Source organism: Oncorhynchus clarkii, chromosome 12, assembly GCF_045791955.1.
Source record: "Oncorhynchus clarkii lewisi isolate Uvic-CL-2024 chromosome 12, UVic_Ocla_1.0, whole genome shotgun sequence".
In the NCBI taxonomy this organism is placed as follows: domain Eukaryota; kingdom Metazoa; phylum Chordata; class Actinopteri; order Salmoniformes; family Salmonidae; genus Oncorhynchus; species Oncorhynchus clarkii.
In genome coordinates this window covers 32,631,408-32,775,586 of record NC_092158.1, presented here as the reverse complement: position 1 = coordinate 32,775,586, position 144,179 = coordinate 32,631,408, and the positions used below count along the sequence as shown (strand labels likewise).

General features: G+C 41.4%; 1 long non-coding RNA gene, 1 other non-coding gene and 1 pseudogene across 2 annotated transcripts; 2 read left to right on the top strand and 1 right to left on the bottom strand.

Annotated features, from left to right (window-relative positions):
• The first annotated feature begins 12,614 nt into the window (after positions 1-12,614).
• On the top strand, positions 12,615-26,755 carry LOC139422002 (sialate:O-sulfotransferase 1-like; annotated as a pseudogene).
• Positions 26,756-67,217: 40,462 nt separating this feature from the next.
• On the bottom strand, positions 67,218-134,424 carry LOC139422001 (uncharacterized). Its single transcript, XR_011635695.1, has 3 exons — positions 134,218-134,424; positions 86,769-86,820; positions 67,218-67,276 (listed from the first exon to the last, which is right to left on the bottom strand). It is a non-coding gene; the product is annotated as an uncharacterized lncRNA (long non-coding RNA).
• Positions 81,427-81,481, top strand: LOC139423276 (U7 small nuclear RNA). Its single transcript, XR_011635827.1, has one exon. It is a non-coding gene; the product is annotated as a U7 small nuclear RNA (small nuclear RNA).
• Positions 134,425-144,179: the final 9,755 nt, after the last annotated feature.

Below are 144,179 nucleotides of genomic sequence, written 5' to 3'. Positions count from 1 at the left end.
ACAGAAACAAATCTACATTGTAGGTTATTAATATGTGGTTACCATTTTACCATGCAATTTCTGGGAAAATATCTGGTAATTTCTATGTGGAAAGAAAGGACTACCTTCCTTAACCTACAATAGTTCTACTCTGAAAGAAAGATAACTCATACCTTGGAAATAAGCATCAGAACTTGCGCTATCCGTGGTGCTGATGTCTTGTGTAAAACGCTACATGCTTCGACAGTCAGCTCCTCTCCTTATCTGATGTATTCATTCTCTACACGGATAAGAGAGGCTTCAAATGAATGAACACAAGGGCTGAATGGTACATTTTCAATGTCGGAATGGGCAGTAGATGGACAGCACACTAACCGTGAGATGGTTAAATGGTTTGAACTTCATTCATGTGTTGATATTGGCAACATGCACTCAGCTTTCTACAGTAACCACGGGATCATAACATACCATATCTAGAGGTTCATGGCAGCTGGGGGACACATCTCCCACACCACAGCGGGCTGGTGACGCATCGGGGATGGCCAATGCAAATGAGTATGCTCCCTCATTCCCTGCCTTCTCGTTTTGTAACGCTCTACTCTGCCACGGAGAGGGAGAGAGTAGGGAGAAAGAAGAGGAGCCGAGAGACAATTTTTAAAGATCGTTACAATACAAACGCGTCTTCACTTCTTTAGGATATAGAATAGGAAATCATGTTCTAAATCTTCAGAGTACGTGGGAGAGAGATTCGATCCTGATAGCTTTCTGCATGGTTAAACGCAGTTCCAAAAGGGTTCCACATCTAAGGTAGGCTAAATGATATTCAGATTTGTATTTTATCACAATGATTCTAGCTGAGTAAATGTGCGCTTTGCAACTTGTTTTGATTAATGACCGGTGTTTAATAATGTTGTTATGCATTATACATTACTCTTAGATTAAAGCTGACAAAAGCATAGTTTATTATTTTCCAATGGGCAATATTCTCAAAAATGTGGCCACTTTATACTTAGAAATTACTGAGAATGTTGACGAGAGTTAGAGAAACTGGTAGTTCCCAAATGGATAGATGCAAATTCCATGTTGTGGTGGAAGCCTAGTGTATGTGCAAACTGTTGCTTTCCTTGGCTGGCCTGATAGCTTATTATTCCCAAGAACCCCACGATGAGGTAGCCTGATTGTACCAGAATGTTATATCTATTGAACTGGGGATAATGTTGGAACAGTGGAAAAGTCATACAATTGGAATTAGTGGCAAAAAAAGTCCTAAAAGGAACTGTCATGACAATAATTCTGTAATATGACATCTGGTCCAAATGCTGTATTTGTGCTGAAGGTCTAGAGATAATAGGACAGCAAAATATCTAATGTTAATGGATATCTTTAGCCTGTCATGCACTACCTGGCATTTCTCCATTAGGCTACTATTACAGAATTAGTGGTGGTTGGCACTACCACTGTCTGCCCATAAGATTCACACAATGAGACAACAACGTCCCCGGTCTGATCGACCCTAACAAAGAGAATTAAAGTGAACATCTAATTTAACTGATCAGGGCCAGTTTAGTTGGGCCCCTGGATCAGGGTTGAAGTTAGATCCGTAGAGGGCAATATATAGCCTAAATACTTGCACCCACTGCTGCCTTTCATGTGGCTAACCTGTGGCTTTCTTTTAAGCCGTAAAATCTTAAAAGGTTTTCCACTGTTTAGTCTTAATTTCCGTGTCATGCACTCCTCCATTAGGCTACTATTACAGAATTATAGAGAAAACGTGTTTAAAGTGCTGTTCACAAACAGAAATAAAACATAATAAGCAAGATTGTATAAAGCCTACACCAGTGGCGAACCTTGATTATTAAACATAGGACTTCAGTGGGGGAAAATAATCTCCAAAACTGTCAAACTTCAAATTCACAAATCAAGAAAAATAACAGAAACATCATCACTTAATAAGCCTTACATTATATCTAGCTCTCATGTAGGAGTAGGAATGCTTTTTGATGACATCATGAATTAATGAAACAGGCCTGAGCAACGCATCGGCTGTCACTCATTCTACCGGCAACAACAACAACAATCACTTAAACAACCTGTGGTAGCCTAAAGGCACCCGCTTGCTTCCCATCTGAAACAGTTTTTGCATATACTATGATGACATTTTGTGATGTTTTTGTTCGTTTCGGTCTTCGACAAGGGTTTGTTCATGCACACAACATTTTTTCCTGAGACAAGCCAAAGTTCAGTAGCCAACGTCCACGGCCCTTCGTTGGTGATTGGTCAACAAAAAAATTGTTGTCATTCAACGAGAGACGACTCGTTTTCATGCACGTTTTTTCATTTAGTTAGAAAAATCGTGTGACCACGACCTCAGCAAAAAAGTCCAAATTAATTACTAATTATCTTACATTAAGTCTGAATTTTGAGGAAGCGTATGCTGGCTATGGCATCTCAAGAGGGACAAACAGTACTATTGCCGCTATTTTCTTTTATTCAAGTGGAGGTTCAAGTGGAGGGAGTATGCGAGGCACAGACATTCACTTCGCCAAGCCGAGTTCTGCTAGGAGCAAACTGAACCAGGTAGCCTTTACACCATCATTATTACACTATCACAAATAGCCTAGTAATGACAACAACGACACATTAAAGATGGCAGGCGTGTGGTGCTGACAGGACAGCGACCGTAATCTGCTCACTCCGTTTAGGATAGAACACTTTTTGTAAAACACACAGACACGACCGATAGAAAGAAAGCAGTCACATACAGCATACTGTTATAAGAAACCCATTCATAGTAACCCCGTAGGCCCCCAATCATAACAAAAACACAACCATTAAGCATTTACAAATCGAAATTTGTAACTATTACTTCCCATTGCAAGCATATTTTATCACGTTCAGCACACAAAGTAACCTGTGATCTAAAGTTTAAATGCAACAATGTTTCACACACATTATTTTCAAAGAGAGAGCTGACAACAATCGAGCTACAAAAAAACATTGCTGCTCACCATATGATGATCATTTGATACTTAACTTCTTGTTGAAAGTTAATCTTGAAGGACGATGTTAAAAATCGACTGCCACTAAAAAGAAACTTCTAATTTTGAAAATGTGTGGCATCTATATATATCTATATCAGAAACATTTATTCTGTTGTCAAAATTGACTACAAAGTGTAAATAGATAATTTTGGTCATGCAAGATGATAGGAAAAAATGGTGTGTCACGGAATACTTTCAGTTTTCCTTAGGTTGGGTTTATTTCAATCCTGCCCACATGCCCACAGTTGGCAACACCTAAGTAATCAGCAATTCAGAACGCAGCTGCACAGCAACCCGATCTTAATGCCCATGGTCAGCTTGGTTTGACAGTTGATATCCCTATGGTGCTAGTTAGGGACCATCAGTAAATTACACAATGTACATGGGACAATATTTAAAAATGGCAATAGCTCCAAATTTCAATGACAAATAAACTATAAATTGTAGAAATTAATATACAAATCTATATATATACAGTATATATTTACTTTTATATAAATGGAGTCACTATTGAGACAGGGTCTCTTTCACAAGGGAGCCCTACAAGTCATAGATTAATTCAAAATCAAAATCAGTAAAACATTTTACAAAAATACAGCACAACAAACAATCAAGAAAAGCAGCCATATTCTCCAATCAATATTTTGTATTGCCCAAGCAGCATCAGAGTGACCAATTGCAATTTATTTTGCAGTTGGTTCCAGCAATGAGGTGCATTAAAACTAAAACTAATTTGGTGGATAGGAACCTCAAGAGTTACGTAAACAACTCTGTGAGCAGGTTTGGTATTACGTTTATTTTATTTTATTTTAAAAACTTTAACAATGAAGTTAGGTAAGTTGAAACCTTGTTTAGTAGGGTTTTGTAAGCAAAGAGGGAGTAATGAATTGATCTACGGGACTTTAATGAGGACCAGCCAACCTTTTGATACAGGACGCAGTGGTGAGTATTAAAACTGCCACCAGTGATAAAACTAATGGTGCTATGGTAGACGGCATCCAAAGGTTTAAGAGTAGTTGCTGCTGCAATCTGGTATATGGTGTCACCATAATCAAGAACTGTCAGGAAAGTCGACTGTACAATCTACTTCCTGATATTTAGGGAGAGACCAGATCTATTTCTAAAAAAGAAGTCTACTTTAAATCCTAACTTTTTAACTAGCTCATTCGTATGTTTTGTAAACATTAAGTCTTTGTCAGTGCAAATGCCCAGATATTTGTAGGCGGGAACCCGATCAATGGGAGAACCATCCAATCAATAAATATGTAGATCATCTGAAACATTCTTGTGTGAACTAGAGAACAACATGTATTTAGTCTTGCCGCTATTAATTACAAGTTTAAAAACCAACCAGGGCTTTCTGTAACGTAACAAAGTCAGATTGTAGCTCTAACATAGCCTGGTCAACAGTTGGGGCAATGGCAAACATAACAGTGTCATCTGCATACAGATATTAAAAGATTTAACATATATTATTTATATCAATAGTAAAGAGAACAGGTCTTAGTACCGACAGGTCTTAGTACCGACCCCTGCGGTACACCTTTTATAATATCCAGGAAACTTACACCATCAGAGATCACACATTGAGTCCTGTCTGACTGATCATTTTCAAATCACTTGCAAGAAGCCTGATCCAGGCCTATTTCAGTCAACCTTTGAATAGGAATGTGATGTTCAACGGTATCAAAGGCCTTGGAAAGGTCTATAAATATGATCCAAGTAATTTAACACATCCTCTAAAACAAGCGGAGCAGCTGAAACTGCTCCAGGTCTAAAACGGGTTGGTGCACATTGAGAATAGAGTGAGAAGTGAAAAAAGTTCTTAGCTGAAAGTTAGTCAGGGATTCTAAAACTTTGTGAAGGCAAGATCATTTGGAAAATGGACAGTAAAAATCAGAAGGATCTCCTCCTTTACATAGGGGGAGGACATGTGCCGCTTTCCAGATCTTAGGGATAACATCAGAAACAATTGTGAAGTTAAAAATATAGGTCAGTGGTTCTGCAATAAGTGGGGCAGAGAGCTGCAGTATGAAAGGATCAAGTGAATCAGCCCCTATGTTGTTTATTTAAACACCAATCTTTAGCAAGGCACTTAGTACATCATAGACATCAAAGGGTTGAAATGAAAATAAGGTATTGAAGTCTGTTAATGCATCATTCTGTACAATCTGTTTTGAGGTGACTAAAGGATCTTATAATGGGATGAGATTATCCTTTCAAACAGGTGGCCAGTTGAAGCAAAATGGTTATTAAAAGCATCACAAATTTCAATTTAGTCTAGAATGGGTCCAGAGGCTGTCAAAACCTGCTAGGGCAAGTTTTGTTTCAAAGATTTGACCACTTTCCATAAATGGGCTGGATTACCACCACTCTCTGATACACAATTCAAGAAATACAGTATGTTGATTTCTTAATGGCTACAGTATGTTGATATCTTAATGGCTACCAATCAGACGTAGAATCAATCCGTCTAGCCTTAACTCAAGCTAAATGTATTTCCTTTAATTGCTCAGATAGTTTATGCGGAAACCAAGGATTACATCTGTCTTTTACCCTTAGTTTTTTGTTTGGCATGGTTTATCTGCAACAGAAATAAAACGGAAATAAAACAATGAAGGGCCTGATCCGAGTCAGTGATAGTTGACACAATCGCCCAGCCACTCAACCCCAGCTTAGACTAAAAAAAAAAAAAAATGTCTCTTTGTAATAATGCGTGAGCAAGATTTAGGAAGTTTAATATGTCTTATACAAGCAAAGGAACAATGGTCACTGAACTCATTGGCAAATATCCTGTTGGCTGTAAACCTATGAGGGGAAATTGTTAGAATAATATCTAATAGAGTAGATTATTCAGGGTGTTTAGAGTTGGGGCGAGTTGGTTTAATTATCAGATGAGTTAGATTTAGCTAAGTGCAAATACCTTTCAGCCCATCAGATACTGTAATCAACCAATCTAGATTATGATCACCCACTATCAGTCATTCAGATTGAGCATAGTTATACAGTAGGTCAACAATTTGCTAAGAGCACATATGGAGGCCAAGGGAGGGCGATAAATTCCCATTAGCGTCAGATGGGCATTCTTACCAAGTCCCATGTTTAGGACTAGACATTCACATTTCTTAGGGACAAAGGTGGTGATGGTCACAGAAACATTCAACTCTATCAGATCTAAAAACATTATACACATCAGAGTCCAGCATAGACTTCTTTAGCCAAGATTCGGTTATAACCAGAATGTCCGGATTGGTTTGAGATCCCAGAGTTTACGATACAATACATTTTAGAAATCAAACTTCTGTCATTTACAGTACATGAATCAGACTAAGACTGCAGCTGCAGGATTTCAGATCAGACAAAGTTTCTAAAACAAACATGCCATGTCCAACAGTTAACTTCCTACTAGAACGTACCATGGGGTTAGCTTTAATTGGAATAGATGCATTATGCCTATGCCTCGAACTATGCTCAGTTGGAAACCCCTTATTTGAAAGCATTTAATGAGACAACTAAAATAACTGCAATATGAAAATATTGTCCGATTTACCCTATGTAATTTATTTATCGGTCCCTAACTAGTCCCAGAGAAAGACTATCCAATATCAAACCAACTTTGCAATGGTCGCACACCAGCCGGCTGAAGCTAATTGGCAAAAGAAGTTGGCTAGCACTAGCTAGCCTAGGCGACTTCAAGACACAATACCCGGTTAGACTGTTTCAGGTTATCTACTGTAGAAGGGTGAGTGACTGTAACTGTGTACTGTTTTGGCAGAGTGAATGTACAAACGCTTGCCACGTGCGAACACCCACACTAAACCATCCCCCAAGACAACTCTCGTTTAGCTTTAGTCATGGCCGCTGCATTTCACTCTGAGCGGTTGTTTTGGGCCCTGTATAGGGGCCATTTGAAAACTATTTGAAAGCTACAGGCCTTGTCTTTTTGGAAATCAAACTCAAATATTACTGCTGGCAATGTCATAAAAAGTCTTTAGGAGCTTTGCACACCTGGATTGTACAATATTTGCACATTATTCTTTAAGTGCTAAGGCACTTAGGAACATTCAATGTCGTCTTGGTAACCAACTCCAGTGTATATTTGGCATTGTGTTTGAGGTTATTGTCCTGCTGAAAGGTGAATTTGTTTCCCAGTGTCTGTTTGAAAGCAAACTGAACCAGGTTCACTTCTACGATTTTACCTGTGCTTAGCTCTATTCCGTTTATTGTTATCCTAAAAACTCCCAAGTCCTTGCCGATGACAAGCATACCCATAACATGATGCAGCCACCACAATGCTTGAAAATATGAAGAGTGATACTCAGTGATGTGTTGTGTTGGATTTGACCCAAATATAACACTTTGTATTCAGGATATAAAGTAAATGTCTTTCCCACATTTTTTGCAGTTTTACTTTAGTGTCTCATTGCAAACAGGATGAATGTTTTGGAATATTTTTATTCTGTACAGGCGTCCTTCTTTTCACTCTGTCATTTAGGTTGTATTGTATTGTGGTCTTGAAATTCACTACCCAACTGAGGGACCTTACAGATAATTGTGTGCATGGGGTACAGAGATGAGGTAATCATTCAAAAATAATGTTAAACACTATTATTGCACACAGAGTAAGTCAATGCAACTTACTAAGCGACTTGTTCAGCGCATTTTTACTCCTGAACTTATTTAGATTTGCAAAAACAAAGGGGTTGAATACTTACTGACTCAAGAAATTTCAGATTTTCATTTTCAATGAATTTGTAAAAATGTCTAAAAACATAATTCCACTTTGACATTATGGGGTATTGTGTGTAGGCCAGTGACATAAAATCTCAATTTCATCCATTTTAAATTCAGGCTGTAACACAACAAAATGGTAAAAAGGTAAAAAGGTAGATCATTCATGTTAAACAAAAACAAATTGCACAAGCCCTGCACATTTGAAATGGTTGTGTTCCTATGGGAATTGTTGCATGTTTAGAGCGCCGCGTTTAGGTAAAAGACCTGACAATTGTATTATTATACAGTTGAAGTCGGTAGTTTACATACACCTTAGCCAAATACATTTAAACTCAGTTTTTCACAATTCCTGAAATTTAATCCTAGTAAAAAATTCCATGTCTTAGGTCAGTTAGGATCACCACTTTATTTTAAGAATGTGAAATGTCAGAATAATAGTAGAGAGAATGATTAATTTCAGCTTTTATTTCTGTCATCACATTCCCAGTGGGTCAGAAGTTTACATACACTCAATTAGTATTTGGTAGCATTGCCTTTAAATTGTTTAACTTGGGTCAAATATTTTGGGTAGAATCCACAAGCTTCCCACAATAAGTTGGGTGAATGTTGGCCTTCCTGACAGAGCCGGTGTAACTGAGTCAGGTTTATAGGCCTCCTTGCTCGCACACACTTTTTCAGTTCTGCCAACACATTTTCTATAGGATTGAGGTCAGGGCTTTGTGATGACCACTCCAATACCTTGACTTTGTTGTCCTTAAGCCATTTTGCCACAACTTTGGAAGTATGCTTGGGGTCATTGTCCATTTTGAAGACCCATTTGCGATCAAGCTTTAACTTCCCAACTGATGTCTTGAGATGGTGCTTCAATATATCCACATCATTTTCCTGCCTCATGATGCCATCTATTTTGTGAAGTGCACCAGTCCCTCCTGCAGCAAAGCCCCCCCACAACATAATGCTGCCACCCTTGTGCTTCACGGTTGGGACGGTGTTCTTCGGCTTGCAAGCCTCCCCCTTTTACCTCCAAACATAACGATGGTCATTATGGCCAAACAGTTATATTTTAGTTTCATTACACCAGCAGACATTTATCCAAAAAGTATGATCTTTGTCCCCACGTGCAGTTGCAAACCGTAGTCTGGCATTTTTATGGCGGTATTGGAGCAGTGGCTTCTTCCTTGCTGAGCGGCCTTTCAGGTTTTGTCGATATAGGACTCGTTTTACTGTGGATATAAATACTTTTGTACCTGTTTCCTCCAGCATCTTCACAAGGTCCTTTGCTGTTGTTCTGGGATTGATTTGCACTTTTCGCAGCAAAGTACGTTCATCTCTAGGCGACAGAATGCGTCTCCTTCCTGAGCGGTATGTCGGCTGCGTGGTCCCATGGTGTTATACTTGTGTTATATTGTTTGTACAGATGAACGTGGTACCTTCAGGCATTTGGAAATTGCTCCCAAGGATGAACCAGACTTGTGAAGGTCTACAATTTGTTTTCTGAGGCATTGGGTGATTTCTTTTGATTTTCCCATGATGTCAAGCAAAGAGGCACTGACAAGGTTGGCCTTGAAATGTATCCATGGATACACCTCCAATTGACTCAAATTATGTCAATTAGCCTATCAGAAGCTTCTAAAGCCATGACATAATTTTCTAGAATTTTCCAAGCTATTTAAAGGCACAGTCAACTTAGCGTATGTCACTTCTGACCCACTGGAATTGTGATGCAGTGAATTATAAGTGAAATAATCTGTCTGTAAACAATTTACTTTTTTACAAATTACTTGTGTCATGCACAAAGTAGATGTCCTATCCGACTTGCCAAAATTATAGTTTGTTAACAAGGAATTTGTGGTGGTTGAAAAACAAATTTTAATGACTCCAACCTGAGTGTATTTAAACTTCCAACTTCAAGTGTATATATTTCTTTTATCCTTTTGGAGCAGTAATTGTTGACAAATGTTATCTCAAATCTAAACGTTCAAATATCTTATTTCCCAACTTGGGGACAATTGGGGAGACCCATTTGTTATTGGTCTATTAACAGATTCACCGTATGGTAATGTCACCATGGAAATCCAAAACTCTTTGGTAGATTATATTTTCAACCAGCAACTATCAGGAAATAACACCAATCTATTTTTGTTCACCTTTTTACGGTGTTAGTTTCATCAGCTGTTGTTCCAAATGATTCAAAACACATGAAAAAAATGTTTTACTGCACATTCTCCTCAATGACACTTATGGCTGCAGCCGCATCACACCTATGTTCCTAGCCGCACACTACAACAAAAGCTAGGTAGACTGTTGGAAAACTAAGCTAATTCTCATGCTTCCAGGAGTTACATTTCTAGGCCTTCTAGGCATTTGAGATGTCCCTGTCACTCCAAAATTCTGCCCTAATACAGTAGATTGACTGATGCCTTCTGTCTAGATTCTGAGAGCCTATCTAACTTAGCTAAGTAGATTTTTCTCCCTAGAGACCATCAAATAAAATTCCTGATTGGATCTTTTTGTTTTTGTGTCAGCGTTAACCCTTCCCTTTTCCTAAACAAACTTAAGAAATGATATCAGAATATCATTTAATGATAGAAAATCTGAAATTTAAGTTTGAAGTCCTTTTTATAAATCCTTCGGCCTTCTCTGAAGCAGTGGAGGCTGCTGAGGGGAGGATGGCTCATGATAATGTCTAGAACGGAGCGAATAGAATGGCATGAAACACATACAAACCATGTGTTTGATACCATTCCACCTATTCCGCTCCAGCCATTACCACAAGCCCGTCCTCCCAAATTATGGTGCCAGCATCCTCCTGTGCTCTGAAGTCGTAGAAGGCCCTTACGATTTCCAACTGGCCTATACTCTCTTGGAGTGTTACAGGTCACAGCTAAACACTTCATTCACTGCTATACATTACCAAAATATTGAAAAGAGTTTATTATTTTTAGCACCCTCCTGCATCACATTATTCTCCAATCTCCATGGTAGAGTTTAACCTGTGTAGGTGGAAGAGCAGAGGGCTCGGAGATCTGTGAAGCGACTAAAGCATGTGTCAAACTCATTCCACTGAAAGTTGAGTGGCTGCTGGTTTTCACTCCTCCCTTGTACTTGATTGATGAAATAAGGTCACTAATTAGTAACTCTCCTCACCTGGTTGTCTAGGTCTTAATTGAAAGGAAAACCCTCAAATCTGCAGACCCTAGGCCCTCCATGGATTGAGTTTGACACCGCTGGAGCAAAGCACACGAGTCAATATCCCCCCCCAACCAGACTCTTCCCAGGGCAGGCACTCTTCCACAACTTTTGCTCATGTAAAGCCATTGATTTATCCATATTTTGAAAGATAAAACTCTAAAGTCGGGTCACATGTGTGCTATGATAATCTTGTTTCATTGGAGCCAACCATAAATATTCCCCCTCAAGACACTTTTATCATGTCATAATTTCCCACTGTGGTAATAGTGTATCTAGTGAAATAATCTATTAGGAACTTTATTTAGATTTGGAAGCAGCAGGCAGATATTAACATGTTATCTGAGAGCACTACTACTTCCAAAGGAATAGTTCACCCAAATTACAAAATGGCATATTGGTTTCCTTAACCTATAAGGTATGACAGACATCCATGCTTTGGTTTTGTTTACAGCTGGAACTGTTTCCAAAACATTTTAAGATTTGTGACATAGATCCAATTCATGGTACCTGTATTAGTATTTTTCACTCATCATGTCCAAATCATCTATAAGTGACTTAATTTAGCTACCTAATCAATTTGAGATAATTTAGAATGATTTGGACAAAAAATGCTAAGATACTGTAGGTACCATGACTTGCATTGGATTAGTGCCACAAATGCTAAAATGTTAGCATTTGGAAACAGTGCCAGAAAAACAAAACCAAAGCATGGATTGCTGCCATTCCTTGTCCATAGACTGCTTACAGGGTAAGGAAACCAACATGTCATTTTGTAATTTGGGTGAACTATCCCTTTAATGCTTTTGATGTGGGTCACAAATCCAATTGAAAATGCTTTTGAAAATCACTAATTTCCATAACTCTCAATCCGAGTTGCCGCTTAAACATAATTGGTTTGATATGGTACAAATCGTCAAAAGATGGTTCACAAACCCATGTCTGTGGAGCTTTACAAATGTACCAACACACTGAGGAAAGTCAGGGAAACAAGAACATAATACAGATGGTGCTGTGATGCTGTCATGCTGCCAGTGTAATTGAAGCAGAATGATGGATATTTTCTAAGCCAAGACAAGCGTAAAGCTAAGAAACTGTTCTGTAGCTAACAGGAAGATAACCTCTTCCCACACACCCTCTGACACCAGATATAATGGCACACCAGGTTCAGAGGAAAGACAAACAACAAATAGCAAGGGAAATTACTTTATGCTCACTGCTCTAGAACAGAAATACAAATGTCAACATGAACTGTAGATCTAATCCACAAAGCTATTGTATATACGTTTCCCTTGTATATTCTATAGGGGTTGTATACAAAGATAATTATATTCTGCCAATTAAAATCTTATTTGCTTATATTTTGTTGCCCTAGGTGAAACTATTGGCTTCCAGGGTTTGCTGGCTGTTCTGTTGCCTTGGAGATTACTGTAAAGTCGGGCGCTGCTGTGACTCATCTGAGGGATCTGATTACACAGTGGTCTTTTTGGTCTCCTGTCCAGAGGCATGGCTATTAAGCGTGGAGCCTCATTAACCATCTGAAGCTGCAGCCAGGTAGCCTACCTACTGTCACTGGACTGATGAGGTTATAATGAAGCTGTAGATCCCTCACTCCTCTCTCTGGAATGGTGGCTCACTAAGGATCAAATAGCCAACAGCTGGACATTGGGAATGGCCACGCCCCTCTACAGGCTGCGTTGCTTCCTGCGGCGAGCTCACATGCTCCTCCTCTTCTTGGGTATCGCCTACCTGATGGCAGGGAGCATTCTGCTGCTGCAGCGCTCCAGCCTGACCCTGAGGACCACCCAGCCACCAGGCAGCGCCAGCCTCTCTTCTCTCATGGCATTGCCAGCGCCTCCCACAGCCGTGAGGGCTGCCCCCGGCCTGGACATGAGGGCACGCTCCAGATGGGCAGCTCCCCCAGGGCATGTTGGGTGGTGGAATGGGCATCAAGATGGGGCGGCACTGGCCCACATCCCGGCACCTGAGGGTTCAACATCTGCACCGCCGCTGGTTCCACGGTCTGATGCCAGACGCACAGGAGCAGAGGGGTCCCCTACAAAGCAATACCAGGCACAAAGGTACCACCTACCCACTGCAACATTGTATACTTTATTGCCAACATAGGTGTAGTTTAACTGCTGACTGCATACCAGACCTGGTTTAAATAGTATTTGTTCCAGACTCAGTGACAGGACTGAGAGCCTAAAATCTGCTGCAAACCTGTATTACCATCAATTCTCAATAGTGTGTTGTACTAAATTGTTAATATTGTTGTTTGAATGGATATAATATGGCTTTTCATTAACTGCTTTGTTTTGACATGGCAAGGGACCTACATGGGTTGCTTCATGCATGATGCCAATGATCAAGCCCTGGGGGGAACCGTGTTGTATGACCTGCGCAAAATGACCAGCTCTTTGTGTCAAGACACCTGCTCAGAAAGGTAATGAGTCTGGAACCATGGAGAGCTGCGGCTATTTGGCTATTTGGTTAATTATTCTGTCTCAGTCGATGGGATGAATAGATCCTGTGTTCCAATGGGGAAGAATGGTGGTGTGTGTGTGTGTGTGTGTGTGTGTGTGTGTGTGTGTGTGTGTGTGTGTGTGTGTGTGTGTGTGTGTGTGTGTGTGTGTGTGTGTGTGTGTGTGTGTGTGTGTGTGTGTGTGTGTGTGTGTGTGTGTGTGTGTGTGTGTGTGTGTCTGTCTAGTGGAAGCCAGATCTGCGTTAGAGATGCAGAATAAAATATAATGGGTATTTGAGGAGTGTTAGTATACATTCAAATTAATGACAAAACTGTATAAATCAATTTATGCCAAAACAGTTAGCAGTGCAATATCCCACAGTACGTTTAGACACAGGAAATGATTGCCACAAAAACAAATAGCCAAAGCAAACAGAATTAATCAATGTGGACTGCTGGCATGATATTCTACCAGAATCCTATGCCTGCTCAGCCTTTCCTCCACCCACATGGAGAGTAGAGTCATGCTTTTAGCTGTCATCGTTGAAATAAAGCACAAATAAAAGTCTGGGAAATTTTTGGTGGAGCTCAAAGCAAATGCAAAAAGGTCATTTTGAATAGGTCCTCTCTTTCCAAAGAGAGAGGATAAAGATACTTGAGGTAGGATGACTCATGTCGCCCTTGGGATTAGAAAGGACCTCCATCATCCACCCAGAGCAATTACTGTGATCTAGTCAATGGTGAAAACTGTTACCAGCCAGCACCACAGAGCAATGAATGCTGTGCTTCTCCACTGCCTGCCCTGATTGATTCAATTAAAATGTTTAGTATTTTTTCACATGCTGGCCTGGGGTTATGCAATCTGGTGTCTTTTGGGGCAAATTATCCCAAGGCTGATGATGGTTAAAGACAGCCCTGGGCTAAGGCACTGAGGTGAGAGGGTCTGTGTGTGTCTCTGTGTGTGTGTGTGTGTGTGTGTGTGTGTGTGTGTGTGTGTGTGTGTGTGTGTGTGTGTGTGTGTGTGTGTGTGTGTGTGTGTGTGTGTGTGTGTGTGTCTGTGACATATGTGCTTGTCTCCTCTCTGCAGTGGGTACCGATTTGCAGGTCTGGAGTACGGAGCAGAATGTCACTGTGGTAACCACATCAGCAGCTCGCGGTCCCAGGAGGAGGACTGTAGCCTAGTCTGCAGGGGGGAGAGGGGCGAGAGAGGAGTCCCCTGTGGGGGTGTGGGGCGCCTCTCCATCTACAAGGTGGAGGAACAGCTCCCAGGACAGAGGAAATGTAAGTACATTCAATCTGGATAGAGCACTGGCTGATTGAACGGCTGTAAAACTTGACTAATCTCTGAACCCAGAACCACATCTCGTGAGCGTTGACCAACAGTGTCAAGAGAGACCAGTGCTTTACTAATGCTTACTGTACATTATATCAGCCATAGCCAGAGGACTATGCAAGCATGGCATTGGAAGGAATAGCGGCCATTTTACGGGCTCCTGACCAATTGTGCTATTTTGTGTATTTCTTTTGCGCTGATCTTAACTTTTTTGTACGTAATGTTTCCGCCGTTGTTTCCTATGATCATCAGAACAGCTAACACTAACCTCAATTTAGGGGAGGAAATCTACTTCATGATTTGGAATGGGCCCTCAGATAATCAAAAGGTTCTTCAGCTGCACCATTGAGAGCATCTTGACTAGTTTCATCACCTGTTGGTATGGCAACTGCTTCTGATCGCAAGGTGCTTCAGAGAGTAATTAACCAATAGCTACCCAGACTATCTGCATTGACCCTTTTTGTATTGTCTTTTGAGTCATCACATACACTGCCATTACTGTTTATTATCTAGCATGTTGCCTAATCAAATCACATCAAGCTTTATTTCTACAGCACATTTCAGATATGGAATGCAACACAATGTGTTTCACGGGAAAAAACTAATTAAAACTATGAAAATATTTACTACACAAACATAAGAGGACAAAAAACTAAAGAATAACAATAAAAACTGAATGACTAAAAAGCACCCTAAGGAAAACAAAGCTAAAAAGGTGTGTTTTAAGATTTATTTAAAAAATGTCCACAGTTTCGGCCTCCATCAGGTTCTCTGGCAGGCTATTCCAGAGGCTGGGGACATAGTAACTAAATGCTGCCTTGCCAAGCCTCTTGGTCCAAGGCTTTGGGATAGTTTAAAGGCCAGTGCCAGAGCACTTAAGGGACCTACTGGGTACATCACTTAAAAGCATGTCTGACATGTATTGGGGTGCACAATCGTGGATTGATTTAAATAGAAGAATCTTCAAATTAATTCTCAACTTACAGGCAGCCAGTGCAGAGACCTTGAAACCGGTGTAATGTGTGCTGCAGCATTCTGTATGTTTTGCAATGGCCAATGGCTTTCTTGGGTAGCCCAGACAGGAGAGCATTACAGCAGTCAAGCATGTTTGTAATAAAAGCATGGATGAGTCTCTCTGTATCAGCCTGGGAGAGAAATCCTATTGCCTAGTCACTTTATCTATACCTATATGTACCTCAATTACCTTGTACCCCTGCACATCAACTCGGTCACCCCGTGTATATAGCCAAGTTATCATTACCCATTGTGTATTTATTCCTTGTGTTATTGTTTCTATTTTTCTATTATTTTTTAAACATGTCACTGCATTGTTGTGAAGTTCCTGTAAGTAAGCATTTCACTGTTAGTCTACACCTGTTGTTTACGAAGCATGTGACAAAATACAATTTGATGTGAAAATTTGATTTAGCAATTTGTTAAGTTGATAATAGATATATTTCTATGGCCAATGTTTACTTTAAGCTTGGCAGTGTAAGACTATGCTTGTAGATCATTTGCCATTACCAGTACAGAGAAACAGAGAAATACATTCAAGGAATGTAGCTATGTTTATAAGATGTGGTCTGATGTCTGCTTACCTCTGTTCTACTCATAGTCAGAAACGTCCGCTACGGTGGCTGCTTCAAGGTTCCAAAGAACACCACCAACACCTTCCCTGTCTACTCCTTTCAACCAAACTCCACTTCACAGACCTGCATCGAGACCTGCACAGATAAGGTTTGATTCTGTTCCCAAAAAGAAACTCTGAAAACCACTGAACCATTTATTTCATCTTCACTACCAGCCCAGACCCCAGTCTTCCTCATACAGACCTAGGAGTGAGGTATCATCGATCATGTCTCTGTCTCTGCTCCCTGGAGATGGGAGATGGGAATGGCATGGCTCTGTGTGATTGAGCGCCTGGAACACCATTTGACTGTTTAAGGTTTAATGTCCCTCTAAGGAGAAATAGATGGGCTCTGGAATCAGTCCTTCACGCTGAATGGGTGCATCAGTTGGGTCAAATCAAATCAAATCAAAGTTTATTGGTCACGTACACAGATTAGCAGATGTTATCTCAGGTGCAGCAAAATGTTTGTGCTTCTAACTCCAACAGTGCAGTTTAAAAATATATATATATATCAGTACAAGCAATGTCAGAGACAGGAATTTAAATATATAGTATACAGTACCAGTCAAATGTTTGGACATACCTACTCTTTCAAGGGTTTTTCTTTATTTTGTACTATTTTCTACATTGTAGAATAGTAGTGAAGACATCCTAACTATGAAATAACACATATGGAATCAAGTAATAACCAAAAAAGTGTTTCATAGATTTTAGATTTTAGATTATTCAAAGCAGCCACCCTTTGCCTTGATGACAGCTTTGCACACTCTTGGCATTCTCTCAACCAGCATCACCTGGAATGTTTTTCCAACAGTCTTGAAGGAGTTCCCACATATGCTGAGCACTTGTCAGCCTCCAGATGTGTTGGGTCATTGTCCTGTTGAAAAAAATGATAGTCCCACTAAGCGCAAACGAGGTCGGAAGGCGTATCGCTGCAGAACGGTGTGGTAGCCATGCTGGTATAGTATGTCTAGAATTCAAAATAAATCACTGACAGTGTCACCAGCAAAGCACCCCCACACATCACACCTCCTCCATGCTTCAAGGTGGGAACCACACATGCAGAGATCATCTGTTCACCTACTCTGCATCTCACAAAGACACGACGGTTAGAACCAAAAATCTCAAATTTGGACTCATCAGACTAAAGGACAGATTTCCACCAGTCAATATCCATTGCTTTTTTTTGCTTTTTTTTGTTTGCCCAAGTAAGTCTCTTCTTCTTATTGGTGTCCTTTAGTAGTGGTTTCTTTGCAGCAAATCGATCATTAAGGCCTGATTCAAGCAGTCTCTTCTGAACAGTTGATGGTTTTTGCAACTGCACTTGAAGAAACTTTCAAAGTTCTTGAAATGTTCTGGATTGACTGACCTTCATGTCTTAAAATAATGATGGACTGTTGTTTCTCTTTGCTTATTTAAGCTGTTCTTGCCATAATAAGGACTTGGTCTTTTTACCAAATAGGGCTATTTTTTTGTATACCTTGTCACAACACAACTGATTGTCTCAAACGCATTGAGAAGGAAAGAAATTCCAAAAATGTACATTTAACAAGGCACACCTGCTAATTCCAAATCAAAACAAATTTTATTGGTAACATATACATGGTTAACATAGTGTAGCGAAATGCTTGTGCTTCTAGTTCCGACAGTGCAGCAATATATAACAAGTAATATCTAACAATTCCACAACAAAAACCTAATACACACACATCGAAGTAAAGAAATGGAATAAGAATGTATAAAAATATGGATGAGCAATGTCAGAGCAGCATAGGCTAAGATGCAATAGATAGTGCAATAGATAGTATAGAATACAGTATATACATGAGATGAGTAATGAGATGAGTAATGCAAGGTATGTACACATTGTTAAATTGGCATTATTATAGTGTCTAGTGTTCCATTTATTAAAGTGACAAATGATTTCAAGTCTGTATATAGGCAGCAGCCTCTCTGTGCTAGTGATTGCTGTTTCCACCTTCTCCACTGCTGTCCTGTCGATGTGGATAGGTGGTTGCTACCACGATCATCTCCTTTTGTTTTGTTGACGTTGAGAGAGAGGTTATTTTCCTGACACCACACTCCAAGAGCCCTCACCACTTCTGTAAGCTGTGTCGTCGTTGTTGGTGATCAAGCCTACTACTGTTGTGTAGTCTGCAAACTTGATGATTGAGTTGGAGGCGTACATGGCCACGCAGTCATGGGTGAAGAAGGAGTACAGGAGGGGGCTGAGAACGTACCCTTGTGGGGCCCCTGTGATGAGGATCAGAAAAGTATGAGATGTTGTTTCATACCTTCACCACATGCGGGCGGGCCATCAGGAAGTCAAGGACCCAATTGCACAGGACGGGGTTGAGACCCAGGGCCTCAAGCTTAATGGGTACTATGGTGTTGAATGCTGAGCTATAGTCAATTAACAGCATTCTTACATTCCTCTTGTCCAGATGTGATAGGGCAGTGTGATGGCAATTGCATCATCTGTGGACCTATTGGTGCAGTAAGCAAATTGAAGTGGGTCTAGGGTGACAGGTAAGGTGGAGGTGATATGATACTTGACTAGTCTCTCAAAGCACTTCATGATGACAGAAGTGAGTGCTACGGGACGATAGTAATTTAGTTCAGTTAACTTTGCGTTCTTGGGTACTTGAACAGTGGTGGCCATCTTGAAGCATGGGGGGACAACAGACTGGGATAGGGAGAGATTGAATATGTCTGTAAACACACCAGCCACCTGGTTAGCACACTAGCCAGCTGGTTAGCACATGCTCTGAGCACACGTCAAGGGATGCCATCTGGGCCGGCAGCCTTGCGAGGGTTAACATGTTTAAACGTCTTACTCACGTCGGTCACGGAGAAGGAGAGCCGACAGTCCTTGGTAGCTGGCCGCGTCGGTGGCACTGTTTTATCCACAAAGTGGGCAAAGAACGTGTTTAGCTTTTCTGGCAACAAGACGTCGTAGTCCGTAATTGTCTGTAAACCCTGCCACATACATCTTGTGTCTGAGCCATTGAATTGCGACTCCACTTTGTCTCGATATTGACGTTTTGCATGTTTGATTGCCTTGCGGAGGGAACGACTACTCTGTTTCTTTCTGCCATATTCCCAGTCATCTTGCCATGATTCGTGGTTCGTGCTTTCAGTTTTGCGCGAATGCTGCCATCTATCCACGGTTTCTGGTTAGGGTAGGTTTTAATAATCACAGTGGGTACAACATCTCCTATACACTTCTTGATAAACTCAGTGACCGTATCGGTGTACACATCCATATTATTCTCAGAGACTACCCGGAACATATCCCAGTCTGCGTGATTAAAACAATTTTGAAGCGTGGAGTCCAATTGGTCAGACCAGCATTGAATAGTCCTTAGCATGGGTGCGTCCTGTTTGAGTTTCTGCCTATTGGAAGGGAGGAGCAAAATGGAGTCGTGGTCAGATTTGCCGAAAGGAGGGCGGGGGAGGGCCTAATATGCATCCCAAAAGTTAGAGTAACATTGGTCCAGTGTTTTTCCAGCACGAGTGCTACAGTCAATATGCTGATAGAATTTAGGTAACCTTTTCCTCAAATTTGCTTTGTTAAAATCCCCAGCTACAATAAATGCAGCCTCAGGATATATGGTTTGCGTAAAGTCTAGTGAAGTTCCTTGAGGGCCATCGTGGTATCTGCTTGAAGGGGGACATACACGGCTGTGACAATAACCATAGAGAATTCTCTTGGGAGATAATACGTTTGGCATTTTATTGTGAGGAATTCAAGGTCAAGTGAACAAAATGACTTGAGTTCCTGTATGTTGTTTCAATTACACCATAAGTCGTTAATCATGAAACATACATCCCCGCCCATCTTCTTCCTGGAGAGATGTTTATTCCTTTCGGCACGATGCACTGAGAATCCATGTGGCTGTACTGATTCCGACAGCATATCCTGAGAGAGACATATTTCCATGAAACAGAGTACGTTACAATCCCTGATGTCTCTGGAAAGCAATCCTTGACCTGATCTCGTCTACTTTGTTATCTAGGGACTGGAAATTAGTGAGTTATATACTCAGAAGTGGTGGGTGGTGTGCGTGCCTCCTAAGTCTGACTAGAAGACCGCTCCGACTCCCTCACCTCCGGTGTCGTTGTTTTGGGTCGTCCTCTGGGATCATTTCAAATGCCCTGGGTGGTGCGAAGAAAGGGTCTGCTACGGGGAAATCGTATTCCTGGTCGTAGTGCTGGAAAGTTGACGCCGCTCTGATATCCTATAGTTTTTCCGGCTGTCTGTAATAACACTTAAGATTTTCTGGGATAACAATGTAATAAATAATACATAAAACGACAAAATACTGCAACACTTCCTAAGGACTAAAAGCGAGGCAGCCCTCTCTGTCAGAGCCATTTTGCAAATTGAAATGCATTCCAGGTCATGAAGCTGGTTGAGAGAATGCCAATATTGTGCAAAGCTGTCATCAAGGCAAAGGGTGGCTATTTGAAGAATCAAATATAAAATATATTTTGATTTGTTTAACACTTTTTTAAATTGACTACATGATTCCATATCTGTTATTTCCTAGTTGATGTCTTTACTATTATTCTACAATGTATAAAATAGTAAAAATAAAGAAAAACCTTTCAATGAGTAGGTGTGTCCAAACCTTTGACTGGTACTGTACATGTACTTATAATGGTGTGTATATACAGTGTGAACAGTATATGAATAGAAAGTTGTGTACAGGAGTAGTTCTGTAGAATGAGCCATGAATAGAATATAGTATATTTACAGTGCATTCCAAAAGTATTTGGGCCCCTTCCTTTTTTCCACATTTTGTTACTTTACAGCCTTATTCTAAAATGGATTAAATTACATATTTTCCTCATCAATCTACACACAATACCCCATAATGATGAAACGAAAACAGGTTTTTAGACATTTTAGCAAATTTATAAAAATAAAAATAAACGAAAATACCTTAGTTACATAATTATTCAGACCCTTTGCTATGAGACTCGAAATTGAGTTCATATGCATCCTGTTTCCATTGATCATCCTTGAGATGTTTTTACAACTTAATTTGAGTCCACTTGTGGTAAATTCAATTGATTGGACATAAATTGGAAAGGCACACACCTGTCTATATAAGGTCGCACAGTTGACAGTGCATCTGGCTAGAACAGTGACTGAGGTTCAGGGCACTGGGGGGAGGCCGGCTAGTGGTGACTGATTAACAGTCTGATGGCCTGGAGACAGAAGCTGTTTCTCAGCTTCTCGGTCCCAGCTTTGATGAACCTGTACTGTCTCCGCCTTCTAGATGGTAGCGGGGTGACTCGGGTGGCTGAGGTCCTTGATGATGTTCTTGGCTTTCCTGTGACACCGGGTGCTGTAGATATCCTGGAGGACAGGCAGTGTGCCACTGGTGATGCATTGGGCTGACTGTACCAGCCTCTGGAGAGCCCTGCAGTTGCAGACAGTGCAATTGCCTTACCAGGCAGTGATAAAGCCCGACAGAATGCTCTCAATGGTGCATCTGTAGAAGTTTTTGAGGGTCTTCTGGGCCAAGCCAAATTCATTCAGCCTCCAGAGGTTGAAGAGGAGCTGTTGCACATTCTTCACCATGCTGTCTGTGTGAAGGGACCATTTCCAGTTGTCAGTAATGTGCACGCCGAGGAACCTGAAGCTTTTGACCCTCTCCATTGCGTCTCCATCGATGTGGATGGGGGCGTGCTCTCTCTGTTGTCTTCTGTAATCCACTATCAGCTCCTACGTTTTGTTGACGTTGAGGGAGAGGTTATGATCCTAGCACCACTCTGCCAGGGCTCTCATCTCCTCGCTGTAGGCTGTCTCATCAAGGTGTGTAATCAGGCCTACCACTGTTGTGTCGTCAGCAGCTTGATGATTGAGTTGGAGATGTGTGGCCACACAGTCATGGGTGAACAGGGAGTACAGGAGGGGGCTGAGCACGCGTGGAGGTGTTGTTGCCTACCTTCACGACTTGGGGTCGGCCCGTCAGGAAGTCCAGGACCCAGTTGCACAGGAAGGGGTTCAGACCCAGGGCCCTGAGCGTAATAATGCTTGGAGGGCACTATGGTGTTGAAGGCTGAGCTGTAGCCGAAGAACAGCATTCTTACATAAATATTTATCTTGTCCAGGTGGGATAGGGCAGTGTGCAGTGCAATGGTGATTGCGTTATCTGTGGATCAGTTGGGGAGATATGCGAATTGTAGTGGGCCTAGGATGTTGGGTGAGGTGGTCCTCTGCTCTGTTCTGCTCTACACACAAATGTCTGGAAGAAATATCACAGCCGTGTCTAAGTGATGATAATAGTGTATTTGATTTAGCCTATTCCCTCTGTACGGGTGTGTACTTTTGTGCTTTGTGTGTTTTTACATTAGCATATCTTCCAGTGCCCAGTGTCAATAAACGAAGAGAACTGTACCAGCATATAACACAATTGCCTCTCTCCAGAGTCAGTCTCGATAGAAATTGTAATTCCATATTGTGTGGAGGTGATGGGGGCTATACTGGGGCTATACAATATTGAATAGGAAAACACTAAGACAACTTGTGCAAAAAACATCTGAACTTTAGAAAAAAAGGAATCAAAGAAAATGGAGCAGGAGTGGTTCAGACATCTTATATAACCCACCTATCATGTCACCCAAGGGTAAAATCACATCCAATCCACCAGAGGAGGAATGAGTGACCAGTCATATTCCTTGCACTGTAAATTACTGCTTGAAGTTATGCCTCTGATGTTTTTTATTGATCCTGGTTCGGTTTCTACTGCAGGAGCTCCCACTGGCTGTGTTGAGGAAGCCACATTGTTACTGCGTCTGGGCCTCGTTTCTGTTTAGACTGAGTCAACGTCTGCCACTGGACCAGCCATGTCTGGAGACTAATGGCACAGAACACACTGATGCCTCCATCTCCACTTCCCCGTCTGACCAAGACTACTACCAGATCTACCAGACACCTGTACTTGGTGAGAGCCTTGAATAACCTTTAGTTTCACCGATACTACAGTCCAAGTTTTCAACCATTAAAAAAATATATGGACTTTATACTTCACTGCAACTGTAATTAAACTCTTAGCAATAGCATGCTACAATACAGTATCTCAGAGATAGATCAATGGCGTGTTTTTATGGCGATGTTCAACTCTGCTGGTTCTGCCTCATTCAGACTCTAGGTGCAAAGAGAGGACATTTCTGCCTGAGAGGTCTACCTCCCTGGTGGCTCTCTCCAGCTTCCCCGGAGCTGGCAACACCTGGGTACGCCACCTGATTGAGCTCGTGACGGGCTACTACACTGGCAGCTTCTACTTCGATAGCACGCTTTACAATAGAGGTGAGGCTGTGAACACAGCTCAGGTGTTGTGATGGATAATAGCACATACTGTGAATGCTTGATGTTTCTCTACTGAAATGTATCATTGCATGTTTTTAAGTATGCACTAAAAATTGTTATACCATGGAGCTCTCATAGAGAATTTCCAATGAATGCACTTGTACAGTACTTACAAATGGCAATAACAGCTTGAATGCTCTGTGACGCATAAGTTTTCAGATGTTTGATCATCTTGGGTATTTGGGTTTTTCTACCAGGTTTCAAAGGGGAGAAGGACTACTGGAAGAGTGGGCGTAGCATCTGTGTTAAGACACATGAGAGTGGTCAGAGAGAAATAGAGATGTTTGACTCTGCCATCCTGCTGATCCGTAACCCCTACCGTTCCCTCATGGCAGAGTTCAACCGGAAGTGTGCTGGACACCTGGGCTATGCCACAGACGCACAGTGGAGGAGCAAAGGTAACACCACACAACAAGCACAGCTCAGTGTTTAGGGAAATGGACTGGGGGTTATGTGGCAACTAAGGAATGCAAAATGATTAAGGCATATTCAAACAACACAATGAGATTTGGGGATTTTTGTAAACTGTTTGCCTTGAACAAAAGTCTATTTCAAACAGACGTTCATGACTGGTGACAAATGTTCACATCAGCTGCTATACCTCGCTGCATAGACTCTGGACGTGAGATGTCAGCATAGTCTCCACACATCGCACATTGATAAGATACACTACATTACCAAAACTGGGTGGACACCTTCTCATCGAACTTCTCATTCCAAAGTCATGGGCATTAATATGCAGTTGCCCCCCCCCCCCCCCCCCTTGCTGGAATAACAACCTCCACTCTTCTGGGAAGGCTTTCCACTATTGTTGCAGATACTTGTTTCCATTCAGCCACAAGAGCATTAGTGAGGTCGAGCACTGATGTTGGGTGATTAGGCCTGGCTCGCAGTCAGCGTTCCAATTCATCCCAAAGGGGTTTGATGGGGTTGAGGTCAGGGCTCTGAGCAGGCAAGTCATGTTCTTCTACACCGATCTCGACAAACCATTTCTGTATGGACATCGCTTTGTGCATGGGGACATTACCATGCTGAAACAGGAAAGGCACTTTTCCAAACTGTTGCCACAAAGTTGGCAGCACCATTCATCTAGAATGTCATTGTATGCTGTAGCGTTAAGATTTCCCTTCACTGGAACTAAAGGGCCTAGCCCGAGCCATGAATAACAGCCCCAGACCACTAACTTTACAGTTGGCACTACGATTCATCTGTCGGACTACCAGATGGTGAAGCTTTTCAATTCAATTCAATTCGAATACAACAGGTGTAGACGTTAAAGTGAAATGCTTACTTACAAGCCCTTAACCAAAAATGCAGTTTAAAAAAAATACCCCCCCTCCCAAAATAAATAAAAGTAACAAATAATTAAAGAGCAGCAGTAAAATAACAATAGCTAGGCTACGTATATACAAGGGGTACCGTTACAGAGTCAATGTGCGGAGGCACTGGTTAGTCAAGGTTATTGAGGTAATATGTACATGTAGTTAGAGTCATTAAAATGATTATGCATAAATAATAACAGAGTAGCAGCTTAAAAAAGGGGGGGGGGCAAAGTAAATAGTCTGGGTAGCAATTTGATTATATGTTCAGGAGTCTTATGGCTTGAGGGTAGAAGCTGTTTAGAAGTCTCTTGGACCTAGATTTGGTGCTCCAGTACCGCTTGCCGTGCGGTAGCAGAGAGAACAGTCTATGACTAGGGTGGCTGGAGTCTTTGACCATTTTTAGGGCCTTCTTCTGACACCGCCTGGTATAGAGGTTCTGGATGGCAGACTTCTATACCACTACCCTCTGTAGTGCATTGCGGTCGGAGGCCGAGCAGTTGCCATAACCAGTCAGTGATGCAACCGGTCAGGATGCTCTCGATGGTGCAGCTGTAGAACCTTTTGAGGATCTGAGGACCCATGCAAATCTTTTCAGTCTCCTGAAGGGGAATAGGTTTTGTCGTGCCCTCTTCACAACTGTCTTGGTGTGCTTGGACCATGTTAGTTTGTTGGTGATGTCGACTCCAAGGAATTTTAAGCTCTCAAACTGCTCCACTACAGCCCCGTCGATGAGAATGGTGGCATGCTCGGTCCTCGTGCCACTGCTCCAGAGTCCAATGAGTTTTACACCACTCCAGCTGACTGTTGGCATTGTTCATTGTAATCTCAGCCTTGTGTGCGGCTGCGTGAAAACCCATTTCACGAAGCTTCCGATGAACAGTTATTGTGCTGACATTGCTTCCAGAGGCAGTTTGGATCTCGGTAGTGAGTGTTGCAACTGAAGACAGACGATTTTTACATTCTACGCTCTTCAGCACTCTGCGGTCTAGTTCTGTGAGCTTGTGTGGCCTAACATTTTGTTGCTCCTAGAAGATTCCACTTCACAAAAACAGCACTTACAGGTGACCAGGCAGCTCTAGCAGAGCAGAAATTTGATGAACTGACTTGTTGGAAAGGTGGCATCCTATGATGGTGCCACATTGAAAGTCACTGAGCTCTTTAGTAAGGCCATTCTACTACGAATGTTTATCTATGGAGATTGCATTGCTGTGTGCTCAATTTTATACACAACGGGTGTGGCTGAAATAGCTGAATCCACTAATTTGAAGGGGTGTCCACATACTTTTGTATATAAAGTGTACCTATTTCCCCCCTCTCCTCTGTTTACTTCAGAATGGCCAGAGTTTGTTGACAGCTACGCCCCCTGGTGGGCGTCCCACGCTCTGAGCTGGCTGCAGTTTGGCCGTCGCCTGCTGGTGGTACACTACGAGGACCTGCAGAGGGCGCTCTTCCCCCAGCTCCGCCTCCTCACCTTGTTCCTCAACGCCACCATGATGGAGGAGAGGCTGATGTGTGCTAAAAGCAACCAGGAAGGACACTTCAAACGCTCTGGGGGGGCCCAGCGACCTTCCTTCGACCCCTTTACCACAGAGATGAGGAGCACCATCGATTCCTACATCCTCACGGTGGACCAGGCCCTGAGGGACAGGAACTACAACGGCCTGCCACACAAATACTAACCCAGATGATCACCAGCTCATCCACACTACAGCCTGAAAGGACATGACAACAAACAAAGTGGGAAGGTGCAATCTCTGCCACCACTCCAAGGGGAGTTCTCCAGCCAACTAATTAGCATGGTTGGGTGAAGGTTTTTAGATGTGTTGAAGAATTCTGTCAGCTACAAAACATTTCCAGAAGAGTGGCTCAGAGGGAAAGTGACTGTATGAACACACCAATGATGCACTTGACATTGCCAACCCACTGTGAATGGCTGTAACATCGAGTTAGACTTTAGTGTGAACTGTCAGTTTCACTGGGATGAAAACATTGCTGAACATTACAGCTCTTGCTGAAGGTGACACATTCCCCTTTTTACTGCAGGCATATGGAGTATGGAACAATTGCCTGTCTGCACAAACAATTCAATCAAGCATTGTAGACTGTGAGGCCTTTAGCTTGTATTGGAATCATTAGGTTGTTTGAATTTGTTTGGGATTTTTGTCATGTTTAATATCAGTTTTACTGATTGAGGGCGGTTAAACAGAAAACATGCCATCCAGCAATGTAATCTGGTTGTTGTATTGGACTTTTGCTAATTAAATGTCCTATGTTTAGCTCTATTGTCAGGTTTTTCATTATTGGTTGAATGATTGACTCATGGTTGACTCATATCTTGTTGTGGTAGTCAGTGGGTAGTGAAACTGAGGTGTCTGGTCTTATGCAGGCTTTTTTGTTTGTTTGTAGTTGTAAGTGGCTTCCATTTCTCTGAGAGACGTAAAGTGACATGTACTGTACTGTACCATATCTTGTACAAATTGTGGCTGGTCTAATAGCTTTGGTCTAATTTGGTCTAGTAGCTTTCCCATGTTTATAGGGGAAAGTGTACCGCTTGAGAATAGAATATGGACACTTGAGTGCAAGATATTTTACCAAATTATAATTTTTAATTGCATGCTTAATGTTCAGTCTGTTACTGCAAACACCAAGTCAACACATTGGGAAGATAATGGCCAGAAAGGTATTTGAAGATAGACAAACAAACAATTGGTCATATTAATGAATCTAAAAGCTGGATCCATGCACAGACAGACGGCAGGACTGGCATCTGCTTATGTAGATTAGCGGCATAGTTGTGGAACAAAACAAACACAGACTAATTATAAAATAAATATGGTGCAACTCTCTGGCTGTCTGCCATTGTGTTTGGCTGATGACAGAATATAAAGAATTTCACACAAAGGCAACGGAAAAAATAATCAACTCATTGAACCCTATCATTTAAATTAGAATTTGTGGAGTTTTGGGGGGTGTGTTACAATGCATTTGCATAGTGATGTGGGCTCTAAGCCACTGAGTCAAGATGTTGAAACACTTCCTATCGAAACCCTCAACGATACTATTAACCCATCTGTCCAAAGACTGAGTCTGTAACTCATTACAACATCTAACCCTGGCACAAGGGTGACAACTATAGTGTAACTAGCTCATTGAACTATAGTCAGCTCAATGCATTGCTCTCGATGTGTTTTCAAATGCAGTTTTTTTCAGCGGTGTAGTTTATTGGTTTAATCCAAAAGAGACAATTTTGGGACTATAAAATCAAGGCCTAGATTCAATCAGACCAAGCATATACCTGCGATAGCCGACACCCGCATGCATAGCTGATGTTTTGGCAGGGTCGAATGTGTAACTGCGTTGGAGCTGTCAAATCGGTGAGCAGCTGCTCTTGATCATTGTTACGAAGCCACACGTGTCCCACTCGCATTACAAGTTCAGAACGAGAAAGTGTAGGTAATATAGAAACAATGACGCTCAAATTTAAAATGATTCAATGAAATAATGATTTCTATTGCACTTGTAAACAAGGCTACATGGGAATTCTATTAAAGCAACTCCGTGCAGCCACTGGCAATGTCCGATTTAGGTATAATGCCAGGAGCTGCTTGTGGATTTGACAGCTCTAATGCAGTTCTACCTCTGACACCGCCTAAACAATCGCAATGCGGATGTCAACTAAAGCACATCTAATTTAATAGAGCCCCAAGTAACAGCTAAGTTCAAAGAGCACTGTCCACTATAAAGTCAAGGGTTTTGAAATAAAGCTGGAATCCTTAGTTGCTATATCCATTTTTGGACATTTAAATTAATTATACAGTGCCTTCACAAAGTCATACCACTTGACTTATTCCACATTTTGTTGTTACATCCTGAATTCAAAATGGATAAAAATTGATATTTTTATCAGTCATCTACATACAATACCCCATAATGAATACGTGAAAACATGATTTTTAGAACATTTGTGAAATTTATTGAAAATGAAATACAGAAATATCTCATTTACATAAGTATTCACACCCCTGAGTCAATACTTTGTAGAAGCACCTTTGGCAGCGATTCCAGCTATGAGTCTTTATGTATAAGTCTCTTAGAGCTTTCCACACCTGGATTGTGCAACATTTTCCCATTATTATTTTCTAAATCCAAAGATGTAAGCAGATTTAAGTCAAAAATGTAACTCAGCCACTGAGGAACATTCACTGTTTTCTTGGTAAGCAACTTCAGTGTAGATTTGTCCTTGTGTTTTAGTTTATTGCCCCGCTGAAAGGTAAATTAATCTCCCAGTGTCTGGTGAAAAGTAGACTGAACCAGGTTTTCCTCTGTGATTGTGCCTATGCTTAGCTCCCTTCTGTTTATTTTTTCTCCTGAAAAACTCCCCAATCCTTAACAATTACAAGCATACTCGTAACATGATGCAGCCACTACTAACTATACTTGAAAATATGGAGAGTGGAACTCAATAATATGTTGTATTGGATTTGCCCCAAACATAAGCCTTTTTATTCAGGACAAGAAGTTACTTTGCCACATTTTTTGTCATGCTGGAGGGTCATGTCAGGATGAGCCTGTAGGAAGGGTACCACACAGCCCGATGATGCTGTGACACACTGCCCCAGACCATGATGGATCCCGCTACAGAGTACAGGCCTCGGTGTAACAGTCATTCCATTCGGCGATAAACAAGAATCCGACCATCACCCCATGGTGAGACAAAACCACGACAAAACCACGACAGTCTGAGCACTGATGGAGGGATTGTTTGTTCCTGGTGTAACTCGGGCAGTTGTTGCCATCCTGTACGTGTCCCGCAGGTGTGATGTTCGGATGTACCAATCCTGTACAGGTGTTATACGTGGTCTGCCACTGCGAGGACGATCAGCTGTCTGTCCTGTCTCCCTGTAGCACTGTCTTAGGCGTCTCATAGTACGGACATTGTAATGTATTGCCCTGGCCACATCTGCAGTCCTCATGCCTCCTTGCAGCATACCTAAGGCACATAAGCAGGGACCCTGGGCATCTTTATTTTGGTGTTTTTCCCATAGTCAGTAGAAATGCCTCTTTTAGTGTCCTAACTTTTCATAACTGACCTTAATTGCTTACCGTCTGTAAGCTGTTAGTGTCTTAAAGACCATTCAACAGGTGCATGCTCATTGATTGTATATTGTTCATTGAACAAGCATGGGAAACTGTGTTTAAACCCTTTACAATGAAGATCTGTGAAGTTATTTGGATTTTTACAAATTCTTTGAAAGACAGGGTCCTGAAAAAGGGACATTTCTTTTTTTGCTGGGTTCATGTGTGGGGTACAGAGAAAATCATGTTAAACACTATTATTGAACACAGAGTGAATCCATGCAACTTACGTGACGCAAATCTTTACTCCTGAACTTATTTAGGCTTGCCATTACAAAAGGGTTGAATACAAGACATTTCAGCTTTTCATTTATTAAATTTGTTGCAAAAATCACATTTTGAAATTATGGGGTACTGTATTTGCATTTATTATGGATCCCCATTAGCTGCTGCCAAAGCAGCTATACCTGGGGTACAACAAAATTAAGACAGTTTATACCATTTTAAAAACATTACATTCAAAGATTTCACAACACACTACTCCTACTCCACCACATATCTACAGTACTAAATCCATGTGTATGTATAGCAGGTATGTTATTGTGTGTGTGTAAGCATGCCTGTGTCTGTGCTGCTTCACAATCCTGCTGTGTGTAGGCCAGTGACAACATCTAAATGTAATGCATTTTAAATTCAAAGTGTAGCAACAACATTTTTAAAAAGTCAGATGATAATACTTTCTGAAAGGCACTGTATAATATATAACCCCAAACCCCACCACAGATCACATATCTGTCATAAGACATGGCACCAAATTTGTAGAATAGCAGGAAATTTGCTTTAAAATGCTAAATTCTCTCAGTCTCACTGTAAAATGTCTAGAATAGCTATGAAACGGCAGTTTTTTCTCTAAGCCCCATGGTAAAATGTGGAGAATTGTAGGAAAGCCAGTGGAGTGTGCGGAGGAACGGGGTGATATGAGAGAACTTGGGAAGGTTGAACACCAGACGGGCTGCAGCATTCTGGATAAGTTGCAGGGGTTTGATGGCACAAGCGGGAAGCTCAGCCAACAGAGTTGCAGTAGTCCAGACAGGAGAGGACAAGTGCCTGGATTAGGACCTGCGCCGCTTCCTGTGTGAGGTAGGGTTGTACTTTATGGATGTTGTAGAGCATGAACCTGCAGGAGTGGGTCACTGCTTTGATGTTTGCAGAGAATGACAGGGTGTTGTCCAGTGTCATGCCAAGGTTTTTGTACTCTGGAAGGGCGACACTGGAGTTGTCAACCGTGTTGGAGAGGTCTTTGAGCAGACAGGCCTTCCCCGGGAGGAAGAGCAGTGCCGTCTAATCGATGTTGAGGTGGTGGGCCGACATCCAAGTTGAGATATCAACCAGGCATGCAGAGATGCATGTCGCCACCTGGGTGTCAGAAGGGGGGAAGGAGAAAAGTAGTTGAGTGTCATCCACGTGTTTGGAGACCCCATGTGAGGATATGTCAGAACCGAGTGACTTGGTGTATAGAGAGAAGAGAGCCTAGAACCTAGACCTGAAGGACAACAGTAAAATGTGTATGTGGTACAGACACAGAGCCTCTCCACGTCACCTGTTAGGAGCAGCCTGCCAGGTAGGATGCAATCCAAGAGTGGGCAGAGCCTGAGACCCAGCCCTGAGAGGGTGGAGAGGAGGATCTGATGGTTTACGGTGTTGCAGGCAGAGGATACATCTAGGAGGATGAGAAAAGAGGATAAAGAGTCAGCCTTGGCAGTGCGGAGAGCCTCCGTGACACAGAAGAACAGTGACCCGTCTTGAAGCCTGACTTGTTAGGGTCAAGAGGATTGTTTCAAAGAGAGATAACAAGAAAGTTGATCAGAGACAGCACACTCAAGTATTTTAGAAAGAAAGGGATACAGGTCTATAGTTTGACGTCAGATGAGATGAGTGTTGGTTTCTTGAGGGGAGCAACTCGGGGCATTTTGATGAGGGAAGTGAGGAATGGGAGAAGGTCTCCAGAGATGGTCTGGAGGAGGGAATGGGGTCAAGCGGGCAGGTTGTCAAGCAGCCAGACCTCACTTGTTGCAGAATGTCATCTGGACAGAGAGGGAGAAAGAGGTCAAGGCATAGGGTAGTTCTGTGTGTGGGAGAGACCAGTGGATTCAATAGGCTGAGTGAATGAGTAGCGGATGTCATCAACATTTTTTCTAAATTGTTGACAAAGTCATCTGCAGTGGGAGGTAGGGGATAATTAATTAAGGAGGGAGGAAAAGTTGGAAATTAGTTTCCTACGGTTAGAGTCAGAAGCTTGAAATTTAGAGTGGTAGAAAGTGGATTTAGCAGTGGATACTGAGGAAGATAAGGTAGAGAGAAGGGAGTGAAAGGATGATCTGGTCTGCTGGAAGTTTAATTTTCCTCCATTTTCGCTCAGCTGCCCGCAGTCCTGTTCTGTACGCTCGCAATGAGTCACTTAGCAATGGAGCAGGAGGGGAGAGCCGAGCCGGCTGGGAGGAAAGGGGACAGTGCGAGTCAAAGAATGTGGAAAGGGAGGAGAGTAGGGTCAAAAGAGGCAGATTCAGGAGATAGGAGGGAGAAGGATTTAGCAAAAGGGAGAGATGATAGGATAGAAGAGGAGACAATGGTGGGATAGAGAGCTAAGATTGCGACGGTGCATGATCATCTGGGTAGCGGCTGAGTGGTTAGGGTTGGTGGAAAGGGAGACAAAAGGAAACAAAGTAGTGATCAGATACCTGGAGGGGGGGTTACAGTGAGATTAGTAGGCGAGGGGCCTCTAGTAAAGATGCATATTGCCTGCCTTGTGAGTTGGATGATATTGGGAAAGGGTGAGGTCAAAGAGACCTTGTAAGGAAATTAATTGAAGGCAGACGTCGCCAAGAACAAAGAGCGGTGAACCATCGTCAGGAAATGACCTTATCAAGGTGTCAAGCTCATTGAGGAATTCTCCAAGGGCACCTGGTGGGCAATAGATGACAATAATGCTAAGCTTGAGTGGACAAGTGACATCATGGAATTAAAAGGAAGAGATGGACATTTGAGAGAGGGAGAAGAGAAAATCTCCACTTAGGAGAAATGAGTAGACCTGTGCCATCGCCATGATGACCAGATGCTCTCGGACTATGAGAGAAAATAGTCAGATGAAGAGAGAGCAGCTGGGGGTGGCAGTGTTCTCTCGGGTGATCCATGTCTCTGTCAGGGCCAAAAAGTAAAAGGGACTGAAGGGCAGCATTGGCAGTGATTAACTGTGTTCTTGACCACAGTGCAGCAGTTCCAAATGCTGCCAGAGACCCGGAATTCTGCACGGGTTGTGCGCGCAGGGTAAACTAAATTAAAGGGTTGCAGCCAAGGGGTGGGGAACGCCTGTAAAGCCTACAGGGAGAGGTGCAAACAGGTATAGAAAACACACACATAGATGTTAAAGCTACAAAATACCAAAATTAGATCTGTAAAACACTCAAGTGAGAGAGTGGAGCTTTCCTCTCCTTGTACAACTCCGCAGAACCGTCTTTGTTTCGGCTATGGTCTTAGTTTTCCACTGAGGAACCAGGGGAGACTGAAGGACTAACACTAATTGCTAATTGCCTAGCAGAGGTGGAGAGCACGCCTCCCTGTACTAATTGCTGACTGCTTAGGAGAGGTGAAAAGACTACCCCTCCAATTCAGCTGCTGAATACCAAAACAAGACACAAATTGCCCTGCCTCTTGATCCTGGTTGATGAGTCAACAACTATCTGCAAATTATGAGAAGTCAGCAGTTCTCACACCAAGTAGGCCACTGGGAAGTCAAGCGGCACTTAAAGTAGATGGCCCTAGCTAGCAAGAAGACAGTACTAGACAACAACAGATGAAGACAATATAAATACACTTTTCACTCCTGAAGATATCAGGACTACTCTAGCTATAGAATTAAGTACTTTAAGAATATAACATTAATGTCTTGTGAGCTCAGTTCAACTTTCATACCAAATCAGAACCCAAAATACAAGCTTCTTTTACTCCAATGTTTGTCAACAATGTAAATATAAACAAACACAGTATAGCCTCAAAACATATAATTTTGATATCATGGATGGTCAGTCCTTGCATCCATAGCTCAGTCTATGAATTTGAGAGTGGTTAGAATTCTCCAGGCTCACCCCTCCGCTTTTTACCAAAACACAGACGTGGTGACAGCATTGTTATTGTTTCAAGGATTCTAGCTTTAAGGATACTCTACTCTAAAACGTTAGAAAAGCATTTTGAGAAAAGTAGCCCAGGGTAAGTCTAATAAATTATGCATATTTGGAAAAAAATAAAGTATGAGAAGCATTTCTCAGGGGGATGCAAAGTGAAGTATAGTAATTAATGATATCCAAACTTAAACCACCTTTCCGTATAACACTGACAGCTCTTAATTTCTGCGTCCAGAGTGACAAGTGTATAGTTGGCCATCATGCTGATTGCCTTACCTACTAGAACATGTCTGTCTGTCATCTCACTGTTCTTTCTCTCAGCAACACTTTACAGTGTGAATAATAGGGTTAACATAGTGACGTGAAGGCATAATGGAACCCCTGTGTGGTAGCCTGTCAAACAGCTCTATTGGACGGTCCAAACGGACAACTCCATCTGCTAAATAATATGTGACATTAAAACCCACAGGAACAGTCAACATGGTGACAACAAAACGCTTCCCAATCCCTTTCTCCACAGCCAGAGAGAGCATTTCCTTCAGTTTCTCACATTGTGGATATAGGATTCTTATTTTCATTGCAAATAGATTATACAAAAAATGTATTGGCCCATCTACTGCTTCGGAAAAAGTAACTTTGTTTGAATTTGTGGTATTTATTTTTTACCTATTTTGTTACTTATACAGTACATTATTCATGCCTTTTACATACATGTTAGTTTTATACACAGTATAACACGACATACAGTACATATAGTTTGATATACACATTACACATTAAATGGTACTCAGACATATTTGGTGTACATGATATGGTGTATTCGGTCCTGGCTATTACAGATCATGAGCTTTTAATCCCAGCCCTCAGCCACACTCAGCCCATCCCACCTATCTCCATGGATTCCCCCTCTCTTGATTTCCATGTGCATTTATTTTTCAACTGTGCTGTGGTGTTTTTCTAATCTCATAGTATCCACAGATTGTAAATTAAAGATCAATATTTTTGTTAAGAATATTATTAGATTATTGATTGCCAATGGCTTTCCAAATTGCCCAACAGCGCCATTTGTAGGGTTAGGTTTTTAGGTGAATGTTGTAATTTTCAGCCACTGCTGAACCTGTGACCATAAACATGCTACATGGGTGCAATACCAGAATAAATGATCTAATGATTATCTGTTTCTTCACAGCAAAATATGCAGAGCTGAATTGGTTGTATACCCCATATACTGCACATGACATTCTGTTGGTGGAAATCATATTTTATAATAATTTAAATTGAAGAACTTGTTGAAACAAGATTTGTTTCGTGCATCAGTTAATAAACCATGTGCCATAGAATCTGAACATCGATATTCTCTTCCCAGTTATTTTGCAACCTGCAGCTATCAACATTTTGGTCCTGAAATTAATCTGGTATATTTTTCTATTTATGACAATTTTTTCATCAAATGTTTGTCTTTAATATAAGGCAGACAAACAAGTTCCCTACCTTCTCCCCCTTCCCATTGCCATTTTTGCGATAGTGCTGCAATCATTTGGTTGTAACTTTGGATAGAACAAACATTCCCATATATTTTGTTAGCTACACGTGTGACATAACTCCACCATTCCTATGCATAATATCATTAATATATATTTTTAAACACCTATTTTCCATAAATTATGTTGAAAAAAAAGATCAATCTGTATATTTGATTTGAAACATAATAATTTTGGGGAATACTTGTTCTGTCTTTTCTAGAGGATTAAGTTAAAATTTTAACCAGCTTTGTATGGCTTGTTTTAGAAAAGGCTGAACAAGGTGTAATTTCAATTAACCAAAAAATTTGAGGTTGTAATCTAGATAAAGGCAAAAAGGACATTTTAAAAAAAAGTGACCCATTCTTACTAATCTACTGGATAACCTGATCGGGTTTAAGTATCATTTTTGTATGACTGAAGCTTTTAGTGAGAGGTTTAATGCATTAATATTTAATCATTTTAGCCCCCCAAACTCATATTTCTTATATACGTAAATATGCATGTTTAATTTTGTCTGGCTTACTGTTCCAAATAAAGTGAAAGCTAGCAGTAAAATCTGATTTAGAAACAGATAAAACAACACCTCAGGGCACAACACAGGCTGTGAAGAGACACACACACACACACACACACACACACACACACACACACACACACACACACACATTGTAATATTGTAGTGTTGTAAAGTGTATACTGTAAATGTGCAATATTGGAGTAATAATGTAATAAGTTCTTGTATGATATGTTGTTTTTTTATGATGTAATTGTTTTATTCCTGTGTGGACACCATGAAGAGTAGCTGCTGCCTTGGCCGAACAAAATACAAAATACAAAATACAAAACAAAGTGAAATATTGTTGCTTATAAAAAAACAAGGCATCTGCAGTAGGTGTACCAGTATTGCTTACCTCACCATGGTTGCAAGATCTTGTCTATTTTTGCTAGCTTTCTATAGAATTTTGTGAGTTCGTTAATTTTGTCTACTTCACCATCAGACCAGTTTATTGGTAAATTAGAGGGTACTGTAAAAGTTAACAATCCAATATGTAATATGGTACACATCATAATTAGGAGCTCATTTCAATCAAACCCGCATTGCAGTATTTACGCAGTAGATCTTTTTCCAATGCTCAAATTAACTCAGACTGGTATTCGGTACTGTATAAAAACCTACAACTATTGCCAGGGCAACTCCTTTCACAGGTATGCTTTCACTTTTCAGAATTAGAAGTTTAGGCACAGGATGAATATTATAAAAAATAAACACACTGTGTAAACTTTGCTATGGCAAGTTTGATTGAATCCCAGCCTATGTTTTAGTCCAAATAGATAGAGAAATGATCAACATCCTCAATGAGACCTTGCAGTAATCCAGATTGCGAATTTAAAAGAAAACTTCCGTCATCGGTATACATTGACACTTTTAAGCCCTGGATTTTGAACCTATAGATGTTATTGTTGAATCTGATTTTAATAGCTAACAGTTTGATGGCCATAACAAATAGACATGGAGATAGTGGACAACCTTGTTTAACTTCGCTTGACAGCTTTTCACAGTACAGGATTCTCCATTTACAGTCTCTCATTCAGTCTTCATACTGATATATTTACTTATACAGCTGTATACACAAATCTATCAGTATGCAAATTTCCTCAAAGTCCCCATTCCTCATTCGTAACAGCATTTATGTTGGTCTACAATACAGCAGGTACATTTAATTCCACAATGGCCATTATTTTAGCACCAAGGAAAAAATATTAGGGGAATATTTTTGAAGAAGTTGAGTAATATGAACTGGGAGAACCTACACTTCCCATGTGTCAAAAAGTCAGGCCACTCAGCCTACAAAAAACCTTAGCAGGAAAAGCTCAAAACAAGTTTATTCACCCACTGGATCAAACAGCTGCAAAGACAAATACATGTTTACACAAGCACATATATTTATACCCTCCTACTAGGATGAGTCACCTCCTTGCATCTCTAGATAGCCAACACATCTATGTTGCTAGTCAGGAACCTAATTGGTTCCTCTCACTGGTGTAGTCATGGCCCTGCATCCTGCTATAAACCTCTGTGGGGATGTAAACATATGTGTAACAGGACTGTTCTTCCTCACTTCATCTGGCATGACCTCATTCTTCCCTAATCCACGGCTGTCCTACCTTATTAGTGACTGAAACCAGACTGTTGTCATTTTCATCCCTCCATAGGATCCATGAGATTTAATAATAACATGTTTGACAGAATGTTAACTTCCTGCCTCCCTCCATTGTCTCCCTCAGTAACTTTCCATACACCTAGTTCTTATCCACCCTCCATTGACCCCAACATATACATTCATTATAAATGTAAAGTAATCAATAAGATCTAGTATGGTAAAATGAATAAGTGTATTTCAAGCTAGAATCCAACAGTTGGAATAAACGCTAATTAACGCATGGTAACTCAGACACTTCTAATACTCATAATGCATTCATACAACCCTCTTTGGTCTCAACAGGACCTTTTCAAATCCATAAACATTATTCTCCTGTGTGAAACGCGGAGCTGCAAAGTTACAATAGGTCGGTTACAATTGCCCTGAGGCAAATTAGACACAGCCTGTTGTGTTTCCATGGATGGCCAATGTTCAAGTGAAATCCGACCTTCGTCCTTTATCGTCTCTCTCCTCTCCCTCTTCCTCTCCCCAGAAAGATAAATCAGCATGTTTGCAGCAAAATGATAAAGATAAGCCACAAATACAGACAAAATAATAAAACTGTTAGATGTGGGCTGAATCTTCCTTCTTTGTTGCTCAGAGTATCATCACCCAGACAGATTGGCAATAAAATACTTTTATGATATCACGTCTGAATGAGAAGTCGCTATACTGGGCTGTAAATATATTCCTTACGCAAGTAGAGTTTGAGTAGTGGGCTGGTCAGCATGGTGTCAGCTTTCACTGAGAGAATAAAACCAAACAGAATCGTTAACTCATCAAATGAAAAAAATGAAAAACAATCTCCTTATACTGGACTTTTGTCATTTTGGAATGGGGTGGGGGCTGTACTGGACTTTTGTCATTTTGGAATGGGGTGGGGGCTGTCATTATCAGTGCTTTATTAAATAATTTGGTCATTGCTGCCATGGGAGCCCTGATAGTGACAGGCTCAACATGTATTGTGACTATCATAAATCACTCAAAGTTTAAATATCAGGACAAGGTGTCCAGTCACGCTTATGCCTATTTTACCCCCCACACAGATAATACCAGGAGAGACGGATGGCTGATCAATTTGACCAACATTTAGGCTCCATTTTATGGCTATAAGACCTCAACTATTTTCTCTGAACCTGACACAATGAAGAAGAACCCAAACGTATTGCTCTGTTAATTTAGTATTAGTTCAAGTCAACAAAACACTTGTCTAAGAACATTCAAGACGGACCTTTATGGAAATATTCTATACCTGATATGAACAAAAACTGTTTCTATTACCTTGATGACAACAGAAGCAGTGAGAACTGAGAAAAGCATTTTTCTCTAAGAGGTGAGCTTTACTGAAAGCCTCTATACACACCTGTCATAGTTGTTATTACAACTATAAATGTGTATTGCCAAAATGCTTTTCCTTTCCTTCATTGCATCCAGTAATATAATTCACCTGTTAATGGGGCTTGAGTGAACAAACATTACCCTTTTACTGCCCACATGTATCAAAGGGGGATACCTAGTCAGTTGTACAACTGTATGCGTTCAACTGAAACATGTCTTCAGCATTTAACCCAACCCCTCTGAATCAGAGAGGTGCAGGGGGCTACCTTACTCAACGTCCACGGTGCCCAAGGAACAGTGGTTTAACTGCCTTGTTCAGGGGCAGAATGACAGATTTTTACCTTGTCAGATTGGGGATTCGATCCAGCAACCTTTCTGTTACTGGCCCAACTCTCCTACCCGCCAGGCTACCTTTTCTTTCAGTGATGTAGTAGTGGCCGTGCCCCAGACCTGACTCTTATCAACTATATGCAAGGATTATTTTGTATTTCTCAGGAATGCAGAATTATCTCTGCTGCTCTCACTATCCCCCATTCTTTCACACATCTGGGAAGCAGAGGTTATGTTGTGTTGACATCCTATAGGTCTGATGGTGTGATTGGAAGTTAACTTTACAGTCATGCTATTGGTCAATAACTAATATTTTGAATCCAAACAGTCAGATGTTATAAGAGGGTCTCAGATTCATTGTGTTGTTCTCTGTTGTTCCTGACCTGCAGACCTATACTGTCTCTCTCTATACTCCCTGTGGACTTTCAGGCCATGAACTCTCTCTCTCTGATCATGTCTAGAATGTGATTGCTTTGTTAATGCCAGTATTGCTTTGAAAATTATGGTTATGACTTGTATAATGTAATCACTTATTTTACAATGCAATTTAATATTTTTCTTAGACAATTATCATACCTTTTACGATAGGGCCTGAGGGCACACACTTAATGTGTTGTAAAATGTATTGTAATGTTCTTAAAATTGTAAAACTGCCTTCATTTTGCTGGACCACTGGAAGAAAAGCTCATGGGGATCCCAAATAAACACAAATACAAATGACTGTAGCTCAACAATAGTCCTGCTTGCACATTGCTATTAATATGGAGTCATATAATTCAATTTAATAGGCTTTGTTCATATTAATTGAATAGTCATATTACGGGTCGAAGGTGAGGTATATATAAACAAAATATTCCAGCACAAGTAGTGGGCTATGATTGCGCTCAAATCAAAGTTAGCATTCCTCTGACATTCTAACAATCATTCTGTCACATATACTCCCTCTCCGGCCCTAGGTTATCAGGCTGCTGATTATCCCGCACACCTGTCGCCATTGTCTTGCGCACCTGCACCTCATGACACTCACCTGGACTCCATCGCCTCCTTGATTATCTTCCCTATATCTGTCACTCCCCTTGGTGCTTTTCTCAGGTGTTATTGACTAGGTAGGTAGGTGTGTTGTTTGTGTTTCGTGTTTATTATTTTGTTTATTTATTAAAACACTCACTCCCTGTACTTGCTTCCCGACTCTCAGCACACTCAATACACATTCAACATTAACATCTATTAAGAATGCTATTATCTGATGATTATTCCATATTGGAATTTGGCGTCGAGGAACCCTCTCTAAAGGACCATCCACGCCAAGGATGATGACTATAGCAATAACTATAATGATAAATTATACATAAAAATACTGAACAAAAATATAAACGCGAATGCAACAACTTCAAAGGTTTTACTGAATTACAGTACATAGAAGGAAATCAGTCAATTTAAATTAATTCATTAGGCCTAATCTACAGATTGCACATGACTGGGAAGGGGGACAGCCATGGTTGGACCTGGGAGGGCATTGGCCCACCCACTTAGGAGCCAGGTCCATCCACTGGGTTGCCAGGCCCAGCCAATCAGAATGAGTTTTCCCCACAAAAGACATACTCCTCAGCATCCCCCCTCCTCAGACGATCCCGCAGGTGAAGAAGGTCCTGGACTGGCGTGGTTACACCGGTTGGATGTACTGCCAAATTCTCTAAACAACATTGGATGTGGCTTATGGTAGAGAAATGAACATTGAATTATCTGGCAACAGCTCTGTTGGACATTCCTGCGGTCAGCATGCCAATTGCACGCTCCCTCAAAACTTGCTCAAAACGGCACATTTTAGAGTGGCCTTTTATTGCCCCACCACAAGATGCACCTGTGTAATGATCATGCTGTTTTCAGCTTTAGCAATCTCTCCTCTACTTTGAGCCATAAGAGATTGACATATTATTAATGTTAGCTCTCTGTGTACATTTAAGGGCCAGCCGTGCTGCCCTGATCTGAGACCTCTTTGTGGCACCTGACCACACGACTGGACAGTAGTCCAAGTGAGAAAAAACTAGGGCCTGTGGACCTGCCTTGTTGATAGTGTTGTTAAGAAGGCAGAGCAGAGCTTTGTTACAGCCAGAACTTCTCCCCATCTTAGCTACTGTTGCATCAACATGTTTTGACCATGACAGTTTACAATCCAGGGTTACTCCAAGCAGCTCTTTGTGTTGCAATGATTTCACTAGCTGTAGTAGCTGATGTTAATAGTGTTGAGTCATCCACATACAGACACTTTAATCAAAGCCAGTGGTATGTCATTAGTAAATATTGAGAAAAGTAAGGGGCCTAGACAGCTGCCCTGGGGAATGCCTGATTCTACCTGGATTATGTTGGAAAGGCTTCCATTAAAGAACAACCTCTGCATTCGAAAGCCAGCTGTAGTAACCATTGTGGATGAGGAATGGGCCGGAGTATCAGACAGCCTCACGATCCGGTGAAGGGGAAGCTCTGAGGATCTGAACCCGAGGTAGAATCCACCGGAGAGGGAGAAAGAACAGAGGACGAAGGCACAGGTACCTCCGGATCTGATCTCTAGTTGGAAGCCCACAGACATATCTGCCCGATTCCAGCCTTGCTGAAGCACCCCCAGATCATCACCGATCCTCAACCAAATTTCACGACCTGGAGAGGCCTACAAGCCACAGTGTCTCGCACCCACTGTGACATTTGGTGGAGGATCGGTGATGATCTGGGGGTGCTTCAGCAAGGCTGGAATTGGGCAGATTTGTCTTTGTGAAGGACGCATGAATCAAGCCACATGCAAGGTAGTCCTGGAAGAAAATGTGCTTCCTTTTGCTCTGTCAATGTTCCCCAACTCTGAGGATAGTTTTTTCCAGCAGGACAATGCTCCATGCCACATAGCCAGGTAAATCAAGGTGTGGAGGGGGGACCACTAGATCAAGACCCTGTCATGGACAGCCCAATTTCCAGACCTGAAAAGTGTAAAGTAAAGTCCAGAACGGCATATTAGCATGCCAGTCATAGTGTGTATTTTGTCAGGATGTATTGGTGTTAACAGATAGGCCTACCAGCTTTCTCAAAGGCTGTTTGTTGTGGATCATCATTCTCCCAAGTCATCCTATTATTAATGTGGCCACCAATATGCTCACACATGCCCAGTTATTCAGTTCAACCTTCTCTCCGAGCAGCCTCGTGCACCTAGAAGCAAGAACTCTCCAACGGAACATGTTTTTGATTGGTTGTCAATTTTTTTATCGTAGGCGGGACAGGGAGAAAATTGTTCTGAAAGTGATCCAAATGATAGCTCTCGTTATTGTTCTTCACTCTTGTTGTAGTGTAAACACCCCTGTTCAAGATTTTTTGTTTTATCATTATAGTTATCTTTATTGTTATCTTCCTTGGTGTGGACAGCCCTTAAGACCAGAGATCAACGTAAACAGTTTTAATGCAAAAGTGAATAAAAAAATTATTATACACTTCTATTTTTGCAATTTGAATGACATTTATCAAAAACTCATATACCAACAATACATTGCGGTTTTGGCGTCAATAAAGGAACAGCCTGCTGGTGGCTTTGGTGATGGAGGTGAATCAGGTAAGTCGGTCCTAAAGTGCCCAAAGAGTTTTGTAATGTTATGTTGCTAGTAGATGAAAAAAACGAAGATAAGTACACCATGCAAAATGAACTGGCCGTCTTGGATCTAGCATGGTTTGGGGGATGGAATTATCCAGCAAGCAAGCTACAACAACTGCATCAACACTGCACACTTTGCAGAAATTAATGGTCAATTACCAATCGGATTAATGTCTGTTTATTTTAAGGTAAGATTTTATTTTTGCTGAACTGCCTGATCTTTATTGGCCAATATAACTTAAAGGGTATGATGGTAGCCAATGTTTGTGTTGGCCATTATACCTGGATTTACTCTTTGTTACTGCTGCTAGTAACGTTAGTAACATTAGCACTCAGTTTAGCATCTGGCTAGCTATAGCTACTATTTGCCAACAGCAGAGTTTTAGCCAGTTTGGTTATAGACGTTCAATGTCTACTATGATGGTTAAGGTTTATCTTGATTTTGTGTAACTGTACAATCAATTCTGATATGCTGAACCGCTAATAAGTGACGTGTTTCAAGGCTTCTAGTGGTTAGCATGGGTCTGAAAGGGGCTATGCTGAAAGCCTGCCCGCTGTATAAGTGATTAAAACATTTTTAGCTGATACATCATAAAGAAATCACAGGATATGGTCAAATTATATGTTGTCTTTATTAAGAGTGTCAAAATATATTATTTTAAACAGTGAGGACTAGGTATGATGTGGGTCTTTACCGTCTTATGTGGACAGTGGCTCCACTCCTGCTGTGGATTCACACGCTTGTTCTTCTCTTTGCGTCACTTTTTCAAATGCTTTTCCGACATGACTTCAGTCAAATTCAGATCAAATATACATTTCTCCCAAAATACAAATGTAAAGTGATATGTCATATTGGGACTTTTAGTTTGAAGGATGAAACCAATCAGAATGTTAAACAGTAATTCTGCAATCTTCCCTTTAAGTGATAAAGATGTTTAAAATGTATAGTCTAGTTCTGTTCTCACCTCTGGAGGGTGGTAGATTGCTGTGAACTTCGCACAGGAACGTGTCTGTCTCCCCATTTGCATGTCTGTCTTTGTCTATTAAACCTTTAAATATAGAAGTTGTTAGCCTTGTCTTTGCATCCGGCATTTCTCCACACCTTGACCAGTTTTCAATTCATAACACATCCCCACCATAGAATCAACAGAATTTCAATCTACTCCCCCATCTCCAGCCATAAGTGACAGCCATTTGAGTGCTTCCTCTGAGATATTCAGACTTTGTGTTCTCTCAAAGCTGTTTATTAGTCCTTAACCCAATCTTTCTGAATAGCCTATCTTTATTGAAGCCCTTTTGAGTAGAAACGAAAAGGTAAATGATGTAGGCCTTATGTCAAAAACGGGCTGTGCTGAAACACATTGGCATTTTGATTGCTTGTCTATATTTAACAAGTTCTTTAGAAACGCCAAGATAATAGTATTTTTAATCTCAAACTTCCTGCCTTCTAGTATGCCTTGAACGCCCAGAAGAAAGCTGTTAAACTACAGAATATATTGTTGTTATTTACAAAGTGGTTGGTTTCCTTGGAAAAGGGGACTTTTGTGTCATGTCTTAAACAGTAGACATACACTTAATTAACGGAGTGCAGTGGATGAAAGATAGTGTTAAGACCTTGAATCCTATCTAATAATGACCTTGATATTTCCAGAACACATTGGCAGGCATTCTATTTCATCACCACATTCTGTCACTATGAAAAGGTGTTTCATTCTATATGACCAGCCTATTATTCCATAGCATGATAACCTCGAAAAGGTGCTAGCCAGAGTGAAAAACCAGTGGCGCCGCGGACTACAGTGGAAGGCAAGAGGACATAGACACCCTAATTTAAATAGAATGCACTGACTGTTAATTGATTCAATGAAATTCCCACCTGAATTGATAAATGGATGATAACAAAATGTATCACTTCTATAACAAAATAAAATGAGCATAGCGTGTGTCAAATGTAGCGATGGAAAATACAATTCCCATTCAAATCCCTTTTCCCTAAAGCGCTATTGGCCATGAAAAAGTATTTGCGGCAAGAAAACTTGTAAATGGCCAATCGTGCATGACATGCACAAGTAGGCAGTGGAATGGATGGCATCCATAGCAGACAGAGTAATTGTGTGCGCTGAACCCAGCGGACCTCATTTTCTCTCTGTGTGCACTGAGAGGCATCAGAGCAGTTTCATCTAAATGCACTGAGATTGACTCTGTACCAGGGAAAGTCACAGGACATTATGACTCAAACACAATGAACGTCCTCTCTCCCTATTATGGATGCTCTCTTTCTTAGCGGATGTAGACCTACTTGGCTAATGGAGCAGCCCGTCTGAGCCACGTGTTGCTCCATTGGAAGATATCCATATGCACTTTTAATAAACTCATGTTTTCACACTTCTATGGTAAATTGAACAACAGTTTGCATCTTTCTTATTAGGACATTTTCAAATTACATCTTTGAATAGTTGCTTTTCATTTATGGACCAAAGGCTTTAATTTCTGAACAGCTGATGATCACTGTGGTTTCTGGATTGAAGAGTGTGCTGCATTGCTACCACCTGCTGGAATAGTGAAGTTTCTACAACCATTTGTACAGGTACAAGTCAAATCTGGGTACAAGGCATGTTACCTTCTCCAGCTGCTGACCTCTGACTGACAGCACTGACTATCTGGGCCGGCCAGCTCCAGAGTTCCACCATTGGAGTGCCAGGACAGAGAAGAGCTTTGATTGGGCTGAGCAGGAGTTGCCCTCCCATAGGGCCAGAGGTTGCAGAATGTAGTACTCAGGTTGGGGTGTAGGGTTTGAGCATAGCCTGAAGGTAGGGAGGGGCAGTTACTCTTGCTGCTCTGTCGGCAAGTACCATGGTCTTGTAGTGGATGTGAGCTTCAACTGGAACCCAGTGGTGTGTGCGGAGGAGCGGGGTGACATGGGAGAACTTGGGAAGGTTGAACATCAGGCGGGCTGCGACATTCTGGATAAGTTGCAGGGGTTTGATGGCACAAGCGGGAAGCCCAGCTAACAGCGAGTTGCAGTAGTCCAGACGAAAGAGGACAAGTGCCTGGATTAGGACCTGCGCCGCTTCCTGTGTGAGGTAGGGTCATATTCTATGGATGTTGTAGAGAATGAACCTGCAGGATTGAGTCTGCTTTGATGTTTGCAGAGAATGACAGGGTGTGTTCCATGGTCACGCCAAGGTTCTTTGCACTCTGGGAGAGGGATACCGTGGAGTTGTCAACCGTGATGGAGAGGTCTTGGAGAGGGCAGTTTTCCCCAGGAGTTAGAGCAGCTCCGTCTTGTCGAGGTTGAATTTGAGGTGGTGGGCTGACATCCAAGCTGAGATATCTGCAAGGCATGCAGGGATGTGTATCACCACCTGGGTTTCAGAAGGGTGGAGGAGAAAAGTAGGCAGCGTTGTCAAAGGCAGCAGATAGATCTAGGAGGATGAGAAGACAGAGTCAGCGCGGAGAGCCTTCATGACACAAAGGAGAGCAGTCTTGGTTGAGTGAACCATCTTGAAGTCTTTATTTTACCTTTATTTAACTAGGCAAGTCAGTTAAGAACACATTCTTATTTTCAATGAAGGCCTAGGAACAGTGGGTTAACTGCTTTGTTCAGAACAACAGATTTGTACCTTGTCAGCTCGGGGATTCATCCTTGCAACTTTTCAGTTACTAGTCCAACGCTCTAACCATTAGGCTACCTGCCACCCGTCTGACTGATTAGGGTCAAGAAGATCGTTCTGAGAGAGATAGCGAGAGAGTTGGTCAGACAGCATAGTTAGGGTCAAGAAGATTGATCTGAGAGAGATAGCGAGAGAGTTGGTCAGACAGCATGGTTAGGGTCAAGAAGATTGATCTGAGAGAGATAGCGAGAGAGTTGGTCAGACAGCATGGTTAGGGTCAAGAAGATCGTTCTGAGAGAGATAGCGAGTGAGTTTGTCAGACAGCATGGTTAGGGTCAAGAAGATCGTTCTGAGAGAGATAGCGAGTGAGTTTGTCAGACAGCATGGTTAGGGTCAAGAAGATCGTTCTGAGAGAGATAGCGAGTGAGTTTGTCAGACAGCATGGTTAGGGTCAAGAAGATCGTTCTGAGAGAGATAGCGAGTGAGTTTGTCAGACAGCACACACAAGTGTTTTGGAAAGAAAAGAAAGAAAGCCGGTCTGTAGTTTTTGACATGTTTTTGAGTGTTGGTTTCTTGAGGAGTTGGTTTCTTGAGGAGGGGAGCGACTCCGGACAGTTTGAAGTCAGAGGGTATGCCGACAGTGGTCAGGGATGAGGGAAGTGAGGAATGGGAGAACATCTCCAGAGATGGCCTGGAGAAGGGAGGAGGGGATGGGGTTGAAAGTGTAGCTACATCTGTGAAGTTGTAGATTGATGGTCTAAGTACACGTGGATGGATTACTTCCTATGAGGAGAAAGAACTGGATAAAGTAGGCAGCGTCTCACTTTCTCTTCCGTCTCTGCGTTCACCCCACTCAGGTATAAATTAAATGACATCTATTTTACAACATTTTACAACATTTTATAAGATGTACGAATATAAACTTGCATCATGTACAGTATAATCCACCTGCAGCTTTATTGCTGTGAAAGAACATGAATGTGTGTGAAACGGATAGGCTAAAACGTGGGATTTTGTCAAATATTTGAAAACTAGTTTGCCTAACGTAACGTTAGTAACTAGCCTAGTCAAGGATTCAATGATCATGCTATTATTATACCTTTATTTCAACAAGGAGCACAGACTGAGACCAATGTCTCTTTTACAGCTGGGCCCTGTGTATACATGTTTACACATACAGTTTAGGTACAATGATTAAGAAATGAAACAAGACAAACAAAACTCTCACAAATAACACAACAAAAATACAGCAACAGATTACATTTACACACAGGTTATTCCCCTAACAGCATAAATCAAAATCAAATCAAATCAAATGTATTTATATAGCCCTTCGTACATCAGCTGATATCTCAAAGTGCTGTACAGAAACCCAGCCTAAAACCCCAAACAGCAAGCAATGCAGGTGTAGAAGCACGGTGGCTAGGAAAAACTCCCTAGAAAGGCCAAAACCTAGGAAGAAACCTAGAGAGGAACCAGGCTATGTGGGGTGGCCAGTCCTCTTCTGGCTGTGCCGGGTGGATATTATAACAGAACATGGCCAAGATGTTCAAATGTTCATAAATGACCAGCATGGTCGAATAATAATAAGGCAGAACAGTTGAAACTGGAGCAGCAGCACGGCCAGGTGGACTGGGGACAGCAAGGAGTCATCATGTCAGGTAGTCCTGGGGCATGGTCCTAGGGCTCAGGTCAGTTGAAACTGGAGCAGCAGCACGGCCAGGTGGATTGCGGACAGCAAGGAGTCATCATGTCAGGTAGTCCTGGGGCATGGTCCTAGGGCTCAGGTCCTCCGAGAGAGAGAAAGAAAGAAAGAAGGAGAGAATTTAGATTCTTAGACACTTAGATTCACACAGGACACCGATTAGGACAGGAGAAGTACTCCAGATATAACAAACTGACCCTAGCCCCCCGACACATAGACTACTACAGCATAAATACTGGAGGCTGAGACAGGAGGGGTCAGGAGACACTGTGGCCCCATCCGAGGAACATAAGAACTTGCATTACCCGAAACAGTTACAAGCAATACAAAAATAAAAATCCTCCAATAAATATTTTAAATGGGCAAGGAGGACAAGAGTCTCAAGTTTAACTTTAGTCTGCAGGCTATTCCATGGGCAAGGAGCGTAACAGGAAAAGGCAGCCATACCCAACTCTGTGGAAATCCCATGGGCCTCAAGTATAATCCATGCTTGAGACCTGGTTTTAGGAATTATAATTCTAATATTGATGAGTGATGATAATCAAGAAGGTAACGTATTCAGAAGTGCTTTATAGACAAACACGAGAGCATGTTGTTCTCGTCTCACGGACAGCGAAGTCCAACCCACATTTTGATATAAAACACAGTGGTGAGTTCTGTAGCTAGCACCCGTAATAAACCTAAGTGCGCAATGATAAGTAGCATCCAGCAATTTAAGTGTTGATGCCGTAGCATGCATGTAAATAATATCCCCATAATCTATAACAGACATAAAAGTAGCTTGCACAATTTGTCTTCTATTTGTTGAGAACAAACATGTCCTGTTTCTATAGAGGAAGCCTAGCTTGATTTTTTGCCGTTTACAAAGTTCATCAATATGCATTTTAAAAGACAGTTTATCATCCAACCATATCCCTAAGTATTTATATGCAGAGACCTGATTAATTCGAGAACCATCTAAACTCGTAAGTGCAAGTGTATTTTCAACCAACTTTTTGAACCAATTAAAAATCATAAAATGTGTTTTCTTTGCATCTAAAACAAGTTTCAGCTGTATAAAAGACCCTTGTAATATCTTAAAATATGTCTCCAATAATGATAATGCTTGGTCAGCCATTGAAGCGATAGAGTACATGACAGTGTCATCAGCATATAAATGAATTTGACACCTTATCTCATCACCGATATTGATTATGTAGAGAGTGAACAGTAATGGACCAAGTATAGAACCTTGTGGGACCCCTTTAACCAACTCCAATGGCTCTGACTGGATGCCTTCGACTCTAACAGCCTGGCTTCTATCCTTTAGATAGTCATGAAACCAACAACAGGCATCCAATCCCAGTCCTATTGATGACAGCTTACCCAAAAGTATTGCATGGTCTACAGTGTCAAAAGTTTTCGATAAATCTATGAACAAGGCGGCACAGTACTTTCTATTATCTAGGGCATTAGTAATATCATTTACAACACGTACAGTGTTTAGGTCTGAAGCCAGATTGATTACTAGAAAGAGTATTGTTAACAGTTAAAAAAGATTGTAGTTGCCTATTCACCAGTGACTCTAGAATTTTAGCCGATCAGGAGAGCTTAGAGATGGGCCGATAATTATCCAACTCACTACCATCACCTCCCTTGAGGACTGGTAAAACAAAAGCTGTTTTCCAAGATTTAGGATTTTTTCCTACGACAAATGTTGGATTAAAGATATGCGTCACTACACCAGCAATAATAGGTGCCGCACACTTGAGTAAATATGGATCCAGATTGTCAGCGCCTAATGGTTTCTTAGAATCCATAGCAGATAGTGCAGATAAGACCTCATCTTCTGTCACTTTTTGAAAATTAAAAACCGGCTTACTGTTTTTCACAATAGCTGAAGGCCGAGGGACTGAAACAATAGATCGGTCAGGATCATGTTGGCCATTTTTTCTTTCAAAAAGAAAACCAGCAGAAATAAAATGCTTATTAAAAACATCACAAATTTCAGTTCGGTCACTGATGATCCCAGATTCCGATGTAATTTGCTTCGGCAGGGAAGTCAATGAATTTCCTCTTTTAAGTGAGTTAACAGTTTTCCAGAATTTAGCGGGATCACCAGCAGACTCTGTCGTAGCATCAAGAAAATACCTAGATTTTGCCATCTTTATTCCTCCGGTCCATTTATTTCTCAATTGTCTAAAAAGCAGCCAATCAGCTGTTTCACCAGTTTTCCTCGCCAAGGCTCATGCTTGATTTGTTTGCAGAAATAGGATTTTCAAATCACAGTTTTTTTGACCCTAAGTCGCTTTAACGGGCGTGTTTATCAGCCATGAAGGTAAACATTTATGAAAAGAAAGAGAACGCTAAAACTGGGTCCATTATGCAGTTTACGGATAAAAGATTGGAATAATAAAGGTCATGGATAAAGGCTTGCTCTGAGAAGTGTTTATAGTTTCTCTTTAGAATTATACGGGGGTCAGGGTTTTTTAGCCTAGTATCTCTGATACATGCAATAGGGCAGTGGTCACTGATGTCATTAGCAAATAACCCACTAGCTATATATTTGTGAGATGTATTTGTTAAGATAAAGTCTATTAATGTAGATTTTTTTGGGGTATTTTGGATTAGGACGGGTAGGTATAGTTAGTTATTAGTTGAGTAAGATTTAGTTCGTTACAAATGTCTTTTAATTTAAACAATGCTGGCATCAGCCAGTCCAGATTGAGATCTCCAATAATCAATAATTCAGAGTTTGCATAATTAACTCAAACAATTTGCATAGAGCAGATACCGGAGCTGGGGGTGAGCGATAAACTCCCGCTAGCGTTAATAGTGCATTATGACCAAGGACCAATATTGTCACTCTCTACACTTGAGACAGACTAAGTGAAGGGGAACAAAATTAAACCTTGAATTTTGAGTTTTAAATATATCCCTCTGGTGGCCAGGTTAACCTATCTTAAGAAATGCCATTGGTTTGTGAAGAAAAGGTTTAAGATCTTTGATAGACCGACGCTGAATTTGTTACAGGAAATAATCACTTCCACCTGGTGAGGTTGCATAGGGCTAATGTGTGCCAGGTTATCTGATGGGACCAGCTACTGTACACAATGTAGCGTTCTATCACGTGCAAGTAAATTGACAATTTTAATTGGCTCAGACGCATTTTGAGGCAGAGGTCCAGGTTAAATTGTAACTTTTTCTAATGTACACAAGTATGGCCCCAAAATGTCTAAACAAAATACACTCTAAACTGCCAACTCCTAAAATTAAGATATATTTATGAATCAATTGTACACAAGGTCCAACCGAAATATGACTTCTGCTTTATCCCAACCCCTCAGAAAGACACAGATACATGGTTGGAGATGTTGGTGCAGGAGGCTGCCACACTGGGCACCCGTGGAGCAGTTGTTCTGGGGGGGTTAAGTGCCTTGCTCAAGGGCACAACAGCAGGCAATGGCATCTAAGATTTGATACCAGCAACCCTCCAGTTGCCAGCTCACTTCCAGACAAGTATTTCTTGTCAGACCCTGCATTCAAACTGGCAACCCTCTCTAACCGCTAGGCTACCTGCTGCCTTGTAGGCCTATACTTTCAATTAAAGAAAAGTGCTTGTCTTATATATTTGGGGTTCTATACAGTCTCAGAAAAACATTTATGTTAGGTAATTGTGTGCATTGTGTGGTATTCAAATGCCAAGAGTTTGTCAAAACATGTTGAGTGCAATATATTTAACTTGCACAAGATGGCGCCAGAGCTCTTTCTTAGAGTGAAAGTTATGCATAGCGCACTGCACCAAAAACCAGCACAACTGTATTCATCACAACTAATTGGGAAGATCCCAACTTTTTTCTGAAGTTATTACCCTGACATATTTTCAACAGTGAATTAACCCTCTGACCACTAACCCATTTCCGTGCCATTATACCTCTTTATCCACTCATGCCACTGTCACCATAGGTTGTCTTTTAGGGAATTATGCTTGGGCCTTTTGTTCAAAACATTATAAATCATGATGTGTGTCAAAGGCATCACTTAAACACATTTGAATGCATCATCCTATGTGTCATTATACATCCAGTCCCGCCAGCACAAGCACTTGGCGTATTAAAAAAACCACTGCTATCCACTACAGTAATAATCTGCTCTGAACCGTACAGTACATTGTATGAACAGTACTGCTGCTTTGTCTTGTCTCCAGTAGCACTGACTGGATGTACAGTAGGCCTCAGTGAGCCTGTGAAGGACAGAGACATCTGTATATCCAACTATTCTGTTCCTACAAGCTGCTGCGCACAGCGCATGGTAAGAGCACATCAAATGCACACACACACACGACACAAGTACGCGGAAAACCGTGTCCATCAAATAAAATAAAATGTTATTCGCCACATGCTTCGTAAACAGGTGTAGACTAACAGTGAAATGCTTACTTATGGGCCCTTCCCAACAATGCAGAGAGAAAGAATGTAGGGAAATATTAGAAAAGTAAAACATGTAATATAGAAGTAATAATAAATACACAATGGGTAATGATAAATGTAACATATATTTGACATACAACTAGGAATAAGGGACAGATAATAAACAGTAGCAGCTGGTTACGTGATGAGTCAAAAACGTTAGTGCAAAAAAGGTCAACACAGATAGTCTGACAGATTGTCTGGGTGGCTATTTGGTTAACCTCTACGGGACGGGACGGTTGAGTTAACATGCACTAATGTGATTAGCATGATGTTGTAAGCAACAATAACATTTCCCAGATCATAGACATATCTTATATGGGCAGAAAGCTTAAATTTGTGTTGATCTAACTGCACTGTCCAATTTACAGTAGCTATTACAGTGAAAAAATACCATGCTATTGTTTGAGGAGAGTGCACAACAACAACACTTTTATCACGGCATTTGGTTTGAAACATTCACCTCTGAAGGTAAATCATGTAAATAATGTACTCAAATCATTAATCTTGCTCTGATTTGTCATCCTGAGGGTCCCATAGATAAAATGTAGCATAGTTTTGTTTGATAAAATCTATTTTTATTTTCAAATGTAGGAACTGGGTTCTACAGTTTGATCCCCTGCCAAGCAGTTGCCATACCAAGCGGTGATGCAGCCAGTCAAGATGCTCTCAATAGTGCATCTGTAAAACTTTTTGAGGATCTGGGGGCCCATGCAAAATCTTTTCAGACTCCTGAAGGGGAAGGGGTGTTGTTGTGCCCTCTTCGCAACTGTGTTGGTGTGTGTGGACCATGATAGATCCTTAGTGATGTGGACACCGAGGAACTTGAAGCTCTCAACCCGCTCCACTATAACCCTATCGATGTAAATGGGGCTGTGCTCAGCCCTCCGTTTCATGTAGTCCATGATCAGCTCCTTTGTCTTGCTGTCATTGAGTTGCAGAGGGAGGTGTTCAGTCCCAGGGTCCTTGGCTTAGTGATGAGTTTAAAGGGCACTATGGTGTTGAACACTGAGCTGTAGTCAATGAACAGCATTCTCACATAGGTGTTCCTCTTGTCCAGTTGGGAAAGGGCAGTGTGGAGTGCAATAGAGATTGCATCATCTGTGGATCTGTGGGGCGGTATACGAATTGTAGTCATTTAGACAGATTATCTTTGTATTCTTGGGCACAGGGACTATGGTGGTCCGCTTAAAACCGTGGAGGATCCTTAGAGGAGGAAGGGAAGGACCATCCTCAGTGAATTTCATAAAAATGTAAACAGTGAAACATTAAAAAAGTTATCCTTTTTAGATAACACTATATTAATATAATCACATCACCAAATAATTGATTAAAGCATACTGTTCAGCAAATAAGGTCTACAGTAGCCAACCTCTCTGGGATATGTGGGACGGTAGCGTCCCACCTTGCCAACAGCCAGTGAAATTGCAGGGCGCCAAATTCAAAACAACAGAAATCCCATAATTAACATTCCTCAAACATACAAGTATTTTACACCATTTTAAAGATAAACTTCTTGTAAATCCAGCCAGTGTTCGATTTCAAAAAGGCTTTATGGCAAAAGCACACCAAACGATTATGTTAGGTCAGCACCTAGTCACAGAAAACCATAAAGCCATTTTCCAGCCAAGGAGAGCCCTCGCAAAAGTCAGAAATAGCGACTAAATTAATAACTAACCTTTGATGATCTTCATCAGATGGTACTCCCAGGACTCCATGTTACACCATAAATGTGTGTTTTGTTCGATAAAGTTAACAGCACTCTGTAGGGTAGCACCATGGTGTAGCCGGAGGACAGCTAGATTCCGTCCTCTTCTGGGTACACTGACTTCAATACAAAACCTAGGAGGCTTATCGTTCTCACCCACATCCATTGACTTACACAGTAATTATGACAACTTGCGGAGGAAGTCCTCCAACCTATGAGAGCTCTTGCAGCCTGAACTGACATGTTGTCCACCCAATCAAAGGATCAGATAGTTAATCTAGTACTGAAAGCATAAGCTACAGCTAGCTAGCACTCCAGTGCATAATATTTGGTGAGTATTTGACTCAAAGAGACAAAATACAATAGATGAACAGTTTGGAATAAATTAATTGATTTAAAAATTAAGGAGAAGCAAGAGAGCTAGCGAGAGTGAGAATATTTTTTATCTTTAATTTAGCTAGTGAATGCTGCTATCTAGTCCAACGCTCTAACCACCTGATTACATTGCACTCCACGAGGAGACTCCCTGTTACGCGAATGTAGTAGGTAAATTGCTAGCTAGCATTAAACTTATCTTATAAAAAACAATCAATCAATCATAATCCCTAGTTAACTACACATTGTTGATGATATTCCTAGTTTATCTAGCGTGTCCTGCGTTGCATATAATCGATGTGGTGCGTATTTGCGAAAAAGGACTGTCTTGCTCCAATTTGTACCGAACCATAAACATCAATGCCTTTCTTAAAATCAATACACAAGTATATATTTTTAAACCTGCATATTTAGTTAATATTGCCTGCTAACCTGGCTCGTTGCAAACTGTGTGGCCTGGCTCGTTCCTAACAAAGACAGCCAACTTCGCCAAACGGGGGATGATTTAACCAAGCGCATTTGCGAAAAAAGCACAATCGTTGCACGACTGTACCTAACCATAAACATCAATGCCTTTCTTAAAATCAATACACAGAAGTATATATTTTAAAAACTGCATATTTAGCTAAAAGAAATCCAGGTTAGCAGGCAATATTAACCAGGTGAAATTGTGTCACTTCTCTTGTGTTCATTGCACGCAGAGTCAGTGTATATGCAACAGTTTGGGCTGCCTAATTTGCCAGAATTTTACGTAATTATGACATAACATTGAAGGTTGTGCAATGTAACAGGAATATTTAGACTTATGGATGCCACCCGTTAGATAAAATACTGGACGGTTCCGTATTTCACTAAAAGAACAAACGTCTTGTTTTCGAGATGATAGTTTCCGGATTCGACCATATTAATGACCTACGGCTCGTATTTCTGTGTGTTATTATGGTATAATTAAGTCTATGACTTGATAGAGCAGTTTGACTGAGCGATGGTAGGCACCAGCAGGCTCGTAAGCATTCATTCAAACAGCACTTTCATGCGTTTTGCCAGCAGCTCGTCGCTGTGCTTCAAGCATTGAGCTGTTTATGACTTCAAGCCTATCAACTTCCGAGATTAGGCTGGTGTAACCGATGTGAAATGGCTTGCTAGTTAGCGTGGTGCGCGCTAATAGCGTTTCAAATGTCACTCGGTCTGAGACTTGGAGTGGTTGTTCCCCTTGCTCTGCAAGGGCCGCGGCTTTTGTGGAGCGATGGGTAACGCTGCTTCGAGGGTGGCTGTTGTCGATGTGTTCCTGGTTCGAGCCCAGGTAAGGGCAAGGAGAGGGACGGAAGCTATACTGTTACACTGGCAATACTATAGTGCCTATAAGAACATCCAATAGTCTAAGGTATATGAAATACAAATCATATAGAGAGAAATTGTCCTATCATTCCTATAATAACTACAACCTAAAGCTTCTTACCTGGGAATATCGAAGACTCCTGTTAAAAGGAACCACCAGCTTTCATATGTTCTCATGTTCTGAGCAAGGAACTTAAACGCTTTTTTACATGGCACATACTGCACTTTTACTTTCTTCTCCAACACTTTGTTTTTGTATTATTTAAACCAAATTGAACATTTTTCATTTTATTTGAGGCTAAATTGATATTATTGATGTATAATATTAAGTTAAAATAAATGTTAATTCACTATTGTTGTAATTGTCATTATTACAAATGTTAAAAAATTCAATTGGCCGATTAATCGGTATTGGCTTTTTTTGGTCCTCCAATAATCCTCCAAGTCCTCCAATCCTCCAAGTATCCAAGTATCCTCCAAGTATCGGTATCGGCGTTGAAAAATCATAATCGGTCAACTTCTAATTACCACTACACACAGTCTACATTGTTATCACCATATTAGCTAACGTCAAAGTCAACATAGCTTAAAGAACTAATGTGTTAGTAAACCTGATACAATCATTCAGAATAGTTAGCAAGCAGTTTAGCAGTTACAGAGGAGGGCTCCGGTGGTAGTAAATTAATAAAACCAAAAGCTTACCTTGACTTGGAAGAGTTCCAGTGTTGGATAGCCAGCTAGTTAACACAACATCCCTTTATGTTTGAGCTGGTTGTTTGAGTAGGCTTAACTAGCTATTAACTGTAAGGTTGCAAGATTGAATCCCCGAGCTGACAAGGTAAAAATCTGTCATTCTGCCCCTGAACAAGGCAGTTAACCAACCGTTCCTAGGCTGTCATTGAAAATAAGAATGTATACTTAACTGACTTACCTTGTTAAATAAAGGATTTTAAAAAAAAGGTGTACATTTTGTATTATTTTATTTTAAAAATCGGCCAAATCGGTGCCCAAAAATACCGATTTCCGATTGTTATGAAAACTTGAAATCTGCCCTAATTAATCGTCCTTTCCGATTAATCGGTCGTTTCTTCAACGGAAGCAAACATAACAAAACAGGGATAAACATACCTGAATTTGTCCAATAGAATCTCTTGTTTACAACTTGTTGGACTAATGATTACCCCCTAGATCAGCTAAATGCATGTTAACCATCATTGTTATGTGAGCTGAGTTGCAGTTTTTTTTTTTTTTTTTTTTGTGAAATAAAGATTCATCGAAAGGCTCTGTGTCTATGGCTTTGGTGCAGTTGGGGTACACAATAGAGAACAATATGTTTAATAAAGCCTCCTTTATTTCTTAAGTTGCGTTTTTAGATCATTAAAAGGTTACTTGTCTATGGTTGATGATCTCAGCAACCAAAGGTGTGGGATGCAGGAGGCCCTTGGGCTTAATTGTCCCCAACTTCAACTCCATTGAATTATGATATGCAAAGTCAAAGGTAAGTTGAATAGACCAGGGGTTGGTAGTGTTATTGTACTGTACTTTCAAACTGCTTGTTTGTGAGCATGCACACACACACACACACACACGCACGCACGCACGCACGCACGCACACGCACACACACCCACACACACACAGACACACACACAGACACACACACACACACACACACTGATCTTATCCCTCTCACGGTTATTTGCTTTGGCTGAGTTTTTCTTTTTAGCTTCATTTGTAACAGTGAGAAGCTTGTGTTTTGCCATGTGCAGATGATGTCTTGTTGTTTTTTTATGTGAGATCCCTTGTGGCCAAAACTTCAAGAGAACTGTCAGCAGATTCTGATAAAATGTACAAGCACGGTGTTTGCTTTACTCATCAGAAATCAGTCTCCTTTGTGTGGAGCAGGATTTGATTCCCCAGCCTGCTAGTACAGGAGGGTCTTTTGAGTTCAGAACAACATTTCAAAAAAACAGACGGCAGAAGCCCTCTGTGAGCTCTCTCTCTCCCACCACGATTCAAAGGAATGAAAGAGCCCACCATCTTCAGTGGAGCGCCTCAACAGCTTGAAGAATAAGAGCTATTTGTTATTTACTGGCTGGTAATACTGTACAACTTCATTATTGTTACATACATACTTTGTAAGGTAGATTATAAAACAGAACTTTAAAGGGCAACTCCACCACAACTGTCATTATCTCCAGCACAATACTGTGTCTACATATGTGAAAATGGCACATCTCTATCTTTTGTAGAAAAAATATAAAGTTTAGAAGTTCTACCTGATGAGATAATCAAAGGTTTAAACATTTTAAAAACTTATTTTCAAACACTATGAGGTTTATGGGGACGTGGGATCCAAGAAAATACCTGCCCCCATCTGTAAATATGAATTAAATTGTTAAATTACGAGCCTAGTTGATTTAGCCAAGGAAAAAACAGGAACCATGATTGGCTGAGATAATGGATGGGCTGGGCATGCAGGGAGATTCGTTTGGATTAGTCTGCCATGTAGCATGCTTCTGTTTATAACGTGAGCTGCTCAGTATGTATTGATAATCCTTCCTACCGCAGCTTTTTTTTAAAGATATAATGTTAGCCATCAAGAACTACAAAAGTTTTACAACTTTTCTTAACAACATTGATGCCCTGAATTTAGCAGTGGACGGGTCACAATTGTCTAGACATGTACACATGTTCAGGAAATATAATTAACGGGCATAATCTCCCCCAGACCCACCTGGCTAACTTGATGGGTCATGTAATCATCTGGCGAAGTGGAGTCTTTTGTTTAGACATATAGCTTGCTAGATAAACACTGAACTTGCATAATTCCAACTCATACTACTGCCGCGAATACAAACTGATTGTCAAAGCTGTAGTATGAATCTGCATGTAGCTAAAGCTAACCAGCTGGGTTCAATGTTAGCTAGCTAACATTGAACCTAGTTGGTTAGCTTTATCTACATTTGGGCAGCCCAATTAAAAATCACATGCACAGCCTACTTATTGCCAATATAGGTCTCACTACACACCCATCCTTTACCCAGATGTAACACATTTGGGTAAACCACTAGGGCAACTTATGAAGCCCAACATTAACCCACATAAATTCCAACATGGCAACCACATGTGGGGCCAATATGGATGTTGAGGACAAAACTTTGTGGGTCCCTGTTGGGTATCCCTCATAGGGCCCGTGGGACAGCCCTCCATTAACCCATATGGGCACCACATGGAAATGTTGGCTGGGATGTAGACGTTGGTATGGTGCTAGAGATAATGAATATGAGGTTGAAAAGTGACGGAATTGACCTTTAACAGTTCGTTCTGTACAATCAACTTTAGAGATATGCATTTCCTGTTATTCATGAATGATTTGATCACTCATGGAGAATAATTTGTTACCTCACTAGGTGATGTGTTCATGACACATTGAAGCATGTAGCCTATAAATGTGAAGATATGACTGCTTTGTGTCTTGTAATACTTACAAGGTCTTTATTGTTTTGTATGTAGTATATGAATACTTTACCAAGTCAAATTTACTGTGGAACTGTGTATAAAGAGGTTCTTCTGAGTATCTTAGAACATATCCACTGTACGCATGATATGAACAAGTAGAAGTTTATGATGCTTGAGATACTGTATATCTAAAGGATGCTTATGACAATTACTTTATATTCTTACTAAGATTCTATAATATAGGGTTAAAAAACACTCTTATCTTTCACCTCAGTAACAACACAATGCCCAGTAAGGGTGTGATCTGTGAGAAATGGTTAAATATTAGGAGTAATGGAGATGATGCTAGCAGCAGGCTCTGGTGGACTGGCTAAGCTCTGTGCTTTGTTCCCAGATGTATCACCCTGGGTGGCGGCGGAGGAGCGAGTGTTCAGAGCGATCAGAGTTGGAGAATTAGGATGCAGCTCCCATCGTCAGAGCCAAGGAGCTGTCTGCTGCCTTCCCAGCAGCCCCTGGGCCAGTGACAGGGAGATGGATGATATCTGCAGCCTGGCCGCACTGCTCCCTGAGCACAGTCTGGCCGTGCGCGTGCGCACACATGCACACACACACACACACACACACACACACACACACACACCACACACACACACACACACACACACACACACACACACACACACACAAATGAACCTAGGATATGTGTGCCTAATTCACCTCCACCAGGTGTTGCCTAGGCAACCAATGCACGCTCAGGGGATATACAATTTGAAGGGTTTCTATACACTGAACAAAAAATATAAACGCAACATGTAAAGTGCTGGTCCCATGTTTCGCACAACAACAAAAAAAAAAAATTCACAAATGTCATTAATTTTGTTCACAAATATGTTTACATCCCTGTTAGTGAGAATCTTATCCTTTGTCAAGATAATCCATCCACCTGAAAGGTGTGGCATATCAAGAAGCTGATTAAACCCCATGATCATTACAGAGGTGGACCTTATGCTGGGGACAATAAAAGGCCTGTCTAATATGTGCACTTTTGTCACACAACACAATGCCACAGATGTCTCAAGTTTTGAGGGAGCATGCAATTGGCATGCTGACTGCAGGAATGTCCACCAGAGCTGTTGCCAGAGAATTTAATGTTGATTTCTCTACCATAAGCCGCCTCCAGCGAATTTGGCAGTTCGTCCATCCAGCTTCACAACTGCAGACCACATGTAACCAGGCCAGCCCAGGGCCTCCACATCTGGCTTTTTTACCTGCGGGATTGTCAGGGGAAAAAACTGTAGGTAAAAATACCTCCCAAGTGGGTGGGTCTACAGTTGAAGTCAGAAGTTTACATACACTTAGATTGGAGTCATTAAAACTCGTTTTTCAACCACTCCACAAATTTCTTGTTAACAAACTATAGTTTTGGCAAGTCGGTTAGGACATCTACTTTGTGCATGACACAAGTAATTTTTCCAAAATTGTTTACAGACAGATTATTTAATTTATGTATCACAAATCCAGTGGGTCAGAAATGTACATACGCTAAGTTGACTGTGCCTTCAAACAGCTTGGAAAATTCCAGAAAGTTATGTCATGGCTTTAGAAGCTTCTGATAGGCTAATTGACATAATTTGAGTCAATTGGAGCTGTACCTGTGAATGTATTTCAAGGCCTACCTTCAAACTCAGTGCCTCTTTGCTTGACATCATTGGAAAATCAAAAGAAACAAGCATACTTCCAAAGTTGTGGCGAAATGGCTTAAGGACAACAAAATCAAGGTATTGGAGTGGCCATCACAAAGCCCTGACCTCAATCCCATAGAAATCTTGTGGGCAGAACTGAAAAAGCGTGTACGAGCAAGGAGGCCTACAAACCTGACTCAGTTACACCAGTTCTGTCAGGAGGAATGGGCCAAAATTCACCCAACTTATTGTGGGAAGCTACACTAAATATTTGACACAAGTTAATCAATTTAAACAAACAATTGAGTGTATGTAAACTTCTGACTCACTGGGAATGTGATGAAAGAAATAAAAGCTGAAATAAATCATTCACTCTAATATTACTCTGACATTTCACATTCTTAAAATAAAGTGGTGATCCTAACTGACCTAAAACAGGAAATTTTTACTTGGATTAAATGTCAGGAATTGTGAAAAACTGAGTTTAAATGTATTTGGCAAAGGTGTATGTAAACTTCCAACTTCAACTGTATGCCCTCCCAAGCCCACTAATGGCTGCTCTCCTTCCCAGTCATGTGAAATCCATAGATTATGGCCTAATGAATTTATTTCAATTGATGGATAATATACAGTTGGCTGGGTTTTCAGTGCATCAGCAGGAGAGAACAGCTATGTCTGGTAAGAGGGTGTGTGTCTACTTTTAAATAATAGCTGGTGCGCGATGTCTAGTTTTAAGGAAGTACCTCACGATAAGCTGTAGACCACACTATCTACCAAGAGAGGTTTCATCAATATTTTTGTAGCCGTCTATTTACCACCACAAACTGATGCTGGCACTAAGACCGCACTCAACGAGCTGTATGAAGCCATAAGCAAGAAAATGCTCATCCATTACCTGGACTAACCTGTACCCCCACACATTGACTCAGTACCGGTACCCCCTGTATATAGCCTCGTTATTGTCATTTTATTGTGTTATTTTTTAGTTTATTTAGTTAATATTTTGTTTAACTCTTTTTCTTGAACTGCATTGCTTGTTAAGAGCAAGTTAGCAGTTCATGGTAAGGTTGTATTTGGCGCAAGTGACAAATAATATTTGATTTGTTTTCAGAATATAAACTGTAATTCAGCAAAATCTTTGAAATCGTTGCATGTTACTTTTATATTTTTGTTCAGTATATATGACCAGGGTTGAAAATATACAGTAGGCTATAGAGATCCCTAGAAATACCAAAAGACACAGACAAATGTGTAATATTAATCTGTTTATTTTAACACAATTTGTAATGACATTTGACACTGTTTGCATTCAATCATTTGCTTTCTTTATAACACTATTCTCAAAAATGTAAAACATTTATTTGAAGAAAAAAAACATGTTTACGTAACAACATAATAAAACACAATATATTGGACAAAATCATATGCTGTAAAGCTCAAGATATAACATATGTATCTCAAGAAGTATTACATTATCACTATATAGTCATAAAGGCTCTTACAAAGAAAAAAGCCAAAAGTACCAAACATTACCCAAACACCCCTTGTGTGTTTGTGAGAGAGAATACATTTGTTCTTGCTTTTTGGATACATGATGTGCGCTTGACATAAAGTGTCTAGTCGGGTGTTTTGGCATTAAAGGCCCAGTGCTCTTTGCGAAGAAGCACATTTTTTTTCTTCTTGACCATTTTACTTAAAAAATAATCACAGTAAGGTACTTAACTGTTACCTACAAATTATATTTGATATTGAGAATAAAACAACTGCATTGGACCTTTAATACATATACAGTGCATTCGGAAAGTATTTCCGTGAGAGTTCCTCTGTGGAGATGGGAGAACCTTCCAGAAGGAAAACCATCTCTGCAGCACTCCACCAATCAGGCCGTTAGAGTAGCTAGATGGATGCCACTCCTCAGTAAAAGGCACATAACAGTCCACTTGGAGTTTGCCAAAAGGCACCTAAAGACTATCAGACCATGAGAAACAACATTCTTTGGTCTGATGAAACCAAGATTGAACTCTTTGGCCTGAATGCAAAGAGTCACTTCTGGAGGAAACCTGGCACCAATCCTACGGTGAAGCATGGTGGTGGCAGCATCATTCTGTGGCAATATTTTTTCAGTGGCAGGGACTGGGAGACTAATCAGGATCGGGGGAATGATGAACAGAGCAAAGTACAGAGAGATCCTTGATGAAAACCTGCTTCAGAGCTCTCAGGACCTCAGACTGGGGTGAAGGTTCACCTTCCAACAGGACAAAGACCCTAAGCACACAGCCAAGACAATGCAGGAGTGGCTTCGGAACAAGTCTCTGAATGTCCTTGAGTGGCCCAACAAGAGTCCAGACTTGAAAGTGATCAAACATTTCTGGAGAGACCTGATAATAGCTGTGCAGCGATGCTCCCCATCCAACCTGACAGAGCTTGAGAGGATCTGCAGAGAAAAATGGGAGAAACACCCCAAATACATGTGTGCCAACCTTGTAGCGTCATACCCAGGAAGACTCAATGCTGTAATTGCTGCCAAAGGTGCTCCAACAAAGTAAGTAAAGGGTCTGAATATTTCTGTAAAAGCGATATTTTTTACTCATTGTCTGCAAAAATGTCTAAAAACCTGTTTTTGCTTTGTCATTATGGGGTATTGTGTATAGATTGATAAGGGGAATTTAAAAAAAAATGTAATCCGTTATAGAATAAGGCTGTAACATAACAAAATGTGGAAAAAGTGAAGAGGTCTGAATACTTTCCGAATGCACTGTATACTTAGAAACAAAAAGGTGCTATCTAGAACCTAAATGGGTTCGTTGGCTGTCCCTATTGGAGAAACCTTTGATTAACTATTTTTGGTTCCAGGTAGAACCCGTTTGGGTTTCATGTAGAACCCTTTCCACATTTTCTACCTGGAACCAAAAAGGGTTCTCCCATGGGGACAGTCAAATAACCCTTTTGGAACCCTTTTTTAAAATAGTTTATGTGTGTGTGTGTGTGTGTGTGTGTGTGTGTGTGTGTGTGTGTGTGTGTTAGTGTCTGGACAGTGTACGGAGTGCGAAGGGTCAGGGGGTGCCTCACCCCCAAAGCCCCTTGGGACATCTTGCCCTCCTTTCGCTTGTCCTCTTCTTCCCTCCTTCTCTCTTTCCTCCTTTCCTTTCTCTGCCTGTTCTCATTACCCTTACCTGCTGTCCTCCTCTCCTCTGTGTCGCTGACGTTCCTCTTGCAGTAAGCTCAGCCCGAACCCAGTGGCCCTGTCGCCTGGGGAACAGCCACTGCATACCAATGACAAGGGGAGAGGAGGAGAGAGCGTTCTGCTCTGCTCCGTCTGAGGAACGCCGCCCTTCAGCCACCCCGTCCCTTACACCTCGACTACCTACTTCTCTTCGTCCTGGGGAAACAGAAACAGAGAGGGAGAAAGAGAGAGAGAGAGGGAGACAGAGAACACAAGAGAGAGTGAAATAAAGAGTGAGAGGGAAAGAGAGGTAGATTTAAAAAAAAATAGAAACAAGAAAAGAGAGAGAGGGAGATAGAGGCAGAGAGGGGGGACATACATCAGTGTTTTAAGTGACTGCAGTGGGACAGGGCAGACTAAAAGGTTGTCTGGTGTCTCCCTGTGCACAGTGGGCATCTAGATCTGCAGAGCCACATGCCCCAAACGACTCTGGCTAATTACCCAGCTCCAGGCTGTCTGTCTGGCAGAGCAGCAGCCAACACGCCTGACATTTCTACTGACTCATGGCGAGACAATGCGCAATGTGGAACAAAATGGAGGAAAGTATAATTAAAACACAGAGACTAATATAATTAAAACACAGAGACTAATGTCTCCAAATGTAAAATAATAATATGGCTAAACTGAGGGTAAAGTTCGAGATGTTAATGAAGTAAATAGTGTCCTTATTCTTGGCAGACCTCTGTGACTGTGATTTGGTCTTACCTGTGAGTGAGCATACACTGAGAGAGAAAGAGGGGGGGGGGGGGGGCTCCACAGTACCTAAACAAGAAAGGATAATGACAGCAATTAGTGGGAGAAGGAAAACCAGGAAAAAAGGATGTTAACAATGACTGGAGGACGAACATTTCAGGACCATTCCGGGGAAAAAAGTCATTTGGATTCATATATCTGAGTCACACAAACATTCAGGCAGAGTAATTCACATCATAACCATTAAGTGTGTGAAATATGAGTTTATTTTAAATATATATATATTTTACCTTTATTTATTTAACTAGGAAAGTCAGTTAAAACAAATTCTTATTGACAATGACGGCCTAGGAACAGTGGGTTAACTGCCTTGTTCAGAGGCAGAATGACAGATTTTTACCTTGTCAGCTAAGGGATTCGATCTTGCAACATTTCGGTTACTAGTCGAACACTCTAACCACTAACCACTACCTGCCGCCCCTGCTGTGAAATATGAGTAAACAGATTGTGTGTCCATGTGACCAACTATGCATGGGTTGGGCAGTGCAGTGCACTCGAGAAAACACAAGGAACTTCCTCTGTCATGATTTCTTTGTAGTGACACAAAGGAAGCCAGAATGCAGGATTTGAGTGTGTGTGTGTATGAATGTGTGTTTGTGCAGGTCTGTGTGCAGTATCTCTGGGACTAAGTCTACAGTCTCTTTATTGACCACGTCCTTGCCGGGTAAAAGGTACATTCATTGGCCCAAGTGTCTGGTGGCCAACTAACCAACGGGTTAAAAGCATTTATCTGTGGCGACACAGCCAAGCCAGCTGTAGGTCACATTCAAGTCCTAGAGTCTAATTATCCCAGCCAGTTGCGGTTCAATAACTCCAGCAAGCCTGCAGCAAGATACCGCGTTTCCGTGGCAACACCTCTGACGAAGTGAGAGGCAGGGAGGCAACCGTGGATGTGGGGAGGAGGGAGGGAATGGGGGGGTACCCAGCTAGAACACCATCATGGGCCGTACTTACATAGATAGAATGCACACATAACACATGCACATAGACATGCACTCACACATGCACACACAGACACACTCAGGCAAACTTAAAGTGCCAGTGGACATAACCATATATTCAATACCACTGTCTAGACATCAGTGTCTCTATACTCCATCCCTATGCCTTTGGTTAAAACGATGTCTCAGTGCAGCCAGAGGTAGATACTGTCCATTCGATAGTGTGTTCACACACCAATGTTCAACTTACTGTAATGAACTTTATTCCTGGCCACCGCTGGCCTGAGCATAAAAGGGAAAACTTGGCCCCTTGTGTTTTTGTGCCGTTGATTATGGTTATATTGTCTAAAGTGCTAAATGGTATACTGTCTTTAGCACTACACCCCCCCCCCCCCCCAAATGGATTGTAACAGAATATTACATTTGCTTTCATGGGGACGAATACCGGGGTGTGTGCGGGGAAGTGTCATTTGTGTGTTGAGGTGACTGGCTGGCTTCCTGCCGCAGTGTCTGGAAACTCAGACATAGTGCCCCCCCCCCCCCCCCCCCCCCCGCCACACCCCGTGCCTCAGTGGTCCGTCCCCTCCACCCCCCCTACTCACCATGCAATCATACACACCTGCTGTTCCCCCCCATCTACCTGAGATAAGAGATCCGCTGGGCTGCAGCTCCACAATGCCTGACAATCAAGGGTAGAAAACAAGACGATAATTCCTTTTAATCCATCTGATTTCTGTGTCAACTCTGTCCAATCAAAATGTGCCCTCTTTAGAATAGAATGCAATCTTTTTCTTCACACACCCTTGGTCTGTCGGCGAACACTCTTTAATTTAGAATAATCTGGAACCAGGGTTTATCCACGGCTGGTCAGGGATGGAATCAATCTTTTCTGCTGCAAGAAACTGATGACTAACAGAGACCATGGAACTACATATTGAAAGATATTTGTGTAACAAATGCCTTGATGAATGTGGTTCGCAGTATATCACACATTTTTGCTGAGCCAGAGAATTTGAATGCTGTACAAAATGTCACACCGGTTGTTAAACGGAAATAGAAATGGATAGATGGTTGGAGTTTCACTGAATACATTTATTGTGTCAGAGGCATATTTGATCTCCTTTTTGTTAAACTACACTATCCAGGCCTCTTCCTAAATGTCTGAATGCACTAATATGTATCCTAATATGTCCAATTGCTATCCATATTACTAGAGATTTATATGGTTTAATTAGTCTAAAGCAGTGGTTCCCAACCTTTTTCGGTTACTGTACCACCAACTGAATTTTGCTCTGCCCGGAGTACCCCTGAAGTACCCCCTCATGTGCATTTTACCAGTAAGCCTATGGTGTCATGAGTCTTCGGTTGTCACTAGTTACCACAGCCACATAGTCAAAATTGGCAATATCTACAAAATAAATGCATGATTTCTTAATTTAAGGTTAATGTTAGGCATAAGGTGTGGTTAGGGTTAGGTTTAACATCAGATTTTAAGAAGATAAATTGTAGAAATAGGCAAGATTTAGTCATATGTATGACTGTGTCTGTGATTGTGGTAAATAGGGATTACCTAACTGTCACGCCCTGATCTGTTTCACCTGTCCTTGTGCTTGTCTCTACCCCCCTCCAGGTGTCGTCCATCTTCCCCAATTATCCCCTGGGTATTTATAACTGTTTTCTGTCTGTCTGGGCCAGTTTGTCTTGTTTGTTCAAGTCAACCAGTGGTTTGTATCAGCACCTGCTTTTCTCCAGTTGCTCTTTTTTGCATCCTGGTTTTGACCCTTGCCTTGCCTGGCCTGTCCTGGCCTGGCCTGACGCTGAGGCTGCCCTGTGCCTTTGCCCTTACTCTGGATTACCGACCTCTGCCTCACCTGACCCTGGGCCTGCCTGCCGTCCTGTACCTTGGCCCCACTACTCTGGATTATCGACCCCTGCCTGCCTTGACCTGTCGTTTGCCTGCCCCTGTTGCAATAAACATTGTTACTTCAACACAGTCTGCACTTGGGTCTTACCTGAAACCTGATACTAAGTCGTAGTACCCCTGGTTGGAAACCACTGCTCTATATGGCAACATGGTAAGAGGGGATTTTGATACATGACATAACACAATGTAGAACTGCTGTTGCTGATGATCAATGGGAGAAATTACAAGACAGTATGTTTACCTCTTTAACTTAAGGACCCACCTCCACAGTGGTTCAAGATATCTCATTACATAAAGTCAAAACCAGCTTCAGACAAGAGTTCTGTCCTACTGTACCTTCTGTCTATATTTGCTTCAAAGGAATGAATTAGCATACCGCTTTCTTTTTTTTTTACATAAATAATATAAACAATTGAGAAAAAAATTGCTGATGTCTAATGATACACATAAAGTGCCATAAGGTATGAGGTGGTTTCTTATTTGTCAGCACTGAGTTTTCCCCTGCTCATTTTCAATGTTTTCTTTGTTCATTTTCTTTTTGCAGAGTAAACATACACTTCTCCATCAGAGGTCATCAACCTTCAACATATCAAAATGAGACGAGGGAGGGAGAGTTCATTGTTTGAATTGTGAATTGTCTAAATTTACAGGGATTTTACACTACATCTCAGAAACCTGCAATGTTTGAGCTATTCATTTATTTCAATGTGTCTGTCTTAAATTCTATCTTTATCCCTCGTTCTCATTTGATGTTGTAGAATCCACTAAACAGAGGAAGACAATAGAGGAAGACCAAAGATATAATTTGCAACTTGTAGCCTGGAGATGACCAAAAGTCATATCCAGAATTTTATTTTACTCTATTTTTGGATTCTCTTCATGCTGTAGTACAGTATTTTAGCCTTTGAGGCTACTGTACTGCATTTCAATGCCAAATAAATCCATCAAATTTGCACCAGTTTCTAATTGTAAAATAACTTGACATTTCACAAAAGTTTTCTAGGGCTAGGCTGTTCCCTATTGAACAGTGTTAAATGCTAAAGTCCTGAGGGTTGCTGAGATGATTTCACTGTGTAATATATTTATGTATTGACTCCTTCAGATGAGAATATGGGTTGAGAAGAGCAGGGCAGCCAGCCTGCTTTGTTAGTGTTGTGGGAGCTAGCAGCCTAGCGCTGAGTTGAAGATTTCATCAGTGGGTTTCCGATGAGTGCTAGCTGCCTCCGTGCCTGCCAGGCTTTGCCACGTGTCAGACACATCCTAATAAAACTGTCTAACTGTTTTGTGGGCACCAGCTCTGCACTCGCTGCGTCGTGTCTGACTGCTTGGTATTCATGGGGGCATGGCACTCACTCCTTTAGCTGTTGCTGGGGGCTCTGTGGCACAGACACAGACTGATTAGTTGGCATCAGCACTGTTCAGTATGAACACCAAACAGGGAGTAGATAGGGAAAAAACATAATTAGTGAGTGTGTGTGTGAGGGAGAGAGAAAAGAGAGAGAGAGAGAGAGAGAGAGCGGGCATAGAGAGAAAATCAATTGTTTTGAAACTGCATTTCTAATGTGGGTAATTTAGCAGAAATGTGTTTTTTTTATAAAAGCAAGCTGCCTCGGGAAAAGCAGAAAGTTAAAAAATGAGGTCAGCTGTTAGGGTGAATTAATTTACACCTCTTTAACAGTGAGATCAGTGTTAAGGACAGGGGGAATTTGTATGAGTTTGTAATTGGATTGTCTTGGTCAAAAATGATTTGATTTTGTATAGCGACAAACAATGTGTTTTCATTTGACATCCTATCTGAAATCTTCTCCATCTCCCTGAATTAAGATGAATTCCTGAGGGCCTTTTCTTTATTTCAAGGAAGTCGGTAATTTGACATGGAATAAGGTTTTTAAGAAGCCTTTACACATGAATGAAACATGACTGAAATAAGTGAGGGCTAGAAATTCATCAACTATGCAATGCAAAATACTTATTTTTGTATTTTTTATTATAATATATAGGTAAACTGCTTGAACATCACCTAGTTTCCATAATAATCTTGTAGATCTTTATATATAATGTTGGTAAATAAATAAAACCAATTTAGAAAACATTATGATAAACTGTTTACATGGATAAACAATGTTATGTGCTGAACAAACGTGTATTATAATTCCATATAATGTATAATTTATAATGCCAACACAGTAATTCATAAAAACTGTTTATTTAAAAAAAAAAATGCTTTGTCTCATACAGTTAACATTGATGAAATAAAATGTTTCCAATTGCAGAGTAATTGAAGAGTATTGTTATTCCTAACTTCAGGTTTGCTGGGTTGTGGTTCTTAACATGTAATTGAGTCTTCAGGGGAACTTATTTCTATCAATTCAGTTTCAAATCATAAAGTAGTTACAGGGATGGTCAAATTAAAGCATGCTTTCAGATGACTTCATACAGCATTGAAAGATGAAGTTGAAGAAATATCTGTCTGCTATATAGTCAGGTCCATAATTATTGGCACAATTGATAAAGATGAGCAAAAAATACTGTATAAAATAAATAATACAAATACTGAGCTATAATGCAAAAAAAGTGAAATTATGAATTTTTTATACTAATACAACAAATAATAAAATGCATCTCAAAAAGATAAAGACACAAACTTTTTTTTTAATGCTATGACTTTGGGGAACACATCAGGAGGGATCTTAGATCATCATCTTTCCAGATCCTTGATATCCTTCATCTACCCTTATGGACTGCCCTCTTCATTTCACACCACAGGTTTTCAATGGGGTTCAAGTCCAGAGACTGAACATTTGGATTTTGTGGTCAATTAACCATTTATTTGTGAATTTTGATGTGTCCTTGGGGTTTTTGTCTTGCTGGAATATCTGTCGGAGGCAACCAGGTTTTTGGCTAAAATGTCCTGGTACTTGGTAAAGTTCATGATGCCATTGACCTTAACAAGAGCCAACAGGACCAGTGGAAGCAAAATAGCCCCATAACAAAGATGCACCACTATATTTTACTGTATGTATGAGGTACTTTTCTGCATATGCTTCCGATTTTCGACACCAAACCCACCACTGGTGTGCGTGGCCAAGGGTTCTATTTTCATGTCATCTGACATGGCCAAGATCTTTGGCATCGAAAAACGAAGCATATGCAGAAAAGTTCTTCATACACCTACAGTCAAATGTGGTGGTGGATCTTTGATGTTATAGGACTATTTTGCTTCCACTGGTCCTCGGCCCTTGTTAAGGTCAATGACGCCATGAACTTTACAAAGTACCAAGACATTTATTGCCTAAACAAACTAGTCATTTCATAAATAAAACAAATATATTGAATAGCTCTTGAAAATATGGGCAACCTTTTTCCCCTCCGTATCCACAATGTGCGTAAATGAGGCCCATACAGATGACTTGCCTGTAGTTTTTTCCTCCCTGTACTCTCTTTCATTCAGTTTCTTCTTCGCATCAGCAAAGAATGACTCTGTGTTTCAGAAACTCACTTTATATAGATGAGGGGCTATCACTCTTTCCCGCTGCAGCATCCTCCTCTCCCGTAACAAGTAGCCTATTTTACTCTGCGTCATTTGCAGTGGCTAGTTTTCATAAAGCAAATACCATTATGCAGTTTTGTCACAAAATTATAATTTATTTTGACACATTATGTTCGATGAAAGGGGAGCCCCTGACAATCATTTAAGATTTAAAAAAATATAGGCTACATTACAGTAGACAAACGGAAAACAAAGACAAAAATCTTTCTTCAATATAATAATTCAGAAGGTTAAACTCATAAAACTGTCGTCAACATGGTTTTATTTTGTAGTCTTACTGTAGGCCCGCCAGGCTGGAGTAGATGTGCTCAAAGATGCCCTCTGATGGTTCGCACAAGCATTAACGGCAACAGTGGCTGACAACAAAATACTATGACGTCACGCACTATAACGTGCAGTACCGTACCGTGGCATACCGCAGTGTATCGCGATATGACGTAACTACTAAGTGAGGACCCACTGTAAGGGCGATCATACATTGTACACATAGGGATGTGAGCGAGGGCTAAGTCGTTGGTAATGCTCATCAAGAAAGAAACCTACATTTTAATTTCACTACCAACAATGATCTGTTTCGGTCCCCCTTCCTCATCCCCGTTTTCTCTCTCTGTCTTCCCCTTCCTCTCTTTTCCCATACATCCTGATGTGTGTAACATTGATGTCAGCAGCTGTTCCATCCCGACTCCACCCTTGGCAGGCACATTGGGTTGCTACTGTAGTCGCTCGTGCCCTCCGCCAGCGTCCCAAGAGCCTAACCCGTGATTTTTCATGAAGAGAGCTCACAAGTTAGGGTCTCAGGGAGCAGGAGAAGTACAACAGGGTTCTGGCACTGAGGAGCCGCACACAGTCAGTCGGACAGGGGTGTGAGCAGCATGGCACCCTTCTCTCACTACCACCACCCCTTGGTGCCTCCCTCCTGCCCCAAAACCACCTCCACGTGTCTGTCTGGCCAGTGTCCTGTCCGGTCTGACCACTTGGGTAATGTGCTGAAAGGCTTCGTCAAACAACAGTCGCCTGCTGTGGAAGAAAAAAAGTCCCCATTTTTCCCCTCCTTCACTGCAGATAACTTATTCCTTCATTTCAGAGAGCTCGAGTGAAAGATAAGCTGAATGCTCCGCACACAAAGAAAGGCATAGACAGATGTATCAGAACACACAAACGCCACAAACACAATAAACTGTAACGTGCTAATAATAGCTGAGACAAAGATGAAGAAGGAGATATGAGAGAGGTCAAAGAGAGGAAAAGAGAGGAATAAGGTTCGCTGGAGACGATCAGAGTTACATTTTCCAAGTCGCAGGGCAGAGCCAGCCTCAGACAGGCGAGCAAGCACTCTCTGCTCTGCGCTAACTAGCCTTTGTGCTGGCAGAGGAAAGCCCCCCAGCCAGGCAGACAGTCTCGCCTCTTTGTCCTCTGAGCGTCGACATGCACGCGGATCATCAGTCTACATCTCCATCTCCCCCTTGGGATGGATGGCCCCAGTGCTGACCACTGCACCGGACCTTCCAACCCGTCGCCTGCAGTGACCACTGCACCGGACCCTCCAACCCGTCGCCTGCACTGACCACTGCACCGGACCCTCCAACCCGTCGCCTGCACTGACCACTGCTGATCACCACAGCCACCGCCAGGGAGGAGAGCTGACCACCTGACGGCCCCAGTCTGAGGGCTTCCATTACGGGGGTGACCCGGAGTCTCTAATCCCCCCTCCATGGATAGCCTCAGTCATAAATGAAATAATGAGAAAATGTATCATTACGTGATGCCGCCACTCTCTTGGCTGACCAGCTTTTGCGGAAGTGGCAGGTAAAAAGCGATACTAACCAGAGTAAGATAATAACAAAAGAAACACAGAGCAGCGCATCTTCCAGAACTCGTGCTCCCCCACTCCACGCCTCTAACTGCACCCCCCTCCCCCCTTCACACACACTGCTGTCTCTACTGCTAACAGTCTCCCCCTGCTTTCACCCAATCCCCCTCGCCCCACTGCCATGGTGGCGAGCTCTGCACGGTACAGAAATAAGTTGTCACCACCACAGAGCCGAACAAGAAGCCACATTCAGTCACAGAGCTTTCCTCTCATCACAAATACAGAGTTCAGACACACACAGAGTACAGACACAGGCGGTGGTAACCAGAGCCACACAATCATATTGCCATGAAAGAAACCAAACTGCCCTGTCATGAATCTTAACAAAGCACCGCAACCAAAACATTTACATGTCATTTTCACCCCTTGTTCACCCTATACAAACCCTCCTCACCCCTCCCCCTCCCAACTCCTCCCACTAATAGTTAGATAGATGCCTTTCTCAGGGGAACGCGGAGCAAAGCGGACGTTTCCGGAAACGCGAGTGTTCTTTCTCGCGCCTCGCCTCACACACTCCTCCGTGTCTCTGCCGACTGCGCCTCTGTCATCTATCTTTAAGCGAGGGATGAGGGGGAAAAGGAGAGAAAAAGTAGCAGGGAAAAAATAAAAACAGAAAGGGAGATGCTGAGGAGTCCGGGGCTGAGCCAGACGCAGGTCAGTGAGGTGGGACACCTCTCCTCCCCCTCCTCCACCCCTCTCCCCCTTCTCCCCCTCCCCTCACCACTTGCATCATCAGCTCCATCTCACCTCCCCCCCTTAGGCTCCAGGACCACCAGTCGTGCCGTGACAGTGATCTACCCTGTTTTTTCCCACGTAGGTCCAACACCAACACCACAGTGACAACAGGGCCATCAAAAGAAAATGGTGATGCCAAAACATTTTGTCTCCCAAAACACTGCCCACATGCTATTCCCATCACCCCCTCCTCCCCATCCCCAGGTCTCTACCTGTCTGCTCGTCTCTGTGACTCCCGTCTGTGGCTGCTCACTCGCCCAGAGTGGTACTACGCTACGGCAGCGGGAGTCTGCAGCTATAGCCCTCCCTCTCTCTCTCTCTTTCTCTCTCTCTCACTCCCATACAACCTCGGCTGGCGCACACATTCCACCTGTGCTGATGATCAATTCCAACGCCTGGCTGGTTGGCCAAGGAGCAGGATGCTCTAAAGTGGCTCATGCTGTCACACAACAGACACACAACACAAGGCATACTGACATATAACACAGAGTACGGACGCCATCACAGACATGTGAACACAAAACTCAGACACAGTCGTCGACAAAACAGTAGTACACAGACAAATTGACAAGGACAACAGACCAAAAACTCCAAGAGATACTGTCACAGTCCCCCATTACACAAGATACAGACACCGACACACAATGACAGGGTCACCTAACACTGAAAACTGACACTGCCATAATATTATGACCTAAGCGCTGAAGCGTGCACACCGTCAGATGACAGTCTGACAGGACTGTATTTCATCAGTCAGACCATACAAAGTATACCATAATAGCTTTATAAAAATATTCAATAGATACTCAATTAGATGCTGAATGACACACAAGCAGAGAAAAATCACAGAAATCACAGGACATGATTGTTTGTGAGATTCTCTGCTTGGATAGGTTTTGGACAGAAGTGGCTATCTGTTTCTCTCTTTCTAGAAGCCCGTCTATCTATGCCCTTAAGACTCCACACCACATCCACACTACAGTGCTGCAGTTAATAAAGGAGGACCTTTAGCAAAACCATTCCGTCATACTGTAGACGCCCTGCTGAATACTGATTAGTTAGAGACATATAGTCTCACATAGGCTATCTGTACGTCTTTGTCCTGCACACTCCAACAGCGTTCAAGCTTCACTGTCCTCCCCATCCGAAACACTAAAATTATATGAGACAGAAGTCATATGGAACGAAGTCATAAGACAGAGCAAAACAAAGGAACAGTCAACGTGTTTTTTTCTCTCTATCTGAATGAGATCTGCCCTTGGCGGCTCATCCTAAACTCAGAGCCCCCGATCTATCAACCTCAACACCCTGGATGGATTAGGGTTGTGACTCCGTACGAGAAAGAGGGGAAATGTAAAGGGGGCCTGCAAATATCATCATTGATTGTTTTTTTGCTTTTATTCCAAACTGCGAAACCCCCACGTCATGGCTTTGCTGCAATGCAGAGATCCTTCAGAAAAATCACTCTGTTGCTTCACACACAGGCATCTGTATTTGAGCTCAGAACAAGGTCAAGACTAAGAACGTCAACAGTTTAAAAAAATATGGTATATTACATTATCTTCCTTCTGTAGCCAACGTCACTACCATGGCAAGGTTGAAGTCTATATGCGAGTGGGTAATGGTTAGTCCATTGGCTCATAGCAGGCCTGGTGATGGCAATGGTGATGCTGGGGGTAGGGGTGTATGAGAGAGGGGAGAGAGAACAACGGGTGGGAGGAAGAAGGGGAGAGAGAATGAGGGGAGGAAGGGAGAGGGGAGAGAGGACTGGTGATCAATCAGCTTCATTACAGCCGTGTCACTGTAAAGTCTGGAACTACCGCTGCCCCGCCTCGCAACACACACACACATACACACACCACCGTGCTTCCTTAGACGCTCCAATCAGCGAAGAGCTAACCCCCCTCCAACACACACACGGCTAGACATCACGCTTTGACCCTCCTCTCCTTCCCCCTCCTCCTATTCCCTCTCCTCCCGTTTCCCCATATCCTCTCCATTTTTCTAGTCTAGACTGTATAGCGAATCTTGGAATACCACGGTTGGTCATTTTTTAACTGGCTGAGGAAACGTGTACAATGTCATAAACATGAATGACCCTGGGTTGTCTTTAATAAGTTAAAGTAAAAATCTAAAAGATGAAGGAATGTGAGTAGCAGGCTGGTACAATAAATACATCTCCTCAAGACTCTATGATGCAGCACTGATATAAAAGAGAATGTTGTCATGACAGGAGTACAATGATTTACACCACAGAAATAACCAGACTGTTCTATGTCTCAAAGAACCCCAAAAAGAACTTGCAGCGGAAGGCAGTGCAGACAATGACTTTGAGAACCATTATGCACTATCAAAACGCTATGACACTACCCATTATACAATAAGTCTGAAATCAGATGATAGTGTCTTACGACACGCGTCAATCACAAAGGTTTCCAGGCAGGAAGACAGACAGACAGACTGACAGGCAGGCAGGCAGGCAGGCAGGCAGGCAGGCAGGCAGGCAGGCAGGCAGGCAGGCAGGCGGCACCAGTGGTGGCGAACAGGGAATGTGAGTAGCACAGTGGGGGGCGGGAGAGGCCAGAGATTGAGATGCACAACGCCTCCCTAGCCTTTCCCTCATCTCATCAGCCAGCGGGACATTAATGACGATCATGTCTTGTCACACTAGCTGACTGGCAGTCGAGGCGGGCGGGCTGGTGGGACCCGTCAGAGGACCCTGCCCTTGCCCCTGCTCTTCTCGATCAATACCATTGATCTGTCCCAGGGGTCAAGGGGCAAGAGCATATCGATAGGGGAGAGTGGCTGACGCAGCAGCAGGCCGAGGAGAGAAGAGGAGGATGAGAGGATAGGAGGGGGGGGGCTGAATGAATCCAGACAGATCAATGACACACCCGTCTGCCATGGATGTGTTATGGTTATTCATTTGCCATTAAACTAACCACATTAAGGGGATATCTCGTCTTAAGGAAAAATACTAGCAGCCATGCAGAGACCTCACCAAATCACAGTCTGCTACAGCCATATGAAGTGGGGAATTTGTAGAGAATTAGTAGCTACCTGTCTGGCCAGTGACACCAGAAGCAGGATCTAGTCCCTCATGTTTTTATTTTCTATCAACGTCTCTGATGTTCACTGAGGGCAGAACCAGCAGACCAATGGCCTTGTTGAAAGGACCCTCACTCAGACAAAAGCATGAATTAATTGAATTTGCTTATGTGTGTGCGTGCATGGGTATTATGTCCAACAATAGACTTACTGAAAATACTCAAGATACACTTCTCTTAATAGGGTTGATTTTTTTACACATGCGTAGTGGCTAAAAAATATTCCACAACGATGACATCAAGAGCCTAACATTACTTTTGCTAATGCAGCTGGACCTTAAGCTAAGAGAGATTTGATATTCACACATTTCATTCCTGTGTACAGATGACATACAATTGAGGGTCCTCGCTATCTCAGTTCCTTGGGATGTCCCTACCACATTGAAGTTTACATTTAAAATCATTAAGGTAAGGATTAGAGCTAAGGTTAGGGTTAAGGTTAGGGCTAAGGGTAGGGACATCCCAAGGATAGCACAGCAACAACCTTAAATTGATACAGTATGTGGCAAGAAATAAAGATAACTTGTTTTGATGGTAAGTTGCATTTCATTAGAAGACAATTACATGCCTCCTCCCTAATATAATTTGCTTGGAAAACATTTAATCTTTACAATTTTGCCTGGCATAACACAAATTAAGTAAATAAATGTTGCTAGCATGACCTAGGATGCAGGATATATCCTTAATACAATGAAATCAGTCCAAGGATCTTGGAGCAACTGGCTTGTTACAGAGCTCTCTCAGTCAGTGTGCTGTTCTGTTATTAAGGAGGCCTTGGTTGGTGCAGTGAAAGCATAATCTCTCTTTCTCCAAGTCTCTCCTCTCCTATCTAATCCCATGATTTATTTGTCCAACCTCCCATAAATGGAGGCGCAGCTGGAACCAATGACTCCTACCCTGCTTGGCCTGGCCGCTTAGCCAGCTGGACCAGGGAGTGCTGAGGCAGCAGAATTCTCCAGGACCACGTCCTCTTCGCCTCGGCCCCACTAGTTAGATACATCTGGACGACCCATTCAGTTCAGAGGTGAGGAAAGATGGAGAAAAACTGAACTCTTAAAATAAACTCTGGGCTCCGGCCCAACGCAGCTTGGCTCCTCTAGTCTGTTTAATAACTGTGTGTGGAGGGTTGAGGAGGAACAGTATGAAGCCAACCAAGGCTTTTGAGTACCTGGCTGTAATTTGGAAAGCGTATGTGTATAGGACATACTACAACATAATTATATTTGTTTCTGAAAAACTCAAGTGAAAAGTGAGAAGATAGATCGACAATGTGTCTATAAATTGGGACTGGAATTAAGACATACAGTATTTCACGTTAGGTCTCTTCCAAAAATTCAGACATGGTTAATTGAACGTTCTCCACATCATTCAGAACATGAACCTAGATCCTTTCACTCAGTCTGAGCCCCAGAGGGCTAGACTGACTGAAGTGCAACACTATAGTGGTTGACTGGACAGAGCAGAGCAGTCACCACACAGAGATCCCACCCCAGCAGGAGAGTCAGCTAGGAGGCCCCATGCAGATAAAAGGCCCTTCCTCTTGGGGTTTACAGGGTTTTAGCAGGATCAAGCTAAACAACACACTGTCAACCTGTTGGCATTGTGAGTCGTCTGGGGCTGAGGGGGGTCGTTGAGCCTTCATGGAGAGGCCTCTCACGCTCTGCCATTGAACACCCATTAATATCACTCTACATTTGTTTGGCCCCTAATTGATAGCTGCTAAGTCCCTTTCACTGGGCAGCCTGTGTTGATAAGAGGCTCCATCAGCTGAGAGGCTCTCGGAGGCCCTATAGGCTAGCTGTTGAGATACTGCTGCAGGGTCCTTAGCTTAGTGATGAGCTTTTTGGGCACTAGGGTGTTGAACGCTGAGCAGTAGTCAATGAACAGCATTCCCACATAGGTGTTCCTTTTGTCCAGGTGGAAAAGGGCGGTGTGAAGTGCGATTTAGATTGCATCATCTGTGGATCTGTTGGGGCGGTATGCGAATTGGAATGGGTCTATGGTATCCGGGATGATGCTGTTGAAGTGAGTCATGACCAGCCTTTCAAAGCACTTCATGGCTACCAACGTGAGTGCTACGGGCGGTAATCATTTAGGCAGGTTACCTTCGCTTTCTTAGGCACAGGGACTCTGGTGGTCTGCTTGAAACATGTAGGTATTACTGACTCGGTCAGGGAGAGGTTGAAAATGTCAGTGAAGACACCTACCAGTTGGTCCACGCATGCTTTAAGTACACATCCTGGTAATCCGTCTGGCCCCACAGCTTTGTGAATGTTGACCTTTTAAAGGTCTTGCTCACATTGGCTACCGAGAGCGTTATCACACAGTCGTCCAGAACATCTGGTGCTCTCATGCATGCTTCAGTGTTGCTTGCCTCGAAGCGAGCATAAAATGTATTTAGCTCGCCTGGTCGGCTCACATCACTGGGCAGCTCATGACTGGGTTTCCCTTTGTAGTCCATAATAGTTTTCAAGTCTTGCCACATCCGACGAGCGTCAGAGCCGGTGTAGTAGGATTCAATCTTAATCCTGTATCGACGCTTTTCCTGTTTGATGGTTTGTCTGAGGGCATAGCGGGATTTCTTATAAGCGTCCGGATTAGTGTCCCGCTTTCAGTACATTTCTAATTCAGTATGAAGTGTACTGTAGACTAAGAAAATGGATCCACATATGCATTTTGTTCTCCTTTGTGGTGATCCGACTCATTTTACAAGCTGTGAACGACTGCCAGAAAGAAAGAGAGAGACAGAATCAGAGCCCTGATCTTAGTAGACAGACCTTCCAAGGCTGGGGCAGGTTTAAACCACAGACCAGACCACATATCACTACTCCTCCCCATCGTCATTGTAGAGGACAAGGGCCCATAGATTATAACTAAGTCTCAGTGCATGGAAACATATAAACATACAGACTGTTCCCTCCCATGCTGAATAGTTTAAACATTACAGCAGTCTGTCTGTCTGCTGAAGCAGTTTGGGGAATGGCCTTGGTTCCAGGCAGGTAGTTAGGTGGGATAATCAAGCCTCTAAACCCCTTGAGAAAGGCACTTAACCTGGTTGAACCTGGGAACTATATTCTGCAGTGCAAATGGATATGTAATAAAAGCTGTGGGCGATGTCAGTTGTTTTCTGGAACAAAAGCATCTGCTAAACAGAGAATCTCAGATTTATTATGATTATTACATTTCATACTTGATGTTTATGTCCAACCATCTGGGCCTCAAAGTGTGGCTGGGATTCACCACTCAGCTCACAGGAGATTGGTTGTGATAATGTCAACCCACATGAACAAATACTTACTATAGAATTCTGTAGTATACTGTAAAATACTATACTACACTGTAGCATCCCTCGATCATGTGTAGTAATTACTATAGAACACTGTAGTATACTGTAGAATACTACAGTTAATACTACAGTATACTACAGTCTGCAAAGAACACTACAGTAATGTCTGAAATAAGTTGTTTTACTATAGTAATACTACAGTATTTAATTTGCATATACCCACCATATCCCAATTTGTGCCGCCCATAAGTGAAAAACCTACATGCCAAGTATAGACCATATTTTGTTCCCTACAGGTTATAGAAAAGAGCAGAAGCTCTGAACTATCCATTCCCGACCGCAGTCTTAGAGGTTATGGACAATTTGCTCTTTTAAAATTTGTCCAGTAGGTTCCCTCAAGGAGAAAGCCCCCACTTATATGTCAAAGATAATAAAACAAAAACACTATAGTAAATAATACCGTTGCCTATACTACAGTCTGCAAAAACACTACAGTAATTATTATAGTATATGCTAAAGTTTTTTTTACTATAGTAATACTACAATTATTGTATGCTACAATTATATCTGCAAAACACTATAGTAAATACTACAGTATACTACAGTCCACAAAACACTACAGCTGTGTTCAAATACCCATACTAACATACTTACAATACTATACTACATACTATACCACATACTATATACTGTACTATTATTTAATTTTATTATACTGTAAATTAACAGTCTCCTTTCAGTTGAGTGTACTAGTGCTTTGCCTGTCTACCGGAAGTTGATGCTGTTGCTATACAACTTCTTGCTAGTTTGTTAGCATAGCTAACAAATTACTAGCCAGACATCTTACGACTTATTTGACAGTGTCCATTGAGAACGCACAATGACTACACCACTTAGCTAAGCTAAGAATGACGTGAATAATCAAGTGAATAAACATTGGGTAGTTAGTTAGATAGCATATAGTTAATACTGGCAAGTTGGACGTACAAGTAGCCAACTAACGTTAGAACAGTAGCTAGCTAACAAACATCCTGACCTTAGAGATCCTTATTTATTCTCTATGTTTGGTTAGGTCAGGGTGTGACTCGGGTGGGAGAATCTGTTTTCTATTTCTTTGTTGCTTTTGTCTAGTGTGGTTCCCAATCAGAGGCAGCTGTCTATCGCTGTCTCTGATTGGGGATCGTTGTCTCTGATTGGGGATCATATATAAGTTATAATTTTCCGTTTTGGTTTTGTGGGGTGTTGTTTTACGTTTTGTATCTGTGCCTGACGGAACTGTTCGCTTTCGTTTTTGTATTCGTTATTTTTGTTTGAGTGATTCTTGACAATAAAGATCATGAACACTTTCCACACTGCTCTTTGGTCCAGTCTTCCTTGCGACGACGAGCGTTACACCGGTACATAAAAGCAACTGCTGTAATGATATGTGGTTCATTAGGCTAGAGTAGCTAACAAATTGTCAGACAACATAACGTAACTTATTTGAAAAGGCATTACTTTATTACATTGCTGAACATTTTCTTAACAATTGTCATAATTAGTTAAAGCAATGAGTTTGGATCTGCTCATCGGACTTCGGCTGCATTTTCTTCAAATCTGAAAATGTTGTGAAGCCATGCCCATTTTCTGAAGAATTGCATTATGGGCCCCAAAAGCTCCAAAATAGTTTCCACTGCTTGTATACTTCATATTTTGGCGAATTCAGTACGACATTCGGTATCTTTTGGCATACTAAGTATACTATGACCAATAAGCATACTACATACTCAATTTATGTCACAAATAGTACAGATAGTGCTATAGTAAACTATAGTATATTGACCTAAAATATTTTACTGAGTTACAATTCACAAGGAAATCAGTCAATTGAAATACATTCATTGGGCCCTAATCTATGGATTTCACATGACTGGTAATACATATATGCATCTGTTGGTCACAGAAACCTTTATAAAAAAGGTAGGGGAGTGGATCATAAAACCAGTCAGTATTTGGTGTGACCACCCTTTGACTCATGCAGTGCGACACATCTCCTTCGCATAGAGTTGATCAGGCTGTTGATTGTGGCCTGTGGAATATTGTCCCACTACTCTTCAATTGCTGTGCAAGGTTGCTCGATATTGGCGGGAACTGTAACACGCTGTTGTACACGGCGATCCAGCCTTTCCCAAACATGCTCAATGGGTGACATGTCTGGTGAGTATGCAGGCCATGGAAAAACTGGGACATTTTCAGCTTCCAGGAATTGTATACAGATCCTTGCCTCCATTATCATGCTGAAACATGAGGTGATGGTGGCGGATGAGTGGCACGACAATGGCCTCAGGATCTTGTCACGGTATCTGTGTGTATTCAAATAGATTTAGTCCATCCACACCAGACGCAATCAGGACACGCAAGTTGAAATAGCTAAATTAACTCTGAACCAACTATATTGATTTGGGGACAGATCAAAACACATTAAACATTCATGGACATTCAGCTAGCTTGCTGTTGCTATCTAATTTGTCCTGGGATATAGACATTGGTTTGTTATTTTACCTGAAAAGCACCACGTCTTTTTTTCTTGTTGAATTTTTACCCATTTTGAGTCACCAAAATTGTGTGTTCTCTACTCCGATAATTCATCCACAGATAAAAGGAAACCTAGTTAGTTTCTAGTAATCTCTCCTCCTTCAGTCTTCTTCTGACTTTATATAGCGGTTGGCAACCAACTTTAAGGTGCATTACCGCCACCAACTGGACTGTGTGAACCTCAGATCATCTTTCAATCCCCCACGTGGGTACAGAATATACTGTACTCCTAAAAACCAATGAGGAGATGGGAGAGTCAAGACTTGCAGCGCATCAAGCATCAAAAATAGAACCAAGGTCTATTTTAGCGCCTGGCTACGCAGACGCTCAAGTAGTTTGGATTAAATTATTGAATAACATGTATGTGTACATTTATGTTGAAACACTCGCGCACGCAATGTGAGTGGTGTGGTCAGCATCTTATGGTAGAGAAATTAACATTAAATTCTCTGGCAACAGCTATGGTGGACATTCCTGCAGTCAGCTTGTCATTTGCACGCTCCCTCAAAACTTGAGACATCTGTGGCATTGTGTTGTGTGACAAAACTGCAGATTTTAGAGTGGCCTTTATTGTCCCCAGCACAAGGTCCATCTGTGTGATGATCATGCTGTTTAATCAGCTTCTTGATATGCCACACTTGTCAGGTGGATGGATTATCTTGGCAAAGGATAAATGCTCACTAACAGGGATGTAAACAAATGAGTGCACAACATTTTAGAGAAATAAGCTTTTGTGCATATGGAAAATGTCTGGAATATTTTATTTCAGATCATAAAACATGGAACCAACAATTTACATGTTGCATTTATATTTTTGTTCAGTGTATTTTTTCATGTGGGAAAGCCCTGGCCTGCACTGGAGTCGCCTTGACTGACGGAGGCTACGAAAACACAGGAACGCTCAAATGACTCAGGGAGCAATATGAAACCAGGGGAAACTGGTTGTGTGAAATAGGTTCCACCACAAAATGATGTCTTGGTGAGAAATTGAAATTGACCTTTAGCAATAACAGAATAGCTTGACAGTATTAGGATGTAAAACGTAACAGATTCCCTTGCTGCGAACTCCATCACCAGCAGTAAATGGTGAATTGCTGTTTTAACAGAATACAAATTATATTAGATCTATTACATAATGGCCTTACAAAAAACACATCCACACGATAGCAAGACACTATAATTCATTTTCAAAAGCATGAAGAATCGTGCATTCACTGTATTCCCTCTGCAGATAAATTAGTAATTCCTTTAATATGCTATATATTCATGGATAGTGAAAGAACAATTTTAAAAATCCTTTGTTTGCTGTGTGCTTTTTTTGTGCTTTGGAGATACTATACAGTGGATGTCTAATATTACAGATCCCCTGTGTGATTGACGCAGTGTGGTCATTCCTCCCTCCCTACCAGAGTGGATGACAACCACTCCAAAAATACACAACTTTTCAACCTAACACTAACTGAAGGTTTTGTGCCCCTAAAGGGTCTACTGGCATGAAAGGTCAATTAGAAGCCTGTGTAGGGAAAGGAAAGGCTATGCCACGATACCCATTGTCACCTCACAAAACACTCCAACAATTCATTCTAATGAGAGCATACAGATAAAACAAAGCGAATCTAATTGTGGATCATCATGAGACTTGATATTTGTGTTTTCTTCAAACAGCTGCACATTTAAAATAAGAAACAGACATAACTCTCTCTTTTCCCATTATGTAATACATTTAGGTAATTTACTTCCTATATTTATCATCTTTTATCATGCACACTTAAATTAAAATAGTGCACAGAGAAAAAACATTGACGGTGAGATTTTGACATCATGGCCCTCAAAAACAGTTGGCTAATGTAAACCAAGCCACGCTATGCTTTGAAAGACATGATGAGGGTCATCTCTTTGCTTGATGTCATGAGTGTGCTCCAAGGAAAGCTAGAAGGTTGTACAGTTAACTCCCAGGGTGTCATTCTAAACCATACAACCTACTACCTCAACCCGGATGCACACATTTTCAGTAGGCCTTCTTCTTGTCTTGTCCTCTACTTCCAAACGAAGAACAATAGTATCTTCTGAATTGTACTGTAGTCTCCTTTTCCATTCTGGAGGATAAAGTTGCTTCCATTAACATCAAAAGTTTGGAATATGCTATTAAATAAAACTGAAACATTATGGTTCATGCTTTGTTAGAATAATCAAAATGTTATATTCTGCCTGGAACTCCTTAACACCACACAGGACACCAAATATCTATTACCGCAGGATTAGTCATTTTATAAATAAAGGACATCAAAGAGACAAAAGTTACCATTCAAAAAATATGTTGTTCACACCACAATGACAGAGACCCACAGAGGCGAGCTTGTGATGTCAGATTTGCCACAAGATCGGATCTACGGGTTTTTGCCAAGTGGTTAGTTGGAAAGTATCAAAATAAATATGTTAAATTACACAGAAAAATACAACGTTACCCTATGCCACAAACCTGGGCCAAACTGTGTCCAAAGATGTTACTTTATGTATGAGTCTACTGTACCATACATGCAACAAGCCGTCAAATCAAAATAATGTTGTCGATAGGTTGATGTCCACCAATACCTCCGGTATGTCATCCTTACACTATCCTAATCAACAATAAAGTGAGGACAATAAACGCTCTCAATCTCTAAGTGGATAAATTCAGATAAATGTGTTGAATCGTATATATAAGCATTGAATCTGAAGTGTTTTGAGCAGAGCAGAGAGCTGTTGGCTACAACACAGGAATTAAGCTGGAACAGCACAATGGAAAGGACCAGAAAAGACCGCAAGGACGAATCTCCCAGAAACGATCTGAAAACATACTGTACCTGTCTAAACTAAGTAAGATCAAAATGAATATAGCTACAAAACCGAAATAACGTAAATTATACATTGATTGAATGTACAGACGAGACGGCAAAGATAAAGAATGACTCCACAGATTTTCGTCTGGCCTATAGACATGTCACAGAGGCCATGTTGAGGAGGGGAACACAATGTCTGTGCCACATCCAAGGCCCACAGTTAAAGAAACTGCTGTTGGATATTTTGGTAAATCAGGATACACATAACACAATGTATTGTAGAGGGTAACTTCTTTCTGAACTTACCTTGTTGATTGTGTGCCTTACAGGGTATGGAGTAATCTCACTCTCTTCCTATCTGAAAACACAAAGGAAAATAACAACATTAATAGGCTTGAACAATACCGGCAGTTTCACACCCTACTGCACGGCCTCGTGGTTCCTGAAATGGCAGGATTAAATCAATAGCAACAGTACAATAAATTACCTAACAAAATATTTGCAACTGAAAATACATGTTGGTGAATAATAAAGCAACGAAAGAAAAATACAGAATGGCTTCACAAAAACCCTGATAGTACCGACAATTGTATTGCAACAGTATTCTTTCCATTCTTATACTGGTAATGTCAAATCATATAAAAGCAGATTCCATTTACAGTTTCAGCCGCTCACATAAGGAGCATCAAATGCTTCAGCAGTTCCCTCCCAGATAGAACATTTGCATGGAATTCCATTTTTCAGTGAGAATAATAATAATGTTGTGGAGGAGATTTATCTCCCTGTCTAGTCCCCAGAGAGACACGCCAGGGAGTCCTGCTTTCCTCCTGGCCATCATGCAGCACTGAGGCGTAGGCTGTGGCAAGAAGATAGGATAGGTTAGCCCAACTAAGCCTAGATAGCAGCAGCAATCGAGAAAATCATGGCAAGGAGCTGAATAAATCTGTCCGGGTGAACAGGATGCCATGGCGAATGGGATGCCAGTGTAATGGAGCATGCCATGGTCACCTAGGGTTAACGGTGCCAACTTCAGAGTTCCAAACACATCAGAATATTCCTGGCCGTGGCTGCATGGCCGCAGTGCGACAAAGCCAGGTATAGAAACGGAACAGTGCGAGTGTGCCAGTGCCAGTGCCACTTACCCCCAGATCTCTACTAACCATTTGGCATTCATCATCTCTATTTGGTTTGGATTGTTCTGACCTCTCTTTTGTACGCGGCCGGAGACAGACAGACAGGAAGCAGGATTGAGCTTGAATAAAAAATAGATGAAACGTGGGTGCCATGCAAAAAGCATCCGCTTCTGATAAAATAAAAGTCAAGCTATGTTTTTGTGCCCATCTCCATTGGCAAGTCGGGTTAATTTCAGCACCGCACCATCCGCCATTTTCTAAGCAAACACAAGAATGAAAGAAAGACAAAAAAAAGAAAGCATAACCCTTTGCTGGCATCGCATTCTCTCTTTCTCTTCCTCCTTGCACCATAACAAAACCTTGGCCGAGGGGGTCACATGGTTTCCTACCAGAAAGCCACAGCATTTCCATAAAGCATTCTGCTGACATTGTGAAGACATCTTTTGTCTAAATCAAAACCTTGGCCAGCCCAGCCTGCCCGAAAATTTGGCACCTTCAAGGGAGAGGGAGTGCAGAGGGAAGGGGTGGTGTTAGGAGTCATGGCAACCCCTACCTGGCAGGCTGCCCATCATCTCGAGGTGGGGAGTAGCCGGGTCTAATGTGGTGTCGAGCAGGAATGCCTGGAGCCTTCCAAAGTCAATTTAATGTTCATGTTGGGACCTTCCATTTCGCCTCATATACGGTACCAGTTGCCTTTTTGATAGAATAAACAAAAAGGGCTCCACAGATGACTCCTTCTGTCCCTTGCGCACATGTGCGCACTCACACACACACACACACACACACACACACACACACACACACACACACACACACACACACACACACACACACACACACACACACACATACACACACACACACACAGAGAGCTTGGAATATACATTATCTACAAGCCTTAACATTCATGTATAATATCATCTGTACTAGGTCTTCTCTGCTGTCTGTCTGGTATGTGTAACCGGGCATTGGTCCTTCATACAGCTCTTCTCCTCATGTTCTCAGCTGTAAAATGACATTTCTACCATTTCTACTTCCAGCTATCACGACAAACAGCAAGCCTGCTGCTGTGGCTGGGAATGTACATGGAATGTACAGATAAAGTCAAAACTATCCTATGTTGCTGTGTCTCTCCTGTAAAAGTTCCATGAATAAATAGCAGTGTGCAAAGTTTCTCATTTTTTTCTCTCTCTCACACACACATGCACACAGGGAGGCCTTGGTACAGTAGGAACACACACACAATTTGGCCATGGGGTCCTCCTTCGTACAGTACAGTAGGAGTAAACACACACACACACGCACACACACACAAAGTCAGGCGGTTCAAGGCAATAACTCATGCATATGACATCTGACTCACCCAGAGCCAGCCATCCACCAGGGAGGAGATGTAATTTATGCCCCAAAAGCCTATTTTACATGTGTTTCCCTCACATAACGTAGCCTTAAATCAAAAGTGCTGAGCATCTGCCATGTTTCCTCACCTCCGGTAATGATTATATTTTTTTAAAACACATACGCTGAGAGCCTGAGACTGTCTGGGACTGACTGACTGACTGACTGACTGACTGACTGGCTGACTGACTGACTGACTGACTGACTGACTGACTGGCTGACTGACTGACTGACTGGCTGGCTGTGGTGGGAGGGAGAGAGGGAGTGCCAAAACCAAGCCAAAATGTTTTTTTCCCCTTTTCTTTCAGGAGGTAAATGTATATGGCTTCATATCTCCCAGCCTGCCTAGTAACATGTAGTAACATGGTGATGATCTCTCCCAGCCTGCCTAGCAACATGTAGTAAGTAACATGGTGATGATATCTCCAGCCTGTCTAGTAACATGTAGTAACATGGTGATGATATCTCCCAGCCTGTCTAGTAACATGTAGTAACATGGTGACGATAATTTAAAAAAATAATTTCAAATAGGGCCGACACACACAAATGCGTGAGTAGTGCCAATTTATAATACTGTTATTATTGCCAGTGCTGCCATATAAGCTAAGTATTTGACACTTAAACGTCAAGCACACAACTTTAACCAATGTATTACAATGGTTTATTACAGATTTAGAAACCACCTATAAACTAATAATTTTATCCATTAAAAAGCCATTGGGTCCAGGCTCTATCATTTCTAATGACTCCAGTCCATCAGCTGATGGGTCAGTCAGTGTTGTGGCTGGGACCTTTAATAATAACCTCAGTATTAATAAGAACTGCAAACAAAGGGCCATGCAGGGCCCAACCAGGGTCTCATCTGCTCTGAGCTCCGTTCCAAACAGACTAAGATGAAACTGTCCAAAACATACCCCTCACCCCCCCCACCATCGTGCCCCTCATCCCCACTGAGGGGGTCATCTCATATCCTGAGAGGCAGGAGGCCAGGATCAAAGTTCAAATGAGACCAGGGAGGAAAAAAAGGTTTCCCTTGGATGGAATATACCATCGCAAACCAGACAGGGGTGAAAAATCAGACGACAGACAGTAATGTGAAACAGTTGAGCTTCAGGGCAGGGAATAGGGTTGAAATGTGGGAAAGAGGCAGAGATGTAAAGTACTTAGGTAAAAATACTTTAAAGTACTACTTAAATAGTTTTTTGGAGTATCTGTACTTTACTAATTATCTTCTTGACAACTTCTACTTTACTACATTTCCCGCCCAAAAATTTACTTTTTACTCCATACATTTTCCCTGAAACCCAAAAGTACACGTTACATTTTGAATGCTTAGCAGGACAGGAAATGGTCCAATTCACACACTTATCAAGAGAACATTCCTGGTCATCCCTATTGCCTCTGATCTGGCGGTCTCACTAAACACAAATGCTTTGTTTGTAAATGATGTCTGAGTGTGCCCCTGCTAATCCGTAAATTAAACAAACAAGAAAATTGTGCAGTCTGGTTTGCTTAATTTGAAATGACTTCTACTTTTACTTTGGATACTTAAGTATATTTTAGCAATTACATTTACTTTTGATACTTAAGTATATTAAAAAATATATATATTTTAGACTTACTCAAATAGTGTTTTACTGGGTGACTTTCACTTTTACTTGAGTCATTTCCTATTAAGGTACTATATCTTTACGTTTACTCAAGTATGACAATTGAGAACTTTTTCCACCATTGGAGAGAGGAAACCATTAGATGTGGATTTTGACATTCACTGCATTTCTCTAATTGTAATTCATTTGATGTGAACTACCAAAACAATATCACAGGATTATTAAAAGACGACTATATTGATCAAACCTTATACATTATGTGAGTGAGCTTGTACTTACAAAAAGCCTCTCTGGTGAAATACTAATTTACCCTTAACACATCAGCACATTTCTGAGGCATGCCATTTGGTGTGAGAGTGAAATGTCAAACATTATTTTTTACACGGTTTGTTAATCTTCACCACAAGCCAGCGCTACAGGCAGCCTTCTCCAAAGGCTCACCATGGACAGTGTTATTTATGTCTCAAAGCAAGTGAGTCCACCCTTATCACCACTAATTTAATGATGTCTCCAGCCATGACAGAAAACATACAGCCCACAGATTAATCCAGATGAAGGTTCACACTGTCCTGTCCTGTACTCTGACTGGGTCAGGCTGAGGAGAGGACTGTACTGTATAATCATTCTCTATATAGAGGTCCATGTTGGTTTATGTGTGGTTAGCATAGGTTACAGCACAGGCAACAGGTCTGTTTTGTGCTCCCTCACCGTTAAAGCAAGAGGGAGAGGCTGCAGTGTAAAAAACAAAGCAATCAAATCCGTTCGAGCATTGAAAAAAAAAAATCAGCGGCCTTTCTCTTGAGCCTTTTTAGAGATTGACAGCTTCTCAGGCAGAGAGAGAGAGAAAGAGAGAGACTGTCTGAGACAGAGAAAGAGGCTGAGGTTGTTTTCCCTGCAGAGGCCTTGCCTTGCTCTGGCCCCTCTTCTTAAATGCTAACAGAGGTTTGCCAGGCAGTCAGCCAAGACGATGACTTTGCCTGACCTGCCTGTCAGTCGATCCTGCTGCCTAGCGCCAGACTAAACACTGACACTTTCGACAAGCCTCATTGGCTGCAGCTGCCCTCTCTGGGGCCAATCAGCAGGGAGGGGAGGGATAAAGGACACGGACCAGGATTCTGAGTGGTGGGGAGAGGAAGAGAGTTGTGCAGAGATAACAGACACACAAAAAATCCAACCAACCAACCTAGATAGGTACAGCCTCGAAAGAAGGAAATATCACACGACAGGAACAACAATCAATCTGGACTTTTTCTTCCTGACAGAATTACTTTCTGTTTCCTGCTATCAAGTTTTTTTCACTGAAATGAGACATTAATAATTCAGGGTAGGTTGTCTAACAATGAATTGGTCCGGGGCCACAGGGTGTCTCTAGTGGTAAATGTCCACTGATAGTCCCTATAAAATGACATTCACCTAAAACAAAGCCTAGTCTTTGGGGAAGGGATGGTATCCAATTAAGATACGCTATACAGTAGTAGCTTTGAGTTAAAGTCATTACACGGATGTAGAGATAGTGGATGCTTTTGCAAAGGCAGCAAATGTTGAAGGCAGCCAAACAATAACAAAATGAAAGGGCATCAGTCTTTGAATAGCACCGAATTGATTACCTGGCCTGGGCTGGGCAAGCCTTCAGATAGGACCGCTATCAGACCTTGTGCTTTTATACAAGCGTTACTAAAAATGATCAATACCTAATGAATTCCAAACACCAGGAGTTTGGAAATCAAATATGTCCTACACGTGCATGCACAAAGTCCTCTCAATGGATCGATGGATACGGCATAACACAAAGCTGGAGAAATGCATCGTCTTAATTGACCTGAGCCATTTCAAATTAATTCAAAAGACAATTCAAATTGATTGGATTTCTATTGCCCCTTTCATCCTGGGATCTCTGAGAGCTTTACATTGTGTCGCTGACTCCCCTCATGAACTGGCATTGCGTTTTAATTACCAAGGCTTCATATCACAGCTCTCAGGCATTACAACATTAGAACAAGGACACTGGGAAATGCTAATCTTTACACATAGCCATTGGCTTAAAAGCCCAGTGCAATCAAAAATGTAATTTTCCTGTGTTTTATATATATTTTCATACTATGAAGTTGGAATAATACTGTGAAATTGTGAAAATTATGAAAATGACGTTTTGGTGTAAGAGCTTTAGTGTAAGAGCAAATAAATAGACCAATAATACAAGAGTTCCAAACCTTTTTTTTCTTCCCACTCAGACCACTCCCTGACAGTCCTAGCTAAATTCTTGCTTGAGAAATTGCTCTTTGCTAAGAAGCTATTTGTTTCTTTTTACAATTTTAATTGAAAAAACACTTACAGTAAGGTACTTAATTGTTACACAGAATTGATTTGATATTGAGATAAAAACAGCTGCATTGGGCCTTTAACATTTAAAAAGTGGTAGGCCTGATGGAATTACGAAAGGATTGAGATAAAACTCCAGTATTGCCACCGTATGCAATGTAGTTACAAAGTTCCAGACTGATGGGCCAAGTCTGCCCGGTAATATGGAGATATGGGAGATGCTGCTGCAGGATAGAGTGATGAAAGATTTACCAAGATGACTACAACTTTTTACGTCACAAAAAAATTTGGGCAGGCAATGTGCTATGGCACTTCCATATGGAACATTGGAAATAATTAATGAAATGGTATTACATTTCTTATCACAAAAAGATTTCATCTTTAAAATCATACACTGTTACTAGAGCTATCCCATATCCTAGAAGGTCCTATTGTGGTAGCGTTAAACAGGTGCTGTTTGTAAGATTATGTCAATTATTTCAACCCATTGACTCCTTTCTGGAGTCCAGAGAAAAATGTTTAAAATATGTTTAAAACATCAAACACCGTTCACTTCTTTATCCCACCAGATATTTTCCACATGCCTCTCCAGGCAGACAGACAGACAACAAACAGGCTGTAATCTACTGTATTAAGGATAACTTTTCAATTGGCAAGCAGAGTAGGCCGTTTCCATAATGACACCTTCTCTCAGCTTGTCCTAACCAAATGCTTTCCCCAAAGATAATCCCCTTCACAACCTCTCATTATCAAAGCAATTGACTGACAATGGAAAAAGGAGCACTGGAAATGACACAAATTAGTGTACGCCTTTGGAAAAAAATATTACCCATCTAAGACTGTAATTAGGCTCTTTGCAAAGCAATCAGACACAATTAGGAAGTACCAGTCAATAAGGTAAAACTCACAAACCGAGGGGAGATTAATTAATATTTTATTGTTTTGAAATGACTATTTGTGCTATTAGATGCCTTTTCCCCAATCCCCTGTAATGTGAAGCCCATTGTTTAGGTAGGGCCTTAGTCTTTCCAGCTGCTGCAGTCAGTTTCTAGGCTAATTCTTCTCCCAAAACAAGTGGTAATGAGCAGCCAGCCAGGTGACTTGCAGGTGAATCAGCTGTATTGCCTCACAATGAGGAAAACCATTAGGCTGTAATTGGCAGTCTTAGTGCCTTCGACTGAGGACGTTCTGTAGGTATGATCAGAATGTGTGTTGCTGCTGGCACAATTTCTCAGGTTGCCTAATAACTATTACATGTACATTCCTATAGCCAGGTTTTGGTGTAGTTTACCTCCATAGCTTGGTCTATGAATTTGAGAGTTGTTTCATTTCTCCAGGCCCAACACTTTATTTTTTACCGAAACTGTGGTGGGGTGGCGGCTTTGTTATTGTTTAAATGAAGGATTCTAGCTTTTAAATGCAAAAATAATTTGGACACACAAAAACAATAATTCACCGTCTACTGTCAAAAACATTGACCAAAATATGTACACTGTATATCGCAAGCTGCCTGAAAGTCTTACAAAACCCACAAATAATGTAGGTTACAGAGGATTGGATTCAGGTTTTTATTTCAGCACCAATCTTTCTGCGCTGTCTGAAAATACCACAATAATGTAGGTTACAGAGAGGATTGGATTCAGGTTTTTATTTCAGCACCAATCTTTCTGCGCTGTCTGAAAATACCACAATAATGTAGGTTACAGAGAGGATTGGATTCAGGTTTTTATTTCAGCACCAATCTTTCTGCGCTGTCTGAAAATACCACAATAATGTAGGTTACAGAGAGGATTGGATTCAGGTTTTTATTTCAGCACCAATCTTTCTGCGCTGTCTGAAAATACCACAATAATGTAGGTTACAGAGAGGATTGGATTCAGGTTTTTATTTCAGCACCAATCTTTCTGCGCTGTCTGAAAATACCACAATAATGTAGGTTACAGAGAGGATTGGATTCAGGTTTTTATTTCAGCACCAATCTTTCTGCGCTGTCTGAAAATACCACAATAATGTAGGTTACAGAGAGGATTGGATTCAGGTTTTTATTTTAGCACCAATCTTTCTGCGCTGTCTGAAAATACCACAATAATGTAGGTTACAGAGAGGATTGGATTCAGGTTTTTATTTCAGCACCAATCTTTCTGCGCTGTCTGAAAATACCACAATAATGTAGGTTACAGAGAGGATTGGATTCAGGTTTTTATTTCAGCACCAATCTTTCTGCGCTGTCTGAAAATACCACAATAATGTAGGTTACAGAGAGGATTGGATTCAGGTTTTTATTTCAGCACCAATCTTTCTGCGCTGTCTGAAAATACCACAATAATGTAGGTTACAGAGAGGATTGGATTCAGGTTTTTATTTCAGCACCAATCTTTCTGCGCTGTCTGAAAATACCACAATAATGTTGGATGTGACAATAAAGCTCCTACCTCTAAATGCTCCCTGATTTGAATACTCATGCAATATGCATTACATCTCACAACTACTTCATGTTTTGATGGTCTACGTTATGTTTCTCAATTCTTACACAACAGAATTTGTCAGATATCGCTGAACTTTTCCTTAACAAATAACCCCACACAACTCTCACTGTATGACAAATTCACCTTGTTTCTGCACTGCAAAAAAATATATAATCATTCATGACAATAAAATCACAATGATTTTTATCCGCAAGATAAGTGGGAAATTGTTTTCCATAAGGGACAGGAACAATACTATTTCAGCTAATTGTTCAGGAATATAGTGTGGTAAACCATTGAGTTCAGGAATAATAATGTGGTAAACCATAGTGTTCAGGAATGTTAAAAAAAAAAGAGCTCTCAAAATATAAAGGAGAAATGTTTGTAAAACGAAAATGAGAGTAATTTAACTATTTCGAGAAATGTTGTTGCATCAACCAGCATAAAGTATATAACTTAATTCTACATGACGTGTAGAATTAATGACATCTCTCTGGCCTGGCTTTAGCCAAGGTGACTGACATCCATGCATGGCCTGGAGCTACTGGTATAGCGGGGGAGCAGTCAGAAATAAGTGTTCCTGCTTAAAACATAACATGTGGCTCCTCACCAAGAAAGCCATATACAGTAGCCTATGCAGGGAGGAAGAGACAGAAGGAGCAGAGCAGAGTAGCACGTGATTTAGTCAGTCAGTGTAGTCAGCCCAGGTCATGGACGATGATTCCAGGCCATTGAGGTTTAAAAGAACTAGAGAATGAGTCCAAGATGGCCGACCGTTGCTTTCAACGTAATCTATTCATGTTCGCAAATGCCGATTCCTGGACCATCTATATCAGGGTTGCATTCGGTTTACTCGGCCCAACTTCACATGTGCACTAGCACTCAGTGCGCACAGGGAGCAGAGCGAGCAGCAATGACGTCATCACTTCATCCAAAAGTATGGCAGACATTGGATGAATATAAAATATTTATACAGTATCTTCGGCTGTGAGTAAAACATCATAATATAAAAATAAAATAAAAAAAGTTTGGCCTCAGCGATAATTAGTTGAATAATTCAATGGATGTTTTGTGCAAAGGTAATTACGATTGTCTTATTCTGAATTTTCTAATCTGACTTCTCTATGGGGCCATCTATGAGAATTGTCTTTCTGAGTCTGACTTTAAACTGCAGTATCGAAGCAAGACTGTAGGTGCAGTCGAAAAGCGTGCTTCCAGACCGGAACCCTGGCCCCTTGTTGAAGGCAAAGCAAACAGGATGGGACAGAGCAGAGGATTATACTGCAGCCCTGGTGCTTCTACTGGGGCCTCCCCTGCTGTGCTACATGTTCACAGCTCCTTTTGTCTGCTGTTAACCCGTTAAATCCCACGGAAGAGCCCATTCAGGCTGGTGTCACACACCCCGGGGGGCCATTTGGCATGGAACAATGATCTTAAAGGGGTTACATAGTATTGCCACTGATTCCCCCCCTCCTTTTTGTTTCCTGGGAGGCTTGTATATTCACTTGTTATTCTTATGAACTGCCTCAAGTCGTCGTAAATACCTCTTACAACAAACGCACCCCTAAAGAAGGGAGTGTTCTCCTGGTAAGACAATAGGCACTCAATCAACACCCACAGTCATTGATAAGAACACACAGAGGGTATTCAGTGGTATCTCACAGTTGTTCATGATTGTTCATGATTTGTTTTAGTGTGAGGGTTGGAGCATTGTAAGCTGTGCTCTGGGTAACTATGTACAAAACAGAATTACTGCATTAGTGCCCTATGGAATTATGTGTGTGAGTGTATAATCTGTGTATATGTGTGCTCTGCAAGAATGTGTCAACACCGCAGAATTACTCTCCAAGACATGATTGTGTGTGTGTGCTTGTAAGCAAAATGATGGGCACTACAGGAAAAGTCTAATTGCTGCACTATCAAGGTGTGTGTGTGTGTGTGTGTGTGTGTGTGTGTGTGTGTGTGTGTGTGTGTGTGTGTGTGTGTGTGTGTGTGTGTGTGTGTGTGTGTGTGTGTGTGTGTGTGTGTGTGTGTGTGTGTGTGTGTGTGTGTGTGTGTGCCAAAGACAGAGAGCTGTGCATGGTGTTGTGGGTACAAAGTGACTGGTAGAAAGTGTAATTACTGCAGTAATGCCCTCCATGATTGATGATGTGGGCCCCTGCAACAGCCAAAACCAGTACATTGGGCCAATGGCAGATTACCCTTTTTAAAAATAGCAGCTGATGTGAACAGGGCTGAGCACAAAATGTCTCCCAATCTGTATTTATATACAGTGTACAGAGCACATACGGATAACGGCGGCCAATTAGTGCTTCCCCCTCAGCCACACACACCACAACAATATATGTGCTGTAATGTATGTCAATGGGTGGTTCTGTGTGAGTGTGTATATTTGTGTATATGCAAGTGTTTAAATGTCTGACTTATATGAATGTAAGTTAAATGATTGTTATGAGAATATAGCATAATTGAATATATACAAATTAATTTCAAAAAATGTTGGTATGAAGTTCTTCAAATGGGTTAGTCTGGACAAATTTGAGAGTAAAGAAATCTAATTTAATTATTGGAAGAACAATATAATTGTTCAATGATTCAAAACGCTAAGTATTTAAGTGTGAAATGATCTGAAGTGAAATATGATAGACTATTATAATGCAATGGCTGTGCAAATGTATTTGGCAGAAGATATTTAAAAAAGTAATTGGTTAGCTCTGACAATTCCTTTGGTTTTCACACTATTTTGACATTTCGAGATAACCCATGTAATATTGTAAAATGGATGTACACAAAGAAACTAACTCTAATTGACCCAATATTTCTCAGTCAGATGAGAAGAACAGCTTTGGCTTTAGAGGCCAGACTTGGACTACACAATACCCCTGTGACTGCTGCACTGCACTGCTCTGTGCAGAATTATTGGAAGGTCTTTTGAAACATTCTTGAAATAAGTGAAGTTCACATTGCAAGTCAAATACTATTTACATTACTGCACTGCAGTATGCATAACCAATTCTCTGTTTTGATCTCTACAATCATCCCCCCACCCACACACCAACCCCGTTTTCAGTTGGAGTGCACTTGTCTCCAACCCAATGGCACCCTTTAACTACTATTGAACCAAATGCCTTTTCGCTGGCAACTGTGATGGACCTTTTTTTCGTGCATGGAACCTGGAATAGCAATCAGGGTCCTTTGTCTATCCAAGTCATTTTGTCTTAACTGCAGGGCCAGATCTAGCCATTTGGGAGCCCTAAGCAAGATTTGGTTGGGTCCCCCTCCACCTCTCTGGCAAAACATCTTAGTGAACCCCCTTCTTGACGGTGGAGAGAATTTTTTGTTCATTATAGTTAACTTTTATTCTAACAGGGAAGACATATCTTTTACAAATGCACCCTTTATTTACAACATAAATATACATATTATACTCAAACTATATTTAAATATACACATTATACCCAAACTATCAATATATATATATATAGTTTGGTACACACACACAAACTACCGGTCAAAAGTTTTAGAACACCTACTCATTCAAGGGTTTTTCTTTATTTTTACTATTATCTACAATGTATAATAATAGTGAAAACATCAAAATTATGAAATAACACATAGAATCATGTAGTAACCAAAAAAGTGTTAAACAAATCAAAATATATTTTATATTTGAGATTCTTCAAATAGCCACCCTTTGCCTTGAAGACAGCTTTGCACACTCTTGGCATTTTCTCAACCAGCTTCACCTGGAATGCTTTTCCAACAGACTTGAAGGAGTTCCCACATATGCTGAGCCCTTGTTGGCTGCTTTTCCTTCACTCTTCACATCCCAAACTGTCTCAATTTAGTTGAGGTCAGGGGATTGTGGAGGCCAGGTCATCTGATGCAGCACTCCATCACTCTCCTTCTTGGTCAAATAGCCCTTGCATAGCCTGGAGGTGTGTTGGGACATTGTCCTGCTGAAAAATACATTATAGTCCCACTAAGCCCAATCCTGGTGGGATGTCATATCGCTGCAGAATTCTGTGGTAGCCATGCTGGTTAAGTGTGCCTTGAATTCTAAATAAATCAAAGACAGTGTTAACAGCAAAGCACCCCTCACACCATAACACCTCCTCCTCCATGCTTTACGGTGGGAAATACACATGCGGAGATCATCTGTCCACCTACACCGTGTCTCACAATGACATGGAGGTTGGATCCAAAAATCTCCAATTTGGACTCTAGACCAAAGGAAACATTTCCACCGGTCTAACATCCCATTGCACGTGTTTCCTGGCCCAAGCAAATCTCTTCTTCTTATTGGTGTCCTTAAGTACTGGTTTCTTTGCAACAATTTGACCATGAAGGCCTGATTCACACAGTCTCCTCTGAATAGTTGATGTTGAGATGTGTCTTTTACATGAACTATGAAGCATTTACTTGGGCTGCAATTTCTGAAGCTGGTAACTCTAATGAACTTATCCTCTGTACCTGGGTCTTCCATTCCTGTGTCAATCCTCATGAGAGCCAGTTTCATCATAGTGCTTGATGGTTTTTGCGAATGCACTTGAATAAACTTTAAAAGTTCTTGAAATGTTCCGTATTGACTGATGTATTAAAGTAATGTTGGACTGTCGTTTGTCTTTGCTTATTTGAGCGGTTCCTGCCATAATATGGATTTGGTCTTTCACCAAATAGAGCAATATTCTGTATACCTTCCGCCCCACCTTGTCACAACACAACTGATATGGCTCAAACGCATTAAGAAGGAAAGAAATTCCACAAATTAACTTTAAAAAGGCACACCTGTTAATTGAATTGCATTCTAGGTGACTACCTCATGAAGCTGGTTGAGAGAATGCGAGGAGTGTGCAAAGCTGTCATCAAGGCAAAGGGTGGCTATTTGAAGAATCTCAAATATAAAATATATTTTGATTTGTTTAACACTTTTTTGGTCACTACATGATTCCATGTGTTATTTCATAGTTTTGATCTCTTCACTATTATTCTACAGTATAGAAAATAGTAAAAATAAAGAAAAACCCTTGAATGAGTAGGTGTGTCCAAACTTTTGACTGGTATTGTATATATAAAAAAAATACAAAAACAGTAATGGGAAGCACAAATAAATCATCACATATCACCCAGAAGAACAGTTATATTCCTCCACAATAGTCCCAAATCAATACTTTAAATTGTCCGAATGGCACCAGAACATCAAGATGAAATGTATTCTGAATTTTGTTCCAGCAATATGATGCATTAAAATTAAAAGCAGATTTACCTAGCTCAGTGGAGACCCTAGGAACCTTAAGAGTTAACCAGTCATCTGAAGGGTTAGGCAACTCAGATGTCTATACTTCAACAGCAAAGTTAGTTATGAATGACGTTTATGAAGCAGGGCCTTGTATACAATAAGTAATGTAGAGATCTATGGGTCGATAGCGAAGTCCAGCCAACGTTTTGATACAGGATGCAGTGATGAGTATAAAAACTGTCACCTGTAACAAAACGAAGGGCACTATGGTAGATGGCATCCAAAGGTTTAAGAGTAGTAGCAGCTGCAATTTGATAAATAATATCACCATAATCAAGAACAGATAAAAAGGTTGACTGAATAATTTGCTTCCTGCTGCTTAAAGGCACAATCTGTTTCTGTAGAAAAAGCAAACTTTAGATCTTAGCTTCTTAACCAGCTCATCTATATGTTTTTTAGACATCATATCCAGATCAATCCAAATTCCTAATTATTTATAAGCAGGAACATGTTCAATTAGAGAACCATTTAATGAGTGAACATGTAGTTCATCTGAAACATTCTTACGAGAGTTTGAAAACAACATGTATTTCGTTTTGCTCGTATTAAGCAAAAGTTTTAAAATCAGCAAGGGATTCCTGCATAGCAATAAAATCTGACTGTAGTTTTGACACGGTCAGATCAACAGGCGGGGCAATAGCATACATACTGTAATAGGGTCATCTGCATATATATGAAGTTTTTAACAGATTGACCATTAGTGTTTATATAAATAGTGAAGAGAATACGTCCCAAAATCGACCCCTGTGGTACACCTTTATGTACATCAAGAAGACTTAACCCCATTAATCATGATGGCCTGAGTTCTGTCACTAAGATAATCATGAAACCATGAACAGGCGTCAGAGCTCAGGTCTATCAAGGACATCTTGTGCAATAAAATCGCATGATCAACAGTATCAAAAGCTTCTGACAAGTCCACAAACAAACAGCACATTTCATTTTAGTGCCTAAAGCATTGACAAGATCAATAACAACTAAAGTGGTTGCTGTAATAGAGATTAAGTAATTTAAAATGTCCTGCAATTCGACACATTTTGCCACAATATGTAGAGAAAAGGTTGCCATTTCAAAGTACGTTTTCTATAATTCTACACATGTCGCCATGGGGCAGAGAGAAAATGTAGCAATTTTATAACACAATTTATGCAATTCTATTCATTTTTCCATGAGTCAGAGAAAAATTAATCTGTTTTACAGCAATTTTTCTGAAATTCTACCCATTTCGCCATGGGATGGAGATAATTTCAGTTTTAAAGCAAATTTTCTGCAATTCTATACAATTTGCTATGACTGATTTCAAGTGCTATCGGAAGCTCCTAGTTCCCAGTGGGAATAATTTTTGTTTTGTGTTTTGGGTCTTGGCCCCATAGCAGCCTGGGGCCCTAAGCGACCGCTTATGCCTGGAGCTGGCCCTGCTTAACCCAACATTTGGATATGAAGCCTGACCCAAAACCAAAGGGCTCAAGTATGCCAGAATATTCTACATGTAATTATTAACAGTGTGTTAACTGTCCAAACTATTTGTTTTAGCTAATGGAATGGATACTGAAATGCCCAACAATTTTTCCACAAGTTTCCACAAGTAGAAAATACCATGGAATGACTTGACAGAAACAGCTGATGTATAGGGCTACATGGAATTTTTAAAGTACTCTAATCATGCTTATTATATAGCACATAATTGTAAAATGTATGATTTTATTTGCCACTATATACCTCAATTTACATCAAACCTTTTATTCTTTATGTTAAGATATACTGCTTACATCAACAAAATAAATATTTACTTCTCACATCTGTTTACACAGACCTATCTATGCCCTCACAAACCACAATGTATCATGTCTAATATTTGATAAAGCCAAGTTGGTGTTCTCACGCAACCACTTCCAATGAAGGATTACCAAGAAAACATGCCAGAAGAGAAGTATATTGTACCTACGATAAGAAAAATGTCATGCAGCTCCACACAGTTACCATGCAAATCTAGCAAGTTAAAATATAATAATAATTCCAATATACTTAAATTATTTGAAAAGAAGATTGAAAGAAAATATTTCCCATGGATTACCAACACCACTTTAAGCAGCTCAAAACCAAACGCAGCATTACGGTGTGCTCACAGAGCCTAGCGTTGAGTCCCTTTCTCTACGTTAGTGTTCATTTCTCTCATTGGTATTTAATCCGGTCGCAGCTCCCTGAGCAGGTGAAGTCAGCCAAAGACTTTCCCACGGTCCGGGAGCAAATCCTCCGCCCCGAGCCCTTCCTCAGGGGCGGCCATCTGTCCGTTCTGTTTGGTGTGTGTTAGGGGGCAAGCATCAGCTGCATGACCAAATTCAACGTTCCAACACTCCCCCTGCCTGCCTGCCTCCCACTCTACCCCTATCCCCCTGCCCTCTAAAAGACATCAAACAAAACAAACTCAATGGTCACAGCCCAGACCCTAAAAAACTAAAACAAACAAATGTGATTGCTATTTTTTAGGTATGTGACTTATCACTAAAAAATATTTTCACGTAAAAATGTATGTTATTACATAATTAGAGAAGGTTCAAATAAACAACTATACAGTGGCAAGAAAAAGTATGTGAACCCTTTGGAAATACCTGGATTTCTGCACAAATTGGTAATAAAATGTTATCTGATCTTCATCTAGGTCACAGCAATAGACAAACACAGTCTTATTAAACTAATAACACAAACAATTATACGTGTTCATGTCTTTTTGAACACACCGTGTAAACATTCACAGGCAGGGTGGAAATAGTATGTGAACCCTTGGATTTAATAACTGGTTGACCCTCCTTTGGCAGCAATAACCTCAACCAAACGTTTTCTGTAGTTGCGGATCAGACCTGCACAACGGTCAGGAGGAATTTTGGACCATTCCTCTTTACAAAACTGTTTCAGTTCAGCAATATTCTTGGGATGTCTGGTGTGAACTGCTCTCTTGAGGTCATGCCACAGCATCTCAATTGGGTTGAGGTCAGTAGTCTGACTGGGCCACTCCAGAAGGCGTATTTTCTTCTGTTGAAGCCATTCTGTTGTTGATTTACTTCTGTGTTTTGGGTTGTTGTCCTGTTGCATCACCCAACTTCTGTTGAGCTTCAATTGGTTAACAGATAGCCTAACATTCTCCTGCAAAATGTCTTGATAAACTTGGGAATTCATTTTTCCATCGATGATAGCAAGCTGTCCAGGCCCTGAGGCAGCAAAGCAGCCCCAAACCATGATGCTCCCTCCACCATACTTTACAGTTGGGATGAGGTTTTGATGTTGGTGTGCTGTACCTTTTTTCCTCCACACATAGTGTTGTGTGTTCCTTCCAATCAACTCAACTGTAGTTTCATCTGTCCACAGAACATTTAGCCAGTAGCGCTGTGGAACATCCAGGTGCACCTTTGCAAACTTCAGACGTGCAGCAATGTTTTTCTGGGACAGCAGTGACTTCTTCCATGGTGTCCTCCCATGAACACTATTCTTGTTTAGTGTTTTACGTATCGTAGACTCGTCAACAGAGATGTTAGCATGTTCCAGAGATTTCTGTAAGTCTTTAGCTGACACTCTAGGATTCTTCTTAACCTCATTGAGCATTCTGCGCTGTGCTCTTGCAGTCATCTTTGCAGGACGGCCACTCCTAGGGAGAGTAGCAACAGTGCTGAACTTTCTCCATTTATAGACAATTTGTCTTACCGTGGACTGATGAACATCAAGGCTTTTAGAGATACTTTTGTAACCCTTTCCAGCTTTATGCAAGTCAACAATTCTTAATCTTAGGTCTTCTGAGATCTCTTTTGTTCTAGGCATGGTTCACATCAGGCAATGCTTCTTGTGAAGAGCAAACTCAAATTTTGTGAGTGTTTTTATAGGGCAAGGCAGCTCTAACCAACATCTCCAATCTCGTCTCATTGATTGGACTCCAGGTTAGCTGACTCCTGACTCCAATTAGCTTTTGAAGAAGTCATTAACCTAGGGGTTCAAATACATTTTCCAACCTACACTGTGAATGTTTAAATTATGTTTTCAATATAGACAAGAAAAATACAATAATTAATGTGTGTTATTAGTTTAAGCACACTATGTTTGTCTATTGTTGTGACTTAGATGAAGATCAGATCAAATTTGACCAGAAATCCAGGTAATTCCGAAGGGTTCACATACTTTTTCTTGCCACTGTACATCTGGTTCAATAACAATGTCGTATTATACAATACAAATTAAAATATATATATAAAGTTGGTCATCCATTTTAGACAATAAAAAAACGAAACAATTAAAGAGTACAGCCAGTTCCGCAGTCATTTGCTCACATTATGAATCTATTAATTGTATTTGACAAACTGAGGCTAAAATCTTTAAGTTAAAAAAAAGAGTTCACCACATAAACCTTGACCTTTGTTCTCTGGGAAGATAAATCATCTACGCTGCTGACTTACACAGAACAATACCCTTCCCGCAAACAAAAGCAAAGCCGCTTAAAAGCAAGAAGAAGAAAAATGATATCTCACCTCCTCATCACAAAATATTTTACCTTGAATTTTGTTTCGCAGTGATCATGTGACGCACTTTCCTTTTCTCTCTACTACGCACCCCGCTGCCCCCATCCCCAAACATATCCCCCTACTCCTATTTTTTCCTCAAACATGCCATGTGTTATAATTTTATTTACCACTCTGCTTCTGCTGTGGATATGGTCCTCGCCCCAGCCCGGCCCGCCCGTATTTTAAAATGCGTGACATTGCCTCAGAGGGAGCATGAGAACGGAGCTTCCTCAATAGCGGGGTTCCCATACCCGGCCCGTAACCATGGAAGCAGATGCCTGCCCTCCCGGCCCTCCTTACCTCCTGGCAGCCGCGGGCTTTGAGCTGCTCCGGCACTGAAAAGAAGGGCCCGCCTGGCTTTCTCCTCGCCCTGACCGAACTTGCACCGCTCCTCAAAAGGAGCCATTGAACAGGTCACTGGTCTAGACTTGTTTGCACGGTCCAGGGAGCAGCCTTGATGTAACCCTTGCTCTCCCCTCACTCTTTCTCTCTCCTCTCCTTCCACTCTGCCTGCCACACCAGCCGCCGAGCGACTGCAGACTGTGGAAGGGTGGCGGGGGGGACATCGGAGACGTGGATTTGAAAAGGAGCCCGTCCGATTTTGCCATTGTGCCTTTTCATTCATCGATCGAATGAATATCGAACCTTCTGTCCGTGCATGTGTGAAACAGATAGCTTAGCAAGCATTTTTTTTCTGCTCAGGTCTGGTTCGTGTTGTGGGCCAGATCAGTGTTAATTTTTCCGTTCTCTCTTATAAGACTAATTTTCCTTTCAATCTCTTTTTACTGATGCTCCAACAGAACCATTATTCAATCATTGACTAACCTTATTTTAGCTTGTTATAACTGATTTAGATAATAGCGGTTATCTAATAATTTCAGTACAACTCACTGGTATAATTTGTCCTCCACTATATCTATTGATCTTGTCAAATTTTGATATTGTGATTTTAATGCATTCTCCCACCATTAATTTCGATGAATAATTATGAATCCATGGTAAATAAAATGACTCATTAGCATCAGTTATTATCACTATGATGAAGTACAGAGAAATAGCTGGAATTGTATATATTTACAAAAAATATTTTAGTTATAAAAATATATATATTTTTATGTCCTCTGTATTCATTAAAACATCATCACTTCTGAAAATATTTCTAACTTCACATTTTTACTCTTTAGCTTGTTTTCAAAATGGTCACATCAATTTAAAGTGATATTGTATCTCCTTTGCCTCCTTCATATTTTAAAAAGGTTAGTACGTTAATGATTGCATATTCATACTGTGCATATGAAGATGTTTTATTATAATTTGTTTAATGATGTTTTATAAGTATTATTTGTTTGCATCATAAAAAATGTGGAAACAACGCTTAAATAATAACTGTTTTCGGCTTTACGCAATCATCAGTAAATCACAAATGGCAGTCTATCCCAACATAAAAGCCCAGACTAAAACAACTCAAGATAATGATGGTTTCAACACAAACAAAATTACATCTGACATTTATGTAGTTTGTGTTTTCAGTTAGACTATCCTCCTGCTGTGCGTATGTTTATGTGTGTGTGTGTGTGTGTGTGTGTGTGTGTGTGTGTGTGTGTGTGTGTGTGTGTGTGTGTGTGTGTGTGTGTATTAGGTGGATTAGCTCTCCCAAACTCACCAATAGCCTTAGCAAAAGAGTGAGAAGATCAATGTCAACATTTCACCGTTGCTCACTTGAGGATGTGTTCACAATGATCTGCAGCCCCATCAGGACAAGCTCTGCTTGCACATGTATTACATTTTTGCCACGACTTTTTACCTCTTATTTTTGACTCACTAATGAGTTTGCAGTAAAATGTAAAAAGTAGGAATAGACTTCTAGGCAAGAAAAATTATTGTAAAAGTGTGACTAGGGCCTACACAAAACCTACACACATTCACATACAGTATATGCGCACACGCACACAAACGCACACACCCCCACACACCCCCACACACACACACATACATAATTTGCTGCTGGCACTCTGTTCTTTATTTTTACTCTTTTTGTTCTTCTTCTTATTATTATTATTTATCCTGATGCCTAGTCACTTTACCCTGTCTTCATGTACATACCTACCTCAAATACCTCGTACACCTGCACAGTGATCTGGTACTGGTAATTCCTGTATATTGCTCCACAGTGATCTGGTACTGGTACTCCCTGTATATAGCTCCACAGTGATCTGGTAATTCCTGTATATAGCTCCACAGTGATCTGGTACTTGTACTCCCTGTATATTGCTCCACAGTGATCTGGTACTTGTACTCCCTGTATATAGCTCCACAATGATCTGGTACTCCCTGTATATAGCTCCACCGTGATCTGGTACTGGTACTCCCTGTATATAGCTCCACAGTGATCTGGTACTGGTAACTCCTGTATATAGCTCCACAGTGATCTGGTAATTCCTGTATATAGCTCCACAGTGATCTGGTACTTGTACTCCCTGTATATAGCTCCACAATGATCTGGTAATTCCTGTATATAGCTCCACAGTGATCTGGTACTTCTTCTCCCTGTATATAGCTCCACAGTGATCTGGTACTGGTACTCCCTGTATATAGCTCCACAGTGATCTGGTACTGGTACTCCCTGTATATAGCTCCACAGTGATCTGGTACTGGTACTCCCTGTATATTGCTCCACAGTGATCTGGTACTTGTACTCCCTGTATATAGCTCCACAGTGATCTGGTACTGGTACTCCCTGTATATAGCTCCACAGTGATCTGGTACTGGTACTCCCTGTATATAGCTCCACAGTGATCTGGTACTGGTACTCCCTGTATATTGCTCCACAGTGATCTGGTACTTGTACTCCCTGTATATAGCTCCACAATGATCTGGTACTCCCTGTATATAGCTCCACCGTGATCTGGTACTGGTACTCCCTGTATATAGCTCCACAGTGATCTGGTACTGGTACTCCTTGTATATAGCTCCACAGTGATCTGGTACTGGTACTCCCTGTATATAGCTCCACAGTGATCTGGTACTGGTACTCCCTGTATATAGCTCCACAGTGATCTGGTACTGGTACTCCCTGTATATTGCTCCACAGTGATCTGGTACTGGTACTCCCTGTATATAGCTCCACAATGATCTGGTACTCCCTGTATATAGCTCCACCGTGATCTGGTACTGGTACTCCCTGTATATAGCTCCACAGTGATCTGGTACTGGTAACTGTTGTATATAGCTCCACAGTGATCTGGTAATTCCTGTATATAGCTCCACAGTGATCTGGTACTTGTACTCCCTGTATATAGCTCCACAGTGATCTGGTAATTCCTGTATATAGCTCCACAGTGATCTGGTACTTGTACTCCCTGTATATAGCTCCACAGTGATCTGGTACTTGTACTCCCTGTATATAGCTCCACAATGATCTGGTAATTCCTGTATATAGCTCCACAGTGATCTGGTACTTGTACTCCCTGTATATAGCTCCACAGTGATCTGGTACTTGTACTCCCTGTATATAGCTCCACAGTGATCTGGTACTTGTACTCCCTGTATATAGCTCCACAATGATCTGGTAATTCCTGTATATAGCTCCACAGTGATCTGGTACTTGTACTCCTTGTATATAGCTCCACAGTGATCTGGTACTGGTACTCCCTGTATATAGCTCCACAGTGATCTGGTACTGGTACTCCCTGTATATAGCTCCACAGTGATCTGGTACTGGTACTCCCTGTATATAGCTCCACAGTGATCTGGTACTGGCACTCCCTGTATATTGCTCCACAGTGATCTGGTACTTGTACTCCCTGTATATAGCTCCACAATGATCTGGTACTCCCTGTGTATAGCTCCACCGTGATCTGGTACTGGTACTCCCTGTATATAGCTCCACAGTGATCTGGTACTGGTAACTCCTGTATATAGCTCCACAGTGATCTGGTACTGGTACTCCCTGTATATAGCTCCACGGTGATCTGGTACTGGTACTCCTTGTATATAGCTCCACAGTGATCTGGTACTGGTACTCCCTGTATATAGCTCCACAGTGGTCTGGTACTGGTACTCCCTGTATATAGCTCCACAGTGATCTGGTACTGGTACTCCCTGTATATAGCTCCACAGTGATCTGGTACTGGTACTCCCTGTATATAGCTCCACAGTGATCTGGTACTTGTACTCCCTGTATATAGCTCCACAGTGATCTGGTACTGGTACTCCATGTATATAGCTCCACAGTGAGCTGGTACTGGTACTCCCTGTATATAGCTCCACAATGATCTGGTACTGGTACTCCCTGTATATAGCTCCACAGTGATCTGGTACTGGTACTCCCTGTATATAGCTCCACAATGATCTGGTACTGGTAACTCCTGTATATAGCTCCATTCTTGTGTATTTTATTTTACTCCTCGTGTTACAATTTGATTTATTTTTAGATCTAAATTGTTTAAAAATATTGGTTATTGATTTGTTTTCCTTAATTAATCAGTGACTTATTTTACATAGATTGTTTAGAAGCGAATGTGCAACAAAAAAATGTATATTTTGCTATGTGAATATAATTGAGGACATTTTTTGAGAAGTTCCTATTCCATTTACTCTATTGTCTTGAATATATTGGTATGCTACGCACGTTGTCAGGGATACAACTAAATACGTATGTAAATGTAACATATTTTTTAATGCCGAGTTAAACATACGACCCATGTCTATTGTCACTGGTAATGATGGCTTATTTTACACAATAAAATGGGATTACAATAGAACATTGACAAATCTAATTCAGGAGAGAAAACTTGCTAAACATAATTATGTTGATTTTTGTAGTTCTAAATTCTAGAGCCTTGCAATGAGAAGCAGCTATCTACTGCTGTCCATTTGACATTTTGCTATGGAGGAGGTGGAGGCAGGGCATAAGCGGGACAAAACGCTGCAGAAAATGAGCAAATTCAAAGGCAGAAGAAGTAAAATAATGTGTGGAGTGAGAAGACAAAGGCATTGTGTCCTCAGGATCCCTAAAACAATCAAGGCCTCCATAATGAACACTAGCCTGCCTTGAAACACATTGCTACTGCTGCTGCCACCACTTCTACTGCTGCCACAGCCCACATCCACCACAGAGCAACACACAGCAAAGGAAACAGTGCATAAACACACAACCACATCACTTTAACAGACAGACTGAGAGGGCTGGTGTTGGGGTTATACCACAGAGATAGAAAAGAGAACAGATGCACTTCCTAAGCACTTTGTTCTGAGCTACAGAAAAAACACATCCAGGCAATTATGTGAAACCTGGGTGAACATAAGCATCTAAATGCATATGATGAATACATGTAAATTGCTAAGACGGCATGTTGTGGCAAGGAATAAATGGAATGGTAGATTGTGGGTAAAATGGACTAATAGATTAGTATAATTGAAAACTTGAATCAAAATACAAACGACAGAGTGCATACAGCTATGACAATGGATTTAAAATATTAACATATAAATACACCATACTGACATGTACACATAACATCCGTTTAAGTATGATTTTAAATGTTTAGTTCAAATGTTTTTGGAAGCTGAGTTTAAGAAATTATATTATTTGAAGCCAACCTTTTGTATTTCTGTCATATTAATATTGTGATAATAATCTAGGCTACATTAGATATTATATAGTATTATAAACTCACATTGAATCGTTTATTATGAATTAGTTTCAAATAATATGTGTGAAAACTAAACATCAGGTTATAAATTCATTAAAGTAGGTATTTCTTGGTCAAATAAAACCCCTTCAATATTCAGTATATGAGCTTCAGTCTGTAGGATAAGTGCGGTTTGTGAGAATTTATAACCAAAAACTAGTTTGACTTTTATATGAAAATGTATGAATGTAAATAATAGATCATTAACAAAGAAGTTGTACTTTGCTAATTCAATTTTAACTGCTTGAAATAAAGCAAATTACATGCCTTATATGAGAGCATAACAACGTATGAACAATTTAAGTCTGAAGGGTGAAAGAGTGAGTTGTGAGAGATATGGTGAGACATCTGAGGAGACAAATGTGTATTGAAGTCTAAAGAAACTAAAAGGGAGAGAGGGGTGGAGATAAGGAGGTAGATAAGTATGTGACTGGGGCTCATTGGCCAGGAGAGGACATAAGGACTGCCACACAGACAGTGCCCCTTCGGTGGGAACAATAGCCACCGAAGGGGCACTGGGTCACAGAGCGCGGAGGGTTCGAGTTTAAACCTCTCTGTGAAGATATGTGCCGCACCGACACGGAAAGACTGACAAAATCAGCCACTGTGTAGGGCAACATGAAGACAGGCACACTCAAACATGCTGGCACACACACATAAAACCCAATGATAAAATACAGCAAATACTCTATCTTGCATTCGTTATAGTATTATTAATAACATTGAATTCAGTTATTCTAGAAGCAATTCATGTATTATATTTACTCTCTGCAGTCTCAGTCTATTTAATGCATGGGATCTGCATGGGATAAAGTACTGCCATAATATAAAATATACAATTTTGTATAGAATTAAAAGCAATGAGTATCTTTTCCTAAAATAGTCAAGCTAGTGGAAAAAGTGCTGGAAAAAATCAGTCATGTCATCATGATAAGACACAATTCAGTTCAATACAATTTTCAACTTAACCTTGACCACCACTTATAATGAAAGGCCGAGCAGAATTAAAGCAAGCTTTCAGCATTGGACCAGGCGGGTCCAGCCTGATATTGCACATATTGTAAACCATCCATCACATTTGGCTCCTCACATTTGAATGACAGCAGAACAGAAATCGATTAAAAGGTAACGAGACATATTTTGATTTCCTCGGTGCAAGTCACTGTCTCGGGCCCTGTTACACCCCACCCTCCCCACCCCCCACCAGCTATCCTCATCAACAAGCCCATCTCCGATGGTCAGTCTGGCCCGTGACCTGAACGCAAACAAGCAGCTCCGTCACCATGGCCCTGCCTAGCGACAGTAGCAGCATCAGCAAACTACACACTACAATACAATCTAGTGACGCAATGTCAGAGCAGCAGAGAGGTGACCCAAGGATCCTAGCACAGAGCCATTACACATCGTTAAGAGCAGAGAATGTCAATGAGCCACAAGGGAAACTTGAGACATTTTCAAAACTTGGAGAAATGCACAGTCCATTCAGTTGTCAGATAGATAACTCTGTCTGTCCCCTACGTTTTGGTCGTGTCTAGACCATTCTTGCCTTTATGAATGGCGATTGGATGGGCAGCATACCATGTGACTCATAACCTAACATGTGACATCTCTGCGTTGGAAGTTTTGATCCCGGTACTGTGTGCTTTGGGGAGGGGACCCTCACTGACACTGTTGCTTTCCACCACCATTCCACGTACTATGGCACATACACGCCCCCCACCCCCACCCCACACACACGCTAGTTTAACACCGACACTGTCGCTCTCAATCCCTCTTCCCCTCTCAAACACCCACAAAGGCTTGTCACACCCTCTCTCAGGTCAAGCCCACAGGCACCCACACAAAGCATTGAGTGCATCATAATCTCCCCATCCTACGTAGTTAGGGCCCTCCAACACTAGCCTAAGGCATGCAGGCAGTCAGGCAACTGCAGAAAACATCATTAGTAATCTGGCTCTTGATGGTTGCCCAAAATTACCACAACATTTAAAAGTTCATTTAAAAAGAGAATCACACAAGCTGACGAATTACATTTACATCGTTCATTTTAAAGCAAATAACATGAGCTGACATTGTCATATGAGTACATTTTCCTAAAATCCACAACTCTGCCAGAATACTGTATTACACACATACCATATTTGGCAGTGCTCAAAAATGTTTTCTATGATTTTATTGTTAACAAATTCTGGAGTTGACTGCAAAATAACATTTTTGTAACGACTCTCTCACAAACACAGAAGCTAGGATAATGACTGCAGGAGATTGGTACAGTTGTGTAGTACATACAAACACAGAAAAGCCTCTCATTTCAACAAATTTAGTTTGACAAATTAAACGGATATAACTCATGTATATCATTTGTAATAGGATAGGCTAAGCAGTAGACTACTTTAGGATACAGAACCTATGCACCGTGTGAGAGATAATCACAAAAGCAGTGTGAAAGCCAGCCATACCCTGCTTCTGTCACCACAGAAAAACACTAGCTTTAGAAGATGCTGTTGTTGCCTCAGAACAAAGAAGTCAGTCCCATTACCACAACTCAGACGGCCCTTTAATTAGGTGGAAAGCAACAAATCCTCCCTATTCACAGAGAAGCGGACACTTGTGGTGGTGGAGTGGATTGTCAGTGAAAGACACTCGTCCTCATAACGCCACCGAAGGAGCGTCCCTCTCACTAAGACACACACACCGCGCCGCCTTACAAATAGCCTGTGTGTGTTAACAAGCCCACCGTCTGCTTGTCCTGCTCAATTGTTGTTTAAATTAGGCCTAATGGAGAAACAAAACAGCAGCACACAGTCATTTAGGAGAGTGGTTGCTCTTTTAGTGATCACCACATTATGGTGTCTTTTACCTAATGCACTACACATCACTGCTAATGAGCTGATAACAGTCTTGAAAATGTCATAAAGAAAACGGTAAATATCAAGATCAAAATGATATGATTAAATGGTATACGGTCAGGGAACTGTATACTCCCATATTACTAAATACATCTGACTAAATAAACATGCAAATTAACTAAATATATATTTCCCCCAAAAATCTAAAAATAATATTACAATTTCAGGGAAAAATTACACATGCTTTATCAGCCTATAGATTTCCGAAGGCAACACAAGGCAGACCATTTTCTCTCATATTCTGAGCAGCCATAATTACTAAAACCTATATAATTTATGTAAACATGTTTTAAATTAAGTTTCTCAGATGAAAAATAAATCAAAGTTATGTGAAAATGTGTGATTATTATTTAATATGTAAGGATGATTTTGTTTGACACGTGGGGGGAATAAACTGCCAATTAATGTTTGAATAAAGAACATTTCTTTCAATGTGTGATTCCATATTTTTTAAATAATGAGCTATTCATTATTTTTAAGAAACAAATAAGTATATCTCTTTTTAAAATGTTTAAAATACATAAGTGCACAAACATAGCACCCTGTCTGTATTTAACCATTTTGCAACACAGAGTAATATTAGCAGCCATTAGCAGGTGATAGCATTTAATCCTGTAGGACAAAAAACAGCATATCCACTGAGAAAAATCTCATTATGGAACCTCGCTGATATAGTTCAGTCTGGAGATGACTTTACTTAGTATGACAGGAACACATACAAGGAAATGCAATGTATTAAATGTATTAAAGATGGAGGTCCTGAAATATGATCTAAATTCACATATAATAATACAAGGAGATCATCTAAAATGCAAATAAAAACACACTCTTTTGTTTACGAATTACCATAGAATTGAATTAAAGAACATTTGAGGTTATACATTGTGACTCATTCGTCTTTAGTCAGCCACAGTACGTTTTGGCAAGAAGCCTAGGATATTGAATGACCTTTTACACATAAAATATTGCTTAACCAAACTGAGTGCAATACACAATTTAAACAAATACAATAACTAAAATTAATAACGCAAAATCTGAACAAATGTCAAATTCAATTGATCTAAGAGAAAAAAAATGAAAGAACTTTGAAATTGGTCAGTATTTCATTGTAATATTGTTGGGTATTAAGGCAGAAAAAACTGCCTAGGTGGCTTAACAGTGAAAACTTTAAACCAATCAAAATGTAAATTGAAATGAAGGCCTCTTAGGATAGGGAAATACATCCGCTAAGTCAAGGAGAATCATGGTCATAGAGCCATACTAACAGTTTGGCTGGTCAACACACGAAAGAGAGAGCGTAAGGAGGGGAAAGGATACGAAATGACAGAAGAGGACGAATCTTGGGGCATGACTATCCGTCTACTGTATATTCATGTGTACCTAATTGTGCAAGTGTGTGTACATTATGAGAACGAGTTTCAGTGTCTGTTGGTGAGAGTGTGTGTGCGCGCACATATGTGTGTGAATGTATGAGTTTGAGTGTGTGTGAGTTCCAGAATGTGTGTGAGTGTGAGTGTGTATTGTGCTGTTGGAATGTGCTTTCCTTTCAGCTCTCTCCTGGTCCGGGAGCCGAAGCCCGCCAGCGGCATTAAAGCTGGAATCCGTAGTGGTGAAACTGCCACGTCCGTTTGCGATATTACACCAACAAAGACATTACTTCAAACAAAGAACACTGTTTACTTTTCTTCTGATTGCACATCAGTGCATGCGTGATAGAACAGCAGAGGAGATTAGGCTTGGCCGGTATACCGTATACCGGGGTATTTGGAAATAGCCACAGGATGGTTTTTCAACCGTCAATACCTTTGAAACATTTTGTTTTTTACGTTTTTCAATAGATTTTAATATATTTGTAGCTACTTTTTTAAGTAAATACATGCAGTAAGCTTGTGCAATACATAGGAGATAAAGCAGATTGCGTTCTTCATTTCACCTGTCACATTATTTTACATTATGAAGCTTACTGTAGTTCCCCAAAACAATCGAGCCAGTCACATGTTTGTTTGTAAATAGCAAAACGGGAGAAAGCGGGAGCAGGTGAGTCTAGCTGTCTATTGACAGGGTCACGTTTTATATTGAAAGTCAGTGTTTTTCTGCTTCAATAGAGTGATCAGGGACGTGCAACTATAGTTTTCCTTCACAGAAAATAAATTAGTGCCACACAATCTGCAGAAAATAGCTTCATTGTCATCCGATGACAACAGAAGTGCAACACTATTTGGCTGGCAGCCACACAACTAAATGAAAAAGCAAGGTATTATTTAGCAAAAAAACGATGCATGGCCATCAAATTTCTAATGTTTATCATAGAAAGAATGTAACCAGCTACATTTCCTAATGTTTTGCTTAAAGTTAATCTTGCATTTTACAGGAGAAAAGTAGGCAGGCTACATAAAGAAAATAACCAGAGAAAAGTAGGCAGGCTACATAAAGAAAATAACCAGAGAAAAGTAGGCAGGCTACATAAAGAAAATAACCAGAGAAAAGTAGGCAGGCTACATAAAGAAAATAACCAGAGAAAGGTAGGCAGGCTACATAAAGAAAATAACCAGAGAAAGGTAGGCAGGCTACATAAAGAAAATAACCAGGGAAAAGTAGGCAGGCTACATAAAGAAAATAACCAGAGAAAAGTAGGCAGGCTACATAAAGAAAATAACCAGAGAAAAGTAGGCAGGCTACATAAAGAAAATAACCAGAGAAAAGTAGGCAGGCTACATAAAGAAAATAACCAGAGAAAAGTAGGCAGGCTACATAAAGAAAATAACCAGAGAAAGGTAGGCAGGCTACATAAAGAAAATAACCAGGGAAAAGTAGGCAGGCTACATAAAGAAAATAACCAGGGAAAAGTAGGCAGGCTACATAAAGAAAATAACCAGAGAAAAGTAGGCAGGCTACATAAAGAAAATAACCAGGGAAAAGTAGGCAGGCTACATAAAGAAAAGAACCAGGGAAAAGTAGGCAGGCTACATAAAGAAAAGAACCAGGGAAAAGTAGGCAGGCTACATAAAGAAAATAACCAGAGAAAGGTAGGCAGGCTACATAAAGAAAATAACCAGAGAAAAGTAGGCAGGCTACATAAAGAAAATAACCAGGGAAAAGTAGGCAGGCTACATAAAGAAAATAACCAGGGAAAAGTAGGCAGGCTACATAAAGAAAATAACCAGAGAAAAGTAGGCAGGCTACATAAAGAAAATAACCAGAGAAAAGTAGGCAGGCTACATAAAGAAAATAACCAGAGAAAAGTAGGCAGGCTACATAAAGAAAATAACCAGGGAAAAGTAGGCAGGCTACATAAAGAAAATAACCAGGGAAAAGTAGGCAGGCTACATAAAGAAAAGAACCAGAGAAAAGTAGGCAGGCTACATAAAGAAAATAACCAGGGAAAAGTAGGCAGGCTACATAAAGAAAATAACCAGGGAAAAGTAGGCAGGCTACATAAAGAAAATAACCAGGGAAAAGTAGGCAGGCTACATAAAGAAAATAACCAGAGAAAAGTAGGCAGGCTACATAAAGAAAATAACCAGAGAAAAGTAGGCAGGCTACATAAAGAAAATAACCAGGGAAAAGTAGGCAGGCTACATAAAGAAAAGAACCAGGGAAAAGTAGATACACAGCCTGTCTTTTGATAGAATGTCCATTTGTGAATTTTCATTGGAGTGGAGAAGTGCAACTGAAGCACAACATTTGTTTGAGCTGAAATTCAAATAAGAAGCATTTTAGATCTGTGTTTACAAAACACAGCAAGGTTTTTTTTTTTTATACCTATTTATGTATAACTTTATGAGCTGTAATGCCTGTCTTTGCAATTTTCGTTTGTGCTCATTAGCATATTTATCTAGCAGTGTCCATGGAAATGTAATATTACTTGTGCTAATTTTGTTAGCATTCTGGTAATAGACAACCAATGGGCTTTTTTGCATACTTTTGTGTGCGCCCCCTTGTGTTCTAAATCAGTAATACCGTAAATCCCGGTGTGAGAGAAGGACGTATGAGGAAATAAAAATCTGGATACGCTAGAGTAGATTTAAAAAAATATTCTTGATGCTTGAGCTTCTCTCCGGGTTTTAAGAAACAAAACAAAAACAATAACAAATGTGCCTGTGGCGGTCAGTGGCACTGTTTCCCCTAATGCAGATCTCAGCTTTAAACCAGCACTGGCTGCCATTCATTACCACATCAAGTTAATGTGAGAACCTACCCCATTTACATATGAATGCTTAAGAAAACCGCAGGATCCCTAGAACAAGGAGGCGACGCAAGGAGGGAAAACACACATTTTCTCCCCTGGATAATACATAGCTCACAGACCCCTTGCACCTCCCCAGCTCTCAGATCATGTGGATGACCCTGCCATATGCACGTCGTAAACAGCGAACACAGGCACACACACACGGACAGCCGTGCATGCACTCACACACAAAGGTCAACCCATTGTCAGCACAGCAGCTTGTGAATCAAAACACTAATGCATACGCACGTGTAGACTCATACACACACACTTAAAATTCCGCCCAAGCTGCACCCCAGCACCTCAGTAACAGAGTTAATCTAGACAAAGAGTGGAGCCAGAGTGACTACAGCGAGGAGCAGTAAGCAGCACAGCGACAACGCTAGCGACTCGCACTGATATTTCAAACAGTCACACATGCCGGATAGACACAAACAAACCGAGAGAAAATCAGAACACCTTTGTTCTCACATATGTATACAAAAAAAAATGATTACGGACATACACTTGCAATAATGAATACATTCACAAACTTGGACTGGCCATAGGAAACGTGTGGTGATGTACATAGCTCCTCTATGCAGACACAAGAGAGATTAGCCTGTATGGTTTATGACCACCACAGAGCACAGTGCAGAGCCACCGCCAGCCTACCTCCACCACTGGATCAGACCGCACAGTAAGAGTAGAACATCACACAAACACAGACACACACCACCTGATGAAGTGGATGATGAATCCTGGCTGGGAGACTTATTTTAAGTTAAACTTCACAGTATCTAAAAGAAAAAAACAACTAATTTATTCAGGTCATCAACTACATTAAAGCTTGTGTGGAAACGACGACACTGTGCTCTCCTTGTCTGATGGAGGGGCTGTAGCGCAAGCCGCAAGCTGGCCTGTACGGCAGTAATCATAAACAATCAACACAGTGCAAAGCAAGCAGCACTCCACTATGATAATATCGCAGTGTGATTTGGTTAAAAACAAGCTGGGCGCTAGCTAATTGCATTCATATAAAACGGTAAATACTTGGCTGCGCTGAGCGCTTGGCGTGAGTGAAGCTCTCCTCCTCCATCTCTGTTATTTTTCTCTTTCACATCAGTGTTTTCCTGAGGAGGACTCAGAGCAGACCAGGCTTCAATCCACACGTGCCTAAATCCCACGCACGCGCGCGCAAGAGAGAGAGTATCAGAAATATTTGTTGCTGTGCAGCGTTGGTACACAGTGAGCATTGTGTGTGTTTTCTATTTAGAAGGAGCCAATCAGGAGGCCAGGATATAGGCTCCTCATCCAGGGAGGACAGACAGCCTCCTTTCCTCTGGTGGTGGATACACTGGAGCTAGGTTCCAACGTCCATACTAGCAAAGGATACCACTTACAATGAATCCCGCTGAGACATTGATTCATTCTAGGTTTTAGCCTATTGCCAGTCTGGATATTATAACATAGTCACAATCTCTGAACTGTGATAGTGTACTCTCTGTGACACACATTTACATGAACCCGAATAATTCAATATTAAACTCAATATTAAACAAGACAGATGAGATGATTGTGGATTATAGGGAAAGATGGACCGAGCAAGCCCCCATTCTCATCGACAGGGCTATAGTGGAACTGGTTGAGAGCTTCAAGTTCCTTGGTGTCCACATCACCAACAAACTATCATGGTCCAAACACACTAAGACAGCTGTGAAGAGGGCACAACAAAGCCTATTCCCCCTCAGGAGACTGAAAAGATTTGTCATGGGTCCTCAGATCCTCAAAAGGTTTTACAGCTGCACCATTGAGAGTACTGGTTGCATCACTGCCTGGTATGGCAACTGCTCTGCCTCCGATCGCAAGGCACGACAGAGGGCCCAGTACATCACTGGGGCCAAGCTTCCTGCCACCCAGGACCTCTATATCAGGCAGTGTCAGAGGAAGGCCCTAACAACTGTCAGACTCCAGCCACCCTAATGGCAAGCTGTACCGGAGCGCCAAGTCAAGGTCCAAAAGGCTTCTTAACAGCTTCTACGCCTAAGCATTAAGACTCCTGAACAGCTAATCAAAGGGCTACCCAGACCTCTCTTTTACACTGCTGCTACTACGTTTATAATCTATGTATAGTCACTTTAACTCTACCTACATGTAAATATTACCTCAGTTACTTCGACTAACCGGTGCCCCCGCACATTGACTCTGTACTGGTACCCCTGTATATAGCCTCCACATTGAATCTGTACCGGTACCTCTGTATATATATTCGGCACATGTGACAAATACAATGTGTTTTGATTTGATTGTGCCAGTATGTATGCTGATTATGCAAAAGTCATGTAAACACCTTACTCTGCTTATCTTAATCTGCCTAAGGTCAAAATTGAAGTAAGCATACACCGATTAAAACACCTGGATTTCTGAGCAATCTTTCCAATTATTAGAACATGTAAACACCAGTGGAAGCTCCTCAGAGAAGGAAGGGGAGGACCATCCTTAGTGAACCATCCTTAGAAAAACAGCGAGACATTAAACAAAGTTATCCTTTTAAGATGAAACTAAACAAAATATATTCACATGTGCCCAAATAACTGATTAAAACACAGTGTTTTGCAATGAAGGTCAACAGTAGCCTCAACAGCACTCTGTAGGGTAGCAGCATGGTGTAGCTTGAGGACAGCTAGCTTCCGTCTTCCTCGGGGTAGATTGACTTCAATACAAAACCTAGGAGGCTCGTGGTTTTTACCCCCTTCCATAGACAGTGCATTCGGAAAGTGTTCAGACACCTAGACTTTTTCCACATTTTGCTACGTTACAACCTTATTCTAAAATTTATTAAATTGTTTTTTCCCACTCATCAATCTACACACAATAGCCTATTACGACAAATCAAAAATAGGTTTTTATAAACATTTTGCAAAAAAATAAGTATTCAGACCCTTTACACAGGACTTTGTTGACGCACCTTTTGCAGCCTCGAGTCTTCTTGGGTATGACGCTACAAGCTTGGCACACCTGTATTTGAGGAGTTTCTCATGGTCTTCTCTGCAGATCCGCTGAAGCTCTGTTAGGTCAGGTTAGCTACAGTTTAAGTCGGAAGTTTACATACACTTAGGTTGGAGTCATTAAAACTCATTTTTCAACCACTCCACAAATTTCTTGTTAACAAACCATAGTTTTGGAGAGTCGGTTAGGACATCTACTTTGTGCATGACACAAGCCATTTTTCTAACAATTGTTAACAGACAGATTATTTCACTTATAATTCACTGTATCACAATTCCAGTGGGTCAGAAGTTTACATAAACTAAGTTGACTGTGCATAATAAAAAGCTTGGAAAATTCCATAAAATTATATCATGGCTTTAGAAGCTTCTAATAGGCTAATTGACATAATTAGAGTCAATTGGAGGTGTACATGTGGATGTATTTCAAGGCCTACCTTCAAACTCAGTGCCTCTTTGCTTGACATCATGCGAAAATCAAAAGAAATCATCCAAGACCTCAGAAAACAAATTGTAGACCTCCACAAGTCTTGTTCATCCTTGGGAACAATTTCCAAATGCCTAAAGGTACCACATTCATCTGTACAAACAATAGTACGCAAGAATAAACACCATAGGACCACGCAGCCGTCACACCGCTCAGGAAGGAGATGCGTTCTGTCTCCTAGAGATGAACGTACTTTGGTGCGAAAAGTGCAAATCAATCCCAGAACAACATCAAAGGACCTTGTGAAGATGCTGGTAGAAACAGGTACAAAAGTATCTACAGTATATCCACAGTAAAACGAGTCCTATATCGACATAACCTGAAAGTGCGCTCAGCAAGGAAGAAGACACTGCTCCAAAACTGTCATAAAAAATACAGACTACGGTTTGCAACTGCACATGGGGACAAAGATCGTACTTTTTGTCCTGTGGTCTGATGAAAAAAAATAGAACTGTTTGGCCATAATGACCATCGTTATGTTTCAAGATAAAAGGGGGAGGCTTGCAGGCTGAAGAACACCATCCCAACGATGAAGCACGGCGGTGGCAGCATCATGTTGTGGGGGTGCTTTGCTGCAGGAGGGACTGGGACTAAAAGGGACTAAAAATCCTACAATGTGATTTTCTGGATTTTTTTTCTCATTTTGTCTGTCATAGTTGAAGTGTACCTATGATGAACATTACAGGCCTCTCTCATATTTTTAAGTGGGAGAACTTGCACAATTGGTGGCTGACTAAATACTTTTTTGCCCCACTGTATGTAGATTTATTGAAGCACCAGTCAGGAGGTTAAAGCTTGGTCGCAAATGGGTCTTCCAAATGGGCAATGACCCCAAGCATACTTTCAAAGTTGAGGCAAAATGGCATCAGGACAACAAAGTCAAGGTATTGGAGTGGCCATCACAAAGCCCTGACCTCGATCATATAGAACATTTGTGGGCAGAACTGAAAAAGCGTGTGCGAGCAAGGAGGCCTACAAACCCGACTCAGTTACACCAGCTCTGTCAGGAGGAATGGGCCAAAATTCACCCAACTTATTGTGGGAAGCTTGTAGAAGGCTTCCCTAAGCGTTTTACCTAAGTTTAATATTTTAAATGCAATACTACCAAATACTAATTGAGTGTATGTAAACTTCTGACCCACTGGGAATGTAATAAAATTAATAAAAGCTGAAAAAAAATATTCTCTACTGTTATTTAGACATTTCACATTCTTTAAATAAAGTGGTGATCCTAACTGACCTAAGACAGGGAATTTTTACTAGGATTAAATGTCAGGAATTGTGAAAAAATTAATTTAAATTTATTTAGCTAAGGTGTATGTAAACTTCTGACTTCAACTGTATTTTCAAGTCTCTCCAGAGATGTTTGATCGGGTTCAAATCCGGGCTCTGGACATTCAGAGACTCCTGCATTGTCTTGACTGTGCTTAGGGTCGTTGGAAGGTGAACCCCAGTCTGAGGTCCTGAGCGCTCTGGAGCAGGTTTTCATCAAGGATCTCTTTGTACTTTGCTCCATTCATCTTTCCCTCGATCCTGACGAGTCTCCCAGTCACTGCCGCTGACAAACATCCCCTTTTCATGATGCTGCCACCTCCATGCTTTACCATAGGGATGGTGCCAGGTGTCCTCCAGACGTGATGCTTGCCATTCAGCCAAAGAGTTCAATCTTGGTTTCATGAGACCATAGAATCTTGTTTCTCATGGTCAGACAGTCCTTTAGGTGCCACGTTTTGGCAAACTCCAAGCGGGCTCTCATCTGCCTTTTACTGAAGAGTGGCTTCAGTCTGGCCACTCTACCATAAAGGTCTGATTGGTGGAGTGCTGCAGAGATGGTTGTCCTCCTGGAAGGTTCTCCCATCTCCACAGAGGAACTCTGGAGCTCTGTAGGAGTAGCCATCGGGTTCTTGGTCAACTCCCTGACCAAGGCCCTTCTCCCCCTATTGCTCAGTTAGTACATGCAGCCAGCTCTCACAAGAGTCTTGGTGGTGCCAAACTTCATCCATTTAAGAATGATGGGGGACACTGTGTTCTTGGGGACCTTCAATGTTGAAGAAATGTTTTGGTACCCCTCCGCAGATCTGTGCCTCAACACAATCCTGTCTCAGAACTCTATGGATAATTCCTTCGACCTCATGGCTTGCTTTTTGCTCTGACATGCGCTGTCAACTGTGGGACCTTATATAGGCAGGTGTGTGCCTTTCCACATCATGTCCAATCAATTGAATTTACCACAGGTGGACTGCAATCAAGTTGATGATCAATGGCACCTGGGCACGCCGTTGTAACTGCTAAATTGCTTGCTGTAGACTGTACATAGTACTGCATGATTGTAGCGGGTTTACTAATGCTTTATTTCTAGGAGCTATGTTGACTATGACGTTAATATGGTGACAGCCATGTAGATTGTGTGAAGCGGTTAGCGGTTATGATATGGAGGTTTGGCTTGGAAAGGTTTTTTCGCCTGGTCACAGACATCATGTGTGTTGTACACTGAAGTCCACAAGTGAAGGGAAAATATGAGCGGAGGAGAGCACATAGATGTGAGAAGTAATTATACAATGACCAAAGGGATCATGCTGTTTGTATGTGGCTGCTATGAAAGTGAACTGTGCTTAAGTGTAATCAGCGGTGTATTAATTTTGCAGATTCTGTTGAAAAACGTTTCTTAAACAGAAGCAAACAGAACAAAACGGGAATAAACATACCTGAATTTGTCCAATCGAAACTTTTGTTTGCAACTGTAAATCAAATCAAATTTTATTTGTCACATCTCTCCGAATACAACAGGTACCTTACCGTGAGAAGCTTACTTACTTACTTACTTAACCAACAATGCAGTTTCTAAAAAAACTAAAGTAAAAAACAACAACAAGTAACACAAGAAATGTACATGCTGTAACCATAACGAGGCTATATACAGGAGGTACCGGTACAGAGTCAATATGCGGGGCTACAGGTTAGTTGAGGTAATTGGTAAAGTGACTATGCACAGATGATAAACAGCGAGTAGCAGTAGTGTAAAATCAAGGGGGGGGGTCAATGTAAATAGTCCAGGTGGCCATATGACTAATTGTTCAGCATTCTACAGCTTTGGGGGAGAAGCTGTTAAGGAGCCTTTTTGCTCCTAGACTTGGCGCTCCGGTACCGCTTGCTGTGCGGTAGCAGAGAGAACAGCCTATGACTTGGGTGACTGGAGTTGTAGACAATTTTTAGGGCCTTCCTCTGACACTGCCTAGTATATAGGTCCTGGATGGCAGGAAGCTTGGACCCAGTGATGTACTGGCCAATACACACTACCCTCTGCGGCACCTTACGTTCAGATGCCAAGCAGTTGCCATACCAGGCGGTGATGCAACCGGTCAGGATGCTCTCGATGGTGTAGCTGTAGAACCTTTTGAGGATCTAGGGACCCATGCCAAATCTTTTCAGTCTCCTGAGGGGGAAAAGGTGTTGTCGTGCCCTCTTCATGACTGTCTGGGTGTGTTTGAACCATGATAGTTTGTTGGTGATGTGGACAACAGGGAACATGAAACTCGACCCGCTCCCATTCAGCTCCGTCGATGTTAATGGGGGACTGTTTGACCCTTCTTTTCCAATAGTCCACAATCAGCTCCTTAGTCTTGCTCACATTGAGGGAGAGGTTACTGTCCTGGCACCACACTGCCAGGTCTCTGACCTCCTCCCTATAGGCTGTCTCATTATTGTCGTTGATCAGGCCTACCACTGATGTGTTGTTAGCAAACTTAATGATGGTGTTGGAGTTGTGCTTGGCTACACAGTCGTGGGTGAAGAGGAAGTACAGGAGGGGACTAAGCACGCACGCTTGACGGGCCCCAGTGTTGAGGATCAGCGAAGCAGATGTGTTGTTGCTGACCCTTACCACCTGGGGGCAGCCCGTCAGGAAGTCCAGGATCCAGTTGCAGAGGGAGGTGTTTAATCCCAGGGTCCTTAGCTTAGTGATGAGCTTTGTGGGTACTATGGTGTTGAATGCTGAGCTGTAGTCAATGAACAGCATTCTCACATAGGTGTTCTTTCTGTCCAGGTGGGGAAGGGCAGTGTGGAGTGCGATTGAGATTGCATCATCTGTGGATCTGTTGGGGCGGTATGCGAATTGGAGTGGGTCTAGGGTTTCTGGGATTATGGTGTTGATGTGAATGATGACCAGCCTTTCAAAGCACTTCATGGCTACCGACCTGAGTGCTACAGGGCGGTAATAATTTAGGCAAGTAACCTTCGCTTTCTTGGGCACAGGGACTCTGGTGGTCTGTTTGAAACATGTAGGTATTACAGACTCGGTCAGGGAGAGGTTGAAAATGTCATTGAATACACTTGCCAGTTGGTCCGCGCATTCTTTCAGGACACGTCCTGGGAATCCGTCTGGGAATGTTGACCTGTTTAAAGGTCTTGCTCACATCGGCTGCGGAGAGCGTGATCACACAGTTGTCCGGAACAGTTGGTGCTCTCATAAATGGTTCAGTATTGCTTGCCTCGAAGTGAGCATAAAAGGCATTTAGCTCGTCTGGTAGGCTCGTGTCACTGGGCAGCTCGCGGCTGGATTTCCCTTTGTAGTCCGTAATAGTTTTCAAGCCCTGCCACATTCGACGAGAGTCAGAGCCGGTGTAGTAGGATTCAATCTTAGTCCTTTATTGACGCTTTGCCTACTTTATGGTTCGTCTGAGGGCGTTAGTGTCCCGCTCCTTGAAAGCGGCAGCTCTAGCCTTTAGCTCGGTGTGGATGTTGGCTGTATTGCATGGCTTCTGGTTGGGCTATGTATGTATGGTCACTCTGGGGACGATGTCGTCGATGCACTTATTGACAAAGCCGGTGACTGAGGTAGTATACTCCTCAATGCCATTGGATGAATCCCGGAACATATTCCAATCTGTGCTAGCAAAACAGTCCTGTAGCGTAGCATCCGCGTCATCTGACCACTTCCGTATTGAGTGAGTCACAGGTACTTCCTGCTTTAGTTTTTGCTTGTAAGCAGGAATCAGGTGGATATAATTATGGTCAGATTTGCCAAATTGATGTCGAGGAAGTGCTTTGTATGCATCTCTGTGTTTGGAGTTTTTCTTCTCCTCTGTTTGCACATTCTGGCATAAATTAGGCAAAATGGAATTCATTTTGCCTGCATTAAAGTCCCTGGCCACTAGGAGTGTTGCTTCTGGATGAGAATTTTCTTGTTTGCTTATGGCCTTATACAGCTCGTTGAGTGCGGTCTTAGTGCCAGCATCGGTTTGTGGTGGTAAATAGACGGCTACGAATAATATAGATGAGAACTTTCTTGGTAGATAGTGTGGTCTACAGCTTATCATGGGGTATTCTACCTCAAGCGAGCAATACTTCGAGACTTCTTTAATATTAGACATCGTGCACCAGCAGTTATCGACAAATAGACACACACCCCGCCCCTCATCTTACCTGACGTAGCTGCTCTGCACTGTCAATGCACGGAGAAGCCAGCTAGCTCCATATTATCTGTGTCGTTGTTTAGCCACGTCTCAGTGAAACATAAGATATTACAGTTTTTAATGTGCCGTTGGCAGGATATTCTTAATCGTAGATAGTCCAGTTTGTTTTCAAATTATTGCACGTTGGACAATAATACAGAGGGTATTGGTGGTTTACCTACTCGTCTGCAAATTCTTCCCAGGCACCCCGCCCTCCTCCACCTTTTTCTCTATCCTTTCTTCACGCGGATGACGTGGATTTGGGACTTGTCTCGACAAAGCAGAATATCCTTCGCCTCGGACTCATTAAAGCAATAATCCTCTCCAGTTCAAGGTGAGTAATCGCTGTTCTGATGTCTAGAAGATCTTTTCAGTCATAAGACACGGTAGGAGCAACATTATACAAAAAAAGGAGTTACAAACAATGCAAAAAAACAAACAAAATAGCACAGTTGGTTAGGAGCCTGTGAAATAGCATCCATCCCCTCTGACAAATTATTACACCCTAGATCAGCTAGATGCAGGCAAGAGTATGCAAGGCCGTATTCAATGTGTCAGTGTCTGTTACCTTGATTACATAAATTTCTCTCAACCTGTGCACGTAAGTTTCATTCATAGGATAGGTTGTAGTAACCTCATGATGGGTATAGGGAAAATTAGTATCATGTATTAGCCTAAACCTGTCGTTGTTACATTGAGCTGGCTGAATGGAATATGAATGACAGTCATCCAATGTGCTGTAATAGAAATAAGGATATGCTCATAAAAAAAAAAGTATTCCCTTAATACTTGTGTATTTGATTTACGCATGTGATAGCACCGGCTGAGCGGGCCAACAACTGAATGTATGTGCCTTAGAAGTAGTTTTCACATACAAACTTCATATGTCCGAATGCCATCAGGTAACCTGATTTCAGATGTGTCGCATTATTGTGTGCACGTACTCATTGTGATATTGTTATTTTTCTTTTATGATATTGATATGCTGTAACAAACTGGGATTCATGCCTTCTATTCTTCTAATTGTTCTTCTGTGACACTCATACACCAGAGGACGCTGGTGGGAGGAGCTATAGGAGGACATGCTCATTGTAATGGCTGGAATAGAATAAATGGAATGGAATCAAACACATTAAAACGTATGATACACAGTGATAAAGTCATATTGGATATTTGGGTCTCTGTCTGATTCCCTTCAGGCCCTCCCTGGCTGGCCAACTGTAGGCCAGTCTCTCTGCTGTATTTACACTGGGGTAATCAAACCGGGATCTCAACCAGATTGGGTGTCTTATCTACAAGGGTGCTCACTCTCGCCTGGATCAAAAAGCTGCCTGTCAGAAATATGAGCCAAGTCTGATAAAAATCATCCAGTTTAAACAAACTCAGAGTTCAAATCATGTCAAACCCAATCAAAGGAAAAATACAATCCAACAAAGGCAACAAAAAAGTTGTTTGAAGTCATTTTTTTCTTCTTCTAATCGAGCCATAGAGTTTTGTGGTGAGAGAGTTACAAAACCCAAAAGAGAAAAAGGCCTGTGGTTTTTATCTTCTTGTTCGGATAGTGTCCTGATGGCCCAAACTGTGTGTGTCCTAACTGAGTCATAGAGTAAGTAAGGTCATCCACCGCCTCTCCTCAGCTGTACCAGCTAGACAAACACAGAGAGAACATGACATCATTCCTCTGTCATCCCAAAGATATGCTCAAGGCTTACAGTTCAGCAGGCTACGCACAAGAAGGCTAATGTTAACTCACTATGACAGATCCCTCATACTGTACGCACCATTTCTTCAACCAGCCGTACCGCCATCGTCCCTCTCAAACAGACCTTGGCAGTCATCACAAGGAGATCGTGTTACTGCTTGGTCTGGGGCTTTTGACCTCCCTCCCCCTAGCCGCACTCCTGACCCCCCACCACGCCAGACCCCCATATGTCTGGTGACAGAGAGCTTTAGACAGCTCACCCCCGCTGCGGACTGACCGGTCTGGACTGTAAGTGAGCAGCAACCGAGAACAGTCTCTTTTGGTCTCCCTCTTTTCTGTCCGTCTGTCTGTCGGTCTGTCTCTAGCTCTCTCTCTGTGGGCCCAGTGACTAGGGCAGATGTTCTGTCTGTCTGTCTTGAGCTCTCTCTCTGAAAGTGAGACCAATCACAGCAGGTGTTTTATTGAACACACACATTTGAACACATGCACGCAGGCCCGCACAGTTAATGTCGCGCTGTTCATGGCGAACACCAGGAAATTATTTCGAAATATTAATCTATGACAAACATGCGCTTCCCAATGTTTGAAACTTTGACAGTGAGTTTAGGGCAGGGTTCCCAAACTAACGGGTCACGTGCCAAATGTTGTACACGGGTGGTTTTATTTGGCCCCCTAAATTCTGAGCAAAAAAAACCCCACCCGGAAACCAGCTGCAAGTGAATTGAATTTTAGAAATCTGTTCCCAAATATTCCCCGACATAATAGAAAGTCACATCTGATAGTATACACATGTCAGCAAGGTTTGAAATGATTATGTCAGTCTACAAATTATTTGTAATTATGTTCCAGAAAACAGAATAAAACACTCATGAAAAAAACATCTAGTTGATGATCCCTGGTTTAGGGTGATTCCTCATGAAACTAGAACAAGAAAAATACCAGGATTTGTTGGATTTTCATGACATTTAATCCACATAAAAGTGTCCTTTGTAGGAAGAATTGTTGACATATTTGATATTGAAATAAAGTTGGAACATTTGTGACATTTTGGCCTTACCCCATAATTACTCCATAATGTTTCATCTGTAGGTGCTACATAGCAGGAATGTGTGTTATATGAAGCACTACAGCTCCCTTTAATATTAGTAGTATTTTGTTTTCTTACATTAATAAAAAACATATTTGGCTAATTTGTCGATATATTATTGAACATAGTATACTCTATGGGTATATCAAAGTTCCAGAGTGGGATCTCTGCTAATTTCAAAGGTATGGCCCATTTTACACAGAGAAATTGGCATAGTAGGCACTGTAACCAATCACAGCCCTCCTTTTACTTGTATCATTGCACATCCTGCAAATAACCAGCATAGTGCGACCATTTAAAAATCAATTTTCACATTCACATTGTTGGTAAAGCTTACAAATTGGATCCTAACTGAAAGTAGCTGAGATCCCACTCTGGAACTTTGATATGCCTGTAGAGTATATTATGTTCAACAATCTATGGAACATATTGCCAAATCAAAAATAGTATTTTTTAAATATTTTCAATATTTATAAATGAATCTAAGATCATTGTTATTGATATAAAAATAATACTCCTGTTGTAGAGCAAGCGGTAAAGCTTAATATGACACCAATGGTTGCTTTAGCGCCTACAAATAAAACATTATGTTGTCATGAATCATAAAGGAGGCCTGAGTAAGGACAAAATGTCACAAATATTCCACATTTAATTATTTATCAATTATACTAGAAGATACAAATGTCAAACATATGGCAACAATACTTCCTCCAAAGCACCCTTTTGATTAAATGTCGTGAGGAATCACCCGTAACATACTATTATAGAAACACTATTTTAGTTCTCCTTAAAGAATGGTGGTCATAACCACTACATAAACATATCATGACCTATATGTTTTTTATTCACTCATCATAAAAGAATGAGGTTTCACCAGGTTTCTGGTTTTTACAGAAAAATATGTCAGGACAGATGGAGGGAAAAAGAGAGGGGAAAACAGCAGTCCTCCATTTGGCCCACCATCTATTCATTGGCTCTTTTATTTCTTTTGGGTGCGTAATCCTTTCACTTTTAATGGCAAATTTAACAGTCCCCAAGGCCCCCGCACCAGACTGGTCAATAGAAAACCAGACAACTAATTACTGCGCACACCACACTCCCTCACTCTCTTCCGTCTTCCCTCTTTCTATCCAGCAGCTGTAAGGTTCATGTACACAGAGCAACAGCCAAGCAGTGTTAGGTTTCCACTCCCCCAATCTTCTTTAAAAGCTTCTAAACCTGTCTCACTGCAGCCCTTTAGTCACACATATGCACACCTTCACTTGAAACTTAAAAAAAATAGTAAATAGATAATTGTCCTGTACCTGATTTGAGTGGAATGTTCACATTTCTCTAGAATTAAAATGGTTCTTAAAATGTATATTCTTAAAATAAACCCAATTTATAGTAGATTTACATTTAGTAAAAAAATATGAGGAAGAATCTAAAAAAACAATAGCAAGAATGTTTTCTCCTCTAGCTTTGCTAGCACATAATAACCACGCCATTGTCATGTTATGGTAAAGCATTTCATGTGGTAAAGTGTGTCGTTACTGAATAAATAGTTACTACTGTTGTTGTAAATGCTCAACTAAACTATCATCATTATGGGGCAAACACTGCTGATTAGATCAGTAGATAACTGGATAATAAAACATTTGTTCAACCAAAAGTATGACAGTAATTTATACGTTAGGGTCATTTCTTTATGGTCTGACATAAGCATGATTTGTTTTGTCACCAAGAATCAAGAATAATATTTTCTGATTTTGAATTTACAGTCAAAGCATATTTTCTTTAGAGAACTGTATCCTTTAAAACGTGTACTATTCTAATTGTAACTGTGTAATATTATGTTGGCTCCCCTGGTCTGAGTAAATAGCCTGGCTATGATAATACCGTAGTGAATATTCAGGCTCTGTGTTAACCCAACCCTATGTTGTGTGGTGCTGTGTCTGACTGACTGCTGTCCCAAACTACAGCCTTCCTCTCTCTCCCCATCTTCCAGGCTTTGACCATGACCGTACCCTACACCCCAGTGTCTCAGCACTCAGTTGCAGAGTCCCTAATTTGCCAGTGGGGTTTAAAACCTCCCTCAATTAAGATCACTAGTGTCAGACAATGGGACGAGTTAGCCCCCCGGTGACCTGCATAGGGAAGTCCTTTGTCTTACAGCCAATGTTTGCCTTAGCCTTTTGTGCCTGCATTATCCTCCACCTCTACCCCACCCCCTCTACACACACACACACACACACACACACACACACACACACACACACACACACACACACACACACACACAAGATGGAGACAGAAAATATAAATAAATATAATTATGGAAGCCATTTCCAAATATAGTACGGCACGTCCACTCCTCCCCCTCTCAGTCCCCTCCCACTCACCCCCACCTTTGTCTGTCTGTATGACTCAAAAGGCTGGCCTGGAGCAGAGGTGGTTAAAATGGTCCAGAGGCTAGTGTCATGTGGCTCACACCAGTCAGCCCAACACACAACTCACAAGCCAATGGAACAAGCCTCCCTTGCAAACACAGAGGATGAGCTCCTGTCAGCTCCAAAGGAGAGGAGACAAATTGCCCCATGATCTCTTGACCCTCAAACACAGGGTAACTGCCCAAAATAAACTGCTCTTAAACTGATGAAAAACAAAATTGGACAACTTAGTTCTGCCCAATGGAAAATACTGTAAAACTTAAATTAATAGCCCAGGTGTTTATTTGTTTAAATTACTGAACACAACAGGCGCTTATTAGAGACAGGCTTCTATTTGAGCCAGGCTTCTATTTCCTTAATGCACACAGCTTTTGCTTATTTGCATTGTTAATTGTTTAATTCCAGCATTTTAATCAATTTCTTAATTTCCTGCACTAATGTGTTATTTACACACTTTCACATTTCTTTTGTCTTAATATGCCTCCATAAAGAAAAATACAAAAATAACTTTTTCTTGACAGAATAATAATTCTCATCTTTGACTGTGAATTTTCAGCAGTTCACCACTAGAGGAAGATCATCCGATTTCTAGGAGTCTGTACTTCCAAAGTTTTTGACTGTTTTCGTGCTTGCCAGTAAGCTAGCAGTTCTCAGCTGTTAGCAGCCAATGTCTAGTAGTTTCTTACTAGTGATAAAAATGGATGATTGACATAATTATTTAAAGTCATTACTGAAATATTTAATGTAACAAATCAACACATTAAACCTCGCAAACAATTCATTTAGACCTGGCATTTATTTGAAACAGGCGTTTATCTGCTGAAATGTGTGCCATTGCCCGGCTATTAAAAGCGACAGGTGGCGATTTGAGAATCTGCATTTAATTGACATTTTACAATACGTAAATCGGAAAGCAACCAGCCACAGAAGAAACATCAGCACTTTACATAAATAACGTGTTGGAATCGTTCAAGTTTGGGCAGAGTCTCTTAGTCTGGCCCTAATCTCTTTTATTAGTCGTGAATACATTTATCTATGTAAAGCTGGCTAAATAAAAAAGGGATACGTTTGCTTGAGAATTGGGAATGGTGGTGGGTGGCATTGAGGGAGAAAAAACAACCCCCCCCCCCCTTTCATTCTCTGTTTTGTGTCAGTCAGGACAGCTGGATAAGAAACGGATCAGTGGTGGAGGGACACACAGTCACCATGGCAGACATGACATCATTCTCTGTACAACCAACCCGATGGGAACCAGGAGTGGGAGAGCTCTATCCACATGTGTGTGTCTGCATATGTGCTGAGTGCATTGCATATATTTGATTTGGATGTCCTATCAATTTAATTGACATAGACCTACTAACTGTACCAATTTCTTCCATAAGGAATATGGGCTTGTAACATATCATATATGATTTATACAAGGCCAAATCAATGAGTGTGATAATGATATCAATGTTCACATCTAGTCATTTGTTCAAACCCCTTAACTATGGCTCAGCATCACGTGCACCAAAAATGACATTAATAAAAATCAGTCCATACACAAAATAACTCACAACACCTTCAAACCATGGCAACATACAGTACACGACACAAGCCTCTCTTTTTCCTGCTGTTCTGAGAAAAGCCGTTTCCTGAATCTGAGTCTTGGTTCCTGTTAGGGTCTCTGGGTTGTGTTTTCATCCTGAATGGTACCTCTGTCAGTCACTTAGCAACTAGCAGTTGGCAGCAGGCTAGCAGTTAATAAAACACTAGGGCTAATTGAGCTTTTCCTTCCATTCCCCACTAACAGCAATGAGACTAATATATAGAATGATGAGAGGCTGAGGGAGGGACACACTGAGTAACCTGTCACAGACAGACATACAGACACAGGCTAAACACCATTATAGATAAACAGATGCCTATCCAAGGCATAGAAAAAGACATGACCTGGTACAGATACAAACAACTTACTTTTACAGAGGATGCAACACATAAGCTTAAGGTACAACACAGGTTAATAAGGCACTTACCCCAACCGGACACAGGTAAAAGATGTCACCAGATCTCCACCAAAACAGCCAGAAAGAAATCATTCTGGCTTCACAAGTCTGGTGGTTCTTGTCACCGTGTTTCCAGAAATTAGTTGAAGCTACTCTGCTGTATTATAGAAGCGCACATCTCCTAGAAGGCACCTATAGTTCAGTTTGTCTCAGGTTACTTTCACACCAAGAATAGCTGGTGGGATATGATAGATAGCTGGGATTAAAGGAGGACAGATTGAAAGCAGACAGCCATGTCGCGAGAGAGAGAGAACGAGAGCGAGAGAGAGAAAGAGAGAGAAAGAGAACGAGAGAGAGAAGTAGGTGTATGACTGAAGGGCCTGTAATGTGGAGCAGCAGCCACTTCTATCTGCCCAAAATAAAACCACAATGACTTCATCATCAGGCCTCGTTAGGGAAGGTGTGTGATTCTGCTACTTCAGGAGATAGTGACCTACATGCCCAAAATAGAGAACTAGATTCTGTGGAGGACATACTTTGTGTGTATTTATAAAAGTGCTGGGATGACAGACAGTCAATGCCCTTGATATCTTGCCTCTCTTCATACGAACACTTCAAGTTGTGCCCCAGAAAAAGACGTTGGCAGTGACAGCGAGCGGAGCCCAAAATAAAATCATGCTAGCGTTACTCCACGTTTTTTTGCTTTCCTTTTCCATGCCGGGGGCCATGTTCTGAAATACCAACAATCGCAGGAGAAAGCAGTCCATTAACGCCTGTCAAAACACTTCATTCCTGTGTCACAGGGACATCTGATGGATGGACACTCAGGAAAGAGAGAGGAGGAGAGCATTTGAAATGTCTCCATTCTTCTGAAACTTTTGTGATGAATGTTTACTGTTAATTTCTGATTATTTATTTCACTTTTGTTTATTGCCTATTTCAGTTGTTTTGGCAATGTAAACATACAGTGCATTCGGTAAGTATTCAGACCCCTTGACTTTTTCCAAATTTTTTTTTTTTTGCCTCAATCTACACACGATACCCCATAAAGACAAAGCAAAAACATGTTTTTAGAAATGTTTGCCAAATTATTTAAAAAATATTTATATATCACATTAACATAAGTATTCAGACCATTTATTCAGTACTTTGTTGAAGCACCTTAGGCAGTGACTACAGCCTCGAGTCTTCTTGGGTATGACGCTACAAGCTTGGCACACCTGTACTCCCATTCTTCTCTGCAGATCCTCTGTCAGGTTGAATGGGGAGCGTCGCTGCACAGCTATTTCCAGGTCTCTCCATTCACAGTGGGTTGTGCTGTTCACCACAGTAGTGTACACTCTTAAAAAAAAGGGTGCCATCTATAACCTTAAAGGGTTCTTTGGCTGTCCCCATAGGAGAACACTTTGAAATAACCCAAAATAGTTCTACCTGGAAACAAAAAGGGTTCTACATGGAACCAAAATAAGGTTCCCCTATAGACAGCCAAATATCCTTTTCCGAACGTTTTTTTCTAAAAGAGTGTAGCAGAGAACTCCATCAAGAAAGCTAGATATTCTGTGTGTAGGCTAAATAGAGTTGCTGCGTCATTCAGAGAAAAATCGACTGTAATTTTTAGAGTATTGCTCGTAGCTATTTCACGTTAAAAAGCCTGTGTCTACATGTCAAATGAGAGGGTTCTTGATATAGTCTAATGCGATTTAATATAGTCTAATGAGAAGTGAGAAGAACCAACTCAATCTGTTTCATAGTTCTAATCAGTCAGACAAATCAGATTGATTGATCCCTTTGAGCGAGGATACAGTAGTTAAGCAATAAGGCACGAGGGGATGTGGTATACGGCCAATATACGACAGCTAAGGGCGTCGTGCCTGGACACAGCCCTTAGCCGTGGTATATTGGCCATATACCACAAACCCCCAAGGTGCCTTATTACTATTAGAAACTGGTCACCAATGTAATTAGAGCAGTTTTGTCATACCCATGGTATATGGTTTGATATACCACGGCTGTCAGCCAATCGCATCTGACATTCGGAGAATCAAACCCTGTTATAATCCTGGGAAGTTAAACAATGTCACAGTCAATTTATAAAAATATAACGTATAACAATGAGTATGTTTACATGCATACTAATAATTCGATATTAAACTGATTATTGTAGTAGGCCGAGTATGGAAATATTAATGTAAACACACTTTGCTTATCTTAAATCGGAGTAAGGTCAAAACTGAAGTAAGCATACACCGATTAAAAAAACGGTTTTTCTGAACAAATCTTTAGAATTATTAGGGCATGTAAACAGCTTAATCGGCATTCCAGCAGTGTATTTGATCTTCGCATGTGCCAACACCGGTAGTGCAAGCCTCTCTCTTTTCTGAACTCAAGTGAAATGAGTTCAGAAAAACTGAAAGTATGTATCTTAGAAATAGTTTTCACAGGGGCCTTCCGAGTGGCGCAGTGGTCTAAGGCACTGCATTGCATCTGACTGCCACTAGTAGACCCTGGTTCAAGTCCAGGCTCTGTCACAGCCAGCCGCAACCAGGAGACCCATGGGGCGGTGCACAATTGGCCCAGCGTCACCTGGGTTAGGGGAGGGTTTGGCCGGCAAGGATGTTCTTGTCCGTCGCATACTAGCAACTCCTGTGGCAGTGAGCAGTGTGTCAAGAAGTCTGGGTTGAGTTTTGGAGGATCTTGACCTTCGCCTCTCCCGAGTCCATACGGGAGTTGCAGCGATGGGACAAGACTAACTACCAATTTGATACCACGAAAAAGGTTATGAAATCCTTTAATGTCAAAATAGCAAAGTTCCTCTGAACAAAAAGCCCTATTTTCCTCATAACCAGTTACGAGACGCTACTTCATAAAGGCGAACCCCAAACAAACTGCCAACAAGCAGCCTTTCATGAGGCATACTAGCAGTCCAGAGCCTGACAACATCAGGATTATGAGGCATACTAGCAGTCCAGAGCCTGACAACATCAGGATTATGCCTCTGTCTGTGGACAAACAGTGAACCACACAGTGCACATGGCACACTCTAAATTAGCTCAATGAGCTGCAACACAATTGATTTATTTATTCTGCATTTTGCAGGATGAAATCTCTTGAGATGCACCATCTCATTTTCAAGAGTGTCCAAATTCAATAAAACAAATCAAAACAATACTTAGTAAAAAAACTTAGTAAAAATAATAATATGCCTGTCTAATAATCATAATAATAACAATGAGATTCTAAAACACAAAAAATTATATCAACCGCATCAAAAAGTAGTAGTTGTACAACTATTAATAGGCCTTCAACTAATAACAACTTGTTCAACTACTAATACAAATAATAAAACCAGGGTAATTTTTGGATCAAAATGGGACTTAGGTTGTGGCGCGTCGCGAGGGCGTGGCCAATGGTGCATTCGCTGACCGAATATTTTAGAGGCCCTCCTGCTGGCAGCAGTGACAATTTAAAAAAAAAAACTTTTTTAAAGCAAATTTCCTGCAATTTACACATTTTACTGTTTGGACATAGGCGTCCCGAAAAAATACTGAATAAAACTAAGAATCTATAAAATATACATGCATATTTACAAATATTTTCACATTGTGATGATTCGATTACTTAAAAAGACAGTTTGTTCTTAACATTTCAAAAAGTGCTTTCTTAAACTCACTGTGTGATTTTAATTCTCAGATTTCCGTAGGTAAATTATTCCAGTCAATTGGGCCTTTGTGTTTGAAAGATCTTACTCCAAATTACATTTAAAAAGAAATTGGTACCAATGCAGTCATCTTCTGTTTGGGAGTGAAAGCCAATTTATTGATTCATACATTGTACAATGTGTCTTATAATGGCAAACAAGAATGCATCTGCAAAGATTGTAATAAAAGACAGTCTTAGTTGCGTTGTGATAGATGATGTCACCATAGTCTAGGAAGCAGTAGTATTAGATCTTTATAGTTACCTAAGGTTTTAGTAATATAATCAATATGCTTTCCAAAAGATATTCAGAATCTATCCTCTAACCCAGGTATCAACATTTTTATATCACTTGCAAGAATTTTGAAAATGCCAGTTGTGGAGTTTATTCTTTGCTGTGTACCAAAAAGCATGAAAAAGGACTTTGTTTCATTTAAAACCAACATCTTTGCAAGACACCATTTTTGTTGCGGTAAAATCTGCAAAATATTTAAACTTGATGTACAGAGCACTGTATCATCAGTGTATAAGTGAACATGTGTATTCTGACAAATTAGAAGTAATTAATTTATGAATATAGAGAAAAGGGGGGCCAATACTGAGCCTTCAGGTACACCTCTACTGAGTCCAAGAAGTTGTGATTTGTGTTCTATGAAAACATATTTTCTATTGCATGGAACCAGTTTAGTGATCTGTTAGTGAAACCAATGTTTAAGTTTTCCTAGTAAGATAGAATGATAAACTAAATGCTTTCGATAAATCAATGACGATGGCACCAGTAAAGATAACACCAATGAGCCACAGTTGAGGTTCAGTCCTTTTCCAGTTTAAGGAAGGCATGTTTCACTAGAACAAGCACTAGCACTAGTTGACAAGCACTGTGGGCAGTGATGAGGAAAAAGACAAGCAGCAGTTTTGCTGAGTTTATGCCATTATTATTGACCTGATATTATGAATCTGGTTTGTTTAAAACACACAACCCCCTCACACACATTCCCTTCCCCCATCACCCTACCTTGTACACCCCCACCTTCTACCTTGACCCTCCAACACGATTCAAAAGCACAAAGCCCTATTTTCACTGTAACACTGCAATTCAAACACATAATACATCAACAGTTCTCTGCCGACTAGAGACCAAGAAAAGTTAGAAATCAAAATAGAAAAAGGAAAAGATCGAAAAGTATGATAAGAAAATAGAAAATGATGATAAGACAATAGAGATAATAAAAATAAACAACAAATAATGAACAACAAGAATATGAAGCATCAGTTTCGGAACCCGCGCATTCCTAAGAGCACAATTAGGTGCTTAAGTAACTGTTCCATAGAGTAAGAAAAATAAAAAGAAGGAGAGAGAAACAAACACTTACCACTACGCAGAGCAGAGCATGACATCCAACACCAGGAGTGAAAAGATTCCCCTCTCCCTCCTCGGATCCACTCCATGTTTCTGAGCCCCTATATGGCAACCCCCCCCCCCTCCCCCCCCCCCGTCTTCGGAGAGGGAGGATGGCGGTAGTCCCGTTGTTGGGATGGGGAGCTGAAGAGTGAGAACCGGCTTCTGCTTTCTACTTGCAGCTGTGCATCCCCATCAGTATCTTCACCAATCCTCTACACTATGTGTGCCTGCGGCACAGCAGTAAATGGAAACAAAGTGATCCCCTCACACCAACACACACACACACACACACACCAGCACAGAGAGAGGGAAAGAAGGAGGGAAAGAGGGAGCACAAAATAAAACAAGTAGGGCAGTCAGTGAGAAGGCAGTGGCAGCTGGAGAATAGCAGGTTTACGTTTTTGCCGTTTCCTTTAGTTTGCGGGAGAACCGCTCAGCTGGGAGAGAGAGTGGGAGGGTACAAGGCAAGAGCTTCCAGGCAAGGAAACAGCACATAATCCCTGCCGGCAGAGACTTCCTTCTCCCCCACACTCCCTCTCGCTCCCCCCTCTCCTTCTCTGTTAATAAGCCTGGCTACGACCCCCTCCTTGGGGCCCTGGAATGTAAAGGCCAGAGTTTCAAGAGGCCCAGTTAGACAAGCCTCAGAGTCACTGCACAGTGACCCAAGGGTCAGACACAGCAAGCGAGCAATGGAGAGGTGGGAATGGAGAAGAGGGGGTTGAAGTGTGTGTGTGTGTGTGTGTGTGTGTGTGTGTGTGTGTGTGTGTGTGTGTGGGTGTGTGTGTGTGTGTGTGTGTGTCTGTGTCTGTGTGTGTGTGTGTGTCTGTGTCTGTGTCTGTGTGTGTGTGTGTGTGTGTGTGTGTGTGTGTGTGTGTGTGTGTGTGTGTGTGCTCGTGCGTGCGAGTAAGAGTATACTAAAATCTCTGTGGCCAGTTTTGCCTCATGAGATCGCATAACCTGACCTAGAGCCACTTAACAAAGATAAAGCGGTTTCTAGTTACTCTCATAGCAGCAGACGTAAATACTACTAGCATCACTCACATGGTTAAAGCATGGTTATTAGGGCTGTGACGATACCAGTATCGCAATATTTTTTTAATGGCAAAAATGAAAACACGAAGCAGACCAAACTATTTAGTCCTTTAAAAATCTGCTGTATGTAAATATTGTGTGCAATAGCCTCGAAAATAAATGTGACTCTGGATGACAACATAATGATGTTCGTTTCCAACATTAGGACTGTTTTCCTAAAGTTAATCCACTTTGTGTTGCTTCCTTGCCAACAAACTAACACATATTGCGATACTGGCATCGTCCCAGACCTAATTTACTGCAAGACAGTCAGTTTAACATCACTATGATTCACAATTCAACTTTACTACCTAATACTAAGATTTTCACAAACTACAGTGCCTTTAGAAAGTATTCATACCCCTTGACTTGTTCTAAATTTTGTTGTGTTACAGCCTGTATTCAAAATGTATTAAAATATGTATTAAATCTATTCACCAATCTACACACAATAACAAAATGAAAAAATGTTTTTAGAATTGTTTGCAAATTTCTTGAAAATGAAATATAGAAATATCTAATTTAGATAAGTATTCAAACCCGAGGAAATACTTTGTAGAAGCACATTTGGCTGCGATTACAGATTTGAGTCATCTTGGGTATGTCTGTATTAACTTTGCACATCTGTATTTGGGGATTTTCTCCCAAAATTGATTTTCTCTAAAATGGCACCGGAAGAAATGGCAGTAGTTTTACAGGCGACAAACCAATTGTGCTATTATGTGGGGGTTTTCGCTTTATTTGTAACTTATTTTGTACATAATGTTTCTGCAACCGTATCTTACGGCAAAAAGAGCTTCTGGATATCAGGATCACTCACCTCGACATGGATATTCAGCTAGCGGAATATACGCTGCACCGGCAAGATAGAACAGCACACTCTGGTAAGACGAGAGGGGCGGTCTGTGCATATTTGTAAACAACAGCTGGTGCACGAAATCTAAGGAAGTCTCTAGATTTTGCGGGCCTGAAGTAGAGTATATTGTGATAAATTGCAGGCCACACTACTTGCCTAGAGAGTTTTCAGCTATACTTTTCGTGGCTGTTTATTTACCACCACAGACAGATTAAGACCGCACTCAGTCAGCTGTATAAGGAAATAAGCAAACAGGAAACCACTCACCCAGAGGCGGCGTTCCTAGTGGCCGGAGACTTTAATGAAGGGAAACTTATATCAGTTCAAACAAATTTCTATCAACATGTTAAATGTGCAACCAGAGGGAAAAAAATCTAGATCACCTGTACTCCACTCACAGAGACGCGTACAAAGCTCTCCCTCGCCCTCCATTTGTTAAATCCGACCACAACTCTATCCTCCTGATTCCTGCTTACAAGCAAAAATTAAAGCAGGAAGCACCAGTGACTCGGTCTATAAAAAAGTGTTCAGATGAAGCAGATGCTAAACTACAGGACTGTTTTGCTATTACTGACTGGAACATGTTCCGGGATTCTTCGGATGGCATTGAGGAGTACACCAAATCAGTCACTGGCTTTATCAATAAGTGCATCGAGGACGTTGTCCCCACAGTGACTGTACGTACATACCCCAACCAGAAGCCAAGGATTACAAGCAACATTTGCACTGAGCTGAAGGGTAGAGCCTCCGCTTTCAAGGTGAGGGACTCTTACCCGGAAGCTTACAAGAAATCCTGCTATGCCCTGCGATGAACCATCAAACAGGCAAAGCGTTTGATGGCGTCAACAGGGTTAAGATTGAATCATACTACACCGGCTCCGACGCTAGTCTTATGTGCAGGACTTGCAAACTATTACAGACTACAAAGGGAAGCACAGCCGCGAGCTGCCTAGTGACACGGGCCTACCAGACGAGCTAAATCACTTCTATGCTCACTTCGAGGCAAGCAACACTGAGGCATGCACATCAACATCAGCTGTTCTGGACGACTGTGTGATCAAGCTCTCCATAGCTGTCCTGAGTAAAACCTTTAAACAGGTCAACATACACAAGGCTGCAGGGCCAGACAGATTACCAGGACGTGTACTCTGGGCATGTGCTGACGAACTGGCAGGTGTCTTCACCGACATTTTCAACATGATTGAGTCTGTAGTACCAACATGTTTCAAGTAGACCACCATAGTCCCTGTGCCCAAGAACACAAAGGCAACCTGCCGAAATGACTACAGAACAGTAGCACTCACATCTGTAGCTATGAAGTGCTTTGAAAGGTTGGTAAAAGCTCACATCAACACCATTATAACAGAAACCCTAGACCCACTCAAATTTGCATACCGCTCAAACAGATCCAGAGATGATGCAATCTCTATTGCACTCAACACTGCCCTTTCCCACCTGGACAAAAGGAACACTTATGTGCGAATGTTATTCATTGACTACAGCTCAGCGTTCAACATTATAGTACCCTCAAAGCTCATCACTAAGCTAAGGATCCTGGCACTAAACACCTCCCTCTGCAACTGGATCCTGGACTTCCTGACGCACCCCCAGGTGGTGAGGGTAGGTAACAACACATCTGCCACGCTGATCCTCAACACTGGAGCTCCTCAGGGGTGTGTGCTCAGTCCCCCCCTGTAATCCCTGTTCACCCACGACTGCATGGCCAGGCACGACTTCAACGCCACCATTACGTTTGCAGACGATGCAACAGTGGTAGGCCTGATCACCGACAACGACGAGACAGCCTATAGGGAGGAGGTCAGAGACCTGGCCGGGTGGTGCCAGAATAACAACCTATCCCTCAACTTAACCAAATCTATGGAGATTATTGTGGACTATAGGAAAAGGAGGACCGAGCACACCCCCATTCTCATCGACAGGGCTGTAGTGGAGCAGGTTGAGAGCTTCAAGTTCCTTGGCATCCACATCAACAACAAACTAGAATGGTCCAAACACATCAAGACAGTTGTGAAGAGGGCACAACAAAGCCTATTCTCTCTCAGGAAACTAAAAAGATTTGGCATGGGTCCTGAGATCCTCAAAAGGTTCTACAGCTGCAACATTGAGAGCATTGGTTGCATCACTGCCTGGTACGGCAATTACTCGGCCTCCGACCGCAAGGCACTGCAGAGGGTAGTGCGTACGGCCCAGTACATCACTAGGAAAAAGCTGCCTGCCATCCAGGACCTCTACACCGGGTGGTGTCAGAGGAAGGCCCTAAAAATTGTCAAAGACCCCAGCCACCCCAGTCATAGACTGTTCTCCCTACTACCGCACGGCAAGTGGTACCAGAGTGCCAAGTCTAGGCCAAAAAGGCTTCTCAACAGTTTTTACCCCCAAGCCATAAGACTCCTGAACAGGTGGCTACCAGGACTATTTGCATTGTGTTTCCCCCCAACCCCTCTTTTTCCTCTGCTGCTACTCTCTGTTTATCATATATGCATAGTCACTTTAATTATACATTTGTGTACATATTACCTCAATTGGGCAGACCAACCAGTGCTCCCACACATTGGCTAACTGGGCTATCTGCACTGTGTCCCGGCACCCACGACCCGCCATCCCCTCTTTTACGCTACTGCTACTCTCTGTTCATCAGATATGCATAGTGGCTTTAACCATATCTACATGTACATACTACCTCAATCAGCCTGACTAACCGGTGTCTGTATGTAGCCTCACTACTTTAATAGCCTCGCTACTGTATATAGCCTGTCTTTTTACTGTTGTTTTATTTCTTACCTATTGTTCACCTAATTCCTTTTTTGCACTATTGGTTAGAGCCTGTAAGTAAGCATTTCACTGTAAGGTCTAAACCTGTTGTATTCGGTGCACGTGACAAATAAACTTTGATTAGATTTTTCCATGCAGATTTTCTCAAGCTCTGTTAAGTTAGATGGGAAGCTT